Source organism: Lepus europaeus, chromosome X (genome assembly GCF_033115175.1).
Source record: "Lepus europaeus isolate LE1 chromosome X, mLepTim1.pri, whole genome shotgun sequence".
Classification (NCBI taxonomy): Eukaryota; Metazoa; Chordata; class Mammalia; order Lagomorpha; family Leporidae; genus Lepus; species Lepus europaeus.
Window position 1 is genome coordinate 34319347 of NC_084850.1, and position 144179 is coordinate 34463525.

The 144179-nt window shown below is 37.2% G+C and overlaps 1 pseudogene; it reads left to right on the plus strand.

Moving 5' to 3' along the window:
* Positions 1–35370: 35370 nt before the first annotated feature.
* Positions 35371–109768, plus strand: LOC133752549 (MKI67 FHA domain-interacting nucleolar phosphoprotein-like; annotated as a pseudogene).
* Positions 109769–144179: the final 34411 nt, after the last annotated feature.

The window sequence follows — 144179 nt, forward strand, 5'->3', positions numbered from 1 at the left end:
AAGTGATGGGAGATGGAGATGATTTTTTTATGATTTTAAACAACTTGTTCCACTGGTATATCTTAGGAGTGATCCATTATCATAACTTTATTACATACCACATAACTTAGTGGATGAAGACATTTTACTTATTTTTATGTTTAAAACAGAAGAATTGGTTAAGAAAACCCAACTGTGATGCAAATTGTGGTGTAAAAATTCACTACCAAGAATTTGAGTCTTTTAGAAATCTTGGAAATATTCTTACTTATCAGAGAAAGAAATGACATTTCTTTGGATATATTTAAATATCATTGCTAAATGCTGCAAAAGAATATTAAGACACTTTGTCTAGAACTTAGAGCAATCAAGGAGTAGAATAACAATCCTTTTCTATCAGGTTGTGAGAAAGTATCCGACTTTTGCATATAATGTGTTTAGCAACGTAGCACCTGACAGGGCGCTAAAAGTATTCTTAAATGAGAAATACCTTTAAAAATAATTTTGCTAAGTTTGGAACTAATATCTACAATAATTTCATATTTCATAATTTCTCCCACATATAAGGTAGAACATGACACACAATTATAAGTAATAGCAGCAAGAGAGCTAACGTTTTCTTTTTTTAAAGATTTATTTTATTTATTTGAAAGACAGAGTTACAGAGAGAGGTAGAGACAGAGAGAGGTCTTCCATCCGCTGGTTCACTCCCCAGATGGCTGGAACTGCTGGAGCTGAGCTGATCCAAAGTCAGGAGCCAGGAATTTCTTCTGGGTCTCCCATATGGGTGCAGGGGCCCAAGGACTTGAGCCATCTTCTGCTACTTTCCCAGGCCATAGCAGAGAGCTAGATAGAAGAGGAGCAGCCAGGACTAGAACCTGCACCCATATGGGATGCCAGCACTTCAGGCCAGGGCTTTAACCTGCTGCACCACAGCGCCGGCCCCAAGAGCTAACATTTTTAAACTCCATAATAATGAAGTTTAAATGACATCCTCAGGTATTGGTCAAACTAATTCTACAGGAAGAGGGTATAGATGCATTTGTGAAAATTTTTTGAATAATAAATTAATTAAAATGTCAGGGTTTTGCTACTTAAAATGTAACTACCTTTCAGACCTATATAACATTAGTAGTCCTGTTTGCAGTAAATGCCCTTTAACTGTTAACAATGCCCCAAATTCAGCAAACATAGGGATAGATGAATCCTTTATTCAACCAAATTCATTTAGTTTAGTCTTTATTCTTACTCCAAGATTACCATAATAAGTTAGTTTTATTTTAACCTTTTATTTTACTTATTTCATGTTAAAATCTTACTTCTAGGAAACCAAGAGTCACCTAATACCATTTTTTTTTACTCCAGCCCTGAATTTTTTCATAGACTCTGTATATATGGCAATATACCCCTGTTGGAATAAGATATCTAACATGAATAAACACATCAAGATTATCCATTGTACAGCTACCACTTCCAATGCTTATTTTAAACCTTCCTAACCCCATTACTTTGATGAATTTCAACTTGAACACAGTGTATACTCAATTAGTGTTGGCTTTTTAAAAGAAAATACTTTGAGCTAGTTAACATTTAAATAACCCTGGTTTAAATAAAAAAATTAATACAAGCTGCATGTGAGTCACTCAGCTTCACACAAAGTAAAGCTATTCCTCTTCCCTAAGGCATGAATCTAAATGAGACAAGCTTTCTCAACAATTCCTACATTTCATTTCTCCTTTACTTTACAATACACATGAACCTATACCTATGTAAGAGTAGCATCATCTTATATAAAATGAGATTTCACCCAAACTTCTACTCTCGTATACTTCTCTTCATATTATGTATTTTCTTACTGCCAATTGACTCTCATGGTTTTTCATTGTAATTTGTAGAACCACAGTTAAGAAATATAGCAATCCTGCTTTAATGAATCTCTTATTGAACATTCCTCTCACCTCCCGAAGTATACCTTCAGCTAAACGTTCCCCTAAAACAACTAAGATCTATGCCATTGGATGTTTTTCTATCCATCTCCCTCTGTCTCTTTGGCATTGCATAGTGTTGACAACTCATTAATATTGTTGCTCTTTTGGCATTTGTGATAACAGTTACTTTATTGTAGTACTGACTATAAATAACATAAAAGTACATATCAAGATTTTTCATGATTGCAGATACATCTTCTATTACTTCATCATCCCTCCCCCACCATTAATATACCTAGACCCGTGTTAACATGCTTTTGCTGATGGGAATGCCATAGACTAACTGACTAAAACTACCTACTCTTTAACTATTCCTGTTCTCCAGACTTCCCTCCTTGGCTTTTTCCCCTTCTTTCCTCTGACTCTCTGTCCCTCAGATATCTAATCCATTACTAAGAATTTTATTTTCACCAATACACTGATAACTGAAAGTTTCATTTCCATTCAAGACCACTTCCAAGAACTAAATTTTTACAGCATGCCCCTACACATTACTCTATCCAAAAATGTTTAAAAATAAATATATAATAACTTTCTCCACCCCTAGCTAAATGAAGGCTGTTCCTCATGTATTTACTATTATGTTGAATGCAACACTTTCAACTCAGGAATTCAAATAAAGATATGCTTATTCTCTTTTTCTTTTATCTCCAAAGCTATTTGATCATTAACATCAGTCAGTCCAACATCATACAAACCTTATTTATTGATATCATAAATTCCACCCTGACATCTCCCTGTTTTCTCCCTCAACTGATTATCATCTTCCTCTCAATTTTATAATGATAGACACTTCAATTTCAAACTTATACCTGCCACTGCAACCAGAAAGATTGATTTTCTAGCACATGCTTCTGATCAAGTTAGTTCTTTATCTAATAACTATGCAATGGCTTCTCATTATCTACGTGACCATTTTCAAAGTATTTAGCATAGCAAAGAAAGCCCTTCATGACATGTTGCTTGAAGACATCTGCAGCTTGTCCTCCCTACCACCACTCAGCATACGTACACTATGCTCCATATCTGTACACCTACAGTGAGAACTATGTACTTTAGAGTTGTATACTTGAATAATTAGGACAAGTATAACTTGTTCTGCAATTGAAACAGTGGTAGAAGCTTGCCACATTCTCTAACACCTCATATCCTAGGAAAACGCATTTCTAATGAGGAGTCACTTGAGACTGCCCACTTCATAGCAGCAATATTAAGAAAGTTGACAATATGTAAAACATTTGCCAAATTCATTAGACAAAAGCATTACAATTGAAAGAAGGTTTAGGCAAACTCTTAAGTTTCAAGCAGCACTGACTTATCATTGCACAAGATGACATTTCAGGCTCTAACCACTGGTTAGAGTTGCAAAAAGGTTGGTTAAAATTCCTCTGTAACTTGACTTCTTTGTGTTTTACTTCTCATATGAGTAAAACAAGAATAATAAAAACTAGTTTATGAGATTTTTTAGAGAGAGAAATGAAATAAAGTATCTCACAAAAGTACTTAGAACATAATAGGTGCATTAACTTATAACCATATATAATAAAGTTGTTGACAAATTGAGGATGTTATGGTTTTAGAGACCAATACATACGTATAATTCATTTTCCTTATAAGAAGAAAATGAATTTTAAGAGCAAATACTCTTGGGTCTTTATAAGCTCTCAATCAATAATAGAGTTTTATGAGGGAACTTTAAAAACTTTATGGAAAAATGAATTTTAGGTAATTTTATTCTTGCATAAAATTTTTCAATCCATGCATTTTTTTCATAAAATACATTTTTCATGAACTATTAGACCATCTCCTATGCATAGATTGCAAACATTTTCCCCTCAAAATAAACTTATCTTTTAATTCAATTTTTTTCCACAAGCATTTTGAAGTACCCTCATATATATCTGGTATTAGGCTAGCAGGGGTGGTTGTAAAACAATAAAACACATGCATGTTCTCTACCCAGAAACGAAAGTTAGAGTTGGGTTCAAAAGATAAATACCTAAAGCAACACTCCTATGCCACTACAGCAGGCATATATGTATGTATGAAGCACCAGATAGAGGTTGCCAAGTCAACATTTCACAAACTCAGAACATTGCTACGTACTCAGTTCCAGGCTGAAGCCAACTGAAAGTGAATATCTTTCTCAATTTCTTCATACTTTTTCCAACCAATATGAAGCAAAAATCTCTGAGAAGATGATCTGAATGATTCACATAGGCTAATAATAAATAATTATTTTATAAGGACAGGGAAAGAAAGTGTAATGAGTTTACAAAAGAACAAAGAACACAGGCGATGGACTTCTTCAAAAACTCAGATCTTCAAACAGAAGTATTTGTTGTTGCTAAATAATCATTAAAGTATTGCTCATAATCTTGACAGGGAATTGTCATCACTTCACTTTTCAACACAAACTTTCCACAATCAGGAGAAAGGGATCAAGTCGTCCAGGAAAGCAAAAAATAACAAAGAACAAATCTCATGTGGTTGCTATTGCCCTCAGCCTTACAGGGCATCCTCAGGAGTTGCATTTGACCATTTGTTCCCCTAACCAGCCCAGCTGCTCTCACCAGGATATTGTTCTGTCCTAAGAAACTGCCTGGTGTGTGTTCTATTTTAAAAGTACACTTATCATTGCTACTAAAATGTCATTTTGCCTTTGGAAACACTCAGAAGAACTAGCATTCAGAAGTTGAAAAGATTTGTGAAAGCTTGAAAGTTTCCCAGTAGGAGTTCCAATTCTCACAAACCAAAAACAGAACACAGACTGGGTCATAACTAACACAACAAGGAAGCTTAAAACATCACTCAAATCAAAACCTTATTGTAATAACAATGTTACTATTACCATGACAAAGAATCATCACCTGTTATAGCTATCACACATTGATTAATTTGCATTACTAGCTTTATGTTCACTATCTTAATCTTTACAGCAGCCTATATAAATGTAAATATTGAAGTTCTGGGAGGTAAAGCAATTGGCCCATGGTTACTTAACTAATAAGCTGTCCGAGACAGGACATGAACACCACTTTAAACTACTGGATCCTCATCCAGGAATGGGGTCTAACTCTTGAGATAAGTTGAAATGGGATGCACTCTTAAGCAAGCTGAGTTCTGCATTTTTATGTAGTGAGGAAAGTAGTTTGTCCTGACATTTATATGTAAACTATCTTATCTGTAGACATCTTTTGCTTTCAGAGTTTTAAAAGCAAATGGTACAAAGTTATATAACTCACAGAAGACATTAATAATTAATTTGTGCCTACAGTGTGTTAAGTTGAGGACTGCAATGCCTGCGTTCCATCTGGGGGCCAGTTGGAGTCCTGGCTGCACCACTTCTAATCCACCTCCCTGCTAATGTGCCTGGGAAAATAATGGAGGATGCCAAAAGTGCTTGGGCATTTGCCAACCACATGGGAGATCCAGAGGAAGCTCCTGGTACCTGACTTTGGTAGGGCCGAGCCCTGGACAGTACAGCCACTTGGGGAGTGAATGAGCTAATGGAAAACTTCCCTCTCTTGGCTTTCAAGTAAATAAATAAATCTTTCAAAAAAAGGAACATCTTTCAAGTTAAATAATATCAATGCCATTTGCTGAGTGAGAAATCTAAAGTCCAGAAAGTTGATCATAGAACTAGAACCTGGGTTCCTATAATCCTTGGATCCTTAATAAATTCTTTCATGATATAGTAATTGAGGCATGTTGGTGGTGATGCCATCTTCCTCAACAAGCTCCTTTTATGAAGTATATGTGGGTATAAATTAATTTCAAATTAGAATTAATAGACAACAGGCTACTTTGTAAAACTTTTCTGAAATACTAGAGGAAAAGTGGAATTGTATTGGTATACAATATATTACTTTTAAAAAAAAGATTTGTTTTTATTTGAAAGGCAGAGTTACAGATACAGAGAGGTAGAGACAGGGAGAGAGAGAGAGAGACCTTCCACCTGCTGGTTCACTCCCTAAATGGCCAGGCTGAAGCCAGGAACCAGGAGTTTCTTCCAGGTCTCCCATGTGGGTGCAGGAGCCCAAGCACTTGGGCCATCTTCCACTGCTTTCCATGTCACATTAGCAGGAAGATGGATCAGAAGGGAAGTGGCAGTCACACAAAACAGCATCCATATGTGCTTCTGGCATCACATGTGGCAGGCTTACCGCACGATGTTGATCACAGCCAGTTTCCTTTACTTGTAAATAGCCAAATTGTTGAAATGTAATCACATAAGTAAAAATAACTCAGAAAAAGGAAGCTATAGACATCACTTGGAAAATTGCATTGATTTCTCCCTCTGGCCCTCTCTTGATGATACTCTAACTTGTTTTTTAAGTGACTTACTGACACAATAATTTTGCATAAGAAATTATAGCAAAACTAGGGCTTTGAAATTATAGCTTTAGTTTGTACTTGGCTGAGGAGTCCGTGGGTTAGACACCCAAGCCATCCTCAGACAGTAGGTTGTTCTGCTCTCAGATAGATTCAAAAACATGATTGGTGATTGACAGTTAGGTGATAGTGTTCTGCACAGTTTAAATCAAAATGAAAAACTTAAGAAAAGTGGGTATAGATTGAACATTATGCAACACAATCAAGGAAGTATATCAAAAACTCACAGCCAGTATCTTATTGAATGGTGAAATGCTGGAAGCTTTCTCACTAAGATGCGGAACCATACAAGAATGCCCACTCTCACCACTGCTATTCAATACAGTCCTAGAAGTTTTAGCCAGAGCCATTAGTCAAGAAAAAGAAGTCAAAGGAATACAAATTGGAAAGGAGAAAGTCAAACTATCCCTAGTTATAGACGACATGATTCTATATATAGGGGATTTGTTATTTACTGCTACAGCAATACTACATAATAAACCACCCCAACTCAGTAGTTTAAATCACTGCGTATTTATTTAGCTTACAAGTATGTGACCTAATAATTTAGAATTGACTTCTCTGGACTACTCTTCCAGCCTTTGTTGGGATCATTCACAAAATTAGTAGTTGGTTAGCTGTTACCCATGTTAATAGGCATGACTGGACCATATGTCTCACCTCATCCAGCTAGATATCCTGGTATTTTCTCTTGATGAACATAGACAAACAAGAGAGGAAGTGGAAACATCAATTTATTTTTAAAGCCTGTCACTTCATCTATTTTCTAATGTTTCATTGGCCCACACAGGTTTTATGGTCAATCCCAGAGTGAATATGGGAAGGTATTGCCAAAGAACATCAACACAGGGAGATAGGAAAAGATAGGACTGCTATTTATATATTCAATCAATATAAAATACTTCTTACAGACATGTCTTGATTGTGATAAGGCTTTTCCTTCCCTATAAAGTGGTAGTTATCTCTAAGAAAAGAGATTACTTTGCTTTTTTTTTGTTTTTGTCAAGAATCAGAAAACATAGTTTTTGAAATGTACAATATAGAAAACAGCACAACTCTTCAGAGATAAGGATTTAGACAAGATTTTTCAAAATCTAATTACTACATGAATCAAGAAGATACTATAATTAGTCAAGCCAGTGGGGACAGGAAATAATAGGACATGGAAAAGATTGTGGTGAACCAAAAAGCATATGCCCTACTGAAGGCAGCAACTACTCTGATTCTAGCAAATAATTCTTAGTGGTAAGGCAGAGAATTGCCAGATGTTCAGTTTTCTTCAGGAGAAGCTGGGAATCCATTCATTATATCAAATATAGTTTTAAAAATATTTTGACATAATTGTACATATTTATGGGATAAAATCTGCTAACTCAATACATTATACAATATATAATGCTTAAATTAGATTTATTAGCATGTCCTTCCCCTTAAGTTTATCAGCTTATCAGTTCTTTGTTTTGGGCATTTCATTTGAAAACAGCCATGCTACATTATAGTATGTTCAGAGTAGAGTGAAAAGGATAATAAGAAAACTACAATGACTAATCTCAGTTTTCTGGGGACTGAGGAGTTTCCCACATGTGGAACATTGATTCTTAATGCAAGCAAGACAAAATTAAGTTGGTCACCCTGGAGAGAACCCTCAATCCATGTTGTAGAAAGAACTGCAAAAAGGGATCTAAGCACATTTATTCTGGAGAAGATTCTGGAGAAGTCATGATAAATTCTGAAGTGCATATTTCAATATTGCTATTAGTTTTTGTTCTGTATGTTTCCAATATGTTGCAAGGATCAATAGGTAGATATTTAGGTGGATAGAGTTTGCTTCAATATAAGAAAACTTAATTTACAACCATACCTGCCTGAATAAAGAATAGACTAGATCTAAAAGTAGTCTTTGAGGAATGGGAGGTTAGCCTGCTGGTTAAGATGTGCACATCCCACACGAGACTATCTGAGTTCAATTTTCAGCTCTGATTCCTGAATCTAGCTCCCTGATAATTCAGACACTGATAGGCAGCAGTGGCAGTAAAAGTAATTGAGTCCCTAGCTAGATTGCATTCCCAGGTCTTAGCTTCAGCTTGGCCCAGCCCGTCATTGCAGGTATTTTGGGAATACTAGTAGCTGGAAGCACTCTATCTCTGTTTCTAAAAAAATAGAAGTAGCCTTTCATAAAAATTCTTCAAGTAATGGAGTACATTCAGTCTAGTGATGCATTAGGAATGCTGCAGAGAGGATTTAATTCTTGATGGATGAGAAGAGGTTTGGCTTATTTGACCTTTAGGGTCTCTTCCAATTCTGTTTTTAAATGCCTGTGACTCTGTCAGGAACAGAGAATCCTTTTATTTAAATAAGACTACCAATATATGTTTGAAAATCTCACAGTCATTATCAAAAAAGCAATAGGGCCAGCGCCGCGGCTCAATAGGCTAATCCTCCACCTTGCGGCGCCGGCACACCAGGTTCTAGTCCCGGTCGAGGTGCCGGATTCTGTCCTGGTTGCCCCTCTTCCAGGCCAGCTCTCTGCCGTGGCCCGGGAGTGCAGTGGAGGATGGCCCAAGTGCTTGGGCCCTGCACCCGCATGGGAGACCAGGAGAAGCACCTGGCTCCTGCCTTCGGATCAGCGTGGTGTACCGGCCACAGCGCGCCGGCTGTGGCGGCCATTGGAGGGTGAACCAATGGCAAAAGAAGACCTTTCTCTCTGTCTCTCTCTCTCTCTCTCTCTCTCACTGTCTACTCCACCTGTCAAAAAAAATTTAAAAAATTAAATTAAAAAAAGCAATAGAAGAATTTTGAAAAAGCAAAATAAGGAGAACCATTGGATAGGAGAAAAAAAATTAACCTGGGGTTAGTGTAACAAGTGATGCAAGCCGTCAAGTCACTTTTGAAGCAGCCTCGATAAGAGATCAGCCATGGGTGAAGAAAGACCATTTTCAAAAAGAATGAGAAACAGTCGCTGCGGATGGTGAAGTAATTCAAGCATTAAATTAATTCTTACATGTTTACCAAAGGGATGACGAAAAATATGCCTACTCTTCTGTGTCTCAAGAAAAGTGTTTAAGTTACCAGGGTGACTGAAATGCCAAGTATCCAGAGAAGATCAGTGCTCATGTTTTAACTCCTAGTTTGCCCTCACTCTATTTTTATGGCATCCAAGAAACAAGCTTAAGACTTGTCCTTGATCCCTTGAATTTGGGTTAAATAGCACCAGGAACTGGCAAGACAGAAGTCATACTCATGTCCAGAGTACTTCCATCTGCCTAATACCAACCAATTTTGGTGCCCACAAGGTAGAATAGCCCTTCTTAAAATTGAATAAAGAAGAACTGGCTGCACTCCAGATCCTGAGGCACTAGTGAAAACCTGAATTTCATTTTCAAAACTCTTGTCTGCATAATACAGTCTACTTGAATTTACTAATTTACAACACTTCCCCATGATTATTTCCCTATGTGTATTAACCGTCAGGTTGTTTCTTTCTTTTTTTTTTTTTCTCCCAAATAATCAATGCACAAAAGTAAACTGTAGGGGCCAGCGTTGTGGCGTAGTGAGCTAAGTCTCTGTGTTGCCTGCATCCCATATGGGCACCGGTTTGTTTCCTGGCTGCTTCACTTTCAATCCAGCTCTCTGCTTCAGCCTGGGAAAGCAGTGAAAGATGAACCAAGTGCCTGGGCCCTGCACCCATGTAGAAGACCCAGCGGGGAAGCTCCTGGTTCCTGGCTCAAGATCAGCTCAGCTCCAGCAGTTGTGGTCATTCAGGGAGTTAACCAGCGATTGGAAGACCTTTATTTCTGTCTCTACCCACCTCCCATGGTAAATCTAACTCTCAAATAAATAAATAAAATCTCTTTTAACAAAACAAAGTTAACTGTACTCTGATACAAGTAAAGTTGAAGAGGCAGGTAAAAGGTATATGTCTTAGATTCCAATGGATGCACAGTTCTGTACTAATTATTGTGGGGCTATGAGGAAAGCATAGGTACATTCCTGGACTATAATAAAATTACTGTTTCTAGACCAAGACAGGACAAAAATACACCAATTTGGCAAATATTAACTTAATGCTCACTTAGTGTTGTCGTTGATTTCTCCACAATGTTGCAGTGGGTTCGTTTCTGAGAAGAGCAGCGTGGTGGGGGCAAGAGGCGCGGAGTCAACACACAGACCCCGGGAGTCCAGTGAGAGCAGGCTTGAGGCGAGCAGCCTGCAGACTCGTTTATTACAGTTGGTACAACAGCTTATATAGCCAAGACCAGCCAATCTGGTCAAGGGGCGGTCCATACCCCAACCAATCACAGCCTGTTGCCAGGCAGTTTCCACAGCCATCCAATCACAGCCTGTCGCCAGGCAGTTTCAAATCCATCCAATCACAGCCTGTTGCCAGGCAGTTTCCAGAGCCATCCAATCACAGCCTGTCGCCAGGCAGTTTCAAAGCCATTCCTGACTAACTGACGCTCGCTTGCCAGTGGCCACCTTGGCATGGCCTTCTCATTCCACCACAACTTAGGACTTAGGTACTTTCACATAGTTGTCTTACTGCGAATTTTATCTTCATCTTACAGGTGAAGAAATATGAATTACTCATATAATAAATGTATATTTCTTTTTGCTCTGGCCAGCTTAAGTTTATTTTATAAATTTTTAAAGATTTTTTAATTTATTTATTTGACAGGTAAAGTTACAGACAGTGAGAGGGAGAGACAGAGAGAAAGGTCTTCCTTCCGTTGGTTCACCAACCAAATGGCTGCCACAGCCGGAGCTACGCCGATCCGAAGCCCGCAACCAGGTGTTTCTTCCTGGTCTCCTATGCGTGTACAGGAGCCCAATCACTTGGGCCATCCTCCACTGCCTTCCTGGGCCACAGCAGAGTGCTGGAATGGAAGAGGTGCAACCGGGACTAGAACCCGATACCCATATGGGATTCCAGTGCCGCAGGTGGAGGATTAGCCAAGTGAGCCACGGTTCAGGCCCCATTTTATAATTTTAAAGATTTATTTATTTATTTGAAAGGCTGAGTTACAGAAAGGCAAAGGAAAAGGCAGAGAGGAGAGAAGTCTTCCATCTGCTGGTTCACTCCCCAGATGGCTGCAACAGCTGCAGCTGCTCCAATGAAGCCAGGAGCTAGGAGCTTCCTTTCGGTCTCCCATGTGGGTGCAGGGACCCAAGGACTAGGGCCATTTTCCACTGCTTTCCCAGGCCATAGCAGAGAGCTGGATTGGAAGTGGAGCAGCCGGGACTCAAACTCGCCCCTATATGTGATGCCAGTGCTACAGGTAGCGGCTTTACCCACTGCACCACAATACTGGCCCTCTGTTGGGTCTTAGTCCACCTGTACAAGGATGGACTGGGTCCGAGGAAAGGTAAGTGCGCGCCGCTCGCCCGTTCCCCAGCCTCCTGGTCCCGGAGACAATCAGACGCAGCGGGGAGCTAAGTCTAGCAAGGACTCAGTCACCTTTTGCATAATAGTACCTTTTATAACACAAAACTGCAGAGTCATTGGGGCAGGGCTAAGGACCAACCAATCACTTAAAAAATCACCTTATGGGGGGATTTCTATAGGACTAGCCCTATGTCTATACACTTGTTACTAGTTTTGTTACCTCCCCTGATGTTGTGCAGCCAGTTAGTTTTAGTGGTAAACAACTTTGGATTCCGCCCATCTTACTTCCTCTGGGTGCCATCTTACTTGGCTCTGCGTGGCTTCGTTTCGCGCAGCTCGGGCGGGGGCACCCTGGAGCAGCTGCGCATGCAGAGCCCCTGGGCCTGGCCTGGCCTGGCTGCGCTCATGCCCCACAGCCCTCCAGTTCCAGTTTATACCTGCTATCATGGCATAAATTTTTTTTGACAGGCAGAGTGGACAGTGAGAGAGAGAGACAGAGAAAAAGGTCTTCCTTTTGCCATTGGTTCACCCTCCGATGGCCGCCGCGGCTGGTGCACTGCGGCCAGCGCATCGCACTGATCCTAAGCCAGGAGCCAGGTGCTTCTCCTGGTCTCCCATGCGGGTGCAGGGCCCAAGCACTTGGGCCATCCTCCACTGCACTCCCTGGCCACAGCAGAGAGCTGGCCTGGAAGAGGGGCAACCGGGACAGGATCGGTGCCCCGACCTGGACTAGAACCTGGTGTGCCGGCGCCACAGGCAGAGGATTAGCCTATTGAGCTGCGGTGCCAGCCATGGCATAATTTTTAATAGTATCTTGTTTTGCCCTCCAGACCTCTCTAATTTTGATTATTAATTATTGGGTTACTCAATTATCACAATAATAGATGGCAGATCTGAGATTAATTATCTTCTTATTTCTTCTGCTCTTTTCTACATGGTCTTAAATTGACTATTACAAGTTTGGAATAGAACAGAAATACAAGGCTATCTTCTGAAATTCTATTGTGTACATTGCCACTTCCGAAAAATTCCTCATTAATCTTCATGTAAACATGTTTGCTCCTTTATGACCCATGTTACTTTCTCTGTCACTCTCATCTGTTTTCTCAGTATCAAAATCACTACCACACATTTTAACTGAGGACCACTGATCCTCAATATTTACATTGTTTATGTCATATTGAACAATATATACATTGTTCAATACTCTGGCCTCTTTGAAATCACAATCCATCAAACCTGGGATACTCATTCCCATGGCCATTTATTATATATTAAATGATGGTCAGGAACTATTCTACCTCTTAAAAGCTGAAAGTTCAAAACTTCTTGCTATGGTTTGAACCAGATTTGGCTCCCCAATTCACACAATTAAACTGTAAAGCCATAATTTAATGGTGTTAAACAGGATAGAATATAAGGGTCAGGCTTTTGGAAAGAAATTAAATTGAACTAGGTTTCTCAGTAGAGTCTCCATGCTAATCATGGTGGCTTTATAAGGAAAGATTACATATACACAGATGGTGAGTATATACCCTTTCTCAGATACTTGGCTTACCACCGTGATCCTCCATCAGCATGCATTATGTCACCTCACCAGAAACCAAAAGAAGAGGGCTGTCCATTCTTGGAATGTAAAACTCCAAAAACTGAGTTAAAATAAAACTTTTACCTAGCAGCCAGTGCTGTGGTACGCGTAGTGGGTTAACACCCTGGCCTAAAGTGTCAGCATCCCTTGTAGGCGCTGGTTCTAGTTCCTCTTCCAATCCAGCTCTCTGCTATGGCCTGGGATAGCAGTAGAAGATGGCCCAGGTCCTTGGGTCCCTGCACCTGCATAGGAGACCTGGAAGAAACCCCTGGCTTCTGGCTCCGGATCGGCGCAGCTCTGGCCGTTGCAGCCATCTGAGGCGTGAACCAGCAGATGAAAGACCTCTCTCTGTAACTGTCTTTCAAATAAATAAAATAAATCTTAAAAAAAAAAACTTTTGCCTGTACAAGTAACTTTGCTCAGGTGTTTCAGTTGCAGTAACAATAAACTGAACAATACATCACTTATACACCAAAACTCACAGATTTTTATTTCAGCTTTTGCTACAACTTCCTTTAGATTCACAGTTACTTTCTGTTTGTAGATACCTATATTTTCTGCCACATAATCTTACTACTTCTGGCCTCACTTTCTTTTCTACTAAGCTTGGACTACAAAAGTCTCATCTGTTACTAATTACTGTTTTTTTAATGTATTCCAATAATATGGAAACAGGTTTCTTGTTTTGTAGCCATATCACCTCACATAAAACCTAGGTCATAATGGGTACTCAAAATATTTATGTTGAATAAAGTAATCATGATAGGAAGATTTCTTATTCTTTGTATAATTTTCTAATTCTCTTAATGAAATTCCAAATAGTACTCTATGAAGCTGTAGAGAATATGTGAAAATCAATTAATATCCTAATATTTGATCATCTATACCACTTATATTACTTTTATAATTGGATTATATAAGATTAGCACTTGAAAATGTATTTATTCCCTTGTAAATACACAAAAATTTAGTTTCATTGTTGGCCAATAAGTATATAGGGGTTCTTGGCTTTTAAGTTCATGTTCTGAACAGCTGAGTGTCCTATAGTAATAAGTTGATTTTGAGAGAGTTAGCAATTAATGTTGCATATAAGGTGCTCTATAGGGGCTGGCATTGTGGTGTTGTGGGTAAATCTGCCGCCTGCAGCACTGGCATCTCATATGGGTATTGGTTCAAGTTCCAGCTGCTAAACTTCCAATCTAGCTCCCTGCAATTCACCTGGGAATGCAGCAGAAGATGTCCCAAGTCCAGGGGACCCTACACCCATGTGGGAGACACACATGCAGCTCCTGGCTTTGGCCTGGCCCAGTCCTGATCATTGTGGCCATTTGAGGAGTGAACTAGAGGATCAAAGATTATTTATCTGCCTCTGCCTCTCCTTCTATGTAACTCCAACTTTTAAATGAATGAATGAATCTCAAAAAAAAAAAATAAGAGGTACTCTATAATTTCCTAATGGATAAGCATTTTGCACACATACACAAACACACAAACTGAATAAAAAATAAAATAAAATTGAACCATGTGAAAACAATGAATACAACATTTAAATTGAATTTTTATTTATTTATTTATTTTATGGTCTTCCTTCTGTTGGTTCACCCCCCAAACGGCCGCCACGGCCAGAGCTGTGCTGATCCAAAGCCAGGAGCCAGGAGCTTCTTCCAGGTCTCCCGCGCAGGTGCAGGTGCCCAAGTACTTGGGCCATCCTCCACTGCCTTCCCAGGCCACAGCAGAGAGCTGGACTGCAAGAGGAGCAACTGGGACTAGAACCTGGCACCCATATGGGATGCCGGTGTCACAGGCAGAGGATTAACCTAGTAAGCTATGGCGCCGGCCCCTTGCACTTTTAAATAGGATGTTCAATTCATCACCAGTATTTCATATTTATATATATATATATATATATACCTTCATATAATGAGACTCATTTATTAATATTTATCTATTTAAATAATAAAACAGGCCTTTGTGAAATATATTTTTAATCACTATGTTTTTAAAATTTTATTTATTTATTTGAAAGGCAGAGTTTCAGAGAGAGAGGGAGATACAGAGAGATCTTCCATTTGCTGGTTCACTCCCCAAATGATCATAATGGCTGGGGCTGGGCCAGGCCAAAGCCAGGAGCCAGGATCTTCTTCCAGGTCTCCCATGCGGGTGGCAGTGGCCCAAGAACTTGGGCCATCGTCCCTTGATTTTCCTTGGACATTAGCGCAGAGGTGAATCTTAAATGAACAGCCAGGACTTGAACTGGCATCGATATGGGATGCCAGTGTCACAGGTGGCAGTTTAACTGGTATGCCACAACGCCGGCTCCTGAATATTTTAATTTTCTTACAGTCCAGATTTACTTGTGTCAAAATAACCTCTATTTACTTTATTGCATTAGTTTCTGGTAGACATGTTTCCAGCAATGTCAGACTAGCTATTTTAAAGATAATTCATCTAGATCCATCTAGAAAGTCTGTATAAAGCAAAAGAAAAACATTGGTATAAGTTAATGCAGCATAATATAAATTAGAGAACATAGGTATTATATAGAAAATATATATGAACTATAAATTACAGAATTCATTAAGAAGTAGAATTTCTGTCAAACACCTTGAGTTTTCAGTTATAAACCTGAAGAGCTACACTGTAGAATAAGGATGGACTTGAGTAGACAAACTCAAATCCCCATTGTATTAAGTAGTTCTGGGATTTTGACTACCCTCATCTAACTAAAATCAAAATTAAATAAAGTCTGGAGTGGGTATTGTGGTTCACCCATTTAAGCCTCAATTTGGTATACCTGCATTCCATATAGGACTAACCAGGATCACGTTCTACTTCTGCTTCCCATCAAGCTTCCTGCTAATGCACACCCTGCAAGGCAACAGGTGATGGCTCAACTACTTGGGTCCCTTCCACCCATGTGGGAGCCACAGATTAGTTGTGGGTTTGTGGCTTTTGCCTGGTCCACCTCTGGAGGCTGTGGGCATTTGAAGTGTAAACCAGCAGATACAAGATGTCTGTCTCTCTTTCTATGATGGCCTTTCAAGTAAACAAAATAAATAAATAACTTAAAAAATCATGTCTGGAGAAAGATTTGGGATATGAAATTTATCTAAAAATTACATCTGTGTTTTTAATAAAGTATAACAAACTATCTGAAAAGGAAAGATTGAAAATATAAAGTATACTAAAATAGACACACAGGATATTCAGACAAGGGCTATACAATAATTATAACTAGTAAATTTAAGGAAGTTGGGCAAAATTAGCAGAGACCTAGAAACTAAAAATTAAGGATACATAAATTCTAGCATTTAGAAGTAACCTAATTTCAAATACGATCTCAGAAAATTAGTATAACTGCAGAATAGCCGTAAACAATGATAGTTACTTGGAGATTAGTCAGAAAATGTCTTCTACATGTGAGTAGATGATTACTCTGAGAAACCCAACTAGAAGCAGCTACAAGAAGTAAAAGACAAAAGTGTCATGGTGCTGAGAAAATTGGAGTTCAGAGCCTAGGAAGGGAAAAGAGCTCTGGTAAGTGACCAAAGCTTGCTGGCAAGACCCTAAAATGGATACATATTAGAAAAAGTAGGCATGGAAAGCCAAGATACCATGGAAAAGAAAAAAAGAAGAAGACCTAAATGAAAGATCTCTGTTAGTGAGAACCCAGTGAAAAGAACGGGGCCATCAAAGAAGGAGGTACCTTTCTCTGAAGGGAGGAGAGAACTTCCACTTTGACTGTGACCCTATCGGAATAAGATCAAAGTCAGCGAACCCTAAAGGCTTCCATGGCCCTGGCAACTCATGACTAGAGCCTAGGGAGATTACTGACGCCATGAACAGGAGTGTCAAATTGTTAAGTCAGTAACAGGAGTCACTGTGTACTCACATCCCATGTGGGATCTGTCCTTAATGTGTGGTCTAATGTGCAGTGATGCTATAACTAGTACTGAAACAGTATTTTTACACTTTGTGTTTCTGCGTGGGTACAAGCTGATGAGATCTTTACTAATTATATACTGAATAGATCTCCTGTATATAAAGATAATTGGAAATGGAAAAAAAAAACCTGGTGTTAAATTGGAAATGGCATAGAAAATTAATTAATTTTTAAAAAAATATTATGTAGGATCTCTGCCTTTAATGTGCAGTACACTCTTATTTAATGCTATAACTAGTACTCCAACAGTATTTTTTTTCTCACTTTGTGTTGCTATATGGGGGCAAACTGTTGAAATCGTTACCTAATTTATACTAAACTGATCTTTTGTATATAAAGAGAATTGAAAATGAATCATGATGTGATTGGAAGGGGAGAGGGAGCGGGAAAGGGGAGGGTTGTGGGTGGGAGGGAAGTTTTGGGAGGGGGAAGCCATTGTAACCCATGAGCTGTACTTTGGAAATTTATATTCATTAAATAAAAGTTTAATAAAAAAAAAGAAAAAGAACAAAGTGTTTACAGACTAGCTTCATTAGTAACAAGGTGATTTTATCATAATCTATCTTTCTTTCTTTTTTTTTTATTCTGATCATATTTGTCTTTTTTTTTAATTAAACTTTTATTTAATGAATATAAATTTCCAAAATATAGCTTATGGGTTACAATGGCTTCCCCCCTCCCATAACTTCCCTCCCACCCACAACCCTCCCCTTTCCCGCTCCCTTTCCCCTTCCATTCATGTAAAGATTCATTTTCAATTCTCTTTGTATACAGAAGATCAGTTTAGTATATATTAGGTAAAGATTTCAACATTTTGCCCATATAGCAACATAAAGTGAAAAAACTACCATTGGGTTACTAATTATAGCATTAAATAGCAATGTTCAGCACATTAAAGACAGAGATCCTACATAATTATTTTTCAAATTAATTAATTTTCTATGCCATTTCCATTTGAACACCAGGTTGTTTTTTTTTTTCATTTCCAATTCTCTTTATATACAGAAGATCACTTCAGTATATAATTAGTAAAGACCTCATCAGTTTGTGCCCACACAGAAACGCAAAGTATAAAAATACTGTTTCAGTACTAGTTATAGCATCACTACGCTTTAGACGACACATTAGGGACAGATCCCACATGGGGTGTAAGTACACAGTGACTCCTGTTGCTGATTTAACAATTTGACACTCCTGTTCATGGCGTCAGTAATCTCCCTAGGCTCTAGTCATGAGTTGCCAGGGCTATGGAAGCCTTTAGAGTTCGCTGACTTTGATCTTATTCCGATAGGGTCATAGTCAAAGTGGACGTTCTCTCCTCCCTTCGGAGAAGGGTACCTCCTTCTTTGATGGCCCTGTTCTTTCCACTGGGATCTCACTCACAGAGATCATTCATTTAGGTCTTTTTTTTTTTTTTCCATGATATCTTGGCTCTCCATGCCTGCTATACTCTCATGGGCTCTTCAGCCAGATCTGAATGCCTTGAGTGCTGATTCTGAGGCCAGAGTGTTGTTTAGGACATCTGCCATCCTATGAGTGGACACTATAAGCAACAATGAACTGATCAGCTCCTGTCCTGACTTTAGATGTACAATGTAATACTTTATCCTTTTTAGTATTTGTTGTTGTTGTTCTAGTACTATTGGTTGAACTCAGTAATTAACACACAATTATTCTTAGGTGTTTAAATTTTAACTGAAAAGTGATCCCTGTTAAATCTAAGAGTGGAAAAAGAGAGGGAGGAGATGAACAATTTGGAACATGCTCAATCGGACTGGCCGCAAATGGTGGAGTTAGAAATGTGCCAGGGGATTCCAACACAATCCCATCAAGATGGCATGTACCAATGCCATCGCACTAGTCCAAGTGATCAATTTCAGCTCACAATTGATAGCTCTGATAGGTCTAAGAGTCAAAGAGATCACACAAACAAGACAAGTATCTGCTAATACTAACTGATAGAATCAAAAAGGGAGAGAAAGATCCAACATGGGAAGTGGGATACACAGCAGACTCATAATCTATCTTTCTATAAGAAAACAAGTGCCCCTCAAAGAATTATAAAGTCCATAGCCTATATTTTTTAATGTACAATGCCCAGTAAATATTTAATAAACATTTAACAGGCTTGATATGAAGGTGGACTAACTGAAACCCAAGAGAAAATCAATCAACAGAAACAGACTACTGGTGATCTAGATATTGAAGTTATCAAAGATTTATTGATTACCATTGTAAATATTTTCAAGACTATAAATTAAAAAGGAGAATTTAACAAACATACACTAAAATAATCAAATAGAAACTCTGGACATAAAACATAACAGATTATGAATTTTATAGGTTGAACAGCAGATTAGAATAGTATTGATGAGCAATGAACTTGAAAATATATCAAGAAAAAAATACAGAATTAAGCACAGAGAAGAAAAAGATGAAAAATATGGTCTATTATATTTATAAATAGATTATTTAAAGAATATCAGGGAAGGATTCATAATGATATTTGGAAATGATGAATACCATGAACCATAAATAATAAAGTTATCTGTGGGTGCCAACTCACACACACAAAACACAGCAAGGTAAAACCTCTGAAAACCAAAAAAAGTTTTAGAATCTGCTGAAGCAATTTTTTTAAAAGCCCACTTTATCTTTAATAGAACACTCAAAAGGTCAACAGCTGAGTTTTTCACAGATAAAAAAACCCTGAAGAATACATTAGGAGTTTTTTAAAAGACTGAAAGCAAATCACTGTAAATTCACAAAATTTACAGTGAAAATATTGTTCACACATTCAGGCAAAACAATACATTTTGAGATAAACAAAAGATGTAAGAATTAATTAGTAGCAAATATATGCTGAAAGACATACTGGAAGAAATGATGTAAGATTGAAATACAGTAATGTAAAAAGGATGAAGAACTCCTAAAAGGGTAAATTTATATTGATCATTTGAAGCAATAATGTTGAATTATAGGACATTAAATATGTGTAGAATAAAAATTCTTAGCAAAATATAAGAGGAGGATGAATAGAAATAAAATATTAGAAAGTCCTTGCATTGTTTTGAAATTAGTAAAGGCACTAATTTATATTAGATTTAATGAGACAAGGATGCTTGTTGTAATCTTTGGGCAAACAACACTACAATGATTTTTGTGAACAAAGAAATAAAATAGAATAATAGAATTTTAAAAACTACTTGATTGGGGCTGGTACTGTGGCATAGCAGTTAAGGCTGCTGCCTGCAGTATGGCATCACATATGGGTGCCAGATCGAGTCTTGCCTGCTCCACTTCTGATCCAGCTCTCTGCTATGGCCTGGGAAAGCAGTAGAAGATGGCCCAAGTCCTTGAGGCTATCTGGAGAGTAAACCAGTGGATGGAAGGCCTCTCTGTCTCTGTCTCTGTCTCTCTGTAACTCTACCTTTCAAATAAATAAATCTTTTTTAAAAACTACTTGATTAATATATAAGAAGCCAAGGAAGGATAGAAAGAGGAAGATAGACAATATAGCCCAAAAAGAAAAGTACGTTTTAAATTGGTAGATACAAACTTGTATATAACAATAATTACATTAAGTAAATTTTTAAAGATTCCAAATAAAAGACTAATATTGTCAGAAAAAAAATGAAAAGAGAGTTCAGATGTATGCTGCTTACCAAGAAACATACTTAAATATAAATAAATATTAAATTGCAAATTGAGAGGGTAGAAAAATACAATATGAATCCAATTAACCTAAAGGAAGCTAATGCTACTTTATTAATATAAGTGATTTTAAAATAAGATAATATAGTGGAGACAAAATGATAAAACGGCAATTCAAAAACAAGAAAGAATTATGTATCTGCATGTACCCATTTGTATAATTTAAAATGGATGAAATAGACGTTAGCAGAATACACAAATTTTTGAATTAGCTTATGAGATAATAGCACATCTCTCATACTAAGTAAGAAACCAAGGCAAGAGACAACTCATGAGACTACAGAAGATAGAAACAAATTGTCCCAGTTTTAGTTTTCATAAAAGCAGATCTTGAGGAAAGGATTTAAATTTATGTTGTTGATCAGAGAAATTCAGGGAATGACAGTAATGGGCTGGGGAATTATTAAAGGAAAGGAAAGACAGTTAATGCTATGTGCTGCTGAAGGTGATAGAGGATATTTGTGAGTACTTCTGAGAAACAGCTCAAAAATAAACAAACTACCTCAGCATTATCCCAGCAAAAATATTTATGTATCTACTTCCAAAAGTTAACATTAAGAGCCCTTCTCAAGGGATATAAATTCTCTAGTATTTCTGGCCTACATGTACCTGGGCAGCATGACCTTCCATCTTTCCAGAAATACCCAACAGACACAAAGTTACTTCAAAATTCTAGTAAGCCAGAGCACATACTAGTGTAGGGATTTTGGCAAGGCCCTGATAAACATTTTGTACAACAATTAACAAAATGTGCTAAAGTAACATTTATAGAACACTTGGGTGTTCAAATTTAACTGAAAAGTGATCTCTGTTAACTATAAGAGTGGGAATAAGAGAGGGAGGAGATGTACAGTTTGGCACATGCTCAATTGGACTTTCCAATACACAGCAGACTCCTAGAATGGCAGATGTCCTAAACAGCACTCTGGCCTCAGAATTAGCCCTTAAGGCATTTGGATCCAGCTAAAAAGCCCATGAGAGTATTTTAGGCATGGAAAGCCAAGACACTCTGGTGAAAAAAAAATAAAAAAATAAAAACACCTAAATGAAAGATCTCTGTGAGTGAGATCCCAGTGGAAAGAATGGGCCATCAAAGAAGGAGATACCTTTCTCTGAAGGGAGGAGAGAACTTCCACTTTGACTATGACCTTGTCTAAAGAAGATCAGAGCTGGCAAACTCAAAAGACTTCCATAGCCTTGGCAACTCATGACAAGAGCCTAGGGTGATTACTGACGCCATAAACAAGAGTGTCAATTGTTAAATCAACAAAAGGAAGTCATGTGCACTTACTCCCCACGTAGGATCTCTGTCCTTAATGTGCTGTACTATGTGAATTAATGGTATAACTAGCACTCAAACAGTATTTTACACTTGGTGTTTCTGTGTGGGTGCAAACTGTTGAAATCTTTACTTAATATATACTAAATTGATCTTCTGTATATAAAGAGAATTGAAAATGAATCTTGATGTGAATGGGATGGGTGAGGGAGCGGGAGAGGGGAGGGTTGCGGGTAGGAGGGAAGTTATGGGGGGGGGGGAAGCCACTGTAATCCAAAAGCTGTACTTTGGAAATTTATATTTATTATATAAAAGTTAAAAAAAATTATAGAACACTAACCTGAAGAACTGCAACATATGCTTTATAGGTACACATGGAACATGTACCATAGTAATTATATGCTGTGTCATAAATCTAAAATTTTAAATAAGATCATATTTAATATGTTCATTGATCACAGTAAAATTAAACTAGTATTTAATATCAAAATGATAGCTAGAAAAATCCACAATATTAAATACTATATGCCAAAACAATCCATTGTTCAACTTCTAAGAAAAACTAATGCTAAGGTTAGTCTTGTAGCTCAGTGGAGTAAGCCTCAGCTTGCAACACTGGCATCCCATATTGGAGTACAAGTTCAAGTCCCAGCTCCACATTTTTGATCTAGCTCCCTGGTAATGCACCTGGAAAAGCAGGGAAAGATGTCCCAAACACCTGAGTTCCTGTAAACCACATGGGAAATCTGGATGCAGTTCCTAACTCATGACCTCAGCCTGGATCAGCCACAGCTGTTGCGTCCATTTGGATAGAAGACACACAAAGGGAAGCTGTCACTCTTTCAAAAATAATAAATAAATCTAAGATACCTTTTTTCCTTGCATGGCAGGGAAAGTATGCCTGAGATAGAAATATATATGCTGGGGTCAGCATTGGGGTGCAGCGGGTTGAGCCACTGCCTGTGACACTGGCATACCATATGAGCGACAGTTCAAGGCTCATCTGCCCTGCTCCTGGTCCAGTTTTTTGCTGATGGACTTGGAAAGCAGCAGAAGAGAACCCACGTGCTTGGGCACCCTGCCATCCATGTGGGAGACCTGGATGGAGTTTGAGGCACCTGGCTCAAGCCTGGCCCAGCCATAGCCATTGCAGTCATTTGGGGAATGCACCATTGGATGGAAGTAAATTAATCTTTGTTAACAAAAAAAAACTGTGCCAAAACTTGCAACTCAATCAAATAAAGGTAGCAAGAATTTGTATGAAGGCTAAGAGAAAACTTCTTGGAGAGAATCTTGAATTATGTCATAAAATATGGCTGTGATTTGTCTGAAAGAAGGAAATGAAAAGCAAAGTAATTGTAAGTACAAAGAAAAATATGAGTAAAAATAGAAATGAATATAAAATATTGGCAAGAGTGAATGTGAAAAAAAAATCAAGATTCCATTAGATACTTTTAAGGAAATAATTTGGAGAAGTAGGATGAGATAAGATAGTTCTGTGAAGTACAAAAATTTAAAAATGGTCCAATGTACAAGAGGCATTTGTGTATATACTAATGTAGCATGTTTCTCTTCTAAAGGAATCTTCAGAAGAACATTATTTTAAAACCTAAGTTTACCCACAAAGATATTAAAAGCCACTGAGTAGAAATATCCTTTTAATAGCACATGTAAAATGGTCCACCTTCTGTTCCAGGGAAAGCATTCTTCTGTTTAGAATATATTGTAAAAGCAGGTTGCTATCACACCCAATATTATTTAGTAGCATATTGTTACAGTAGACCAATCTAATTCAGCCCATCATTGGTCTTCCAACAGGCAGGGGAATGGACTATTGCAGTTAATTGAATCTTTTGCCTATTTGTCATGCAAACACAGAGGGTTTAGCAACTTCTACAAAATTTGAGCATAATTCAAGTCATATAATATAGTTTAAGACTAAAAAAAATAAATGCTTAAATTCTTTCAGTTCATCTCATTTCATCTTTTTTTGATAATTCAGAAGGCCTATTGACATCTTTAGAAACACTGATTCTTACCACACTGTGCATTCAGAAACACTCATGCTGATACTATAAGCCAGTATGGGGGAAACAGTGAAGAGGTCTGAGGAAAACCACGGAGAACATCCTGCCAACAGATGTACAGGCTTGGAAAAGTAGAGTGTGCCCTGTTCTTTTTTTTTTTCTTTTTTTTAACTTTTATTTAATGCATATAAATTTCCAAAGTACAGCTTATGGATTACAATGGGGCTCCCCCCCCATAACTTCCCTCCCACCTGCAACCCACCCCTCTCCCGCTCCCTCTCCCCTTCCATTCACATCAAGATTCATTTTCAATTCTCTTTATATTCAGAAGATTAATTTAGTATATATTAAGTAAAGATTTCAACAGTTTGCACCAACACAGAAAAACAAAGTGAAACATACTGTTTGAGTACTAGTTATAGCATTAAATCACAATGTATAGCAGATTAAGGACAGAGATCCCACATGAGGAGCAAGTGCACAGTGACTCCTGTTGTTGACACAACAAATTGACATTCTAGTTTATGGCGCCAGTAACCACCCTAGGTTGTCATCATGAGTTGCCAAGGCTATGGAAGCCATCCGAGTTCGCCAACTCTAATCATATTTAGACAAGGTCATAAAAGACAGGGTGAGGATAGTAACCAATGATCCTAAGAGTGGCATTAACCAGGTCTGAACAATTATACAGCATTAAGTGGGGAAGAGGATCATCAGTACACACAGGTTGGGAGTAGAGCCATTGGTGGTAAAGTAGAGGTTATGATTACGAAGGAATGAGGCCCAAGTGTGCTAGACAGGGTCTACAACAAAGGACAGAGTCATTATTAGATGAGCTAAGAAAGGTGCTGTCTAAGCTACAATTAAGTTTTCTGATTGAGAGGCAAATAGAACCTGACAGAAGGGGCTTGATAATAATCTGGTGAGCTTTAGGCCTTGTAAGTTAAGAGGCCCAGACCTATCTATCTCTTCACATGGGGTACATCCTAAGGGAGGTGTGAACCTCCTGGGGGAAGGAAAGCACATTGTTGACTTTCATTACTTGGCTGGCCTGGGAGGAGAGCTGGCCAGGTAAAGGCAGGGGGCATCTCTAAAAAGAAATTTACAGTTCTGCCTGCAATGTTGCTGACCCTACTTGACCATCCCCTCAGCTGCAGTGGTCCCTTTGGAAGTTGGGCTGAGTGAAGCACTTTTCAGCTTAGAGCCAATAAGATCTGTGGCTCTGACCTGGGCATCCTTCGACTCCAGGGCAGGTCCATTTCCAGTGATCCAACTCTTGGCAGAGCTTCTAGGGTTCTTCACATGCTGACTTCTGCTGAAGCCCAGGCTTACCACATTGAAAGCCACTGCAGTGGACTGGCCTGTTGGGTCTCCTTGAGGGCAGATCACTGTACAGACCAGCCATTAATAGGCCTGCCACCCATTGCTTCTGATGCCTAGCTTTCTTTTCCTCCTGGTTTGTGTTAAAGCAGACCAGACGATGCAAGTCAAGGGAGTGCCCATGTCCCATCTCTAATCTTTGGTGGCCTGAACTACAAGTCTGTAGTCACAGGCATGTTCTGTAGTAGTTTTTCTAAGGTAGACAATGCCCATGAGGAAAATTATATTCTCACTTTAAAACTTTCTTTCCCTTTGGTCTGAAAGGGAGTTTTTTTCTACTTACTTTTTACTTTGCTGATGGCGAAGTAAATCTAGCTATGAAGTTATAATTTAAGCTCTTATTTTGGCTATGCTATTACAGAAAAATGTTAGCCGTCTCTTTTATAAGGTCTAAAGATTAAATTGTGCGTCCTACAGATTCCTTCATAATAGAATTAGTTTCCTGCCAGCGCCGCGGCTCAATAGGCTAATCCTCCGCCTTGTGGCGCCGGCACACCGGGTTCTAGTCCCGGTCAGGGCACCGATCCTGTCCCGGTTGCCCCTCTTCCAGGCCAGCTCTCTGCTGTGGCCAGGGAGTGCAGTGGAGGATGGCCCAAGTGCTTGGGCCCTGCACCCCATGGGAGACCAGGAGAAGCACCTGGCTCCTGCCATCGGATCAGCGCGGTGCGCCGGCCGCAGCGCGCCTACCGCGGCGGCCATTGGAGGGTGAACCAACGGCAAAAGGAAGACCTTTCTCTCTGTCTCTCTCTCTCACTGTCCACTCTGCCTGTCAAAAAAAAAAAAAAAAAGAATTAGTTTCCTACCTTGAAGAGAATAGAGAAATGAAAGAACAAGTTGGGCTTAGAATAGAGAAATGAGGGAGCAAGTCCTAGATCGCTTGCTGACAATAGCAATATCACATGAATACTTAGCAAACAGTTTCAACCATTAGATAACAACTTAAGAAAACATTTACCAGAAGGTCCAATGCCTTCTATAAATTTTAAGAATCATGTATTTGGAAACACCTCTTAAATATCTAACATGGTGTAGTTTGTTTAACCAGTAAACTTAAGCACAACCATATAAAATGTTTTTAGTTTCTTTCTACCAACAAGTATAAAACATATGATACAGAGATTCAGGTCACACAAATTAAAATGTATCTTTGATTAATTTTAGCAGCTTAAATTTGTGGACAATCTTATCTATAAGGCAATTAAAATAAAACTCTTAATAAAATTTAACATATAACATAATAGACCAATATAGCAATTTTAATAATAGCTTTTAAATCTTTATCTCTTTCTGTATAGAAAGAGAATTGAAAATGAAATCTTGATGTGAATGGAAGGGAAGAGGGAGCGGGAGAGGGGAGGGTTGCGGGTGGGAGGGAAGTTCTAGGAGGGGGAAGCCATTGTTACATAAGCTGTACACTGGAAATTTATATTCATTAAATAAAAGTTAAAAAAAAAAAAACTAAAGCGTTGTTGGTTCTGGGTTTAGCTGTCCTCCTATAGGTTCCTATGGACATTTTCCAGCCACTTCTATTGTATTCAGTATTTTGGGATGGCTCTGTAAACAGATGAAGCCAATAATGTATTAACAGTACCAACTGAGAGAAAGTATGGTTAACTGAGGTTACTAAAAACAAAAAGCAATTCAAATCCATTAGCAATTTACAAAAAGACATAAAGATTTTAAAAGCTATTATTATTAAAATTGCTATATTGGAGTGTGCCCTGTTCTGGGCATGGGAGATGTAGGATTGTGTTTTCCCCATCAGAATCTCACTGAAAGGTAGTGCTTCAGTTTTAATTAGAATAGATGCACACAACTCATTTATAGCACAGGTGTCAGAGGAGAAGAGAGGCCTGACGGCTGTATTCTGTGTGTGCTATGTCCCATCAGACCTTTCCATAAAGGAATTGTTCCTTGAGAGATATCCTTTAATCTGAGGAGTATCTAAATCAGGTAAAAGGTGATGAGGCTAGGCATTTCTACTGGCTAGTAGCTCCTTGCATGCAGGACTGAATGAACGATGGCCTGCAGTTTATTTTTGCAAACAAAGTTTTTAGAGAAGTTTTTCTATTTACATCCAAAAAGCCCTTTGTTCCAAGAGGAGCAGAGGTGGGGAAGCAAGACCCATCTCCTTAAAAACCCCCAGCCTCAACTGGACTGCGCGCTCAGCTCTCTGCATCTTTGCTGAGCCGCCCGCCTGGCCTGGTCAGGTGTAATCTCTCCACTCAACATGTAACCTGTAACCTCCCTCCTTCCCCCCCACCCCCAGTCTCTCAGGCTCTGTCTGGAGAGGTGCCCATCTGTCCTTATAGATGTTCCTTCCTAATAAACCTTGCTGTTTTACCTCCCACAAAAAAAAAAAAAAAAAGAATATAGCCACAATTTCTGGTTTAGGCATTGAATATAACTGCCTCTCCATTACAACAGAATTGAGAAGTGTACTACAGAATGCATAGCCTACAAAGTTGAAGATGTTTATTTACTATTTGGTTCTTCACACAAGAAAATTTGACAACACATGGTCTGTAGCAATAATTGACTTGCAGTATGTCAATGATTACAACATCAACCCACACAAACTAATGGCCCTAAGAAGACTTTGAATCCCCTCCAGCCTCCTGGTGTCTTGTCCAACTTCACTGAAGAATCCAGAAAGAAGATGCCCTATATAACATAATGCAGATCTTTTTTATGGAAGTTTAGATTTTGGTAGGTAGAATCAAAAGTGAAGTTGAAGAAAAACTTTAGAATATGGAACATGTAGGTAGAAGGGCTGACTTGAGAGGAAGTCAAAATCAGGAGGATATGAAGTGCCCAGAGTGAACTTAAGAACTTGGGAGAGACAATCTTTGGAATATTCCAGGCTTCCTAGTACTTATCGAACTTAAAGTTTTAATAGACTCTTCATGAATCGCACATAAGAAATAGGAAGTATATAACTTCTGTCATTCTTCTATTCATTCATTCATTTAACACAATTTTTCATGAGCCAAGCTCTAGGTTAGGTGCTAAGAACACAACAGTGAATAGTTAAAGCTCTATTTATTTTTTTAAATTTTATTTAAGTTAAACAAATTTCATGTATTTCATATATAGGAACAGAGGGAAACTTCCCCCCTACCCTTTCTCCTACCCATGAATGATCCTTCCTCCTACTCCCTCTCACATTCCCACACTTAATACTTACAAAGATCTATTTTCAGTTTACTTAATAATCATATAATTATCCCTACACCAAGGAAATAAGTTCAACAAATAGTATGAAGAGAAAAAATAAAACACTATTCCTCAATGGAAAAGATAAGGCTGTAAACAATCAACAAATCTCAAAATCTCTATTTCACTCCAATACAATTACATTTAAGGTACTCTACTAGTTACCTCAGATAAGAGAAAACATATGAAATCTGTCTTTTTGGGACTGGCTTATTTCATTAGGTATAATGCCTTCCAGTTGTGTCCATCTTGTTGCAAAACACAGAATGTCATTTTTTTTTACAGTTGAATAGTACACCATAGTGTATATATAACATAATTTCATTATCCAGTCAACAGTTGACGAACATCTGGGTTGAATCCATATCTTAACTATTGTGAATTGTTCTACAATAAACATGGGGGTTACATATCACTCTTTCATATACTGATTTCTTTTGATTTGGGTAAATTCCCAGGAGTGGGATGGCTGGATCATACTGTGGGTCTATATTCAGATTTCTGAGGTATCTCCATACTGTCTTCCACAGTGGCGGCACTAGTTTACATTCCCACCAACACTAGACTGGGATAGGTTTTCCCCACATCCTTGCTAGCATTTGTCATTTGTTGATTTCTATATGAGCTACATTCTAACTGGAAGAATGTGAAACATCACCACAGTTTTGATTTGCATTTCCTTGATGCTAGTGATCCTGAGCATTTTCTCAAGTGTTTGTCGGTCATTTGAATTTCCTCTCTTGAAAAATGTTGGATCAATTCATTTGTAATTTTTATCAATGTGTAATTTTTATCAAAGAGATAATTGACATCCTTGGTTAAACTCATTCCAAGTTACTTGATTCTTCTTGGAGCTACTGTGAATGTGTGAATGGGACGAATCTTTTTTTTTTCAAATTTTATTTAATAAATATAAATTTCCAAGGTACAACTTTTGAATTATAGAAGCTTTCCCCCCTATAACCTCCCTCCCACCTGCAACCATCCTATCTCCCACTCCCTCTCCATCAACTCTTCATCATGATTCATTTTCTATTATCTTTATATACAGAAGGTCAACTTAGTATACACTAAGTAAAGATTTCAACAGACTGCACCCACAAAGACACACAAAGCATAGAGTACGCTTTGGGTAGTAGTTTTACTGTTAATTCACATAGTACAACACATTAAGGACTCCTACATGGGGAGTAAGTGCACAGTGACACCTGTTGTTAATTTAACAATTGACACTCTTATTTATGACATCAGTAATCACCCAAGGCTCTTGTCATGAGCTGCCAAGGCTATGTAAGCCTCTTGAGTTCACCAATTCTGATATTATTAAGACAAGGCCATATTCAAAGTGGAAGTTCTCTCTTCCCTTAAGAGAAAGGTACTGCCTTCTTTGAATGGCCCGTTCTTTCCACTGGGATCTCACTTGCAGAGCTCTTTCATTTTGGTCATTTTTTTTTGCCACAATGTCTTTGCTTTCCATGCCTGCAAAACTTTCATGGGCTTTTTAACCAGATTAGAATGCCTTAAGGGCTGATTCTGAGGCCAGAGTGCTGTTTATGGCATTTGTGATTCTATGAGTCTGCTGTATATCCTGCTCTCCATGTAGGATCATTCTCTCCTTTTTAATTCCATCAATTATAATGCGCAGACACAGGTCTTATTTATGTAATCCCTTAGACACTTAATCCTATAATTATCATCAATTATGAACTTAAACTGATCACTTCAACTAGTGAGTTGGGACTGAATTGGAATCCCCTGGCACGTTTCTAGCTCTACCATTAGGGCTAAGTCTGAGTGAGCATTTCCCAAATTGTACATCTCCTCCCTCTCTTATTCCCACTCATATTTAACAGATATCACTTTTCAGTTAAATTTAAACACCTAAGAATAATTGTGTATTAATTTAAGAGTTCAACCAATGGTATTAAGTAGAACAAAAAAAATACTAAAGGAATAAAATAGTAAGTTGTTCCTCAACAGTCAGGACAAGGGCTGATCAAGACATTATTTCTCATAGTGTCCATTTCACTTCAACAGGTTTCCTTTTAGGTGCTCGGTTAGTTGTCACCGATCAGGGAGAACATATATTTGTCCCTTTGGGCCTGGCTTAATTCACTCAGCATGATGTGCTCCAGATTCCTCCATTTTGTTGCAAATCACTGGATTTCATTTTTTTTTTTTACTGCTGTATAGTATTCTATAGAGTACATATCTGAAACTTTTTTTTACCCAGTATTCTGTTGATGAGCATTTAGGTTGATCAATGTCTTAGATATTGTGAATTGAGCTACAACAAACATTGAGGTGTAGACAGCTCTTTTATTTGCCAATTTAATTGCCTTTTGGTAAATTTCAAGGAGTGGGATGGCTGGGTTGTATGGTGGGGTTATATTCATGTTTCTGAGGAATCTCCAAACTGACTTCCACAGTGGCTTTACCAGTTTGCATTCCCACCAATAGTGTGTTAGTATCCCTTGTTCCCCACATTCTTGCCAGCATCTGTTGTTGGTAGATTTCTGTATGTGAGCCATTCCTACCAGTGTGAGGTGAAACCTCATTGTGGTTTTGATTTGCATTTCCCTGATTGCTAGTGATCCTAAACATTTTTTAATGTGTCTGTTTGCCATTTGGATTTCCTCTTTTGAAAAATGTCTATTGAGGTCCTTGGCCCATCTCTTAAGTGGGTTGTTTGTTTTGATGTTGTGGAGTTTCTTGACCTCTTCCAAGAAGTCTTTGCCAGTGCCTATATCTTGCAGGGTTTCTCCAATGTTCTCTAATAATTTGATGGTGTCAGGTTGTAAATTTAGGTCTTTAATTCATGTTGAGTGGATTTTTGTGTAAGGTGAAAGGTAGGGGGTCTTGCTTCATGCTTCTGCATGTGGAAATCCAGTTTTCAGAGCACCATTTATTGAATAGACTGTTGGAGGCATTTCCATTGAAATCTGGCACCAGACAGGGATGCCCACTCTCACCATTACTGTTAAATATAATCCTAAAAGTTTTAGCGAAAGCAATCAGACAAGAAAAAGAAATCAAAGGTTTACAAATTGGAAAGGAGGAAGTCAAGCTATCCCTATTTCCAGATGACATGATTCTATATATAGGGGACACAAAAAACTCCACTACTGGAAGTCATAAAAAAGTTTGGTAAAGTAGCAGGATACAAAATCAGTGCACAGAAATCAACAGCTTTTGTATACACAGAAAATGCCATGGCTGAGAAAGAACTTCTAAGATCAATCCCATTCACAATAGCCACAAAAACAATCAAGTATCTTGGAATAAATTTAACCAAGGATGTCAAGGATCTCTATGATGAAAATTACAAAATATTAAAGAAAGAAATAGAAGAAGACACAAAAAATGGAAAAATCTGTCATGTTTATGGATTGGAAGAATTAATACCATCAAAATGTCCATTCTTCTGAAAGCAGTTTACAGATTAAACACTATACCAATCAACATACGAAGACAGTCTTCACAGATATAGAAAAAATGATACTGAAATTCATTTGTAGGAATGGGAGACCTCAAATAGCTAAAGCAATCTTATACAATAAAAACAAAGCCAGAGGCATCACAATACCAGACTTCAAGACATACTACAGGATAGTTATAATTAAAACAGCCTGGTACTGGTACAGAAACAGATGGATAGACCAATGGAACAAAATAGAAACACCGGAAATCAATATAAACATTTACAATCAACTCATATTGAACAAAGCAGCTAAAACCAGCCCCTGGAACATGGACAGCCTCTTCAACAAATAGTACTGGGAAAACTGGATGTCCACATGTCAAAGTATGAAGCAAGACCCCTACCGTACACCATATACAAAAATCCACTCAACATGGATTAAAGATCTAAATCTATGCCACGACACCATCAAATTAATTGAGAGCATAGGGGAAAACGTTCAAGATATTGGCACAGGCAAAGAATTCCTGGAAAAGACAACAGAGGTACAGGTAGTCAAAGGCAAAATGAACAAATGGAAATACCTCAAATTGAGAGGTTTCTGTACAGCAAAAGAAACCTGAAAGTGAAGAGGCAACCGAGAGAATGGGAGAAATTATTTGCAAACTACACAAGTGATAATGGATTAATAACCGGGATCTATAAAGTGATCAAGAAACTCCACAGTAACAAAACAAACAACCCAATAAAAAGATGGGCCAAGGACCTTAACAGACATTTTTCAAAAGAGGAAATCCAAATGGCCAACAGACACATGAAAAAATGCTCAGGATCTCTAGCCATCAGGGAAATGCAAATCAAAACCACAATGAGGTTTCACCCTACCCCAGTTAGAGTGGACCTCATACAGATTAACAAACAACAAATGCTGGAGAGGATGTGGGGAAAAGGGCACCCTAACCCACTGTTGGTGGGAATGTAAACTGGTAAAGCCCTTGTGGAAAACCATATGGAGATACCTCAAACATCTGGATATAGACCTACTGTATGACCCAGCCATCCCACTACTGGGAATTTACCCAAGAGAAATGAAATAAGTAAACAAAAGTACTATCTGCACCTCCATGTTTGTCGCAGCTCAATTCACAATAGCTAAGACATGGAAGCAACCTAAATGTCCATCAACCGAAGACTGGATAAAGGAATTGTGGAATAAGTACACTATGGAGTACTACATGGCAGTAAAAATGGATGAAATCAGGTCTTTTGCAACAAAATGGAGCAAGCTGCAAAACCACATACTTAGTGAAATAACCCAGTCCCCAATAGACAAACACCATATGTTCTTGATTTGGGAGAATTAATAGCGCACCTAAAATGAAAGCTATAGAAGCAAATATGTCACTTTTAGAATCAACGTCTTCAGGAATCCTTTACCTGAGTGTTGAGGGACAGTTTACCATTTTTACTTTTTACTGTGTATATCCTTTTTGTGTTGTTTTGTTGTTTTTTTTCCATTTTCTTTCTCTCTTATTTCTCTTCTTCATAGTATATGCTAAACTTTTTTTATTTATTTATTTTTTTATTTATTTTTGTATATGCTAAACTTTCTATATAACACTGAGTTAATTATACATATTTTAAGGCAATTGGATAAAGATCCCAGTTAAAAATAAGAGGGGGAATAAGAGACGGATGAGGTAGTCTATAAATGTAAAAGAGTATAGTTCTGCATACAGTCATATAGACTTACCTCTAAGGGTACAGCCAAAGAACTAGTCATGGGGCTACAAACCCATAAGAATAGGAGGTATAAACACCATTTTCACTGTTAAAATGATCACATTAAATGTTAAAGGCAACAGATAGATTGGTCTAAGTTTAAAAGGGATGATAAAAATAACATCAAGTACCCACTAAAAATAGTAAAATTAAAAAGGAAGGAAGAACCAACATGGGAAGCAGTCCACACAGCAGGCTCCTAGAATGACATTTGCAGTAAATAAAACTCTGACATCAGAATCAACCCTTAGTGCTTCCTGGTTGGGCTGAAAGGCCTGCGAGAGCACTTCAGGCATGGAAATCCAAGACTCTGTGACAAAAAATATCCTACACGGAGGATCTCTGTGAGACCTCAGAGGAAAGAAAGGGTCATCAAAGGAGGCACTCTTCTCTGAAGGGAGAAGAGCCCATCCACTTTGCTTATAGCTGTGTCCAAATACCAACAGAGTCTATGGTCACAAAAGACTTCCATAGCCTCGGCAGCCCATGGCAAGAGCCTCGGGTGATCACTAACATCATAAAAAGGAGTTTTCATTGATAAAGAATAACAGTAGTCAATGTGCACTTGCTCCCATGTAGGACCTCTGTTCCTATTGAATTGTAATATGAAAATCGACTGCAAATTCTCTCCCCAAACTGTACTCTATATGTTGTGCGTATGCATGGGTGCAAATTGTTGAAGTCTACGATTAGCATGGAGTTGGTACTCTGTATATACAGTCATACTAAAAATGAACCATAATGACTGAGAGAGGGCAAGATGGTGGAATACGAAGTGAGTACATTGACAGTTTGGGAAAAGACAGTTTAATAAAAGTGGAGATACTTAAGTTTCAAGGAAAAGTTAGGGAAGAAACAGCAGAGGAAACTCTTCCAGAACTGCTGGTTCACAGTGGACATATGTGGAGGGCATGGTCACCCATGGCTTGGGACCCCAGCTGTGGAATCTATGCACAGTGTTGGAAAGGAAGGTGAGCCGAAACCTCAGTAGCCAGAGACACCAGTGGGAAAGCGGAAGGAGGAGCCTAGAGGGAATGAGGCTTGAGGACCCGTGGGGGAAAGTTCACCAGGCTAACTAGAGGAGAGAGGGAAAAAAAGGGACCAGTACGGACATGAGTCTCTCTCTCCACTTACCTTTCAAGGGCGAGCAAGACAAAGAGCAGGTGCCATTTTGGACATGCATAAGGGCTCGTCTGCCATTAGCCAAGCAGAAAAACCTGACTCTGGGGGGGGTAAAATAATAAGAGCTTGGGACCTGGTAAATATGTGGAGATAATGAACTGCGACTGTGAAGGACTGAAGTTGTGGGAGAGAACTCACGGAGACTTGAGTGCTCTCAGGAGAGTACACGAACTTGGTAACTTTGGCAACCCAGTGCGAGACGGCAGAGAAATTTGAGCTTACACAGAGGACTGCATAAATACTTTGTGTGGTCCTTGGGACAGAGCAGATGAATATTATACCCACAGGAGCCAGAGATCAGAAACTGACTGCATTCAATTACCCACAGCTGTGCGGAATTACTTCCCTTCTGAATCAAAAAAGAGAGAGAGAGAGAGAGAGAGAGAGAGAGAGAGAGAGAGAGAGAGATTTACCACACCTAACCTGAGTGTGTCACTTTTGGCATACGCTTAACCCTGACGAACCAGAGCTCTCTGGAAACACCCATCAGAAGCCTCTAAGGATCCATCAAAAGCAGACAATCCACTTAATACAGTCATAGTATAAAGAGAAAAAACACCACAGTGACCAAAGAAGAATCCAAAGAATATCTCCACAATTCCAAGCAACCAACACAGAAACAGAGAAAACAAGAATAAGGAAGACATTATGACACCCCCAAATGAACAAGACACCCCATCCAAGATTATGAAAATGATGAGATAGAAGAAATGCAAGATACAGAATTCAAAAAATTTATGATAAGAACACTTAAAAGTTTTCAAAAACAAATTCTTAACTACAGAAATTTTTACTGGACAGGATAGAAAACTCTCTCATGAAAATGAAATCTCAAGGAGGAATCAAATGAAATGAAGAAACTACTAGAACAGGAAAGAGTTATAGGGAAGAGAAATCAAAATGAAATGAAGAATTCAATAGATCAAATGAAAAACACATTAGAGAGCCTTAAAAACAGAGTCAGTGAAGCAGAAGAGAGAATATTGGACTTAGAAAACAGAGATCAGGAAAGTATATCATCAAACCAAAGAAAATAAGAGGAAATTAGAAATATAAAAAATATTCTTGGGAATCTACAGGGTACTATTAAGAAACTAAACATTCGGGTTCTAGGAGTTCCTGAAGGCATGGAGAGAGAGAAAGGATTAGAAGGTATTTTTAGTGAGATACTAGCAGAGAACATTCCGTGTTTGGAGAAGGACAGAGACATCCTAGTACAGGAAGCTCATAGAACCCCTAGTAAACATGACCAAAAGAGATCCTCACCATGACACATAGTAATCAAACTCACCACAGTGAAACATAAAGAAAAGATTCTAAAATGTGCAAGAGAGAAACGCCAGATTACTCTCAGAGGAGCTCCAATGAGACTCACAGCAGATTTCTCATCAGAAACCCTACAGGTTAGGAGAGAATGGTGAGACATAGCCAAAGTACTAAGAGAGAAAAACTGCCAGCCCAGAATATTATGTCCTACAAACCTCTTATTTGTGAATGAAGGTGAAATAAGACCTTTCATAGCAAACACAAATTGAAAGAATTTGTCACCCCCCATCCAGTCCTTCAAAAGATGCTCAAGGATGTGCTACACACAGAAACATGGCCTTCAATATGAAACAAGGTAAAAGAAGAAAACCTCACAGTAAAAGATCACAGGAAGTTCAAAGCATATATTAGAAAATATTTTGGGGAAAATGACAGGGAAAGTTACTACTTACCAGTAGTCACATTGAACATTAATGGCCTCAATTCTCCAGCTAAAAAACACAGACTGGCTGAATGGATAAAGGAACAAAACCCATCTATTTGCTGCTTACAAGAAACAGATCTTTCCAACAAAGATGAATGCAGACTGAAAGTGAAAGGCTGGAAAAAGATATACCATGCCAACAGAAATGAAAAAAGAGCAGGTGTAGCCATCTAAATATCAGACAAAATAAACTTATTACAAAAACTGTTAAGAGAGACAAAGAGGGGCACTATATAATGATTAAGGGATCAATGCAATAGGAAGATGTAACTACTATAAATGTATATGCACATAATTACAGGGGACCGGTTTATTTAAAAGATTTGTTAAGGGACATAAAGGGAGACTTAGACTCCAATACAATAGTACTGAGGGACTTCAATACTCCATTCTTAGAAATTGACAGATCAACCGGACAGAACATCAACAAGGAAACAGCAGATTTGACACTATAGCCCAAATGGATCTAACAGATATCTACAGAACTTTCAATCCTACACATAAATAATTTACATTCTTCTCAGCAGTGCATGGAACATACTCTATGACTGACCACATACTAGGCCATAAAGCAAGTCTCAGCAAATTCAAAAGAATTAGAATCATACCATGCAGCTTCTCAGACCATAGTGGAATGAAGTTGGAAATTAGCAACTCAGGAATCCCTAAAGCACATGGAAACACATGGAGACTGAACAACATGCTCCTGAATGAACATTGGGTCATAGAAGAAATCAAAAGAGAAATCAAAAACTTTCTGGAAGTAAATGAGGGTAACAACAGAACATATGAAAACTTATGAAATACAGCAAAAGCAGTGTTAAGAGGAAAGTTTATAGCAATAGGTGCCTACATCAAGAAATTGGAAAGGCACCAAGTAGATGAACTTTCAATGCATTTCAAGGATCTAGAAAAACTGCAGCAAACCAGACCCAAATCTATTAGGAGAAGAAAAATAATTAAAATCAGAGAAGAAATCAATAGCATGGAATCCAAAAAAAATTGCAAAGAATCAGCCAAACGAAGAGCTGGTTTTTAAAAAAAAATGAATAAAATTGACACACCATTGGCCCAACTAACTAAAAAGAGAAAAGACCCAAATCAATAAAATCATAGAGGAAAAGAAAACATAACAACAGACACCACAGAAATAAAAAGAATCACCAGAAATTGCTAAAAGGACTTGTATGCCAGAAAACAGGGAAATGTATCAGAAATGGATAGATTCCTGGGCACATGCAACCTACTTAAATTGAACCAGCAAGATATAGAAAACATAAACAGACCCACAACTGAGACAGAAATTGAAACAGTAATAAAGACCCTCCCAACAAAGAAAAGCCCAGGATCAGATAGATTCACTGCTGAATTCTACCAGACATTTAAAGAAGAACTAACTCCCATTCTTCTCAAACTATTCAGAACAATCAAAAAATAGGGAATCCTCCCAAATTATTTCTATGAAGCCAGAATCACCTTAATTGCTAAGCTGGCAAGAAAATTACAGACCAACATCCCTGATGAACATAGATGCAAAAATCCTCAATAAAATTCAGGCCAATAGAATGCAACAACATATCAGAAAGATCATCCACCCAGACCAAGTGGGATTTATCCCTGGTATGCAGGGATGCTTCAATGTTCGCAAATCAAACAATGTGATACACAACATTTACAGACTGCAGAAGAAAAAACATAGGATTATCTCAATAGATGCAGAGAAAGCATTCGATAAAATACAACACCCTTTCATGATGAAAACTCTAAAGAAACTGGGTATAGAAGGAACATTCCTCAATATAATCAAAGCAATATATGAAAAACACACAGCCAGTATCCTATTGAATGGGGAAAAGTCGGAAACATTTCTATTGAGATCTGGTGCCAGACAGGGATGCCCACTCTCACCACTGCTAATCAATATAGTTCTGGAAGTTTTAGTCACAACCATTAGGCAAGAAAAAGAAATTAAATGGATACAAATTGGTAAGGAAGAAGTCAAACTATCCCTCTTTGCAGATGATATGATTCTTTATTTAGGGGATCCAACGAACTCTACTAAGAGACTATTGGGACTCATAGAATAGTTTGGCAAAGTAGCAGGATATGAAATCAATGCACAAAAATCAACAGCTTTTTTATACACAGGCAATGCCATGGCTGAGAAAGAACTGCAAAGATCAATCCAATTCACAATAGCCACAAAAACAAATACCTTGGAATAAACTTAACCAAGGATGTTAAAGATCTCGATGATGAGAATTACAAAACCTTAAAGAAATAAGAGGATACAAAAAAATGGAAAAATCTTCCATGCTCATGGATTGGAAGAATCAATATCAACAAAATGTCCATTCTCCCAAAAGCAGTTTATACATTCAATGCGGTACCAATCAAGATACCAAAGACATTCTTCTCAGATCTGGAAAAAATGATGCTGAAATTCATATTGATACACAGGAGACCTCGAATAGCTAAAGCAATCTTGTACAACAAAAATAAAGCCAGAGGAATCACAATACCATATTTCAGGACATACTACAGGGCAGTTTTAATCAAAACAGCATGGTACTGGTACAGAAATAGATGGATAGACCAATGGAACAGAATAGAAACACCAGAAATCAATCTAAACATTTACAGCCAACTTATATTGGATCAAGGTTCCAAACCAATCCCTGGAGTAAGGATAGTCTACTCAATAACTGGTGCTGGGAAAACTGGATTTCCACATGCATAAGCATGAAGCAAGACCCCTACCTTACACCTTACACAAAAATCCACTCAACATGGATGAAAGATCTAAATCTACGACCCAATACCATCATATTATTAGAGTATATTGGAGAAACTCTGCAAGATATAGGTACAGGCAAAGACTTCTTGGAAAAACTCCAGAAGCACAAGCAGTCAAAGCCAAAATTAACATTTGGGATTGTATCAAATTGAGAAGTTTCTGTACTGCAAAAGAAACAGTCAGGATAGTGAAGAGGCAACCAACAGAACGGGAAAAATATTTGCAAACTATGCAACAGATAAAGGGATAATAACCAGAATCTACAAAGAAATCAAGAAACTCCACAACAACAAATCAAACAACCTACTCATTTGATGGGCCAAGGACTTCAATAGACATTTTTCAAAAGAGGAAATCCAAATGGCCAACAGACACATTAAAAAATGTTCAGGATCACTAGCAATCAGGGAAATGCAAATCAAAATCACAATGAGGTTTCACCTCACCCCGTTCAGAATGGCTCACATACAGAAATCTACCAACTACAGATGCTGGGAAGGATGTGGGAAAAAAGGGACACTCACCCTCTGTTGGTGGGAATGTAATCTGCTAAAGCCACTATGGAAGTCAGTCTGGAGATTGCTCAGAAACCTGAATATAACCCTATCATACAACCCATCCATCCCAAAGGAAATTATATTGGCAAACAAAAAGCTGTCTGCACCTTAATGTTTATTGCAGCTCAATTCACAATAGCTAAGACCTGGAATCAACCTAAATGCCCATGAACAGTAGACTGGATAAAGAAAACATGGGACATGTACTCTATAGAATACTATACAGCAGTCAAAAATGATGAAATCCGGTCATTTGCAGCAAAATGTAGGAATATGGAGCACATCATGCTGAGTGAAATAAGCCAGTCCCAGAGGGACAAATATCATATTTCTCCCTGATCGGTGACAACTAACCGAGCACCAAAAAGGAAACCTGTTGATATGAAATGGTCACTATGTGAAAGAGTGACTTGATCGGCCCTCATCCTGACTGTTCATGTACGACTTAATACTTTATCCCTTTAGTATTTTTTGTTCTACTTAATACTATTGGTTGAACTCTAACACACAATTATTCTTAGGTGTTTAAATTTAACTGATCCCTGTTAAATATAAGAGTGGGAATAAGAGAGGGAACAGATGCACAATTTGGGACATGCTCAATTGGATTTGCCCCAAATGGTAGCGTTAGAAATGTGCGAGGGGATTCTAATTCAATCTCATCAAGATGGCATGTACCAATGCCATCTCACTAGTCCAAGTGATCAATTTCAGACCACAATTGATCATACTGATAGGTCTAAGAGTCAAAGGGATCATATAAACAAGACTAGTGCCTGCTAATACTATCTGATAGAATAAAAAGGGGAGAGAATGATCCAACATGGGAAGTGGGATACACAGCAGACTCACAGAATGGCAGATGTCATAAACAGCACTGTGGCCTCAGAATCAGCCCTTAAGGCATTCACATCTGGCTGAAGAGCCCATGAGAGTATTTTAGGCATGGAAAGCTAAGACACTCTGGCAAAAAATAAAAAAGAGGACCTAAATGAAAGATCTCTGCAAGTGAGATCCCAGTAGAAAGAACAGGCCATCAAAAAAGGCTGTACCTTTCTCGGAAGGGAGGAGTGAACCTCCACTTTACTTATGACCTTGTCTAAGTAAGATAGAAGTCAGAGAACTCAACAGGCTTCCATAACCTTGGCAACTCATGACAAGAGCCTCGGGAAATTACTGACGCCATAACTAAGAGTGTCAATTTGTTAAGTCAACAACAGCAGTCACTTTGCACTTACGCCTCATGTAGGATCTCTGTCCTTAATGTGTAGTTCAATGTGAATTAATGCTATAACTAGTACTGAAACAGTATTTTACACTTTGTGTTTCTATGTGGGTGCATACTGATGAAATCTTTACTTAATATGTACTAAATTGATCTTCTGTATATAAAGATAATTGAAAATAAATCTTGATGTGAATGGAATGGGAGAGGGAGCAGGAGATGGGAGAGGTGTGAGTGGGAGGGAAATTATGGGGGGAAGCCATTGTAATCCATAAACTGTACTTTGGAAATTTATATTTACTAAATAAAAGTTAAAAAAAGAAAAAAATGAACTATAATGAAGAATGAGATGGGAGAGTGAGAAGGATGTGGGATGGGTGTTGGTGGGGGCGGTTATGGGGGAAAGAACCAGTATATTCCTAAAGTTGTATCTATGTAAAAATGCATTAATTAAAAAAATAAAAAAACATTAGGGTTATGTTGAAAAAAAACTCAAATTTAAAAAAAAACAAAACTCAAATTTGCCAAATCTGGGAAAGTGTTAACTTCAAAAATCACTAAAATATGGAGGTAACATTAGCAAATGTCATTGAAACTCCAAGCTCTTATTCCCCCCACAGAAACATCAAAGAACAAATTGTCAGAAACATATGTCAGAGCTCTGAAAAACTTAGGTATATAGCAAACAAGCCAATAGTGAATTAGAAAAGACAACTTTAAAACAAAAGGAAAGTTTTGTATTGCTTATGCTACATCCTGACATATTCCCTCCCCAGCATGGTAAGAGTCTTGAAGATGGAAATCTGCATTCCTAGTGTGGGGTACTATTGCCTAGATAGAACAAAAGTAGAAAAAAACTGATTCATAAATTATCACTTATTTGGCCTTATCCTGTATGGAGGATATCTGAAGGACAGGCACAAGGCAATCATCCTTGATTTATCTAACTCAGAGCTCAGGCTGGAAATGGTGGCAGGCTTTGCTTGAAAATGATTGAAGCTGAGGTGACCTGTAGATGCCTAAGACAGAAGATTATGGACAAAACATGTGACTGTCCACTTAAGGTCTATGAGCCAAAACAGATTTTCTTTAGGCAATAAGCAAATCAGAAAAAGGTAGAAAAAGGCACACTATATATAAAAAATTGATTTTTTTTAAATCTAAGGTGCAACAGTTTCACAATTGCTTATTAAAATGTAAAAAAGGGAATGGTCATTGAAATCTGTCTCTGGAAAATAATATTTATCTTAGAATTAACTGAAACATGCAAGTAAATATATCAGCATCTTTCTTTCCATCTCAAAACTGCTAGACACTCCCTGTCCAAATAATCAAGCTCTAGAGAATGGGGGAGGGGAACATAGGTATCCTTGTCTGTGAAGTTTTCAAATGTTCATATAACCTGGTACTGCTTTAGGACACACACACACACACACACATTGTGTTGCTTATGTTGCAGCTAGAAAAGGAAAAGCAGAATACAAAGGCAGTTTTACAACTTTAACCAGTTCTCACTGACGTTGATTGTCTGTAGATTTTTGAAAGTGGTGACAGGCACATAGATAACCAGAGTGTAAAGCATAATGCTTTCTGGATAATCACATGTGGATGTGGTTTGCAGCATCCCTTATTCCTTTCACCCAGATAGCTTTGTTGAGCCTAGCATGATTGCACATATCAGAAGTCCCCATCTTTTTCATGGAAAACTTCTGGATCTCACCCATTCCATGGATGTGCTTGTGAATGTTGATGATATACATTCGGGTTACCACTTCATTGATGGCAGATGGCCCTTCTTCTCATCACCCTTCTTTGTTAGAGGCATCTTGGAGGACCCAAGTTGAGGAGTATTTTTTTGAAAATATCAATTCCACTCAAATACCTACATTTTGTTTCAAAAGTTAGTTACATCCCTGAACCAAAGAAGGAATACAATGATAATGCTGTACATCAATTCAGAAATACGAAGAACATAGGTAAAATTGAAGGCTAGTAAGAACAGTTTTTTTTACATGTACATATGTGTTTTCCCAACAACAGTGTCAGAAAAAATGTAATAAAAACATTGCAGCACTTTACAACATAAATGTTCTTGTTACTTCACAAGTTGAGTTAGAAGCCAAACAAAGAAATCTTTTCTCCAGTTGAACGTCAAAGGTTAGAGTAATTACATGTGTGTGTTCCCTTGTATGATTTGTTCTTAGCACATAAAAATGATAAAAAGCTATGTAATCATACGAATGAATATACTTAGCTCTCAATTGTGATAATTTTCTCTGAGTCAGATATTTGCTCCTTTGAAAAGGAGAGTTTTGGTATGCCTTTGATTTTCATGGTTGAGAAAAACCAGCTTTCTTCCTGCAGGGGACATTGGGAAAGTCCAAGGAAACAAAAGTAAAACATTTACAAGAAACTTTTGGAAAAGTGCATCCCATATCATAGTACCTGAATTAAAGTCCCAGCTCCACTCTTGATGCAGTTTCCTAGTAATATACACCCTGGTTGACAACAGGTGATGGCTCAATTATTTGAATCTCTGTCAACCATGTGAGAGACCTGGATATCATTTCCAGCTCCTTGCCTAATTATGACAATTGCGGGTTTTAGGAAATGAATTACAGGAACAGAGCTGGCTTGCTCACTCACTCACTCTCTCTCTCTCTCTCCCCCTTACACACACACACACACACACACACCAGAAGCAATTTATAGACCAATACCATTAATAAAAAATGCAAAAATCAGGCCGGCGCCGTGGCTCAATAGGCTAATCCTCCGCCTTGCGGCGCCGGCACACCGGGTTCTAGTCCCGGTCGGGGCACCAATCCTGTCCCGGTTGCCCCCCTTCCAGGCCAGCTCTCTGCTGTGGCCAGGGAGTGCAGTGGAGGATGGCCCAAGTGCTTGGGTCCTGCACCCTATGGGAGACCAGGAGAAGCACCTGGCTCCTGCCATCGGATCAGCGTGGTGCGCCGGCCACAGCGCGCCAACCGTGGCGGCCATTGGAGGGTGAACCAACGGCAAAAGGAAGACCTTTCTCTCTGTCTCTCTCTCACTGTCCACTCTGCCTGTCAAAAATTTAAAAATTAAAAAAAAGCAAAAATCCTTAATAAAATAATTGTAAATTGATTCCAGTAGTATATTTAATGTAGATTGGCATTTATCGCAAGAACAGAAAGTTGCTTCAACATAAGAAAATCAACTAATGATACCACAATAAGAGAAATAAGAAGAAAATCATGTGATCTGATCCTTTATGTACAAAAGGCATTTGACATCATCCAACATTCTATCATCCAAATTTATATAAACTGGAATTAGATAGTGATGATGATTATACCATATTGTCTATGCAATTAATGTCACTTAACTGAATTTCACACTTAAAATGTTTGAGATTTCAAATATTAAGATACATATATACAAAATTATAATTTCAAAACAAATAATAGAATGGAACCTAATATATTAAATCTATGAGTAAATAATTATATTACATAAGTGAATTGTTCACCTTTAGAACTTCATCTTTCTGTTATATTTAAATACTTAGGAGGTAAATTTGATACTTTCTTAATCAATTAGATGATGAAGTGCCGCGGACCGGCTCTCGCGGAGACACAGACCGGGGAGAACAAGGGGCGAAGGCTCGTAGGAGAATCAGGAATCGGCGGGGAAATGACAGACAGACACACACGTTATGTGTATGTTACTGCTGCGATTTATTGTAGTAAGGCTTGGGTTTATATAGTAAAGAACAATGCTGCAGGCAAATGTAAAACTTTTATCACAAAGGTTGACAAAATGAGTTAAAACAATGATGTCATATGAGTGGTTTTATGAGGAACATAGTGGGGACATTGTTTTTAGACAATTTACGGAGGATGAGAATTGACCTTTGGTTTAGTTTTGTTTACTGAGGATGAGAATTGACCTTTGGCTTAGTTTCATTTACTGAGGATGAGAATTGACCTTTGGCTTAGTTTTTGTTTTCTGAACTGTTTAGGGGAATAACTGTCCAAGGTTTTGCTTGCCCTCTAGGTACCTGGAGATAACCTCTGAGTAACCTTAACATTTTTTTGTTACTACAATGGGAACCTAATGATATGTTTTGACTTGCATTCCTGGCTTACAGGAAACTTCTTTTTCTTGATTTTTTAGTTTTTGAGAATTATGAGGGTAAGCAGTAAAGTGTAAACACAGCTGGTAGATAATGCATAATGAGATCATCAGCAGAGCAGAGACACGGTGTCCCCAAAAATTAGTAAGGACAGTCTTCGGCTCCCCTAATGTGAGTCGGGGGTCATTACAACCGCGGACTGTACGGGAATCGCCTGAGGCTACACTCCACAGAGCGCTCACCTCAGACCCTGTAGCTTTTTAGATCCCCGACGCAGCAACATCTTGCCACGTGGGTATCACAGCTGTGGGCGTGGCAATGAAGAATGCATTTAGTTATAAATGAGTAAACTGAACAGAATGAAAATGATCACAATTTTAATTTTAATTGATTACTCAATATAACAATAAGCATTAACAATTGCTCACGTCACCAAAATAGAACCAAACGTCATGGGCCTGATGATTAAAGAACATGAAATCCAGTATGCCTTTACTAAAAGAACAAAGTTTAACCTAAGCTGGACTTCAGGTCAAGCTGCCAATTTGCTGGAAATTTGCTTAATTGCATGGAGCATTCAATATGTTTTTTGAGTTCTCTATCAGATAAATTTTAATAAAATCAAAGTGTCAGGGGGTGACAAATACATTAAATTTTTAAAACATAATTTTTACAAAAATGAATAAAACTGTAAATAAAGACAGGGAAGTGATTACTATACAACCAAAGGGAAAATGAGAAGTTTCTGATTATGTAGTAAAGATGGAAGGATTTCTGGTGTGGCTGGTATGATACTGTTTCCATTGTTTTTTTTTTTTGTTTTTTTTTTTTATTTTTTTTAACTTTTATTTAATGAATATAAATTTCCAGTATACAGCTTATGGATTACAATGGCTTCCCCTTCCCATAATTTCCCTCCCACCCGCAACCCTCCCCTCTCCCGCCCCCTCTCCCCTTCCATTCACATCAAGATTCATTTTCAATTCTATTTATATACAGAAGATCAATTTAGTATAAATACTTCAACAGTTTGCACCCACATAGAAACACAAAGTGAAACATACTGTTTGAGTACTAGTTATAGCATTAAATCAAAATGTACAGTACATTAAGGACAGAGATCCCACATCAGGAGCAAGCGCACAGTGGCTCCTGTTGTTGACCCAACAAATTGACACTCTAGTTTATGGCGCCAGTAACCACCCTAGGCTGTCGTCATGAGTTGCCAAGGCTATGGAAGCCTTCCAAGTTCCCCGACTCTGATCATATTTAGACAAGGTCATAAAAGACAGGTTGAGGATAGTAACCAATGATCCTAAGAGTGGCCTTAACCAGGTCTGAACAATTATACAGCATTAAGTGGGGAAGAGGACCATCAGTACACACAGGTTGGGAGTAGAGCCATTGGTGGTAGAGTAGAGGTTATGATTACAAAGGAATGAGGCCCAAGTGCACTAGACAGGGTCTAGAACAAAGGACAGAGTCATTATTAGAGGAGCTAAGAAAGGTGCTGTTTAAGCTACAAGTAATTTTTCTGGTTGAGAGGCAAATAGAACTGATAGAAGGGGCTTGATAATAATCTGGTGGGCTTTAGGCCTTGTAAGTTAAGAGGCCCAGACCTATCTATCTCTTCACATGGGGTATATCCTAAGGGAGGTGTGAACCTCCTAGGGGAAGGCACTCTGTTGACTTTCATTACTTGGCTGGCCTGGGAGGAGAGCTGGCCAGGTAAAGGCAGGGGGCATCTCTAACAAGAAATTTACAGTTCTGCCTGCAATGTTGCTGACCCTACTTGGCTGTCCCCTCAACTGCAGTGGTCACTTTGGAAGTTGGGCTGAGTGAAGGGCTTTTCAGCTTAGAGCCAATAAGATCTGTGGCTCTGACCTGGGCATCCTTCGACTCCAGGGCAGGTCCATTTCCAGTGATCCAACTCTTGGCAGAGCTGCCAGGGCTCTTCACAAGCTGACTTCTGCTGAAGCCCAGGCTTACCACATTGAAAGCCACTGCAGTGGACTGGCCTGTTGGGTCTCCTTGAGGGCAGATCACTGTACAGATCAGCCATTAATAGGCCTGCCACCCATTGCTTCTGATGCCTAGCTTTCTTTTCCTCCTGGTTTGTGTTAAAGCAGACCAGACGATGCAAGTCAAGGGAGTGCCCGTGTCCCATCTCTAATCTTCGGTGGCCTGAACTACAAGTCTATAGTCACAGGCATGTTCTGTAGTAGTTTTTCTAAGGTAGACAATGCCCATGAGGAAAATTATATTCTCACTTTAAAACTTTCTTTCCCTTTGGTCTGAAAGGGAGGTTTTTTTTTCCTACTTACTGTATACTTCGCTGTTGTTTTTTCATTATAACTCAGTATGCTATGTCTCTTCAGTGTGCTTCTGTAATATGTGTCTCATCTTAGTATAAAGTACTTTTTAAAACCTCTTAAAGAAAACTGCAATTTTAGTAAAGATCACATCAGTTTGTACCCACGCAGAAACACAAAGTGTAAAAATACTGTTTCAGATTGGAAATGGCATAGAAATTTAATTAATTTAAAAAAAATATTATGTAGGATCTCTGTCTTTAATGTGCTGTACACTCTTATTTAATGCTATAACTAGTACTCAAACAGTATTTTTTTTTCTTTTTCACTATGTGTTGCTATATGGCGGCAAACTGTTGAAATCGTTACCTAATATATACTAAACTGATCTTCTGTATATAAAGAGAATTGAAAATGAATCATGATGTGATTGGAAGGGGAGAGGGAGCGGGAAAGGGGAGGGTTGCGGGTGGGAGGGAAGTTTTGTGAGGGGGAAGCCATTGTAACCCATAAGCTGTACTTAGAAATTTATATTCATTAAATAAAAGTTTAATTTAAAAAAAAAAAGAAAACTGCAATTTTAGTGCAGATACTACTACTACTTACCTTAGTAGAATAGTGAGACTATCTAAGTAAGACACATAAATATAACTAGCATGCCTAAAATTCAATTGCAGGTTGAAGACTTCTAATCCAAAATCTAATATCTGAAATGGTTTAAAATCTTAATCTTTTGGAGTGTCCACATGCTATTTTTCCAATTTTGAAGCATTTAAAAATTGGAATTTTCAGATTAGGGATGCTCAATGACATACTTTCAGTTTATTTTATAATCATATGCTTAACCATGATCAAACAAAAAGTCTATGAAAATATTCCAAAACACAAAAATACTGTGATTTGGGAAACATGTCTGTCCTAAGAATTACAGATAAGGAATACCTAACCAATTTTATTATGGTACATCTTATTTCTGAGTTTAAAACTTGTATTTACATATATGTATTATATTATTAATATGTATTTAAATATATACATTTATGTGTATGTGTATCTGTGTATGTATTTAGATATAACAATAATTTTAACACATTTCTTACCTTGCCATTACCAAAACCATGAAGATGAGGTATTCTTACTTTGGTTCAGGGATGTAACTAACTTTTGATACAAAATGTAGGTATATGAGTGAAATTGATATTGATTATTTTTTAAGATTTACTTATTTGAAAGTTACATAGAGAGAGAAGGAGAGGGGAGAGGGGACAGGGGACAGGGGACAGGGGAGAGGATCTTCCATCTGTCCACTGGTTCACTCACCAGTTGGCCACAGTGGCTGGAGCTGAGCCGATCTGAAGCTACAAGCTTCTTCTGGGTCTCCAATGCGGGTACAGGTGCCCAAGGACTTGGGCCATCTTCCACTGCTTTCCCAGGCCATAGCAGAGAGCTGGATTGGAAGCAGAGCAGCCGGGTCTTGAACGGGCACCCATATGGGATGGCTACACTGCTGGCGGTGACTTTACCCACAACGCCACAGCACCAGCCCCTGGTTATTTTTCATATCCCTTGTCTCTACTGTTGAGGAACAGTGTTTTTTTTCTTCCTACTATTTGCTGAATTTTTTAGTTAGTGGAGGGTTAAACTTATTATTATAAAATAAACTGAATGTATGTCAGTATAAAAATTTAAAGAAAGGAAGGAGAAGAGTAGGAGTGTTGCAGGGAGAGAGGGTAGGTTGGGAAGTATCACAATTCTCCTAAATCTGTGTATATGAAATACATGAAATGCATTCATCTTTTATAAATAAAATATATTGAAATGTAGGTGTTAAAATATCTGTTTCACAAAAATAATTTTGAGTTGAAAATTTATTAAATATGAGTCAATTGACTTTAATCTGGATACTTTGCCTTTTTTCAATCTGTAGAAATTTTCACAGTGCAAGAAATAAATCTCTATTCTGTTAAGTCACTGAAATTTGAGGTGGCATGTGTATATTACTGTAGCTAGAAATTTCTTAACTAAGATACCTAGTCAAGTTATTACATCCGTTTGTGCCTCAGCTTACTCCTCTGTAAAATGGGGGAATGTTTCTGCCTCATAGGGTTTTTGTAAAGATTAAGTGTTCATCATCACAAGAGTTTTGAACAATGCCTGGCACCTAAGACTCTCACTATTATTGATATTTTTGGCTGCTTTTGACATAACTCACTCAAGTACTTAGCATTGCTGATTCTATTCGTAGAAAATTCTAAAAACTGCAGGTGATAGTGAATGGATGAGACAAAGACTGGCATATACCTTATTACACTGCTTAATTTATTATATTAATCATCTTATTATATTGCTTAATTCATCACTATGATGGCTATATAGTCAAAAGTACCTCAAACATTTCCATTTCCCACTCCACAATTATTCAAGCTGCTTGGTAATTCATTGGCTTACTTTACCACTTAAATACAGAAGTCTGGTCAAATACAAAGTAGCTCCTTCTAGAAGTAATTTAGAAGTTAATAATTTCAATAATACTAATTTGAGCAAAGGCATTGCTTTCCTGAGGCTATCTGGCTATTTCTTGAAGTATCGCTTACTGCTTGCCATATGTTAGAAACAATGTCTTGTTATAACTTTATATGCTTTTCACTCTTTCTTTGTAGTCCTTCTGGTCAAATAGACAATACTCTTAGAATAATAAATTAGTGCTAAAATGAAGAGTGGTATCTTTTTATCTAAAACTCCTGGAGAATGTGAATATGAGGACATTGTCCTTTCCAGATGAATTTTCTTATGTTCATACATTTTAAAAACTGTTTAGCCCTAAAGAAAGAAATTGAGTTTCTCAGGTATAGATTGTTTTCAAATTGCAAAGTGTACATGACTCTCCAAAAGTTAAGAGATGTACCTGGAATTAAATGCTCCAAGTTCTGTTACCATGCAGTTTCAGAGATGAATATCTACCATAGCAATTACCTACAGTTAAGTAGACTTTGGTTTTATAGAGTAATGTTCCAGGGGTTCAAAGTGTGTCTTTCATCCAACAACCTGATCTGTTCTAAGGAGCTACAACCACAGGTACCAAGTGTAAGACAAGAGTGCTAATCCAGTCTTTTCTTCCAGTATTAGATGTGTACTTTTGGACAGGTCTCTCACAATCCTCAGTATGAAACAGCTCTATAGACTGTATTTAATACCACTTGTGGCAGGTATTACGTCAGATATTTAAGTGACAAAGGTAGAAAAGATGAGGTGCTTCTCTTTCTCTTAATACACAAGTAGGAATTGAAGGCCATTGGACTCCATGATCTCTAAGATCCTTTTCATACAGAAAATCTTTAGCTCAACCAGGACCTATGTTTAATAGATTTTAACTATTATATGTTACAAACAGTATCTTAAGTTGTTGCAATTGAATGAATTTTTTACAATTATTATCATTCCCAATGATCTGCCAGTTTGGAAATGGGAAAGGAAGCAGAGGTATCCCTTTCTGAAGTTTGGGCTGCCATAGATCTGTTCTACAAAGTTTCAGTTGATACACATGATGAATGATTTATCCCAAGTTTAAAAGGTCATCTTTTATGAGCATTGTGGTTAGAGCAATTCACTACCTTCTTAAAAACTATGGGACTTTACTAACAAGGTGCACTAGCTAAAATGATAGATGGGGACATGCCACATACAAGAACAGGCTAACCTACTGTAAAATATTCCCTAGCTTAGATGTTTCCATTATCAAAAAAAAAAAAAATACATACTATGGAGGTCTGGGGTGACTAAATAGAGTATAGCCACATTAACTTAAACTTCTCTGGGATATGAAAATAACAAAGGAAGGACTACATTTCCAGGGGCCTGAATGATTGAAGTTTTCAGTGAAGAAGTAGAAAAAAAAGACGATTCCATGGGATAAGAGGAAAAAGGCAGAGACATGCTGTAGTCAGCCACACTGTAGTGCTAATTGCTGGGTGTGAGCTGCCATCTTACCACCTCATTTAGGAAGAAATTGCTGTGTGCCCCACTGCTTGCAGTTTTATCTGAGAGGGAATTCCACAGTCATCCATTGACTTTTGCTTCAGCCTCAAAAGCTGATTGGGATCTGAATAACTGTCATGCTTGGAACAGAGACACCATGTTGCCTTCCTTCCCAAACCTCCACCACCTACACACAGCACCATATTTGGTAGTGAAAAGCCATACAGTGTGCCTAAATCCTGCTCCTACCAGTATCATGGTTAGAATCAGGACATCATGTGGTACAAAAGAGATACCTTGCATGCTGCAACAGTGGGTTTTTTGGGTATTAACTCCAGAGCTATACCCACACTCTCCATATGAGCCAGCAGGATTCACCTAAGCTTCTGTGGGCTAACACCTGAAGCAGAAAATTTTAAAAATCTGGTCCCCAGATCCTGTGCAACCCGATTGTGATCCTTGGTGTGCTTTGTCTTTGGGAACACTGACTGTATAATTGGGCATAGGGTGTAGCTTGGTCTCTGGGTAATCAATGGGTCTGGCACCAGAGGCTCAGAGCAACTGAATGCCTGGAGTGGGTCATTGCAGAAGGACCTGTGCTCATACTGAGGACTACACAGATCCTATGTGCAATTAATATGGCAGCGTGGGTGAACTATGATGAAAGTTATAAGACATTAAAGAAATAAATAGAAGACACAAAAATGGAAAAATCTTTCATGTTCATGGATTGGAAGAATTAATATCTTCAAAATGTCTATACTACCAAAAGCAATTTACAGATTCAATGATATACCAATAAAAATAACCACATTTTTCTCTAGGAAAAAATGAAGCAAAATGTTATATTATAAAACAAGATACACCAAATAGCTAAAGCAATCTTTAACAACAACAACAAACAAAAAGCCAGAGGCATCACACCAGATTTCAAGACATACTACAGGGAACTTTTAATCAAAACAGCCTGTTCCCGGCACATAAATAGACATTTAGACCCAGGGAACAGAATAGAAACTAGAGAAATTAATCCACAAATCTACAACAAACTAGACTTTGGCAACAGAGACAAAATCAATCCCTTGAGAAACAATAGACTCTTTAACAGATGGTGTTAGGAAAATTGGATTTCCATATGCAGAAGTATGAAACAAGTCCCCTACCTTATACCTTACACAAAACTCAATTCAAAGTGGATCAATGACCTAAAGCTATTACCCGATACCATCAAATTACTAGAGAACTTTGGGGAAATGCTGCAAAACATTGTCATAGGCAAAGACTTCCTGGAAAAGACCACAGAGGCACAGGCAAATAAAGCCAAAATAGGTAAATAGGATTACATCAAGCTGAGAAACTTCTGCTCTGCAAAGGAAACATTCAGCAAAGTGAAGAGACAACCAACAGAATGAGAGAAAATATTTGCAAACTATGCAACTGATAAAGGGTTAATATCCAGAATCTATAAGGAGCTCAAGAAACGCAACAACAATAAAACAATTCATCTAAGAAACAGCACTCTGGCCTCTGAATCAGCCCTTAAGGCATGCGGATCCGGCTGAAAAGCCCATGAGAGTATTTCAGGCATGGAAAGCCAAGACACTCTGGCAAAAAAAAAAAAAAATGACCTAAATGAAAGATCTCCGCAAGAGAGATGCCAGTGAAAAGTACAGGTCATCAGAGAAGGAGGTACCTTTCTCTGAAGGGAAGAGAGAACTTCCACTTTGACTACGACCTTGTCTAAATATGATCAGAGTTGATGAACTCAAAAGGCCTCCGAGCCTTGGCAACTTGTGATAAGAGCCTAGGGTGATTATTGATGCCATAAACAAGAGTGTCAATTTGTTACATCAACAACAGGAGTCACTGTGCACTTACTCCTCATGTAGGATCTCTGTCCTTAATGTGCTGTACATTGTGATTTAATGCTATAACTAGTACTCCAACAGTATTTTTCACTTTGTGTTTCTATGTGGGTGCAAACTGTTGAAATCTTTAGTTAATATATGCTAAACTGATCTTTATATAAAGAGAATTGAAAATGAATCTTGATGTGAGTGGAAGGGGAGAGGGAGCGGCAAAGGGGAGGGTTGTGAGTGGGAGGGAAGTTATTGGGGGGGGGAAGCCATTGTAATCCATAAGCTGTACTTTGGAAATTTATATTCATTAAATAAAAGTTAAAAAAAAAAGAAAGAAATGGTCAAAGGACTTGAACAGACATTTTTTTCAAAAGTAAATTCAATGGCCAACAGGCACATGAAAAATATTCAGGATCACTAGCCATCAGGGAAAGGCTAATCAAAACCACAGTGAGGTTTCACCAAACTCCAGTTAGAATGGCTCTCCTACAGAAATCAACAAAAAAACAAATACTGGTGAGGATGTGAGTAAAAAGGTACTCTAAACCACTGTTGGTGGAAATGTAAACTAACACATCCACTGTGGAAGACAGTATGGGGATACCTGAAAAAGCTGAAAATAGCTATACCACATGAATCAGTTATCCTACTCCTGGGAGTTTACCCATGGGAAATTAAATCAGCATCTGCAAGAGTTATATGAACCCCTATGTTTTTGCAGCTCAATGCAAAATAGCTAAGATATGGAATTAACCCAGTATGGCACACTATTCATTCATAAAAAAGAATGAAATCCTGTCTTTTGCAACCAATTAGATGCAGCTGAAAACTACCTTACTTAGTGAAATAAGCCAGTTCCAAAAAGACAAAAATTATATATTTTTATGATATGTAGCAACTAATAGAATACCAAAAATTTAACATATAGGAGTGAAACTGACATTTTGAGATTCAATGATTATTTATTGCCCTTGTCTCTACTGTTGAGGAACAGCATTACAGCATTTTTTCTCTTCTTACTATTTGTAGAACTCTTAACTTAGTGCAGGGTTAATCTTATGAGTATAATGTAAACTGAAAGTAGATCATTGTAAAAATTAAGAGAGGGAATAAGTGATGAAGGATTGGGAACAATGTGATCATAGATGGTTGGGAGAGTAGGGTGAGAGCTGTTACTATATTCCTAAATCTGTATCTATGAAATACATTAATTTTTCACCTTAAAATTAATTTAATAATTAAAATTACAAAATTAAAACAAAAATGTACACTACACAGAGAAATAGGAGAGATAATTTTTTTGCATATCCTCTGGATTTTGATAAGATAAAAATGAGGGAAAACCAGTAGGTAGGTTTTATTTCACTGAAGTAGGAAATGAAACTTGAAGTTTTAGAATATAAAGGTATTTCAAAATATTCATGGAAAATAGAATTTGAAGATCAGTTTATTATGCTATAAAAATTTAAATCCGGCCAGCGCCGCGGCTCACTAGGCTAATCCTCCACCTAGCGGCGCCGGCACACCGGGTTCTAGTCCCGGTCGGGGCACCGATCCTGTCCTGGTTGCCCCTCTTCCAGGCCAGCTCTCTTCTGTGGCCAGGGAGTGCAGTGGAGGATGGCCCAAGTGCTTGGGCCCTGCACCCCATGGGAGACCAGGATAAGCACCTGGGTCCTGCATTCAGATCAGCGCAGTGCGCCGGCCGCAACGCGCCTACTGCGGCGGCCATTGGAGGGTGAACCAACGGCAAAAGGAAGACCTTTCTCTCTGTCTCTCTCTCTCTCTCTGTCCACTCTGCCTGTCAAAAAAAATTTAAAAAAAAATTAAATCCATGCACAGTTATAATATGCATTTTTCATGAACAATTTGAATCTCCGTTGTACTTTATTGTAAATCAAAGAGTACTTACGAAAAGCAAGGATATGAATCCAGCTAATGCATGGGTTGATATTTCCCTCTCTAGATCTATTAGATACCTTTCCAAGTAAAGGACCTAACTGGATCCTAAACATCTCAAGAGCCAAGTTCACACTAAGTTATAAAGATGATCATGATAATGGTGGTTACTCATCTTTTAAATGAAGAATCATAAATGTGGTTCCTATTTCATATGATTGTTATGAGGATGAAATTAGTTCATTCTTGAAAATATTCTTTTAATATAAGTACTATAATTATGAAAATAAAAAGGAATCGCATTAATTTAAAACTGAATTAAATGCCTATATTCATATTTTTTCTTCCCTCAAGGTGGTTTCGAACATATTTGTCACTCACACTTGCATATGCATGTGAATATTTCACAGTATACTTGGACTGATAAACCTATAGAAACATTTGCATATACATAAGCAGGATCTAATGTATTTATATATGTATTGGAGGGCATATGTACTTGGTGTGGGGATCATCTGAACTTGGACATGATTGAATACCGCATTGCATGGTTTTGGTTAATATTCCTGCTTCACTAAAGTTCTTTTAAGAAATCTGTTTTTACTACACATTCAGATGCCATTTATTAAACCACCCTGATTCCTCTTCCAAATATATTTCCCAATATACTAATACTCATAATTTTGTACAATGCCAACATGTTTAATATAAGAGAGTGTCTATCCTGTTATATATGTATTAAATTGTAAAATCTACTGAAACTGGTTGCCATTCTGGTTGCCATTTCTCACTTGCACAATGTCCTGAAATATGTCTTTCTACTGCGCTGGGCTAACACATAGTAAATAGGGATTTTAATATGTCTTCTTGCCTGCTAATCTGGTTTTCCACCAGACTTAAAGTTATCCTCTCTATGTTTATCAGGATGTTAAGCATAATTAAGATTTTAATATGTACCATTTCTACTATCTTGGGATTTAGACATGACAATAAAACCCTAGGTGAAGGTAAAAATAAAAGCAGTAATGATAATTACATTTTATTATCCTTACCATAAAATTCACCCAACATGAAGAAACATCCACATTCCTTCATATTGTTTTAGGACACTTAAAATAAACATGTAAATTATTTTTTCCAAAAAACAGAGAATAGAATATTTGTCAGTTACCATAGTCTGGGAAGGTAGTAGAGAAGATGGAGAGATGATGACTAATGAGTAAAGGTATGCAACTGGAAAGGAAAAAAAAAAAACCTCTAATGTCCTTTAGCACCATCCGTTAACTATGGTTGACAACAATTAGTATCCCAAAGCAGCTAATAAAGAGGATTTTGGATGTTTCTTTTGCACAAAGAAATGATAAATGTTTGAGTTGACAGATATGTCAATCAACCTGATCTGATCATTAAATATACACAAGAATTGAGATGTCATACCATATATTCCATGAATATGTGCAATTACTAATAAAAGTGTACAAAATAAAAATATATAAAATCTAAGTAAAAAAGTAAAAAAAAAAAACACACTTTTTCTACCTTGACTATTACTTACCCCTTCTAAATAATGTAGTTACATTCCAACAGTGGACTCCAAGTTTTTTTTTTTTTTTTTTTTTTAAACAGAGCAATCCCCTCAAAGATTCATGGTACCAAGATAAATTGATACACTTTCTGTTTAAAAAGCTTATTTATTTATTTACTTGAAATACAGATAGATATAGACAGACAGAGATCTTTTGTGTGCTGGTTCACTCTCCAAACGCCTACGAAATCCAGTCCTGGGCTCGACCAAATCCAGGAACCCAAAATTCAACTAGTAGAACCATTAACTGCTGCCACCCAGGGTGTGCCTTAGCAGGAAGCAGAATCAATGGAGGTGGATAGCTGGGACTCAAACCAGGCAGTCCCATAAGGGATGCAGGTGTCCCAAGGAGTGTCTTATCCATCACATTAAATGCCTGCCTCTGTTAGGGTTTCTTACCTCTCCTTCACATTCAGGATTGAATGTATGTAGGTGGAATAATGATAGTAAGTTTGTGATGGAAAAACAAAGTGCATTTGGACTATCTCGAGTTATTTCATTATTAATATAAAGACCTGTCATTCAGAAAAAAATACATCATTGTATGAAGAAAATCAAGTGAAATCTAGAATAGAGTTTATGAAGGTTTATATAAATAGATATTTATATAAATGTGGAAGTATTAGTCTCCTTCTACATTTATAAAAATATATAAAATTAACACCCAATTATCTCCCTATTAAACTGCAAAATCGGCAAAGATGATATTATTTTCCTATATATTTCTTCTATTTTTCTTCACATATTTCTATTCTTACCTCCATTCACCTTTCCCCCCCCTTTCCTTTCTTTGTGCCTTCTTCCTTTTCTTCAAAGATTACTGAGCATATGCTCCTTGTCAGGCACTGTGCTAACTCCTATCAATGTGTGATATAATGAGACAATAATTTATAATCGCATTCAAGGAACTCACACAGTTTATGTACCTCCTCACTGCCTCTATTAACTATCTTTTAGGCAAGTCTACTTTAGGAGCAAGAACAGGCTGATTACAGGGCACAAAGAAGTGCTGCCTAATCCAAATTAAAAAGACAATTGAAAAAGCACAAAGCATTTTGTTCTTTTCTATTTCTCTATAAAGTCAAACCATCACCCACAATTGAGGTATGATTTCATCTCAACATAGTCAAGAATTTCTTCCTGCTAGGTCTTCTGAAAATAGAATGAGATAACTTGGGTATTTGTGATTACCTATTAATTCAAATAAACAAACATGAGTTAGTATCTGCTTGCTCATAGTCTAAACAATGTGGAGATTAGACTACATGATGCCTAAGGCCCCTAACAAATACTACATGATGATAAGATTTAAATAAAAACAGTCTGTTGTATCTGCTAGTTCTTAATGTACTGCATATCATTTTGGATCAGGGCCAGGTGAATAATGAGCAAGTTCTATCCATATAGCAAGATCTTCAATGCTACTAAGTTATTTCTCCTCTAATGTGTTCAGTTCCAAAGCTTAAAGCATATCTACTCCATCTGTGATTTTTTTTTTGGAGGATGGGGTGTTTATACACCTTTTACCCCTTGAATTTTATATCTGGCAGAGATTCTGGAGATTAAAAGTGGAATCATACTATGTTGAAAACAATTTAGACTGGCAGCAAAATTATCATAAAATTCATTGTTTTAGATACTGATGAGAACTATTTAGGGAAAATAAACTCTTTGATATAACATTACTACCACTGCATTTGCTGCATTGGAAATCTAGAGGAATTTTTCAGTTGAATCAAAAGTACATTTCTTTTCTGCTGATGCAAGCATACACTTATGTGTTTTTATTTGCCCTGGTTTGTTGTTGTTTCTTGGCAGCCTCTTCTTAATATAACATCTAGTCAAGGGAATGCTTTGCCTGCAGACTTTATGTCATTATTTCTAATAGGATAATAAAATAAGGAAAGGAAATAAAAGATTCTACATTCACTGGAGGACACAAATATAAGTTTGCACTTCTAGACACTACAGAGATACACACAAATAAACCCACATATTTAAGGAGAGAAAAAGCATCATAATCAATTCTGAAGATATTTAGCAGCTATTTTTAAAATGTAGATTTTGTTCCTAAGATTTAGTATTCATTATACCCCATTTCCTTATATACTTTTCCCTTATAGATTTCATCCACTTTTGTCATTTCAACTATCACACTAGTAATTGACTGCACAATCTTTACCTTAATATTAATCTAGTCTCCAAATCATCATCTGACTTCAGCACATAGCCATTTTGATGTCTCTTTCTTCTCTCAGTCTTTCTAATTTCTATAACTAGAAAGGAAAGTAGCTTTTCTAATAACTCAAGCTACAAATATTTTTATATGACTCTTTCCCCTTTGATTGTTCACATGCAACCAATCAACACTTTATATTGATTCTATCTTCACCATGACTTTCATATTTCTTTTCTTCCCTCCCATTTGCATTCTATTTTAGAGATTTATCATCTTTAGTCTTAAGTATGACAATAAGCTTTTAAATAGCCTGTATCCAGACTCTTCCTTTCCAACCTGTTCCACATAAATGTCAAACGTAATCTTCTAAAAACATCATTGTGATACTTTCCAATTGCTTAAAAACCTTCATTGAACCTCCCAGTTATTTTAAGGACAATCTTTGAAATAAGTAGTTCAGAATTCAAATTCCCATATATTTGGATTCAGTTATTAGATTTTTAAGTTATTCTTTTACTTAACAAAGAGTCATAATGTTTATCATGCCTTATCATATTATAATAGGAAACTGAAATAAAATAAAGACAAGAGCCTAGGGAGATTACTGACGCCATAAACAAGAGTGTCAAATTGTTAAGTCAACAACCAGAGTCACTGTGCACTTACTCCTCATGTGGGATCGCTGTCCTTACTATGTTGTCCAATGTGAATTAATACTCTAACTAGCACTGAAACAGTATTTTACACTTTATGTTCTGTGTGGGTGCAAACTGATGAAATCTTTACTCAATATATACTAAATTGATCTTCTGTATATAAAGATAATTGAAAATGAATCTTGATGTGAATGGAATGGGAGAGGGAGCGGGAGATGGGAGGGTTGCGGGTGGGAGGGAAGTTATGGGGGGGAAAGCCATTGTAATCCATAAGCTGTACTTTGGCAATTTATATTTACTAAATAAAAGTTAAAAATAAAGAGATAACAATTCTATGAAATAAATGAGAATATGAAATTTTCAGGTTATATCTGTATCTTTTCTCATATTATTCTCTCCACCTCCAAAAAGTTATCTGATCCTTTCCTTGCCAAGAATAAGTCTGCCCATCTTCACTAAATGCTCATGCCCACAGTGATTACTGTATTTGATCTTCTCTAGCTCAATTTTCGTTATCATTTACTTGGTATACAACACCATTAGCCTTATATTGCAATGGTCTCTCTCCCTCTCACTCCCCCTCTCCCTGCATTATCTCACTCTCCATTGAGATTGTCATCAAGGTCTTACACTTATTTTGTACTTCTCAGGAACTCTAGCCAAGTGCTCAATACATGAAGGTGTTTAATTACTTAATACATACTGAAAATGTGCCTATGTCTCGTATAGGGTAAAAATACTTGATTGGATTCAATTGTTTATTTTTGCATGTGTGTGTGTGTAGACCTAGCCCAAATTAGCTTGTTATTCCTATAAATTATAACCTGCAGGGCCATACACCTCACATCTCTCTGCAGATGGAGTTTCAAACTGTGAATTTCTTTTAAGCACATCAGTCAAATCCTGGTTCAGAGTTATTTAAAGTGGTTTGGATTTTATGATCCTATGAAGGCTTCACATTGCAACTGCTTAGCTTTAAAAACACAGAAACTAGAAAGAGGGTACAAGGAATTGCCATCTGTCCCTATAAACAATTATCGGCCAGCCATCTGTCCATATACTGGATAATGATTTTAATGGTAATATCTGACTGCAATACTCTTTCTCCATGGAGCCAAAGAAAGGGAACCCATTAAAAAGTGCTGATACTTATAGTTGCTATTTGTAAATGTATTCTCCCATAGATGAGTCTATCATTTAAGTTGCATCTCTATGCATTTTACTATGTATTTAAAACTTACTCTTCATGACCCATCTGCAAATATTTGCCCCTTTGCAAATAGGTGTTTCTGTGTATAAATTACCAGAAAGAGTGCAACCACAGAATATCATTTAGACCCTTTCAAAATGAACCAGATTTTCAACACATCACAGAAGAAAGTGAATAATAATGGGATTAACCATTAACCTCAGGCTCAAGCTAAGCAAAATAAGGAAACCACAGCCAAATAAAAGCCAGGTTGCCTGCCTTTCAAAGTCAACTCAGCAAACTTCACAATCCTTCTGATAGGCTTTTTGTTTTATTTTTCTGGGATTAAAATTGAGGTAAATTTGCATTTGAGTGATACTGAATTATTCTTTGAATTTGGGCAGAATCCACCTAGTCTTTAGGGCAGGGCATTGCTATTTGACAATGCATAGATTTTACATGTGTGCCATAATATATGAAGCCTAGGTCTTGATTGGGGCATTAAGTCTGAGTCATGGTTTATTAAGCTCAGATTCCTTTTTTTATAAACTTGCTTCTGGGCATATCCCCCCAAAAAAGTGGCATGGTAGCCCATAGACTTTATCGATAATATGTATCTGAACAGTTTGGAACATTACCAAAATAGGCAATGTGGATTTTCAGAAAGTGCCATTTCTTGGGAGATGAATGTTAACTAAATTTCAATTTGTACTGTCCTACATTTACTTATTTGGCCATATATTACTTGTTTCTTAAGTATAGACTCAATTTTTTATAAAGCAGCCTTAAAACATCTGACATTTTGTAAATTTCAAGCGATACATAGATCTTGCCACATATTTTACATCTAAACTAGTCCCCACAATTTAAAGATTTCTGCTGTTCAATAAATTGCTATACTTTGCCCTTAGTCATCTATATTCCTTTTCTTCTTTCCTCTAATCAGCATGCCTTCGCAGAAATCTTGCTTAAGTAATAGGCAGTCATTTCTTAAAATACTGGCTAGCCTGAGTGACACTACCTTAGAAAATTTCAGGTATCTAATATAAGATACAAAAATATAATTCTTGGTCATCCTGAATAATGGCAGTTTTGGTTATTCTAAAATGTGAAAACTTAGGATGCAAGTCTTGGATATACAAATAAGATCACCTTAATAGGAACTTCAATGGATACAGTTCTTAACAGTTGTTGAAATCATAAGGAAAACACATGCTTATCTCTAAAGTGGCCAACTTCTTTGATCTGGCAAATGACATGAGACAATGAGTAAAATAAAACTGCATTTTAGACTTTACACCTAATAATCAAATGAATTTTTATTTATAATTTTAAGTAAAAATCAAAATATGAAAGATTAACAAATCTATAGGGGGAAAGGCATTTTGCTTTAGCTTTAAATGTATATAACAATTTCATTTACCTGACAATTTAAAATACATAGATATTTCCACTTATGCTGTAATGATCATAACACTGTTATGTAATAATAAAAGGAAAGCATAAAATCTTTCTCATTCAGACTTTCATTTGAAATCTTTGTTATTTTCTCTAAATCTTTTCTGAGATTAACTGAACATTATTTTTGATGATCTTGATGGTTCCAGTGTGAAAAACAAATTAATAAAGTAGGTATTACTGTCACTGCCTCACTACAGGTATGAAAAGCTAATAAGTCAATCTGCTAAAAGAAAAATAGTTGAGGTAGAGAAAAGAAAAGATATTGGTGGCAATTATTTTCTTCACCAATGTCTATTGATGACTCATTTTCACCAGCTAGTTCTGGAGCCTGCCAAGGAACATTACTGGAAAAAAGAATCCTGGGCTTGGTTACTGCAGTACGTTTTGCTTGGTGGTAAGATTCCTACAGCTGTTGTTATTTCTTGCAGAAGGATCAACTTCTATAAAACCTCAGAAGCTGCTGCAGTAGCTGCATGGACTGGGTACTCAGAAAGTCCTTGGTAAAAAAAAAAATGGAAAATGTCAAGTCAATGACTGGGAGTCAAGCAGTTCTGAGTTCTTTTAACAGTATCTCACAAACGACTTCCTAAATCATTTGTCCCAAGTATCACTTTGCTCTTCTGAATATTAAAGAATTTGAAATAATCTATAAGATCCTTATGACTTCTCTTACTTTTTGACTCTGGGATTATTTTCCTCTGGCTTAAATAATTTCAGTCACCATCTGTTTTTCCCTCCCTCCTTCTCTTCTTATGTTTAAAGTATTTTCTACATTCTCTGAGGGAACTAAGTGCTATGGACCTCTGAATAAAGAATCCTACAGTTGCAAAAAATAAGACAGTGCAAGGGAGAAGAATAATACCACAGAAAGCCTATGAGGAAGCCATTTTGAATAATACAAGGGTTAAAACAGGTCAAACAAGAGTAGCAATTTCTGCCATTCTAAGACTATCCTGAATGGAGACTGTGTTAAATTTCTGGATAAAGTCTCAGGAAAATTTCACTCTTTTCTCACTCTTCCATATGGTTAACATTTAAAATCAGTATTGAGTGGCTACACTACTGCTAGATAGGTAGTTAATTCTTTTTTAAAATATTTGATGGCTGTGAGACAAAGAAAGGAGGATGAAAAAGTAAACAGTAAGGCAGCAGTTTTTATTCCTTTTCTGTATTTCAATTTCTCATTGCTGCTGCACAAACCATTCTCTTGGTCAAATACTAAATCCACTGCTCACATTTAAAAATTTTAGCATCATATTGGTTTTATTTATGATGAAAAAAATCTAGATTAATGTCAATCCTAACATTACACAGAAAAATCAATCAATCAAAACAAATGTCCATTGAAATTCACATAGGTAAGATTAGGTCACATAAAGCATTCTATTTTGGGGCTGGTATTGCAGTGCAGTGAGTTGAGCACTGCTTACAAAATGCTGACATCCAATATAAGCATGGGTTCAAGTCCTAGCTGCTCCACGTCTGATCTAGCTGCCTGCTAATGTGCCTGGGAAAGAAGCAAAAAATGACCCAAGTACCTGGGCCCCTGCCACCCACATGCAAGACACAGATGGATTTCAAGGCTGGCTTTCACCTGCCCCAGCCCTGGCTATTATGGCTATTTGGGGAATGAACCATCATAGAAGAGCGCATTCATTCATATTCTCTCTCTCTCTCTCTCTCTCTCTCTCTCTCTCAAATAAATAAATAAATAAAACTTGAAAAAAATCTACTTCATCTTTCACCAATTCTTAATATAACTATATTCATTAAAAGGGAAGATCCCTCTTAAGATATTTAAAGAGCTCTAATTATTTCATGTTTGTCTCAGGTGATCATGCTTAATAACTTTTTTGTGACCTAAAAAGTTTTTCGGGCATAACCACACAAATGTAAAAATTTTGCTGGCCTCAGTTCCTTAAAAAAGAAAATAAAGGGGGGCATGACTTCATATCATATCTGAGGATCAAACAAAATATGCTCTAAAGAACCAGTAGTTACCCTGTTTGCCTACCCAGCATTCATTCCTTTTGTTTGCTTTAAAGTTTGGATATTCTCTTTTTTTAAAAAATTTTTTAATGTAAACAAATTTCATGTATTTCATATATATGGATTTAGGAGCATGGAGATACCTACCCTCCCTCCTCCTTTCTTATTCTTTCTTTTAATTTTTACAATGATCTTTCTCAGTTTACTTTATACTTGTAAGATTAACCCTACATTAAGTAAAGAATTCAAGAAATTGGAGTGGGTGCCGTGGCTCACTTGGTTAATCCTCCACCTGTGGCGCCAGCATCCCATATGGGCACCAGGTTCTAGTCCTGGTTGCTCCTCTTCCAGTCCAGCTCTCTGCTGTGGCCCGGGAAGGCAGTGGAGGATGGCCCAAATGGTTGGGCTCCTGTACCCGCGTAGGAGACCTGGAAGAAGCTCCTGGCTCCTGGCTCCTGGCTTCGGATCTGTGCAGCTCCGGACATGGCAGCCATTTGGGGAGTGAATCAATGGAAGGATGTTGTGAATTGAGCTGCAATAAACATGGGATACAGATAACACTTTCATATGGTGATTTCATTTCTTTATTCCTTGTTATTTATATCTCAATCTTATTCAGCTATCAGGTGGCCAAATGCTGTAGAGATCTGCTTTCACCACTCTCAAGACATACATTTTGGTTAGTCTAAGGCAATCAAGAAAATATTTCTTAGAGCAGCAAGTTGTGATGTCACTTGTGACACCCACATCTCATATCAGATGGCCAGTTCAAGTTGCAGATCCCTTACTTCTGACCCAGTCTTTTGGGAATGAAGAAGATAACAGCCCAAGTATTTGGGTCTCTGCAACAGATATGAGAGATACAGATGGAGTTCCTGGCTCCTGGCTTTCTTCTAGCTGAGCCCTGGCAGTTGTGGGCATTTCGGGAGTGAATCAGCAGATAAAAGATCTCTCCCGACCCCTTTTTCCCCACTTTTTCAAATAAATAAATCATAGTTTTAAAAGAAAATATCATTTCTCTTGCTAGTGAAATGTAAGGGTAAATGTCCCAAAACAGCTTGACTTGTTCACAAAAAGAGATCTGTGAAACTAAATATGTGAGAATGTGATGCCTGAAGCTGCTATAACTATTTTGCAGATATGAGAAGAGTAATCAAAATGAGGACGACAGAACAGAAGGAATAAACTTGAAGCCTTGTTGACACTATGGAATCTCTTAATCAATCTTTGGTATCCCATAGCTTCATGATTCTTAAGTAAGGTATTCGAATATCCTTATTGTTTTTAGCTAATTATAGGGTTTTTTTTTGTAATTGCTGCTACAAGTATCCTGATATATTTTTAATTAGGTAAAATAAAATATTTCATGATACCCAACTGAAGGTATTATAGTTTCTTCCCGTAAAGTGATAAATTTCTTCAATGAAATCTGGTCATTTGTAACAAAATGGAGGAATCTGTAAAACATCATGCTGAGTGAATTAAGCCAGGCCCAAAGGGACAAATATCATATGTTCTCCCTGATCAGTGACAACTAACCAAGCAACAAAAAAGGAAACCTGTTGAAGTGAAAAACACATATGAGAAACAGTGACTTGATCAGCCCTTGTCCTGACTGTTGATGTACAACTTACTACTTTATCCCTTTAGTAATTTATTTTGTTCTAGTTAATACTATTGGTTGAGCTCTGTAATTAGCACACAATTATTCTTCGGTGTTTAAATTTTAACTGAAAAGTGATCCCTGTTAAAAATAACAGTGGGAATAAGAGAAGGAGGAGATGTACAATTTGGGACATGCTCAATCGGACTTGCCACAAATGGTGGAGTTAGAAATGTGCCAGGGGATTCCAGTACAATCCCATAAAGGTTGCATGTACCTATGCCATCTCACTAGTCCAAGTAATCAATTTCAGACCACAATTGATCATACTGATAGGTCTAAGAGGCAAAGGGATCACACAAACAAGACTAGTGTCTGCTAACACTAACTGGTAAAATAGAAAAGGGAGAGAACGATCCAACATGGGAAGTGGGATACACAGTAGACCCATAGACTGGCAGATGTCCTATACAACACTTTGGTCTCAGAATCAGCCCTTAAGGCATTCGGATCTGGCTGAAGAGCCCATGAGAGTATTTTAGGCATGGAAAGCCTAGACGCTCTTGAAAAAAAAAAAAAAAAAAAACCTAAATGAAAGATCTCTGTGAGTGAGATCCCAGTAGAAAGAACTTCCACTTTGACTATGACCCTGTCAGAATAAGATTGAAGTCGGCGAACTCAAAAGGCTTCCATAGCCTTGGAAACTCATGACTAGAGCCTAGGGCGATCACTAACGCCATAAACAAGAGTGTCAAATTGTTAAGTCAACAACCAGAGTCACTGTGCACTTACTCCTCATGTAGAATCTCTTTCCTTAATGTGTTGTCCAATGTGAATTAATGGTAGAACTAGTACTCAAACAGTATTTTACACTTTATGTTCTGTGTGGGTGCAAACTGTTGACATCTTTACTTAATATATACTAGATTGATCTTTTGTATATAAAAAGAGTTGAAAATGAATCTTGATGTGAATGGAATGAGAGAGGGAGCGGAAGATGAGAGGGGTGCGGGTGGGAGGGAATTTATGGGGGGGGGAAGCCATTGTAATCCATAAACTGTTCTTTGGAAAATTATATTTACTAAATAAAAGTTTAAATAAAAAATTTAAAAGAGAAAGTTTGGATATATTGCTTTCCTTCTCATTATAGCATGTAAGAGACATTAAAACGTTCTATATATATTATTTATATTGGTGATTTTCTCCATCATGTTTAGTCCTGAAACACCAGATAAGCAAATGTTAATCATTTGCCTGGATGTTTTTCACATACCCTCTCACTCTATTGAAATTTATATGCAATTCATTTCAATGATTAGATAATTTGGAGTAGAATATCTGAGGTTAGATTTTATTAGAGATCTAAACTACAGAATTTTATATACTTTCAATTTTTTAAAAAACAAGTATTTATTTTGGAGACAGAGAAACACAGAAAGTACTCACATCTGCTGATTCTATCTCCAAATGCCTGAAGTAGCTGGGGCTGGGAAACAGCCACAGCTGGGAACCAGGAACTCAAATCCAGATCTCCTACATGGTTCATGGGTCTTTGGGGCCTGACCACTTAAGCCTTCATTTTTGCCTCCAGGAGTCTGAATCAGCAGGAATTGAAGTGACAAATTGGTGCCAGAAATCAAACCCAGGTACTCATATGGGTGTCCTAATAGGCTAAATGTTCATTCGCTTATATTAAATTCACAGAAACTAAAATGCATTGTTGCCATGCAAGAATATAATGACTAGTGAACATCAAGTGCTAGCTTCGACAAATGATAGCTCAAGCCATTTACCTTGTTTCATGGAAGTTAGGTGTGACTGTCAATCTCAACTAAGGGCCATTTATTCTATATTCAGCAGTAATAGAAGTATCCTCAACAATGAGACCAAAATTGCCAACTGAACCAAAGTTATGGTGGCTCAGAATTTTGGAATGTCTGTTTGGTCTTTTCTTCTTCCCCTCTTCATTTGTCCAGTCTCAAATCTAGCCAGTTTTCAAGTTCATTTTTGCATAGGATTTTGTGTCACATATTATGCTGAATATTTTTAGTAGAAAATAAGATACAAAAAAAGTGTGCTTCCCTAAAGTTTATAGTCTAGAGCTGTTATCATGTCTTTCCTGTCATATGATCCACCATCATTCTAATCAAGATATTTTTGCACCTTGCATGCAGTTTCTCACTCATCCAATATATTTGAGAGATATATACAGTTGTTCCCAGTTGTTTACAGAAATTTGGAAAAGGTTTTTCATGTACATGTAGAGGGTAGAGGTCAGACTTTTTAGAAAATGAATTCGACATCAAATCTTTTGGTCTCACCTTCAAGACCCTTCAAATTCTTAGCCAATTTTACATGTTCAAATATTGCCTTTTTCAACATTATTTTATACAAACCATGGCACCAGTCAAGCTGAGCTATTTGTTATTCTCAGAATTGGCCACAAGCATTTGTGACATCCTAAATTGTAACTCACACTGGTTTTACTCATAGAAATAAATCATACTGGCAGTTAGGCATTGTTGAAATATTGCTACTGGTAGTTATTTAAAGTATATTGTTGGCTAAATCTTAGAGACCTAAGTACCAAACAGATAGAACATTGGAACTCAGAACTCATTTTCTAATAGAAGCAAATTATTCTACTACAATTTTTTTTTTTTTGGAATACAAACCATTTGCAAGTTTGGTACTGAATGTTTATCCATGGAAAATTTTGCAATTCTTATTTTTGAAGAGAAGATTTAATATAACTATTTTACTTTGAGATATAGCTACTTTGATCACCCTTTTGCAAAAGTATATATTACCAGCAAGCTTAAACAAATATTTGATAATATTCTAGAACAATCTACCAGAGGGTTGCTTTATTTTGCTTTGCCTCTTCTTTTCAATGTTTAGAATCCCCTCCCCCCCCCAAATCTGGTTAAATGTCTTATTAATTATTCTCTGGGTAAGTAGAATTTTACCATTACTGCAAGGGCTAGGGTAAAATGTGTTATCCAAGAGGAAGAGCACCACTCTCAATGAAAGCTACAGCCATTCCCCATCATGCTATTTAACACGATGTTTCTATAGTGATTTCCCTTGCTGAAATATTCTCTAAACTTTATTTGTTTCATTTATGAGACAGAGAGCAAGAGAACTGACAGAAAAATAGCTCTTTCTTTTTTAAAAATTTATTTATTTATTTGAAAGTCAGAGTTACACAGAGAGAGAAGGTGAGGCAGAAAGAAAGAGAGAATTGTCCATTGGCTTGTTCACTCCCCAAATGGCTGTAACAACTAGATCTGGGCCCATCCGAAGCCAAGAGCCAAGAGCTTATTCCAGGTCTCCCACGCGGGTGCAGGGGCCCAAGGACTTGGGCCATCTTCCACTGCTTTCCCAGGCCACAGCAGAGAGCTGGATTGAAAGTGGAACATCGCCAGCGCCGCGGCTCACTAGGCTAATCCTCCGCCTTGCGGCGCCGGCACACCGGGTTCTAGTCCCGGTCAGGGCACCAATCCTGTCCCGGTTGTCCCTCTTCCAGGCCAGCTCTCTGCTGTGGCCAGGGAGTGCAGTGGAAGATGGCCCAAGTGCTTGGGCCCTGCACCCCATGGGAGACCAGGAGAAGCACGTGGCTCCTGCCATCGGATCAGCGCGGAGCGCCGGCCACAGCGCGCCAACCGCAGCTGCCATTGGAGGGTGAACCAACGGCAAAGGCAGACCTTTCTCTCTGTCTCTCACTGTCCACTCTGCCTGTCAAAAAAAAAAAAAAAAAAAAAAAGTGGAACAGCCGGGACTTGAGCCGGTGCCCATAGAGGATGCTGGCACTTCAGGCAGCGGCTTTACCCGCTAAGTCACAGCGGCAGCCCCAAAGAGCACTTTCATCCACCAATTCTCTTCCCAATATGCCAGCGAAATGTAGGGAGTCCACAATCTGGAGCCTGGTCTCCCAGGGTCTGTGTTAGCAGGAACCTGGAGTTAGGCGCTGAAGCCAGAAATTGTTGGAGACCAGGTGGAAAAAGTCACCCTGTGAAGACTGCAGTGGAACAAGACTGGGAAATATAGGGACAGTCTAAACTGAGGCACTGCAGCTTGGAAAGCCAGCAGGGGGCAAGGCACTTTCACCTCCAGGGATGTTGTTCTCAGTATAACAACTTCATTACCCAGACTTTATACTACCTACCCCTTTTGGGGTCTGGTGGTTATCATGTGACATCCTGGTTAAGATCTGCTCCTGTAGAGAATGCTATTGCTAGCTAAACAGTAACAGTAACCTGGCCTGATGTCAACAAGAATGTCTGTCAGATAACTGCAGAAATAAAAGCTGCTCAGCAAGGCAGAGAGGCATTCCTCCTCCTAACTCGGAGAGGATCCCTCCAACCACATCGCCTCCTTGGCCCCACATTTTTATAATCTTTTGTCTTTGTTTTTCTTTCACCTCTTCACCCTGTAGAGGTGTTGTGCAGGTTTCAGCAGAGAATCAAATCTAGGCACTACATTATGGAACACAGGTGTCTTAAATGGCATCCTAACTTTTAAATTAAATGCTCATGACCTGCATTGAATTTCTTTGACATAGTTCCATTTACAAATGGAGAGTGACTCAGAGTATTTGAAGAAAGGAGATGAAATCCAGTACGAGGTAACAGACAATGGAAATTTTTTTTCCTACTTTCCTTTAAAAACATGGGTCCTCCTTTGGTAGGGATTTGGTCTAAGACAACCCTCGAGGCATTCGCATCCCATATTATAGTTTCAGAGTTGATTCCAGGCCCCACTCCTTTTTTTTTTTTCAACTTTTATTTAATAAACATAAATTTCCAAAATACAGCTTTTGGATTACAGTGCCCCCCCCCATAACTTCCCTCCCACCGGCAATTCTCCCATCTCCCGCTCCCTTTCCCATCCCATTCACATCAAGATTCATTTTCAATTATCTTTATATACAGAAGATCAATTTAGAATATGTTAAGTAAAGATTTCAACAGTTTGCACCCACACAGAAACACAAAGTGTAAAGTACTGTTGGAGTAATAGTTATACCATTAATTCACATAGTACAACACATTAAGGACAGAGATCCTACATGAGGAGTAAGTGCACAGTGACTCCTGTTGTTGACTTAACAATTTGACACTCTTGTTTATAGCACCAGTGATCTCCCTAGGCTCTAGTCATGAATTTCCAAGGCTATAGAAGCCTCTTGAGTTCACCAACTCCGATCTTATTTAGACAAGGTCATAGTCAAAGTGGAAGTTCTCTCCTCCCTTCAGAGAAAGGTAACTCCTTCTTTGATGGCCCGTTCTTTCTGCTGGGATCTCACTCACAGAGATCTTTCATTTAGGTGTTTTGTTTTGTTTTGTTTTCGCCAGAGTGTCTTGGCTTTCCATAAGGCCCCACTCCTTATTTTAGCTCACTGCTAATGTGCAGTCTGAGAAACAGCAAGACATGACTCCAGTACTTAGATCCCTGCCACCCACACGACCAACCTGGATTGAGTTCCTGGACCTCAGCTTTGGTCCCTAGCCCAAGGCCACTGCAGGCATTTGGAAGTGACCCAGTAGATGGGAGAGTCCCTGCTCTCTTTTCTTCTACTCTCATATATATATATATATATATATATATATATATACAAATAGCAATTTAAAAGAATTAAAGAGGCCTCCCTAAATATAAAGAATGATGAGATAGAAATGCCAGTTGTCACACTATATCCCATAAATATGTACAATGATTATATTCAATTAAAAAAGAAAAGTCAGGCATCATTTTGCTTAGCAGTTAAAATGTCCTCTAGGATACCTTTGTCCCACACAGGAGTACCTGGTTTTGACTCCTGGCCCTGGTTCCTCATTCCATCATACTAATTCACATCCTTGGAGGAAGTGGTGGTGACTCAAGGGATGGGGTTCCTTTCACCAACATGGGAGACTGCTATTGGGTTTCTGGCTCTCAGTTTCAGCATTCCTCAACCTCTTGCAGTTATGGTCATTTGGAGGCAAACCAGTGGATGGGAGTATATTCTCATATATATATATATATATATATATACATATATATACATACATATATATATGGCAATAGAGTTAAAACAGTCTAATAGCTCTTTTGGACCTTAGTAAAGTGCAAAGTCATGAAAATCTCCAAGGATATCAAATATAACTCTATTTGAACATTTAAATATAACATTTGTTTGGAAAATGGGGAATCTTCTTTGCTATTTCTATCACAAATTCCTCAGAAAGAATTGCTAGTTTTGCTTCATAAAATTAGTAGATCCATTCATACCACGTTGCATCTTCATAAAGTGCATTTGACTTTCTCCACATTCCTTCAGCTAGTGACCTTCAGGAGAGTTTCTGCCTCCCAAGGCCTTGGGGTTTGTCCTTACATTGCCACTCCTCCACTACTAACAACTCTTATAAGCACCAGGAAGCATTTATGTAAATTGTTCTTCAGATTCCATCCTGAAACAGAATTCTTATGATTCCAAATCCATTTCCCTGCCCACCTCCTAACACATGTCTATAAATTCACTTATCTGAGAGCACCATGAGTAAGCATGCTGTTTGGCAGATAAACTTGTATAAGAGGATTAGGAAAACTTCACATTTTGTATCAGAGCAGTTAAAAGTCACAGGGAAGATTTGCGTCAATATATTGAAGTAAATTCATTCTTTCAGCCCTTTTATCATTTGATTTCAGTAATGTTTAGATAGCATTTGTTTTACGTGTGTCATTTATTTTAAGCCATTTCATATTTACAATTTCCTTAATGTCTAGCTCAGAATAGGGAAAATTAAGTAAATTCTGCTTCATACATGAAGACAGAGCCTGATTATAAATTTTAAATCACTTTCTAAAACCATGAATTTTCAATAAATTTGATGTTGTATTATAGTCTATTTTCATGTGACACCATTTCAACTGATCATTAATAGAAAAAAAATTCAGTGAATTCATTGATTGCTTTGTGTAGATAATGCCAACTAGTCAGCTCAAAAGAAAGTATGAGTGACAAGAATCTATTCATGTTATGTGACAGACATATGAGAAAAGTGAAGTGATTGATTAGAACCAGTTAAAAGCTTAAATTATTGTGGAAAAGTAAAATATTATCTACTTTCCAAATTAATATGTTTTGTAACTTAAATACTTAATTGGAAAATTCTTCTACAGTGAATGAGGGAAACTGGGAATACATTTGTCCACATGGCACAGGGATATGGTGGATGTATAAATTTATGTAAATAATTTTAACATGTCTTTTTCACTGGAGTCAAAAATGTTAAATTGTAGTTACCAATTGGCTAATCATTAGAAAATATGTATAACTTGTTAGTATACTGAGAAATATACTAGTAAATTTTATTTTCATACTGAATAATGTTTAAAGAACATTGCATTAATTTGGTCATCAACACAGTTTTATTATTGGGTTTATCTGAATTTTATTAAATCGATTAATACCATAAGAATGTAATAAATTATTAGTGTGTACAAGTATGTACTGAGGATGAGTGGGGTAGGAAAGGACCAGAGACAGCAAAGCATAGCTCTTATCCTCTAGAGCTCACAGTCTATTAGAAGAGACAAATAGTCAACTCAATGTGATAGCAAGAATAATGAAACAAATGCTTCAGAAGAGACTAAGAGACATGATATGGAATTAACTTGTTTTTTTTTTTTGTAGTAGAGTTATGTGTGTATACTTTATTCATCTATACAAAACTAGTCTGCACATTTTGAAGGCAAAAGATTAGTGTTGTATTATTTTGGGTTTCCAAAAGTGCTTTTGGCATAGGTGATGGTTAATTAATATACACTGAATTGTAAAATATATTTAATTGTGTGCCCTCGAATGAATTCCATCAAAGGATGTTTTTTTTTCTTTAGAATATTGTTACTATCTGTGGTCTAGCTTAAATCTTCTATGTTTACTTATTTGAATGTGCAGAAGACTAAAGAAGTAAATATATTATCTTTGGATAATTTGTTTCAGGAATAACCAAAAAGACCAACAGTCAATATTACCATTGACTGTCACCATCTAATTTTTAGCTAGTCACTTTCTCTTTCTAGATCTGTTTTTCCAGTTGATCACTCTTTTTACAAAAAGTTCTCCATAGGCTAGTTTCTCATTTCTCCTGTTTTCTTGGCAAGTTTTCCAAAACTTGGCTAATATTTACTATTTTTATAAAGTGGTAGCTAATATTCCTCACCTCCCAGTCATTCATTATTTCACTTCAGTTGACGTTTTCTTTTGACCACTCTGTTGAATCTACTCAACAGTATTTTATTAGTTTCAGTGTACAGGTCTTTCACATCCTTGGGGATAAGCAGTCCTGAGTATTATATTTTTATGTAGCTATTATAAATGTTATCATTTTCCTACTTTGCTTTTTGAGTAGTTCTCAAAAAATATTTATTTTATTATAAGTCAGAATTACAGGAGAGAGAGAGAGAAAGAGAGAGAGAGAGAAAGGGAGGGAGGGAGGGAGAGAGGGAGGGAGGGAAGGGGAGTGGAAAGAAACTGAATACCTTTCATCTACTGGTTCACTCCCAAAATGGTCTCAATGGTCAGGGCTGGGCCAGTCCAAAGCAAGGTGTCAGGAGATTCTTCCAGGTCTCCCATGAGGGTGCAAAGGCCCAAATATTTGGGCCATCCTCCTCTGCTTTCCCAGGTACATTAGCAGGGAACTGGATTAGAAGTGGGCAGCCAGGACTCAAACCAACACCCACACAGGATGATGGCACTGCAAAAGGTAGTTTTACATTTTTCTTGTTCATAATGTTAAAGAAAAAGTTTTCAACTTTTCACAATTGAAAATAATATTAACTATGGGTTTATCATATATGATCTTTATTTTGTTGTGGCACATTTATTCTTTTTTTTTAAACTTTAATTTAATGAATATAAATTTCCAATGTACAGCTTATGGATTACAACGGCTTCCCCCTGCCAAAATTTCCCTCCCACCCGCAACCCTCCCCTCTCCCACTCCCTCTCCACTTCAAGTCACATCAAGATTCATTTTCAATTTTCTTTATATACAGAAGATCAATTTAGTATATATTAAGTAAATATTTCAACAGTTTACACCCACATAGAAACACAAAGTGAAACATACTGTTTGAGTACTAGCTATAGCATTAAATCACAAGGTACAGCACATTAAGGACAGAGATCCCACATGAGGAGCAAGTGCACAGTGACTCCTGTTGTTGACCCAGCAAATTGACACTTGTTTATGGCGCCAGTAATCACCCTAGGCTCTGATCATGAGTTCCCAAGGCTATGGAAGCCTACCAAGTTCACCAACTCTGATCATATTTAGACAAGGTCATAAAAGACAGGGTGAGGATAGTAACCAATGATCCTATGAGTGGCATTAACCAGCATTAAGTGGGGAAGAGGACCATCAGTACACAAGGGTTGGGAGTAGAGCCATTGGTTGTAGAGTAGAGGTTATGATTACAAAGGAATGAGGCCCAAGTGCACTAGACAGGGTCTAGAACAAAGGACAGAGTCATTGTTAAAGGAGCTAAGAAAGGTGCTGTCTAAGCTACAATTAAGTTTTCTGATTGAGAGGCAAATAGAAACTGACAGAAGGGGCTTGATAATAATCTGTTGGGCTTTAGACCTTGTAAGTTAAGAGGCCCAGATCTATCTCTTCACATGGGGTACATCCTAAGGGAGGTGTGAGTCTCCTTGGGGAAGGCACTCTGTTGACTTTCATTACTTAGCTGGCCTGGGAGGAAAGCTGGCCAGGTAAAGGCAGGTGGCAGCTCTAACAAGAAATTTACAGTTCTAACAAGAAATTTACAGTTCTGCCTGCAGTGTTGCTGACCCTACTTGACCATCCCCTCAGCTGCAGTGGTCACTTTGGAAGTTGGGCTGAGTGAAGGGCTTTTCAGCTTAGAGCCAATAAGATCTGTGGCTCTGACCTGGGCATCCTTCGACTCCAGGGCAGGTCCATTTTAATTCGTGTGACCTGAATCTCTGCATCATATGTTTTATACTTGTTGGTAGAAAGAAATTAAAAACATTTTATATGGTTGTGCTTAAGTTTACTGGTTAAACAAACTACACCATGTTAGATATTTAAGAGGTGTTTTCAAATACATGATTCTTAAAATTTATAGAAGGCATTGGACCTTCTGGTAAATGTTTTCTTAAGTTGTTATCTAATGGTTGAAACGGTTTGCTAAGTATTCATGTGATATTGCTATTGTCAGCAAGCGATCTAGGACTTGCTCCCTCATTTCTCTATTCTAAGCCCAACTTGTTCTTTCATTTCTCTATTGTCTTCAAGGTAGGAAACTAATTCTATTATAAAGGAATCTGTAGGATGCACAATTTAATCTTTAGACCTTATAAAAGAGATGGCTAACATTTTTTGTAATAGCATAGGCAAAATAAGAGCTTAAATTATAATCTCATAGCTAGATTTACTTTGCCATCAGCGAAGTAAACAGTAAGTAGAAAAAAACGTCCCTTTCAGACCAAAGGGAAAGAAAGTCTTTAAGTGAGAATATAATTTTCCTCATGGGCATTGTCTGCCTTAGAAAAACTACTACAGAACATGCCTGTGACTACAGACTTGTAGTTCAGGCCACCGAAGATTAGAGATGGGACACGGGCACTCCTTTGACTTGCATCCTCTGGTCTGCTTTAACACAAACCAGGAGGAAAAGAAAGCTAGGCATCAGAAGCAATGGATGGCAGGCCTATTAATGGCTGATCTGTACAGTGATCTGCCCTCAAGGAGACCCAACAGGCCAGTCCACTGCAGTAGCTTTCAATGTGGTAAGCCTGGACTTCAGCAGAAGTCAGCATGTGAAGAGCCCTGGCAGCTCTGCCAAGAGTTGGATCACTGGAAATGGACCTGCCCTGGAGTCGAAGGATGCCCAGGTCAGAGCCACAGATCTTATTGGCTCTAAGCTGAAAAGTGACCACTGCAGCTGAGGGGATGGTCAAGTAGGGTCAGCAACACTGCAGGCAGAACTGTAAATTTCTTGTTAGAGCTGCCACCTGCCTTTACCTGGCCAGCTCTCCTCCCAGGCCAGCCAAGTAATGAAAGTCAACAGTGTGCCTTCCCCTAGGAGGTTCACACCTCAATTAGGATATAGCCCATGTGAAGAAATAGATAGGTCTGGGCCTCTGAATTTACAAGGCCTAAGCCCACCAGATTATTATCAAGCCCCTTCTATCAGGTTCTATTTGCCTCTCAATCAGAAAAATTACTTGTGGCTTAGACAGCATATTTCTTAGCTCCTCTAATAATGACTCTGTCCTTTGTTCTAGGCCCTGTCTAGTGCACTTCTAGACCCGGTCTAGCACACTTGGCCTCATTCCTTTGTAATCATAACCTCTACTCTACCACCAATGGCTCTACTCCCAACCTGTGTGTACTGATGGTTCTCTTCCTCACTTAATGCTGTATAATTGTTCAAACCTGGTAAATGCCACTCTTAGGATCATTGGTTACTATCCTCACTCTGTCTTTTATGACCTTGTCTAAATATTATCAGAGTCTTCAAACTTGGAAGGCTTCCATAGCGTTGGCAACTCATGACGACAGCCTCGGATGGTTACTGGTGCCATAACTAGAGTGTCAATTTGTTGGGTCAACAACAGGAGCCACTGTGCACTTGCTCCTCATGTGGGATCTCTGTCCTTAATGTGCTGTACATTGTGATTTAATGCTATAACTAGTACTCAAACAGTATGTTTCACTTTGTGTTTCTATGTAGGTGCAAACTGTTGAAATCTTTATACTAAATTGATCTTCTGTATATAAAGAAAATTGAAAATGAATCTTGATGCAAATGGAAGGGGAGAGGGAGCGGGAGGGGGAGGGTTGCGGGTGGGAGGGAAGTTATGGGAGGGGGAAGCCATTGTAATCCATAAGCTGTACACTGGAAATTCATATTCATTAAATAAAAGTAAAAAAAAATTAGGCAGCTTAAATTTATGGACAATCTTATCTATAAGCCAATTAAAATAAAATTCTTAATAAAATTTTCCCATGTGGACATATAATATGTACACACATATAACATAATATAATAGACCAATATAGCAATTTTAATAATAGCTTTTACAATCTTTAACTCTTTTTGTAGATTGCCAATTGATTTGAATTGCTTTTTGTTTTTAGTAACCTCAGTTAACCATACTTTCTCTCAGTTGGTACTGTTAATACATTATTGGCTTCATCTGTTTACAGAGCCATCCCAAAGTACTGAATACAATAGAAGTGGCTGGAAAAAGTCCATAGGAACCTATAGGAGGACAGGTAAACACAGAACCAACAATGCTTTAGTTTTATGAGCAGCACATCATATATAACTATGGATGACAAAAGACTTTATGTCGCCATGTTTAAAATTATAAACTCATCAACCAACAAGAGTCACTTGTTTACTTCACAGTATTTTTGAAAGCACCTGTAGGATTTTACAAGTATTTAACTCTTTAGGCCTCTGGGGCTTTCTCATTAATATAACTATCATGTCTAGTAACACAAGATCATTAGACTTTTTAATTCTCAAACATTTGTATTAATAGCATTTTCCATTATAGAAACTTAAAGTCTGGTACCACATCACATCTTGACAGTTCTTCTAATATAATCCAAATAGCCTGATTAGTTGGTGTCTCTAGAAGATGAGAGACATAGGTCCTTCGATTTTTTCAGTTGGGCCCAAACTGGAAAAACCAAAGTCCAAGATTTCTTTGAAATTTTAGAGACCAGATTGTTTGAAACTTTGATTTTTTGAATGCCTGTCAAGAATGCCAAGAAGGCTCAAAATCCAGAATATCTGGTTGAAATAAGATTCCTTAAAATCATGACATAACATAGACCCAATTTGATCATTGGTACAAGGTGATTATTCAAATCTTTGAAAATAAGCACATATTTAAATAACCCATAGCTCTTAATAAAAATTCAGTTGTTTTTGAACAATTAGAATTTAACAGACATCAAGAGAACATAATAGATTATTTTAACACATTGCTTTAACGGAGTATCAGATGTTAATTCTATGTCAAAGAGAAATGGAGCTTCCTGTGATCTTTTGCTGTGAGGTTTCCTTCCTTTACCTTCTTTCATATTGGTGACCATGTTTCTGTGTTTCTGTGTGTAACACATCTTTAAGCATCTTTTGCAGGGCAGGATGAGTGGCAACAAATTCTTTCAATTTCTGTTTGCTATGAGAAGTCTTTATTTCACCTTCATTCACAAATGAGAGCTTTGCAGGATATAGTATTCTGGGCTTGCAGTTTTTCTCTCTTAGTACCTGGGCTATGTCTCGCCATTCCCTTCTAGCTTGTAGGGTTTCTGATGAGAAGTCTGCTGTGAGTCTAATTGGAGATCCTCTGAGAGTAATCTGACGTTTCTCTCTTGCACATTTTAGGATCTTTTCTTTATGTTTCACTGTGGTGAGTTTGATTACAACATGTCGTGGTGAGGATCTCTTTTGGTCATGTTTATTAGGGGTTCTATGAGCTTCCTGTACTAAGATCTCTCTGTCCTTCTCCAAACCTGGGACATTTTCTGCTAGTATCTCACTATAAAGGCCTTCTAATCCTTTCTCCCTCTCCATGCCTTCAGGAACTCCTATAACCCAAACGTTGGGTTTTTTAATAGTATCCTGTAGATTCCTGACAATATTTTTTAGATTTCTAACTTCCTTCTCTTTTCTTTGGTTTGACTGTTTCCTTTCCTATTCTCTGTCTTGTAAGTCCTATCTTCTCTCTTTTGCTTCACCCATTCTGTTTTTAAGGCTCTCTAATGTGTTTGTCATTTGATCTATTGAATTCTTCATTTCATTATGATTTCTCGTCACTATCACAGTTTCTCGTTCTACTAGTTGTTTCATTTCATTTTGATTCCTCGTTAATATTTTATTTTCACGAGAGAGATTTTCTATCTTGTCCATTAAGGATTTCTGTCATTCAAGAATTTGTTTTTGAGAATTTCTTGATGTTCCTATCAATTTTTTGAGATCCACTTCTTGTATTTCTTCAATCTCATCATCTTCATAATCTTGAGTTGGAGTGTCTTTTTCGTTTGGGGGCATCATAGTGTCTTCCTTGTTCTTGTTACCTCCGTTTTTGCATTTGTTGTTTGGCATGTTGGAGATATTTGGTTTCTTCACTGTGGTGTTTTTTCTTGTTACACTATGGCTCTATATTAAGTGGACTGTCTGCTTTCAGTGGAGCCTTAGAGGCTTGAGATGAGTGTGGACTGAGAGCTGTGTTTGGTTCCTCAGGGTTGAGGGTGTGTCAAAGATGACACTCCCAGGTTAGGCGTGGTAAAATCTCTTTATTTCATTCTTTTTTTTAATTATTATTCAAAAGGGAAGTAATTCCACACAGCTGAGTGGAATTGGAGGTAGTTAGCAGGCGAATGATATACCCACAGGAGCCAGAGATTGGAAGCTCTTTCCCAAGGACCACACAGGGAATCTCTGCTGCCCTCAGTGTGGGCTCCAATTCTCCTGCAGTCTCCCACTGGGTTGCCAAGTTAGATCCTAATCTCCTGTTATTTCACCCCCCCCCCCACAGTCAGGTTTTTCTTCTAGGCTCAGGGCCGGTGCAGACCTGAGGTCGTCCGGCTTATGACATATTCCAAAATGGCGCCTACTTTTGTCTTGCTCGCCTTTGAGAGGAGAACGTAGAGAAAGAAACTTGTGTCCGTATTGGTCACTTTTTTTTCCCTCTCTCTCTTCTAGTTAGCCTGGTGAAATTTCCCCACGGAGTTTCAAGCCTCGTTCCCTCTAGTCTCCTCTTTCTGCTTACCCACTGGTGTCTTGGGCTATTGAGGTTTTGTTCAGCTCGCATTCCAGTGCTGGTGTGTTGAGTCTGCCGCTGGTGTCCCAAACTTGGGCTCCCACGCTCTCCACGCAGGTCCACTGTGAATCACTAGTTCTGGGAGAGTTTCCTCTGCTGTTTCTTCCCCTACTCTTCCTTGAACCTACAGTATCTGCGCTTTTATTAAACTGTGTCTTCCCAGACTATCAGTGTGCTCCCTTCCTATTCTGCCATCTTGCTGCTCTCCCATGGCACATTTATTCTAAACCTAATTTATTGTAAGTTTTTTTTTTTTTAATCATGCAAGGATGTTGAATCTTCTAAAATATATCTATTGAGATGATCAAAATTTTTTTCCTTTGTTCTTTTAATGTGGCAAATTGTATTTATACATATGAATGCAGTGGCTCATCCTTTTATCCCAGGAAAAAATACCACTTGATTATGATGAACAATCTTTGTAATGTGCAGGTGAATTCTATTTAAAAGTATGGTGTAGAGGATTTTTGTATCTATGTTCATCAGATATATTTACTTGTGACATTCATTTCATATAGTGTCCTTTGCTGGTATCCAAGTAATTTTGTTGTCATGAAATTATTTTAGAAGTATTTACTCTTATTCACATTTTTGAAATATTTTGAGAATATTAGACTCATAAGATATTTACTAAAATTCATCGGTGAAGTCATCATGCCTGATCTTTTGATATGAATGAATATGCTTACTCATCATTTAATTCTTCAGATTTCCTATTTCATCATGATTATGTCTAGGTAGGTTTCATATGTAAAGGAATTTTTCCATTTATTTTAGTCTATCCAATTTCTTGGGAAATAATTGTTCACAGTAATCATCTATGTTCTTTTATAGTTCTTTGATATTAGTTTCAATGTTTCCACTTTCATAATTTTACCACCTGATACTCTTTCATGTTAATTTGATACTAATACAAAGAATATATTCAATGTAGATAATAAATACAATTCTAATATGCAATGATATTCACTTCCTCATTCTCTCCCTTTTTTAGTTTTTGAAATATCATAGTTTTAATTCGCTCAGCATGATGTTTTCCAGATTCCTCCATTTTGTTGCAAATGACCAGGTTTCATTGTTTTTGACTGCTGTATAGAATTCTATACAGTACATGTCCCAAAGGGACAAATATCATATGTTCTCCCTGATCGGTGACAACCAACCACAAAAAAGGAAACCTGTTGAAGTGAAATGGACACTATGAGAAACAGTGACTTGATCAGCCCTTGTCCAGACTGTTAATGTACAATTTAATACTTTATCCCTTTTAGTATTTTTTTTGTTCTAGTTAATACTATTGGTTGAACTCTGTAATCAACACACATTTATTCTTAGGTGTTTAAACTTAACTGAAAAGTGATCCCTGTTAAATATAACAATGGGAATAAGAGAGAGAGGAGATGTACAATTTGGGACATGCTCAATCAGACTTACCCCAAATGGTGGAATTAGTTATGTGGTTGCATGTACCAATGCCATCTCACTAGTCCAAGTAATCAATTTCAGTTCACAATTAATCACACTGATAGGTCTAAGAGTCAAAGGGATCACACAAACAAGACTAGTGTCTGCGAATACTAACTGATAGAATAGAAAAGGGAGAGAATGATCCAGTATGGGAAGCAGGATACACAGTAGACTCATAGAATGGCAGATGTCCTAAACAGCACTCTGGCCTCAGAATCAGTCCTTAAGGCATTCAGATCTGGCTGAAGAGCCCATGAGAGTATTTTAGGCATGGAAAGCCAAGACACTCTGGAAAAAAAATTAAAAAGAGGATCTAAATGAAAGGTCTCTGCAAGTGAGATCCCAGTAGGAAGAATGGGGCCATCAAAGAAGGAGGTACCTTTTTCTGAAGGGAGGAGAGAACTTCCACTTTGACTACGACCTTGTCTAAATAAGATCGGAGTTGGTGAACTCAAGAGGCTTATATAGCCTTGGAAATTCATGACTAGAGCCTAGGGAGATCACTGACAGCATAAACAAGAGTGTCAAATTGTTAAGTCAACCACCAGAGTCACTGTGCACTTACTCCTCATGTGGGATCGCTGTCCTTACTGTGCTGTTCAACGTGAATTAATGCTATAACTAGTACTCAAACAGTATTTTACACTTTATGTTCTGTATGGGTGCAAACTGATGAGATCTTTACTTAATATATACTAAATCAATCTTCAGTATATAAAGAGAATTGAAAATGAATCTTGATGTGAATGGAAGGGGAGAGGGAGCGGTAGAGGGGAGGGTTGCTGGTGGGAGGGAAGTTATGGGGGGGGAAGCCATTGTAATCCATAAACTGTACTTTGGAAAATTATATTTACTAAATAAATGTTTTAAAAAAAGAAATATTATATTTTTAAAAGATTATTTATTTAAGAGGTAGAGTTACAGAGAGAGAGAGACAGAGACAGAGACAGAGAAAAAGATTTTCCATCCACTGAATCAATCCGCAGATGGCCGCAATGGCCGGAGCTGAGCTAATCTAAAGCCAGGCGCATCTTCTGGTTCTGCCATGTGAGTGTGGGGGCCCAAGCACTTGTGACATCTTCCACTGTTTTCCCAGGCTATCAGCAGGGAGCTGGCTTGAACATTTTTAATTTACATTATATTCAAAGACTTACTGATACACTAAATTAAGTGTTCAATATGTAAAACCTAAAGGCAAGATCTCTAAAGATCCTAAAAGCAAGGGCTATACCTATAATCAAATAAAAATATGATCATACATACATATACAGCAAACTTTAAAATAATCACAGATCATTAGATCTATAGTACTATACCGTTTTTAACTTGAAAAAACTTTATTTGCATCATCTAATTATTTAGATGAGATACTGGTGCTATATTTTGTTCCATTGGTTGTGGTATCTTTTCCTGTTTATTCTTGATCCTTGTGGGCAAGTTTTAGTTTCTGCACATTTGAATAAGTACAGATTTATTTTAATTGTCACAGATTGTGTGTGTGACAACCCTTTGCAAATCAGTCCTCTCCAAGATTCTGGGAAGGTTATCTGGCATGGTTCATGTATGGCCTTACTGCTAGAGTCCTTAATCATGCTGGACTGGTACTTGTGTTGGCAGGTCAGTTAGCCTGTGTCCTAGTTCTGTGGGGTTGGGCTTCAAGCCTAGACTTGGTTGAGTTTACATTTTCATTGGATCTGTAGGGGTAATTCAGGAGCCTGTATCCTTGAGGGCTTGTCTGAAATCTAAGACCATAAGGCCTGACTTTGCTCTGTGGTAGGCCTCAGCTTCAGTTTTCAAATGCCAGTCAGAATTTGAGAGGTGCTTTTTACCTGGGTCCCCTGGGATGGGCCTGGAGCCTGAGTTCATGGGGGCTAGCCTAACACTTGCGAGGGCCTACAGCCTGAATTCATATATGTGGCTTAAGTCCTGGAAACATGGGGATTTATTACCCTGGGGGTAATCCTGGGGCCTTCGGCTATAGAGGCTGTCCTGGATCTTGGGTCTACTGTACCAGGCCTGCACGTTGGGTCCACTGGAGCCTGAATCCCCTTGAACTGGCCTATACCCTGGTTGGCCTGTTACTGGGGCAGGCATTAGACCTCATTCTTCAGGGGCCTGTCTGGAGACTGCTATCATGAATGCTAACATGGTGCCTGGAGTCATGGGGGCTAGCTTGGAACATGGCCTGGGTCCACAGAGGCTTGCCTGGAAGCTAGATGTATGGTATTGGCCTGATTCTACATCTAGGAAAGTGGGTGTGTGTCCTGGGACTGTGGAAGCTGACCTGACTGGAGTCAGGTCCTCAAATCTGGGTCCATAGGAGCCGACACTGTGCTGGTTTCAGCAAGGATGGGATCTGACCTTGGGTAGACTGAAACAGCCCTGGCCTATCAGTTTTGTTGAGATTTGTGCTGCTGTGTTAGTCTGGAAGGTGGGGTTTCAGAGGCCATCCTGGCACTGGGCAGGACCAGGCAGGACATTTCTTTAAGACAGTCATGCTGGGGCCAGCGCTGTGGTGTAGTAGGTAAGGCTGCTGTCTGCATTGCCAGCAACCCATATGGGCACCGGTTCCAGTCCCAGCTGCTCCTCTTCCAATCCAGCTCTCTGCTATGGCCTGGGAAAGCAGTAAAAGATGGCCCCAAGTCCTTGGGCCCCTGCACCCACGTGGGAGACCTGGAAGAAGCTCTAGGCTCCTGGCTTCCTATTGGCACAACTCTGGTCATTGTGGCCATCTGGAGAGTGAACCAGGGGATGGAAAACACCTCCCCCCTCCTCCTTCCCTCCTTTCTCTCTTTTTTTAAGTTAAAAAAAAATCCCTTGTGAGCTATTGTTTCCTGTTCAACACCTCCAGGCAGTTTCTTTTTTGTATTCTGTCCAGAGTTCTTGTAATCAATCCTGGAAATAAACTGTGGTGACTTGTTCCATTTTAGCCAGCACTAGAAGTCTTACTATCTTCTTTATTCATTCTTTTTACTTGTTATTTTCTGTCTCTTCCTATTAGAGTATAATGTCCATGTATGCTGTCATTTTAACTATTGAATTACCAGTGTAAAGAACAATGCTTAGTTAATAGTAATTCCTTAACATATACTTGTTGAATGCATAATTAATAAAATTGTTAATTAATGTGTATTTTTCCTTTTCTTCCATTGGCTTTATTTTTAAAAGATCTCAATTATGGGAATATGCATTTTAGCACCTCTCAAGATCACCTGATCTTCCTGGCTCATCCCGTGATGCTGTCTCCCTTCTCATGACACCAGAAAGTGATCCTTCTGTGATGTTCAATTTAGTAGGATGCATTTTTAGTTACAGGCTCTTTTAGAAATGTTTCATGGAGGGGCAAAGTTGTGGCACTGCAGTTTAAGCAGCTACCTAAGATGCTGGCATATCATATAAGCACAATTTCACAAACCAGCTGACCCACTTCCAATCCAACTTCCTGCTAATGTACCAGGGAGAATAGTCAAATACGGTGCAAGTACTTAAGTCCCTTGCTACCCATATGGAAGACCTGGAAAGAATTCCTGGATTCAGACTGGCTTAAACCTGGCAGTTGGTGAATGAACCAGTGGATGGAAGATCTTTGTCTCTCACCCTCTGCCACTCTGCCTTTCAAATAAATAAAATAAATCTTTAAAGACAGAGAAATTTGGGGCCGGTGCTGTGGCGCAAAGGGATAATGCCCTGGCCTGAAGCCCCAGCATCCATATGGGTGCCGGTTCTAGTCCCGGCTGCTCCTCTCCAATCCAGCTCTCTGCTATGGCTTGGGACAGCAGTAGAAGATGGCTCAGGTTCTTGGGCCCTGCACCCACATGGGAGACACTGAGGAAGCTCCTGACTCCTGGCTTCGGATCTGCACAGCTCCAGCCGTTGCGGCCATCTGGGGAGTGAACCAGCAGATGGAAGACCTCTCTCTCTGTCTCTACCTCTCTCTGTAACTCTTTCAAATAAATAAAATAAATCTTTAAAAAGTAAGACAGAGAAATTTTTCATTAGAGATGCAAAATCCAAAGTAAATCAACTTCCTGTCTTATCTAGATCTTAAATCAACCTTGCACTACATCTATTAGCATTACTGTATATTATAAATCTTTATGGAAGTAACTCGAGATTCCTAGAGAATGTCAAAAATTCTAAACATTTTAAAATCAAGTTTCAGCAGACAGCACCTTAGTAAAATACTCCTTACCAACTTAAACATTCTGTGGGGCCGGCGCCGTGGCTCAACATGCTAATCCTCCACCCAGCGGCGCCAGCACACCGGGTTCTAGTCCCAGTCGGGGCGCCGGATTCTGTCCCGGTTGCCCCTCTTCCAGGCCAGCTCTCTGCTATGGTCCGGGAAGGCAGTGGAGGATGGCCCAAGTCCTTGGGCCCTGCACCCGCATGGGAGACCAGGAGAAGCACCTGGCTCCTGGCTTCAGATCAGCCTTTGGAGCAGCGCGCCAGCTGCGGTGGCCATTGGAGGGTGAACCAACGTCAAAGGAAGACCTTTCTCTCTGTCACTCTCTCTCACTGTCCACTCTGCCTGTCAAAAGAAAAATAAATAAAAATAAATAAAAATAAAATAAACATTCTGTAAATTGTTATTGTTCAGTTTTGAACTTTCTCCCTTTCTGAAGATAAAGTATGAAAATGGCCTGTAAGAAAAGAACACTGTGCCTATCTTTGCCCTTGTTATGCACTGAGGCAATTGAATTGGCTTTCCATGGGCACACACTGATCATTAGGCTAGCAGTAGAGCAAGAACAAAAGGAACTGAATTTAATGAATAGCTGGCATTTGAGAAATGTAACACTTCTAATAGCAAGTATCATAGAAAAAGTTTCAATAAATCTTTTCCAATGTCTGATGGATTAATATACAATCTATGTAGTCCTCAAAAACCTTGAGAATCCTGGGGGTTAGAAGATCACTGAGTATCTACCTGGAAACACAGGAGCTTTATACAACTACCTCTTCATGTATCTCTTTCAGGGTTTATCTAATCCTTACAAACTATTTCTAAATCTATGTTGTAGAGCATTAAGATAAGGAGTTAATATAGTATTCTTCATAATATAGACTGGGCACACAATTTATCATCCAAATCAGTTTGTAATTAAGACAGGAGGTGGCACTGATATTTATTACAGGAAAAAAGGAATAAATGAATTTACCTGTATAAACAAGGATGTATGATCTGCCCTTATGATACAGAAGATTATATACTTTCTATAGTAGCTAATTCAGCTAAACACAACAAATACACACTGGCATTCAGTAACAGTAAGAAATTGTATTGAATATATTAAAAGTCATAATGATGCTCAGAAATGGTAATGAATAAAATTAGTTACTACTATTGGTGGAGATCCAAAACCTTACTTTCAAGATAGATTATGAAATAAAGAAGATTAGGAATTCATCCTTACTTAACTGTATAGACTGTCTTTTAGGTTAACCAAAGATCCCTAATTTACAAGACTTTGCTTTATGTAGATTTCCAATTAATATATATAGAAGAAAGGTACAAATAGACAAACAATTTTGTTGTGATCCCCTAATGAAACAATTTATTTAGGAAATATTCAACAATGGAGGAAATCAATAAATCAAAGATTTATGGGAAATTTTATAATAGAAGGATCATGCTAATATCATTTCAACCCACTGAACACTTGGGATCAGCAAAGTTCAGGAAAACGAGGCATTATCTGCTTCTTAATGTGGTATAACACAAACACACAAACTGTAAACCACCACCTATGATGTATTCTTGCAAAAAAAAGTAATAGGTCACAAATTATTTAAAGGAAATAAGGGATAAGAAAAAATTCATTCAATAAAATCACATGGAAGCAAATACATCTAGATTATGACATATCTTACAATAAAACTGAGTTTGACTAAGTCAGTAGTATAAAGAAAGAAAAAAATAGAAATGAAGAGGGATATGTTCTGATTAAAGGTGTTAAAAGCATTAAGCCAAATACAATGCATGTAATTCAGACTCAAAGAATCAAATAGATATTACTGCAGACAATTAGCTGTATTTGAATAATGACTTATAGTTGGTAAATAAAATTGCTACATATTTTACTTTACCTCTCCTAATCCACTTTTCATGGCTTTGTAGTTATTTTAATAATTCTGCCTTTAGATTTCATATTAAAATTGAAAGTGAATTACATACCACCGTTATAGTAAAACTTTATTACTTTTTTATATTTGATAATTTGATTATAACAATTTGCTACAGCTTTGAGTTCTTATTTTGTGTCCTTTAGATTTCTTGTTTCAGGATTTCCACTTCCTTCAAATATTTCAAGTTTTAGGCTGTTATTTTTTCTGAATAAGACATCTAGTCACTTCTCTCTTTTCCTTTTCATACTCTCATAATGTATATATTGAGCCTCTTGATGTTGTTCTATAATTCCCTTAACATTTCTTCGCATTTTTGCATTTTTCCTCCTTTGGACTTTTACAATTTTTTTTATTAAGAAGATAATCCCGGTAATGCCTGCTGCTTACAGCATTACTGTAGTCTGGTGACCCTGTGGCGCTTTCTGCCTGAACCCGCAGGAAGACATAAAGTTTCTAAAGGATATGGAGCTAGTTTGCAAGCCTCACCTGGGTGCCTGTATGCAAAGATAAAATGTGTTTGCTTATCCACGTTAACCCACATGGCTGGCAAAGCTGGGAAGACCTGGACTATGTGGCAGCTGTCCTTGTGGGGAGATAAGGAGATACTTTTGAAACAGCCAGTTCTTTCATGAATGCTTTGCCAAAAAAGGGGAGCGAGCGAGGGAGAGAGGTAGGGAGGGAGGAAATGGAGGAAAGGGAGGAAAAGGGAGGGAGATATGGAGGGAGAGAAGAAAACCTTATTCTTACAGTAATCTATGTGGGCCACCTACCTCCAGCACTTTATGAAACCAAGATTCAACAGATATTTCTCCCAGTTTGGCACTGTTACAAGATTCAGACTGTCCAGAAGCAAAAGGACTGGAAATCTAAAAGACTATGCCTTTGTGGAGTTGAGTCTGAGGATGTTTTCAAGATAGCTACAGAAACAATGAACAACGACATTTTTGATGAAGACTCTTGCTATCATATCCAGCAGTAAAACGTTATAATCAGAACCAGACACTTCTACAAAAGCTACATACGGAGGAGTGATGCATAAAGGAAGAAAAACTACCCATGAAGAAATTAGCTAAAAAATGAACTGATTATGATTTTCCTTCACTGACTTTACAGAAGGGAAAATGTTGCAAGAACTGATCTCCAGAAGTCTGCAAATAGCCAGGTTTTACCTAAGGAAGAAGAAGAAAACTTGTAGTATAACCAAGAAGAAGAAAAAATGGACTTCAGGTACATCTAACACTCATAAGAATGGATAGCCAGGAGCCTACACCAGCTTGTACAGCAACATATTTGGAGAGACAAAAATCTGAAGCACCTGAAATGCATGATGATGATAAAGAAAATAAAACAGTTTGCAGACAGCCCATATCTGATGTAAAAGTAGAAACACAAGAGATTCAAACACCTGCATGTTCAGAGAAGAAGAAGCAACCAGTGATTCTGATATATAATGTATATATGTATAATGTTTCTGGAAAATGAGAAAAAATGATAACCATACTTCCCCCCCAATCCTCACTCTTTCATTTTTTTCCATTTAATTTTTACATTAACATAATTTGAATTTACCTTATGATCATAATGTACCACAAACCATAATGGCCACCATGTAAAATGTAGAAAGCCCTCTGTTCCACAGGAATATAGATGAGGGCTATAAACAATAATCAAATCATGAGATGTCAGTTCCATTCTTATACTTTTTGTTCTATATTAACTACCACATATCAGAGAAAATATGTGCTATTTGTCTTTTGGGGACTGGCTTATCTCACTAAGCTTTCTTTTTTATTCCTCTGAGTTATTTCAAGTGATCTGTCTTTGGATTCACTGATCCTTTATTTTTCTTGATGTATTTTATTATTGAACCCCTTTAGTGAGTTTTTCAGTTGAGTTATTGTGTTCTTCAACTCCATGATATATGAGTGTTACTTTTATTATTTTTCCTCTTTGTTGAAATTCCCTTATTTTGTGCATTTTCTCTTATTTTTGACAATCATGTTCTGTGAGCTATTTTTGATTATCTATCAGGTAAATCATATAATGCTGTTTCATTAGTCTGGATATTTATCTTCTTTCATTGCTTAGAACACTTTTGCTCATTTCTTCAATCTCCCACCAATCTCTGTGTTGTTGTATGCATGCTAGACAAAGCAGAAATCTCTCTGGCCCTCACTGCTGGGTCTCATATGAAATACCTATACACCAGCCTGATCAGAGTCTTGGGGGAGTGGGCTCTAAAAACTCTTTCCCTAGGGACAAACATTAAGCCGTGACTTTTTATACCCTCTGTGCTACACTAGGGTTGGCAGCTTTGTCATCAATCATCCCAAACCCCTGTCTCTAATATCCCAAATGCGGGGTGAAGCTATACTATGCCAACCTGTCAAGGCTTCAAAACTGGTCAGACTGATGCTAGTTCTTTGGGCATCCATGGACTAACCATTTCCATTCTCAGAGGCAATCTGAGAGCTGGGCTTGTCATCTATTCACTTTGTGCTGAACAGAGATGAGGATCAATGGCATCTAATAGCCAATTGCCTCTACGCTTCCTCAGGTGATTAGACTTCCCCAGACTCATCAAAGCTACAAAATTGTCAATCCTCTGAGTAGCATTTGCAAAGGCTGCAGAACTAGCTATATGAACCAACCCCTTCCCACCCCTAGGTAAAAATGGCAGCCCCTGTATTTCTTCCTGATCATGTGAGCCTGTGCCAGTAGGAGAATATCTGGAAAGAAGGCATTCCAAATCTCCCTATCAGCTTCCTAAATCTTATTTCATAATCTCCAAGGATACAGTTTGTATCAATAGCTTGTAATTACTATTGATATATCCATAAATTGTTGTTGGAATCAGTATGTTTATGGGAAAAGGAAAGAAAATGGCTTCCTAATATACTAGATTGCTAGTATCACTCCCAACTAAACATTTAAAGAACACTTCTAAATTACCCATTCATCTAAGAAATAGTCAAAGAGAGAATTTTAATAAAACAGAAATAAAAATATAGTAAAATTTGTGCAATGCAGCTAAAATAAAGTTGAATGTAAAAGTATATCCTTCAATACCAATATTAGTACAGAAACAAATTCTGCAAACTAGAATGCAAAATAAAGTAAACTAAAGCTATATAAACAAAGAGTGAAAGACAATACAATAGAAAACATAAAAATGACAAATAAAATAAAACAAGAAATTATTCTTTGAGAAGTCCAATAAAACCTATAAAATTTATACCAGACTAATAAGTTTACAATAAAAGGAAAATCACAAATTACCAATATCACAAATGATAGGTACATTACTACAGATGCCAAAGACAATAATAATAAGTGAATATTATAAACAATTTCATGCCAAAACAGTTGGCATAAGATTAATTTATTAAAGTAGGAAACAATAATAGCCAAATAAAAATATATAAAATATATTGTTCTATATTTAAAGAAAAAATATGAAATGTATCATCAAACTACGTCACTATACATACACACACACACACACACAGCCCACACATTTTGAAGTCAGGATGCTTTCACTGTGGAATTCAACCAGCCACTTAACGAAGAAACAACACAAATTCTACAAGCATTCTTCCTAAAAATTTAAGAAAAGGTGGCACTTCGAACATATGCTATGGGGGTGAGTATTTGATGTAGTGGTTAAGATACCATTTAGGATGCCCATATCCCATATTAAAGTGCCTGAGTTTGAATTCCAGCTCTGCTCCTGATTACAACTTCCTGCAAATGCACACTCTGGAAGGCAGCTGGTGATAGGTCAAGTAATTTGATCCCTACAACTCACATTGGAGACTTGGATCGGGTTCCCAGTTCCCAGCTTCCACCTGGCCCAACCCTAGTTATTACACACATTCCTTTTAATAAACCAGTGTTTGAGAGATATGGGAGTGTGCGCGTGTGTGTGTATTTGTATGTGTATTTGTCTATGTCTCTGTGCCTCTCAGATAAATGAAATAAATGAACATTAAAGATTAAAAAAAAACTTATACATGAAACAATTAACCCATATATAAAAACCAGAAGAATTCTATATACAGTAACTGTGGATCATTTTACTCCTGCAAACTTAGTGGATCATTTTACTCCTGCAAACTTAAAGGCAAAAAATCCGAGCAATAAATAAAATCCCATGTGAGTGTCAGCAACCCAATTGCTAGAACCATTATCCATAACCCCCTTCCTCATAGGGTGCACATTAGCAGGAAGCTGGAATGGGAAGTGTGGTTGAGACTTGGACCAGGCACTCTGATATGGGATGCGGCATCTCATATAATTTCTTAACTACTGTATAGAATAGCTGTCGTGTACATATCTTTGTCTGAATGTTTTGAAAATGGTTATTCTTCTGATCCATGATCAATAATAAATTTCACTTATTTTTTTCAATCATTGTTTTATAGTTGTCAATGTGATATCTTTTCCCTTCTTAGTTAAATTTATTACCATTTTATTTTTTCTGAAGCTATTGTAAATAAAATCCTTTTATTTCATAGTAAATTTTAGTGTGTAGAAAATTCAACTAATTTTTATATATTGGTCATTCTGGTGACAACATCAAGGCCAAATAGCATTGTCACTGAGTCCACAAGAGGATAAGGCCATTTCTGCATCAGTATCTGGAACCCCAGTTGATTAGCCTGCCACCTGGGTACAAACCTGCTTTCTCAAAACAGCCCTCCTCAGGTATTGGGGTCAACACGAATTTTATAACCTCCTACCTCGGCCTCATACCACACCCTGACAAAATCATTTTTGGTCATGGATGGCAGCCAAATTTTAGTTTCTTTACGGGGCAATGAACAAGGTATTCCATATTCTGTCATGTTGCTAATGGCACACCCTGAGATACTTTTGATTAAGAGGTATCTATTTTGTTTGCATTTTGCAACACAAATATTTATGTATTATATAATTGAAGATAAGAAAAAATCATTTTGCCATATATGTTTGTCTATTGAAGTTCTTTCCTGTTGCCAAAATAACACTGTGGAATACCATCATATACTGAAACTGTATAGCATGAGTTGCACAATTTTATTCCTTATAAAAATAATTTTCACAACCCTAGTTCATTTGCATTTCAATATAAATGTCAGAATTACCTTTCTGATTTCTACAAAATTACTACTGGAATTATATTAAGATTTTATTAAAAAATTATATTCAATGCATTAATACATTGTTTAAAATGGGGATATTGAAAATATTAGAACTTTAAATCCATAAAAAACTATACTTCTTTCTTCAGTTTATTTATTTTATTTAAGGTATACAAATTTCTTGTATTTCATATATTCAGATTTAAAAATACAGTGATACTGCCAACCCTACCTCATCCTTATATTTCACCATTTGTTTAAATATTAATTGATAAGTGTTTTACATTTTTGTATACAAATTCTGGTCATAGTCTGTTAGATAAATACTTGGGTACTATGAAGTTTTTTTGTTAGGGCAGCGCTGTGGCATAGCTGGTAAACCGCCACCTGCAATGCCAGCATACCATATGGGCACTGGTTCGCCTCCTGGCTGCTCCACTTCCAATCCAGCTCTCTGCTATGGCCTTGGAAAGTAAGAGAAGAGTGCCCAAGTCCTTGGCCCCTGCACCCGCATTGGAGACCTGGAAGAAGCTCCTGGCTCCTGGCTTTGGATCATCACAGATCCAGCTGTTGTGGCCATCTGGGGAGTAATCAGTGGATGGAAGACCTCTCTATATATCTTTACCTCTCTCTGTGTGTAATTTTGACTTTCAAGTAAATAAATAAATCTTTAAAAAATAATTTCTTTGTGATAATATGTACTTTAATAAATAGTTTCCAGGTTCTTAATTAATAGATTATATAGAAATGTTTGTTTTTTTCCATATTAATCTTGCATGTATTGATCTTAAGTGTTCTAGTATATTTTTGTTATTGTATTCAATTATTTGGGATTTTCTACTAGACAGTTATATTATCTTTGAATAGAGCATGTTTTATTTCTTTTTACTTCATTAAGGCACTGGTTAGGACCTCTAATATGTTAATGAGTAGAGTGGGGAGAACTGTGTTTTTTTCTTTTTTTTACCCTTTCCACCTTAGCCTTTTTCAGCCTTTTACCATTAAATATGGTTTAACAAGTTTTATTGTATATGACCATTATGAAGTTGAAGAAATTTAATTCTATTTCTAACTTGCTTAGAGTTTTTTTTATCATGAAAGTATGTGAAATTTTATCAATTTTTTTCTCTTCTCATTAAGATGATCATCTGATTATTCTTCTATTGACATAGTAAGCTGCATTGATTATTTTCTGAGTATTGAGTAAACTTTCAATTCACAAGAAAATGCTTCAGTTGTCAGTATGTATTATTTTATATACCATTAGATTACATTTGCAAACATAAAACTCTTAGACAAAAACAAAAATACTTTATAACATGTATCTTGAAAATGATTTTTTTGGATAGAACACCAAAAGTACAGGCAACAAAATAAAAAATAAAGAAGTGGGAAGGCATTAAATGAAAATGTTTCTGACACATTCAACAAAATGAAAAAAACTCACAGGAGAAAAATTTGCAAACCATGTGTTTGATAAAGATATCATATTCATACTACATAAAGAACTCATACAATATCTAGGAGTATTATGGTTTCTTGTCTTATACTGAATACAACCTATTGTAAGCAAAGAGACTAGAACTTTCATTTCTGTCCTCCTCCCACACAACACACAATGGTAATTATGTAACCTGACTCTCTTTACTGCAGTTTTCTGTTCTTCTTCACCCTACCATTCCTAATTTTCCCATATTACCTAGACTTTCATTTAGAGCTTTTCTTTCAACTTTCAAGAATAAGGTTTCTGATTGGCTAACATGAAGCACAAAGGCCCATTTCTGGCAAAGCTTTTGTGCCAGATGGTCTTATTGGCTGCTGGCCATCCCACAGAAGGCTATTGTGGTCAATTGATTTTTGACCAAAATGTAAGGGCGATTAAGTAGATAAAGGATATTCTCTCCAATGTATTTGGCTGAATAAATGGATATTCAAATTACCAAATGAAATGAAAACAGGCCATTCCTTACCTTATATACAAAAAATAACTCAAAGTAGATCATAGACTTAAAAAGTAAAATGTCAGACTATATAACTTCTAGAAGACATAGCAGAAGATTTTTGTGAACATAGGTTGGGTGAGATTTCATAGACAAAAAACATAAAATAAATTAATAAAATAAAATAAACTTGGCCGTGATGCGGCATAGTGGATAAAGCTACCATTTGCAATGCCAGCAGCCCATATGGGGACCGGTTTTTGTCCTGGCTGCTCCACTTCCCATCCAACTCCATGCTAATGGCCTAGTAAAAAGCAGAGGAGGATGTCTCAAGTACTTGGGCCCCTGCTACCCACATGGTAGACCCAGAAGAACCTCCTGGCTTTGTCCTGGCTCAGCCCCGGCCATTGTGGTCAACTGAGGAGTGGCCCAGTGGATGGAAGATCTCTTTCCTTCTCTCCCTGTGACTCTGACTTTCAAATAAATAAATAAATATTTTTAAAAAAATAAACAGCTAAATTGAACCTCACCAGAATTAAGAACTTCTACCCATTAAAAGACATTTAAGAGAATGAAAAGTGACAGACTGTGGTAATATCCTTGGAAAAATACATATCTTATAAAGAACTTGTATCTAAATCATATTTTAAACTCATAAAAAGCAGTAAGAAAACAAGCAGCTCAATAAAAATAGTCAAAATGTTTGCACAAATACCAGTAAAGAATATAGATAAATTTCAAATGACACATGAGTAGCTGTTTAATATAATTAGTCATTAAGAAAATAAAAATAAAAGCATAGGCTATGACTTATTAAATGAATTTAGAAAAATGTCACTGGCAATACAAAAGTTTTAGAAAGAATGTGAAGCAACTCTAACACTCATTCATTTGCTTTGAGAATATGAAGTGCTGCAGTTAACTTAGGTAACATTTTGAAAGTTTCTAATAAAGTTAAATACCCAGTAAACATTTGATCCAGGTATTTATGAAAATGAAACAAAAACTTACATTCATATTAAGTCCTGTACATAACTGTTTACAGCAGCTTCGTTCATAATCATAAAAAACTGGAAACAACCCAAGTGTCCTTCAATTAACAGAGAACCATACAATAGAACACCGTTCAACAGCAAAAAAGAGCCAACTATTAACATGTACACTAGTGTGAATGAATCACAAGGGCAGTATGCTGAGTAAAAGAAGCTATATTCAAAAGAATATCTACTGTTCATTTAATTTAACATTTTGCAAAATACAAAGCTATTAAGATAACAAACAGAACAATGATTGCTAGACCTGTAGAGAATTGAGTAGGAAAGGGAATTGGGGAGATTTAAAAGTGTGAAGGAATTCTTATGTATTTATGATGCTGTTGGTTTTATGCCTACACATTTTTCAGAATCTGAAGAACTGTATACTTAAATTGGTAAATTTTACTGTATATAAAGTACGTATTCATTTAAAATGGTACTGAATAGGTACTGTTTATTTTTACACTGCAGAGAAATTCTATCTCTAAGTAAATATTTTCTGTGGCTAAAAAGAAGCACATACAATTATTTCCATAACCTTTGAAATGTGGAAAGATTTAGTTTTACTTTTGATAGTTTTATTATTTGTTTTTTACCATTCCCTGTATTATTAAACACATCTTTTCCCTTAGGTGCTCACAAGCCTTTAATTACAAGTATTTAGTGTTCTCTCATATGAGGTGTTATAGTTGTAGAAAGTAGTATTTTTTCATAAGCTCAGTATTAATTTACATAGTAATAGAAAAATGAGCACCTTAAGATCTACCACATACTGTGAGTTGTTCAATTATTCAAGATTTTATATATCAATGTTCATTCACTAGAATATCACTCTTTTACTTAAAAATGTAATAAAGAGATTGAACTCTTACCAGTTCACACTTGGATCCCAGTGTCAAATTTGCTCTTAACCCATTGGTAGGCCATAGACAAATGTTTTCCTTAGCATTCCAACCTGTAAAATAAATATTTATAAAAGTATTCGTAGAATTCTCGAAGCTAAGTAAAATTTATGAATTACATTTTTATTGAAAAGGCATGTAAGCAGAAATCTGATTATCCTTGCTTCAAATAACGTAGCTGCTATATTACATATTATTACTCTATGTAAGAACAAGTATAATGGTAAAATATTTTTGAATATTAGCAGTTTAGATGTTCCCTCCCATTCCTATGACTCTTATTACAAATATTTAATAATCAAATTAGTTAGCATATTCATTAAAATAGCAATTTTAAATACAAACCAATAACAACCAAACAAAATGCTCCTGTAGCTCTTTTCTCCTCTGAAAATAAAACAACAAGAAATGATTTGTTGTCAATCTACAAACCATAATCTGGAGCCGTCTTTTCTCAGTTGATATGCTAGATTGTTGATAAAGGAAGGCATATTTCTAATTGTCAGGGGGCTTTGAACACATCAGAGGCCAGTAGTCTCCTCGCATAGCCTGGGCAAGCAATCAAGAGAAACACACTGTTGACAGAAACGTAAATTAAGTGAGCTATTCTGTACTGATTTGCATTCCAGCAAAGGTGAACCTACAAAGTGCATATTGGCTCAGAATACTTATAAGAATTCCAATGTTTAATATTTTCTAGACTGGAACAAGTAAGTCCTAGAAAGGCCAGCATAGTCAGAACATGAAATCAGATCTGATGAACATATTTCTGTAGAATGGGTTAATTCTGTCTGCATATTAAAGTCAGTATTCACATGGTATACACAATATGTGGAGTTTTCTCACATTGTATGTCACCTTCCACAAATGAAACCTATTGGCTGAAATATAAGGGAAGTAATATTTTTCAAAAGAAAAGCTATTAACTTAGATTCAAATATTGGCTATATTTCCAAAGAAGTTCATGTCTTAGGTAAGTAATTTTCTGTCTCTGAGCTTTAGTTACCTCATTTGCAAAAATGAAAAGTATAAATAATTAATCTCCAGATGTTTAAAGTTATTTAATCTAATAACTTTCTACAACTTGAGAAAGGAAAAGGATGTATGTGCCACTAATTCTTTCCATTTATCTATCTCCAAACAAATATTAGTCAAGAATCAATTCCCAGTTGTAAAACAATCTTCTTCCTGTCCCAAAGGTCCATTTGGTTGCAGCTTCTGCCTGAGCACAACCACAAATCAAATTCTATGCCTTCATTGCAATTCAGAGCCCATTAGAGAGAGGTACTAGATGAGTAGCCAACCCCTATGCCTGCCATTTTCTTCCCAGTCTTTACTCAACAGTCCCAAAATTTTCAATAGAAAATAGAAATATATGCTTCGTAGTTTAAAAAGATTTGTGGATAATGCAAATCTTTAGTAATTTCATTCAAGCAGATTTCACTAAGCCCAGGTCCACATCAATATAATTTTTAATGTCAGACAAACCTTTCAGAATCTCAATGGTGCCAATGATTCTTGCCAATTCTTTACAAATGATATTTTAACCTACTTTTAAATGTGCCTAAGTTGTCTATAAAATTCAGAAATGGAACAAAACTACCAACTCTTACATAAACAACCTTATTCTACTTAATTGAGCAGCATTTTTCTTTAACAGCAACAAAAAAAACTACATAGGTGAGGATATGCTTCTCAATTCTGATTCTGTTGAAAAGAATAAGGATGTTGGGATAGACTGCTAGATTGAGTTATAGCTCATTGATAAGAAAGACAAAGACCTGTATAGGTTGAATACTCTGTACATAAAATGCTTAGGACCAGAACTGTTTCACAGTTTTTATTTTGTGCCTTTTGGAACAATATATATATATATATATATATATATATATATATACACACACACACACACACATACATATATATGTATGTATACATACATATATAATGTATAATATACATACATATATACATATATAATGTATTATATATATACATACATATATATAATGAAATATCTTAGGGATGCAACTCAAGTTTAAACATGAAATTCATTTAAGTTTCATATAAACTTATACACAAGGCCTGAAGGTAATTTTATACCATACTTTCTATACGCCTGTGTTTTGACTGTGACCTGTCATATAAGGCCAAATGTGGAATTTTCCACTTTTGGTATCATAGGAGTACTCAAAATTTTTAGATTTTGAAAACACATGGGATGCAGGGTTTTCAATCAGGATTTCAATCTATACTGTAAATCTCTCTATTAGGTCATCAGGCAATTAAATGGACAAAGAAAGAGAAGGAGATTATGCTTATCCTAGTGAAATCACTTTCTACACTAAGGAAACATACCATCTAATCAGGTGATGTTGACAGCAGGAATAACCACTTGAGTAATACACTTCAGGAAATAGTGTTCATCTATCGAAATTTCCGGTGGGGCAATGGCACAGATGCACTCATTTTTTCAACTAACCACTTTAACTTGAGGGCACTGGGAATATTCTTTGTTTCAGACAAATACAAGATTGTCTGCCATGTACACTTTCTATAATCTGTTCAACATCAGAATTTCTACTAGGATGCAAATGTTCTTCATCACAGAATTACTAACACGTTTAAAGATGTTGAAAACTACTTGTAAGACTCAAATCACACTTCAGTTACAAGCTATGGAGCTCCCAGGAATTTTTTTCTTCAGTGAGTGTCTTTAAGTTGTTGCTCATTGATCTTAGTGATAAGCATCAAGTTCCATTTCCAGGAATAACAAGGGGGAGGGTGGAGATTGATATTTATCCCTGAGAATTAGCCAAAAATGACTGCATGCACACCTGGCAAATTATGATGATCAGGCCTCTACTGCATGCTTAGGTCTCAATTTTAACTAGGTTCTTTTGAAGCCCAAACAAATCTATATCTCCTGTGGTCCCAAGGACATGCCATATCGAAGTTATATATCTATGGGAGAAACACTAAAAAAACAGCTCAGAGAGAAATTGTTTTCAAATGAACTTTAAATGTTCTTGTTCTTTCCCAAAAGGAGTAGGATGTATGACCCAGAAAGTATTGAATATAGCTGACTTCTCTTGAAATGAGCAGACTGGGAGACAGGGAATAGAAATAGATCTATCCAAAGACATGCAAGGCATTTATGATGGGCGTCTGAGATTATAGAAAGACATAGATACAGGGTATGGGAGGAAGCCTAAATTCCCAAGCAGAACTCATCTAAAGGATAGTTAAAAGTGCTTATTATACCATATATACTTGTACTGAAATGTCACATAGTACCCCAGAAATAAGTACAATTTCAGAGTGAGGGAGGCAGGGTGGGTAAGGTGGTAAGTATCATTATGCTCTTAAAACTCTATATATGAATTACATGAAATTTTTCCCCTTATAAAGAATTAAAGAACAATTTTAAAAAGCCTTTTAAAAATGCAAATGGTGTCTTAGGCAACCAGTGAACATGACAAGAAGGAAATTAACATGAAATGATTGGCAGGTTCACTAACTCATTCAGTTAGAGGAAATGCAGGAATAGTTGATACCCATAAGTTATGGCAGAAAAGTCAGTATACTGACAGATATAAAGAAGATCTCTTTTACATTTTTAGTTTCCTAGTATTTAAGACTCAAGTATCAGAGAATGTAAACTAAAAGCTAAGCATGGGTGTCATCCTAGGAGAGGAGTCAATAAACTTTTACTGTAAATGAATAGATAATAAATCGTTTAGGTTTTATAGGTCATACGATCTCTAACTATTCAACTCTGCCTTTGTGGCACAAAAGCAGCAAAGACAATAGACAAACAAATGGGCACTGTTGTGTTACAAAAAAAAAAAAAAAACTTTATTCACAAAAAACACTTTGAATCCTGTCCTTAAGGGTCTTGGAAATGCTTTGCAGATTATAGAACAACTTTAATTGTTTAAGAGGAAATGGTTCTGATTGTTAAAACTGGAGAATGATAGGAATCAATGTTTTAGGAACAAGACCCAGTTATCATAATTATGATATGAGATCAAGGCTGGTACAACAACAAAGACAACACAATAGTCACAGAATGTTTGCCAATTGCTATGGAAAGTCCTGGGTCCTGTACTAAGGTGATTTATAGAGTTTGGGGCAACTTTGAGCCTACAATTGTGCAAAACCAGAAGGCACAGCAGTAAGAAGGAAGAAAGAAAATACTTTGAACCAGACCAGTTCTAACAAAAAAAGCCTGAGACAGCTCTCTCAATTTGTTCTCTCCAATATACTCTGTATACAGATTTTGCTGAATGCCAATACAGACATATATGTACGTTATGTCCTTAGGAAAGCACAATTTAACTGCTGGAAAAAGCAAAGGAACTAAAATCATATGACTATCAATTCCAAATCCTCTGATTTATACTTGTTATCAGTGTGTTGCACTATAAAATGATAATTGTAATCCCTGACCAACTTTTTTCTCATAGTTTTTTATGAGGATTAAATGAAATCATAGATGTGACATTCCTTGTAAACTATGAAGTTTTAACCTAGCCTGGTTATGATGATCAAATTTATGATAAGCAATATATTGGTGAAGTCATGAAATGCTCTCAATCTCTGTACTCTTGTTAAATAATTAATTTTAGTCTTTTAAAACACTAAATTGTTAGACAACAAGAAAGTGACTTGATAAATTCATCTTAAGGAGTGAATTGTCTTTTTGAATTAATCCAAAAACTTGGCAAATATGGAAATTGAAGCTCAGAGAAGGAAAGGGCCTTACACATTATTATACTAGTAATAGATAGTCACTTTACTAGCATCTTTATAGGTATTAAGCAATAAGGACATGTGTATCAGTAAGTAATATCACACTTGTATGCAAATTCACTGATAAAGTGTTTTAAGAACTGTGAGGAAGAATTTAAGTTAGAGGGTAGAAAAGAAATGATACAAGATAGAGACCTTTCTGCCATGGAGATACCTACCCCATTCTAAATGAAATTTTGTCGTAAACTTAAATATGGTGAAGTCATCTATATTTTCTGTCTGATGTTATTCTCATAACAAGGAGACACCCACTATTTTGTTAAGAACTTGAAATGGTGGTAAATGGGAGATTGTAGTAAGTCGTGATGTGATGCTATTACCTCAAAGACCTCCCCCACCCTGCTATCTACCAGTATTGAAGAAATCAAGAAAATTCTCTGTTTCTACATCTTTTCATTGGTGCCAATTCCTATGCCTTCAGGCTGTTGAGGCAGGTGTTGAAACACAGAGGCAGTGATTGTAGCCTTGGGTGGCCAGCTCTCCCCAGGACCCAAACAATTGTAAAGGCAGTCTGGGACTAGCGAATTAAATCCATCCATCAGCCTCGTTGCACCACACTGAGTAACTGCTTCTGCTGACAACAGTGAGAATTGAGCTCACACAAGGGAAATGGAAATGCAAGGATTGGAGATTTAAAATTAGGTACCATTTCAGGAAACAGTATAGTAAAGAAGAGAACCATTATTCTATCAGATTGTGAAGCCACACTCAGGCTTTGCCTAGAGATATGGCCTCATTTGTCAGGAAAAGTATTGATAGCCTATGAACTTACAAGAAGAAAAAGGGTTGAGAGCTTTTAATGTTTTAGGCAGATGTGAAAGTATTAAGCAGGCCATCTTTGGTACCTCCCAGTACCAAGCAGGCCAGCTTTAATTACCAAGAGCAGCTATCTTGTCTACATACTTGCTGTGCTGTTTAATCTGCAATCCCAGGTGTCCCAGCCTCCCTATTTGTCAGCCTGTTCCATTTTTATGGAGAGGCAAAAGATGTCACTGCAACCAAGCTGGTGATCTATTTCTGAGCTCAGTCTCTGCACATTTATTTTCTCATTACAAGGAGAATCAAAAACAATAATCCTGGGAAATTAATTAATATAAGGCAGTGTGGATGCTTAGCCAAATGCATTGCCTTGCAATCCCTGCTTCTGACCCAGCTAAAAAATTGAGTCAGATACTTCTTCATATTCATTTTCCTCCCAGATGCCAAATCAGTCACATTTCTCCACTTCTCTATGAGACTTCCAGGAAAGTTTCATCCCCATTCTGTTTATGACGGTACATTCTTTCATAAGAAGAGATTCTAAGCCTACTAAATACTACCGCTCCACTCAAACCAAATTCTAAAGGTACTTGCAGCATGCGATACTTGGGTATAAGAAATAGTTCATGCAATATTTTGTGATTTCAGAAGCAAAATTAACAAACCACTTTATCAGATATATCTAATACTATGATGAATCTGCTAATGACTTACATGGGATGCTGTGTTGTTATCTCATTCATTTGTTTACAAAAATTATTGAGACCCTTCTATGTTAGTTCCTTTGTGTCATGCACTGTGCTTGGTGCTGTGAGTACAATAGTGTTATATGATACAATAACTTCTCTGATAGAGCTTGGCACAGAGTGCCCTGAAAATACAGAAGAAAGATACATGTAGCACAACAGTTCTGGAAAACTGAATGTGAAAAGAAAGCACTAACTTGGCAGAAAGTGAAGGCTGAAATACCAAACTCCTTTTTCATGATTCAATAAGGACCAGTACTGACAGAAATTGTGCTATCTGTGACCACTTGTTTCAGGTTTCTATAGTTAAATATAGATTTCATAATCTAGATCATATTTTTCCAAAGGAACTATCTTCAAAAATAGAAACTGCCTCTACATGCACTTTACAACATGGTAGCTACTAACAATTTCTAATTTTACTAAATGTAATTAATTTAAAATTTAATATAGTAGCCACATATAGACTGTGGTTACCATATAGACAGCTAGACAGCACAGGTCTAGATAGCTCTGTTAGGATGGAGAGGTGAAAGGCATATGGATCCTCTATATATGCCAAGTTGAATGAATGAATTGCTACCTTAGTTATAGCACTACTTAATAAATTTTGATCAGCCATTGTACACTCCAGAGGGAAGGATTATGTCTGTTTAAATCACCCATAAGCCTCAGTATCTATAACAGAGTCTGACACATATTAGATGCTCAGTAAATATTGAATGAATGAATGAATGATCAATCTTTAGAATCAAGCAAGATTGCCAGACTGCATTACTTTCACTCTGTTTTTTAGGGAAGCTGTATGACTTTGGAAAATATCTTACAACAGGCAGTTATTTAAAATTTAAGATGTATGTTGCAAATTTGTTTTTCTAGGTTTCAGTCTCCAAGAGTAAAAGTGGCTTGAATTTTCTGGTATCTAAGGTCCATTTCATCTCTAACGCTTTAAGAATCAATGAAATTATATGTGCACTGCAAAAGCTAAACCCAAACCCTACTTTTTATGGTTTTACTGCCAATGCCAATTTTAAGAACTTTCTCTAGTTACACTTGGACTTCTGAGTCTATTGAATCGATCATCCCTTCTTTCATTCCTTTCTTTCATTCTCCAGTCTACCACCATCACTACTAGATTAATCTTTAAATTGAGAAGATATTATATAGGAAATGGAAACACAATTAGAGTTATGGGTAAGTAGAATGATTGAAATCCAAAATCCTGATTATGAAATTCAAAGTCATCTCAATCTGATTTGACCTATTTTCCCAACATTATTTCCCATTAAGCAATTCATGTTTTAAAATAAAACCTAATACATCCTAACATACCTAATATAATAGGATCGCTTACCATGTCAAAATATGGCTAGAATTTTACTTTTCCCACACAGATGTTGTCTCTGTTACTGAGATTTTACCATTTTTGAAACTTGGAATACTAAAGATACATAAATGTCACCTTCTCCAATTAGGCATTTCCTGCTTGTCCACAAATAGCTGAAACAAATTGCTTACTAATATGAGTATACTTCAAAAAGCTCATGGAAAACGGAATGAAAACTAAGTTTATTTTAGTGTAAAAATTTTGAAATCCATGAAAAGAAGTACCATTTTCAAAGTAGAAAAGTGGTAATATTAAAAGTCACATGGCAGTATATTCACATGAGTACTTCTAATGCAGAATCAAAATAGTACAGTTTTTGCAGAAGCAAGAGGGATATCTGCTAGCTATAGCTTGAGGTTCATTCACAGACTTCAAGAGATCTGTGTTAGTATCTATCTTTCTAGGCCTAACTCTAAATTTGTGATTTGTGTTATTCTCCTATAGGATATATAATACATATGAGAAGCATAGAAAAAGTTCATAGAAATTACGTATTATCAAAAATTTTTTTTGATAAACACCTGGTCTGGGCATTTTTATTTGTCATTAAATTTCAGTGGATTTTCCAGAGTTTTTTTTTTTTTTTCATGAAAGCCTATTCCTATAACACACTATGTAAACAGAAAAAAAGGGTTCTGGAGGCAAATAAACTTTATAAATTCTTCATGGGTATAAATCTCTCTGTAACATCTCAGTGTGGGGCTGGCACTGTGGTGTAGCAGGTAAAGTCACTGCCTGCAGTGCTGGCATCCCATATGGGTGCTAGTTCGAATCTTGGCTGCCCCACTTCCTATCCAGCTCCCTGTTCATGCATCTGTGAAAGCAGTGGGAAGTGGTTCAAGTTCTTGGGCTCCTGCACCCATGTGGGAGACCTAGAGGAAGCTCTTGGCTTGTGGCTTCCGATCAGCCCAACTCTGGCCATTGTGGCCATTTGGGGAATGAACCAACAGAAATCTTTAAAAAAAATTCCCAATGTCGGGGCTGGTGCTGTGGAACAGCAAGTTAATGCCCTGGCCTGGAGCGCCGGCATCCCATATGGATGCCGGTTCAAGACCCGGCTGCTCCACTTCCAATCCAGCTCTCTGCTGTGGCCTGGGAAAGCAGTGGAGGACGGCCCAAGTCCTTGGGTCCCTGCACCTATGTGGGAGACCCGGAAGAGGCTCCTGGCTCCTGGCTTCTGTTCAGCTCAGCTCCAAACGCTGCGGCCATATGGGGAGTGAACCAGCGGATGGAAGACCTCTCTCTCTCTCTCTCATTGCCTCTCCTCTCTCTGTGTAACTCTGACCTTCAAATAAATAAATAAATAAATAAATCTTTTTAGAAAACCCCAATGTATAAGACTGCAGGATTTTGGAGAGCTTTTAACAAATTAACAAAATTTATTTAACCAAGACATTTAAAAATTTGAGTAACTATGGATCTTTATTTTTTGCAGTCTGTCTGTTAACATTCTATGGCACATTGCAGTATAATGGAACACCATTTAGGAAGCACAAACAAGATATTCATTTTAAATATATCTGAAGAGAATTGACATTTAGACTCAGTTACTATTCAGACATTCTTGTATTTTATTAATTGATTCCAAACATTTGCAAGATTAAACAATTGCTGTGGCCCTTTTCCAGCCCATTCTGTATTAATATTAGGGGACAGATATGATGAGTTGGGATTATGGAGACAAATGAGATATGGCCACTGCCTGCCAAATCTCTACATTCTGGATGTCTAAAAATTTCCCTGCCAGTTTTCTGAAAACAATGAATTACTGGAAAATATAACACATCCTGCAATTAAATATTGAAAAAAAGACCCAGAATGTTGGCTCAGTACAATGTTGTGTTGGTTTTTGTGGTGGTTGTTTTCTGACATTGTTCTTACAATGATTATATGGTTGAATGGACATAATTTGGGAAAAGGGATTAAAGAATCTGTAACTTAGTACTGTGAAAACAGAAGGGGATATTGACATGGCATGAAGAAGAGAGGGAATGAGATAATCATACCCCTGAGAATTACAAAGCCTCAGTGTGTGTAAAGCATCTAATGGCTCCAAGATGTGATTATCTTCTGGTAACCACACCACCTGGAATTGCATAATTACTATTCTCCAAGTCTCAAAGAAAAAACTGTGTATGCAAAGACAAACAAGTTGGCAGGGCAGTTTGGAAATCATGAGGGCTCTGCTTGAACAGCAGTCAGAGCTGATTCATGCAATTTGGAAAGGAGACCTCAGTGTTCAATAAACATAATAAACATGAAGTTTATTTATTGCTCCAATGTTTCATAAATATTATTTATTTTGGAAGGAGAGCATAACAGCAGAGTAGTAGGGGAACAATTAATACTGTTAGCAAAATAAAATGGAGACTTCCTGAGAAGGGCTGGTAAGGAAGAGTGTGGCTGCATTCTCTAGTGACAGAGCTGTGATCCATTTACACTTAAACTTTTTTATACAAGGCTAATATCTCCAAAATACATTTTATTGGGAGTAGACATTTAGATTAGCAGCTAAGTTGTCCATGTACCATATCAGAGTGCCTGAGTTGGCATTCTAGCTCTGGCTCCTGACTCCAGTTTCCTGTTCATGCAGACCCTGGAGGTAGAGGTGATGGCTCAAGCAAGTGAGCTCCTGCCATGAACATGGGATTGAATTCCTAGTTCCTGGCTCTGGCCCCAGCACAGCCATTGCTGTTATAGTCATTTGTGGGAATGAATTAGTAGATAGAAGTACTCTTTCTGTCTCTTTCTGCCTCTCAAAATCTTAAAAATAAATTAAAAATTATTTATGTCACATTATTATTTTTTTTAATTTTTGACAGGCAGAGTGGACAGTGAGAGAGAGAGACAGAGAGAAAGGTCTTCCTTTGCCGTTGGTTCACCCTCCAATGGCCGCCGCGGTAGGCGCCTGCGGCCGGCGCACCGCGCTGTTCCGATGGCAGGAGCTAGGTGCTTCTCCTGGTCTCCCATGGGGTGCAGGGCCCAAGCACTTGGGCCATCCTCCACTGCACTCCCTGGCCACAGCAGAGAGCTGGCCTGGAAGAGGGGCAACCGGGACAGGATCCGTGCCCTGACTGGGACTAGAACCCGGTGTGCCGGCACCGCAAGGCGGAGGATTAGCCTACTGAGCCACGGCGCCAGCCTATGTCACCTTATTTTACAAAGTCACCCTTTGTACCTTTTTTTCACTGTGTAAGTTAGTCAAGCCAAAGCAGCAGCCCTGAATATCATAAAACTAGGATCGTGTTTACACCTCTGAAAACTGAGGATGTAGTCTTTTTTTTTTTTTTTTTTTTTTTTTTTTTGGGCAGGCAGAGTGGACAGTGAGAGAGAGAGAGAGAGAGAGAGACAGAGAGAAAGGTCTTCCTTTGCTGTTGGTTCACCCTCCAATGGCCGCCGCGGTAGGCGCGCTGCGGCCGGCACACCACGCTGATCCGAAGGCAGGAGCCAGGTGCTTCTCCTGGTCTCCCATGGGGTGCAGGGCCCAAGGACTTGGGCCATCCTCCACTGCACTCCCGGGCCATAGCAGAGAGCTGGCATGGAAGAGGGGCAACCAGGACAGGATCTGGCACCCTGACCAGGGCTAGAACCCGGTGTGCCGGCGCCGCAAGGCAGAGGATTAGCCTGTTGAGCCACGGCACCGGCCAGAGGATGTAGTCTTTAAACAAACAATATATATTATAGTTTTTAGAAATTCATTGCCATTTAGTTATTAGTTCAGCAATTCATTTTCCTTATTTTTTTTTATTATGCTGTATTCATTAAGCCACTTTGGACATTTCAAAACAGACTATCCTCCCTGGAATAAAGGATATCTGATGAGTGTGGAGACTAGTATAATTTATAAAATGAACCAAGAGGGACAGTGTGTGAGGAAAGACACTAAACCACCCAATGAACTTGGCATTAACAGTTGACAACTAAAAGAATATTTGCAAATATTCAGGGAGAAGGAAACATTGCAATTATAAAACTCCTGTACCTTTTTTTATATACACTTTCACTTCTATTCCTTCTCTCTGTATCTGAATTGATGTCCCATGAAATTCTATAATACTCTAGTTTACAGACAGAGACTACATCATGAACTCCAAGAGAATTCTGAATCCCGAGAATTCTACATATTTCCTGTCAGATCTCTTCTTTGAAGAAAACTTCAGCAATGCCATCACTGTTGCTCAAGATTATACTTAATAACTTATAAGAATTTGGCTGTATTTGATTCTACAAAAAGATCTTAGGTTTTATCACAGTAACAAGGTATTATAAACAAATTGATTTTAACTGTTAAAAATTCTTACAATTACACAGGGCTAGTTAAGCTTAAATTTTTTTTTGAAAGACTAAAGTATTAGAAAAATGACCTCCTAGTTTCTACAGAAATAGCCAAGAAAACAAATTCATTTTTCAAATACTTTTGATTCTACCAACTATCAAAAATTATAAAACTAAAGAATACATCTGATAACTGAAAGGGGAAATGCAGCACTGTTTCTTCTATAACAATAATGCTTAAAACAGGGATTACTTCATTTCCCTCCTCCCTGGGACAACTAGGGATCTATACGGATTGCCACTGGCATCTAATAGTTACAGGCCAGAGATATTGCTAAATATTTGACAGTGCACCAGTCCTTTCTCTATGACAACAGCTAAAAATATCTGGCCCAAAATATCAAGAGTGCTTTGGATGAGAAACTCTGATTCAGTGGTTCTTGTATCACTGTTACTTCTTCACAACAATGCACTAAAAATACTGTAATTTGGTTAATAGAATTTTATAATGAGGGAAACAGAATGTAGTGGCAAAAATTCAGACTTAAACGTTTAGATAATAGATTCATATAACTGATTTTCTTTTCTATTGCATATGTGAACTTCATTAAATTACATAAACTTCTCTAAGTCTTCTTTTTCTCTTAAGTAAAGGATTTGAGAACTAGGAAATGGTGCATATGAAAAGGACCTAGAATAGTGCTTGACAAGTATAAAACACTCAGTGCATAGTGTGAATAAATGAATTAAATACTAATTTATTTTTTAAAAATCTATCTTATTTAAAGGTCATGTCATACAATCTGAAAAAGAGAACATGTTAATAAACGTAACGCTAATATTTTTGACACCTTAGAGGAGCCATTTGGAGATACACTGTGGTGATTGTAACAAAGGTCAAGTATTTCCTGAATAGAAGTCAGTCGTTGGTTGTATGAACTGAGGCATTTCTTTCTAACAAGGAAGAAAATACCTTCCTTCAAAGTAAAAAACTTTCTATATACAGGCCACAATTCAAATGAAAAGGATCAAATCAAATTTTTCCTCTATTTATAATGTAGCAAGAATGGGAAACTCAAGGACTAGACAACATTTGATGGATGGGTTCACATGTTATTTGAAAAGCAGTTGATCAGTATGAAATCACAAGTGAACAATTCTAGTGTAGGGTACCTCTTGTGACACAGAGAATGCTTGATGTTTGTCGTTATGTTCCCATACAATTAATTGCCTTTAGAATATAGCTGGAATTGAACAACAGCTGTGGACAAAGTCATTGTAGTAGCACTTTCAAAACTCTTCTCACTACTTGTATTGCCTAATATTTGTTTCCTGTGCCTGTTCATTATGGTAATGTTCACAATCAGTGCAAATATTTTGGGATTCCTATACACCACTAACTACAGATGTTATCAATATCTCATTTGCAAAGCATTATCACTATCATGTAAAAAATGTCTTAGGTAACTGTAGCCTGTGTTTTCCTTTGTTTTAGATAGTATCACTAGTATTCATTAACAAGTGATGGAAAAGGGAAAAACTAAATCATCCAGAAGGTCTGACAATTTTTATACAATAAAGTGGTATTTGTAATTCCATTATTTAAGTCACATAGTTATTTATATTTCACCTTCACCCTGGTTGAGAAGAAGATATGTTGGCACAGCATGGTTAAAGACTGACATGAAGATAGTAACAATCTGTTCTAGGAAGTGTCTTCACAGAAAATTATTTTCTCTCCCCAATCTGTTCCTCATTTCTTTAGACACACTTAAATGATAATTCCAAAAATTTAAAGGGCAGAAAGAAAGATAAATCCAATAATTCTATGGCCATTAAAAGAGAATAATTTATTAATTTTTTATTTATATATGCCAAGAATCATTGCTTTCCTTTTTGATCCAAATTCTTATGACTGTATCATAACTGATTATCTGGAATTACCCCCATACTGTACTAGGCCCACTTGAGACCATGGAAAATTGATGGTTATGTATACCCTAAGATTAACCTTCATCATCCTGTAAGAATCCACGAGTGTCAGATCACAAGAAAATAGGATGTTTATATTGACAATTCCACTCCTGAACAAATTTTGTTTGGGAGACATCTGAATAGGAGCAACCTATGTGTGACTCTGGCACTTTTGACTAAAGCTCCAATGAATCACTATCTGATACCATAAACACTTTATGTATTATATTTCTCAGCGCATTTGGAGATGATCTTGTAGATTTGTACATATTGGTCCAGGATAGCTTTGTGGTCAATGTTCTTTTTTTTATTAGGGAATGTAGTAAGTTTTGGAGATATTCCAGAATAAATAATAGAGATAATGCCTTCTAGCATTCACTTCCCTTTGGCCATATGCTCTGCCATGTTTTAAAAACAAATTGCTACACACTGAAGCATTGCCTGCAAGTATAGCTTGGAGAATTACTCCATTGTATGCTCTTTTGACATGTCATTAAAGTACCATATATTATTATTTTCAAATCAGTGAATAAATGGAAATTTTATATGCAGCAATGATTTTTAGTTGAGAAAGAAAAACATTCCTAAAAATAAAGCTTGTGGCAATATGTAAATTTTGGCAAGTCCCTGAATCAGAAGAACAATGACAGGACTGACTGGAGGATGGAAGGCAATAATTAATTTATTTTATATTTTATATAAACATATATATGTACATATATATATATAAATCAACCTATTTCATCTAAGTATTGAAACAACACAAAAACCTAAACTTGGCTCTATGGTAGTTATATATGTCCTTATGTAGTTTTAATTTTATAAAAAATGTCTAAGAAGGGGACCGAGAGAGAGAGAGAAAAAGAGAGAGAGAGACAGAAACAGAACGCCCATTTGTAGATTCACTCCCTAAATGCCCACAATTTCTAGCTCTGGGATTGTCTGAAGTCAGGAGCCCAGAATTCAATTAAATATTTGGGATGACACAAATATTTGAACTACCACTTGCTGCCCCTAAGAGTGCACATTAGCAGGAGGCTGGAATTGGGAGCAGACCTGGAACTGAAACGCAAGCACTCCAATATGACATGCAGACATCCCAATCAGCATCTCAAACAGTAGGCTAAGCATTTATCTCATAATTAAACATTACAAAGGGGACAAATAGCATTAACTAGAAAACCAAAAGTAGCATATCATGGAGCTCTATGTATTAAGTGAATGATTTATTATATATGATTCAAATGTAGGTCGAGAATCATTTATTCTTACTTTTTTTAAATTTTGCTCCAATGTAAATTTAATTCAGTTTCAGTACTTCAATAGAAGCATAAAATCTTTTTATTAGATTATCAAATATTAGAAAGATTAAAAATACCCATTTTTATATGGATTCCTAATATTGTATTCTCCACCACCTCAGGAACAAGTGTAAATGGTATAATTTTTGAAAATTCAATTCAGTAATATGTTCCAGCAGTATGCATCAAATTAAAAGATACACACATACAAGGGATTTTCAGAGATTTCATGGAAAGTACATATCATGAAAAAACTGAGTGGATTTCAATTTTTTTCACATCTAAACAAATTTATCTCTGAATTCAGTTTTTCCACATACTTTTTTTTTTAACTTTTATTTAATGAATATAAATTTCCAAAGTACAGCTTATGGATTACAGTGGCTTCCCCACTCCCATAACTTCCCTCCCACCCGCAACCCTCCCCTTTCCCACTCCCCCTCCCATTCCATTCACATCAAGATTCATTTTCAATTCTCTTTATATACAGAAGATCAGTTTAGTATATATTAAGTAAAGATTTCAACAGTTTGCACCCACATAGAAACACAAAGTGAAAAATACTGTTGGAGTACTAGTTATAGCATTAAATCACCATGTACAGCATATTAAGGACAGAGATCCTACATGAGGAGTAAGTGCACAGTGACTCCTGTTGTTGACTTAATAAATTGACACTCTTGTTTATGGCATCAGTAATCACCCTAGGCTCTTGTCATGAGTTGCCAAAGCTATGGAAGCCTTTTGAGTTCGCCAACTCTGATCTTCTTTAGACAAGGTCATAGTCAAAGTGGAAGTTCTCTCCTCCCTTCAGAGAAAGGTACCTCCTTCTTTGATGACCTGTTCTTTCCACTGGGATCTCACTCACGGAGATCTTTCATTTAGATCATTTTTTTTTTTTTTGCCAGAGTGTCTTGGCTTTCCATGCCTGAAATACTCTCATGGGTTTGAGAGTATTCTTACTTTTTAACATATAGCACTAGAATGTGAACAGTTTAGGAGGGCCAACTTTGCTTATTCCTGTAAATAGCAAAGGGATAGAAGAAGGGTTTACTTAATAAGTCAGGGAATTTTATTTTTCAACAAACAATATATAAATTAACCTTATAAATTCTACACCATGAGAAATGAGTATTTTGGGATGATTAGTTGCTAATTCTTAATATATGTAACATATTACCTTAAATTGTTTACTGAAAATCACACTAGGCTATATTCTGGTAATTTAAGAATGGTTAACCTTAAACTTAATATAAAAGCAGTGAAACTGGATTCAAGAATAGGGTACCAACAATGGAAAAAAGGACAAAACTATTCTCAGAAGAATCCTGTAATTTGAGCAGAGGGCCTCTAGGTAGCAGTTGAAAATCCCCACTGGAGATTTTCAGGTGGAGAGACAAAGTCATGATAATGAAGAGGTAATAGATCTATTATACAAAAAAGAAACATTAAGATGCGACTAAGGATAAGAATGGTATCATCAGGAAAATGCCAAGAATGATGAATGAAAATATCAAAAACAAGCCAAAATCTTGAAAATTTCCCTTTTCACTCTCTTTAACATTTATATATCACAGTGCCCTATGTGGATGAAATTTCTTTAGAATATAAGAGTGTTGGCCGGCGCCGTGGCTCAACAGGCTAATCCTCCGCCTTGCGGCGCCGGCACACCGGGTTCTAGTCCCGGTCGGGGCACCGATCCTGTCCCGGTTGCCCCTCTTCCAGGCCAGCTCTCTGCTGTGGCCAGGGAGTGCAGTGGAGGATGGCCCAAGTGTTTGGGCTCTGCACCCCAGGGGAGACCAGGAGAAGCACCTGGCTCCTGCCATCGGAACAGCGCGGTGCGCCGGCCGCAGCGCGCTACCGCGGCGGCCATTGGAGGGTGAACCAACGGCAAAAGGAAGACCTTTCTCTCTGTCTCTCTCTCACTGTCCACTCTGCCTGTCAAAAATAAAAAAAAAATAAATAAATAAATAAAAAAAAATAAAAAAAAAAGAATATAAGAGTGTCAATTTGTTAAGTCAACAAGAGGAGTCACTGTGCACTTACTCCTCATGTAGGATCTCTGTCCTTAATATGCTGTACATGGTGATTTAATGCTATAACTAGTATTCAAACAGTATTTTTCACTTTGTGCTGCTATATGGGGGCAAACTGTTGAAATCTTTACTTAATATATACTAAACTGATCTTCTGTATATAAAGAGAATTGAAAATGAATCTTGATGTGAATGGAAGGGGAGAGGGAGCGGGAAAGGGGAGGGTTGCGGGTGGGAGGGAAGTTATGGGAGTGGGGAAGCCACTGTAATCCATAAGCTGTACTTTGGAAATTTATATTCATTAAATAAAAGTTAAAAAAAGAATATAAATTCTCTAATGAGATGTTTGGATCAAAGATGGCAGAATAGAGCGGGTCTGCACTCATCTCTGCCACAAAAAAAGAGCAAGAACAACAAAGGAAGGGTCACATTTCCTGGAGAATAACTGAGGGAAAAACTTCAGTGACGAAGTGGCAGAAACTCTAAACACCACAGACAGGAAAACCAACAGAGAGGAACAAGAGGAAATGCAGTTCCTATCCCAGCTCCCTAGCTGAGGGGATTCCACCCTGTCAGGAAAAGGTAAGCAAAAAACTCTCTTACCCCAACCATTACCACAGAACAACAACTCAAACTACTAGAGAATTCCATAGCTCTCTTTAGCCTTAAATTTAGTCTCAAAACCTAACTAGGTCCAAGGACTGCTATGCTCCAATAAAAAAAAAAAATCCCATATTGACTCTTCCAACCCCAAAAAGTCCCAAATTCTAACTCTGCAGTACAACTGGTGAAGTCCATTCTGTATTAGGGGACAGCATGTAGCCTGCCACCACAGAGCCAGGGCTCTTCAAAGGGCAAACAGCAGGCCCTTTGCATCTTGAAGCTGCAGGATTGCAGCTTGTCACACTTATCCACTCTAGGGAAATCCCCCCTTTGCTTCCTGGGGCTCAATGCCAGCAGCAGTCAACACACAAGCTCAGAGTATCTGACCTGAGGAAGTCCCCTCAGCAAACACCAGCAACACCATTAATATACTGTAGGAACTGGGAACAATCTCTTCTGTGTTCTGCAGTATGGAGACAGACTATTGGTGCTATAATTTGTGGAGTAACTTATACTCACATGTGGGACCTAGAGGGCTCTATCTGCATTCTTGTGCTTCAGGCTATTTTCTTCTAGTGTACAATCCTCAGCATAACTGGCACTTACCCTGTGAGACTGGAGTAAGGACCCCACTGCATCCTGTAGCTCTGTAACTGTTACTGTTAGTTCTATAAGTCACAGGGACAACTAGGATCCCTTAAGGGCCTGGGGAGGTCCTATCTGAATTCTACTGATTGCAGATTTCACCTGCTAATGCACAATCCCTATTCCTAGTATAGCCCATGATCACTGTGTGGGACCTGCATAAGGCACCCTCTGAGTCATGTTCCTTTGGAACTGGGACTTTTTTTTTTTTTTAGCTATAATCCATATAATGCCAAGACTTCAATCCATGGATGTAGGGAGTATGCTATCTGCATTACACTGCTGCAGACCAATGCCTGAAAGGATACAATCAATCCCTAGCGTAACCTGTGAATAATTTGGCACTCAGTTCTGAAGTTCTGACAAAACAATTATTGTCTCTATAATTCCTGACAATAGCTGTGCTTGCCCTGTGGAAACTGGGAAAGGTTCTATCTACATTACACAGGGCCATGAATGCACAATCACAAGCATAACCTATGCTTGTCCCATGGTACCTGGGAAGATACCCTTCCTGCCCTGCAGCTCTGGGTCTGCAACTAGAAATACAATATTCCTCAGTCATCTGAAACAACTGTGAAGGAATGGAGGAAGATACCACTTGCATTTCATTGCTCTAGACCCACTCTTGCCAGTGTACAATCTCCAACATAGCATGTATTGAAACTATGGGACCTGGGAAAGATCTCATTGCATCCCTCAGTGCTGAGACTGTGACTTTGGTGCTACAAGACCAAACATCACTTATGCCTAGCCCTCAAGAACTAGGGAAGAGCCCATCCACATCAAATATATTCAGGGCCAGAGCTATTCCTGCTGGAAATGTCAGCATTACTCAGTTTTGCCTGATGAGACAAGACGACAGACCTGAATCACACAGCACCAGGAATGTGGCTATCATAAACCCTAGCATGATTGACACCCAATTCTCTGGGGTCTGAAGATACATACCCTAGGTAGCCTACATCTACTCCAAAGGCTTACAATTACCTCCCTGAACTGCTGTAGACAACTGTCACTCTCACAGACACCCCTGGCATTGATTACAGCTGAAGATTTCACTGTGGTTACACTGCTGTGCTCTCTTTAAAGCAAAGCTGAAGAAATAATCCAACTGACACCATGAATTCCATATAAATGAAAGAGTGTTTTCTAATGAAAGCTATTCCGTGCTCACTTCAGCAGACATATACTAATGAAAGCTATTTCATAAAGAAGAAAGAACTGTTACATCAGATACACATACATCAACAAGAAACACAGGAAATATGGAGAACAAAAGAAGTATGGTGCCTACAAAAGAACACAATTGTTCTCCAGATATATATACTGATTTAAAATCTATAAAAAGTCAAAAAATGAATGAAAATAGTAATACTAAAGAAACTCAATGAGATGCAAGAGAATACATATATAAAGCTCAAATAAATGAGGACAAAATGGCATGATTGGATGAGAAATTCAAGAAAGTGACAGGAATCATTACAAATAATCAGAACTGGCCGGCGCCGCGGCTCACTAGGCTAATCCTCCGCCTTGTGGCGCCAGCACACCGGGTTCTAGTTCCGGTTGGGGCACTGGATTCTGTCCCGGTTGCCCCTCCTCCAGGCCAGCTCTCTGCTGTGGCTCGGGAGTGCAGTGGAGGATGGCCCAAGTGCTTGGGCCCTGCACCCCATGGGAGACCAGGAGAAGCACCTGGCTCCTGCCATCGGATCAGCGCGGTGCACCGGCCGCGGCGGCCATTGGAGAGTGAACCATCGGCAAAAGGAAGACCTCTCTCTCTGCCTCTCTCTCTCACTGTCCACTCTGCCTGTCAAAAAAAAAATTAAAATTAAAAAAAGTAATAATCAGAACTTTTACAGATAAAACATCAACTAATGAAACAAAAAAAAATTTAGATCTCCAAAAACAGAATAGACCAAGTTGAAAAAATTATTTATAATATAGAGGACATTTAAAATAACTCAGACAAAAAGAAAATATTTTTAAATGAAGAAAAACTATTAGACATATGGGATTTCATTAAGCAAACAAATATTCAAATTACAGAGATATCTGAAGGAGAAGAGAAGGAAAAAGACATTGGGAACTTGTTCAATGAAATAATAGCAGAAAACTTCCAAACTCCTGAAAGACATATGGACATCCAGATATAGGACGCTCAAATCTCAACTAGAATCTAACAAAAAAGACCTTCTCCAATGCATATTACAGTTGAATTGTCAAAAGTTAAGGATAAGGAGAGAATTCTAAGAACAGGGAGAGAAAACTATAAAATTACATGTAAAGGAAAACCCATTAGACTAACAGGAGGCATCTAAGCAGAAAACCTACAGGACAGAAGACAATGAGATGATATATTCAGCATCTTTAAAGAAAAAAAAATGTTTAACCAAGAATACTCTAAAGAATACTGTAGCCAGCAAAACTATCCTTTATAGGTGAAGGAAAAATACACAATTTCCAAGTCAAAAACAGAGAGAATTCATCACCACTAAACAACCCATACAAGAAATACTAGAGTAAAAGGATCATAACAACTATTAGGAAAATGACATCACAGTACAAAATTAACAGAGAAGATGCACAAAATGTAAAGAAAAGAAAATATAGAGGCCGGCACTGTGGCATAGCGTGTAAAGCCACCGCCTTCAGTGCCGGCATCGCATATGGGCACTGGTTCAATTCCCAGCTGCTCCACTTCCGATCTAGCTCTCTGCTATGGCCTGGGAAAGCAGTAGAAGTTGGCCCAAGTGCTTGGGCCCCTGCACCAGTGTGGGATATCAGAAAGAAGCTCCTGGCTTAAGATTGGCACAGCTCCAGCCATTGCAGCCATCTGGGGAATGAGCCAGTGGATGGAAGACTCTCTCTCTCTCTCTCTCTCTCTCTCTCTTTCTGCTTCTCCTTCTCTCTCTGTGTAACTGACTTTCAAATAAATAAATAAATATTTTTTTAAAAAAAGACCAAAGCAGTGTACAAATCAGAGGTCATTTTAAAAAAGCTCAATGTTATTATGACAAAAAGCTACCAAAACACAAATATAAATAATGAGAGGCAGAACAAAACATAGAATATATAAATCAATGAACAATGAACAAAATGACAGGAGTTAGTTCTTATCTAACAATATTAACCTTAAATGTCAATAATTTAATTACTCAAATATAGATGTAAGTTGGCCAAGCAGATAACAAAAAGAAACTACAAGAAATTCATGTCACAGGTAAAGATACATAAAGTCTGTAAACCAAAGGATGCAAAAAGCTATACCATGCAAATGGAAGCCAGAAATGAGCAGGGATAGATATCCTCATATCGTATAACACAAATTGTAACCACAAAAAAACTGTAAAGAAAAAAATAGAGGTTATATACTAATGAAGACCAATTCAGCAATAAGACACAGTAATCATAAATATATATGTGCACAACACAAGGCCATTTAAATACATAAAGCAAATATTATTAGAACTAAATAGGTAGGGGCCGGCACTGTGACACAGCAGGTTAAAGCCTGGTCTGAGGCACTAGCATCCCATTTGGGCGCTGGTTCTAGTCCCAGCTGCTCCTCTTCCAGTCCAGAGAAGATGGCCCAAGTCCTTGAGCCTCTGCACCCATGTGGGAGGCCCAGAGGAGGCTCCTGGCTTCAGATGAGCACAGCTCCGGCCATTGAAACCGTCTGGGGAGTGAACCAGCAGATGGAAGACCTCTCTTTCTGTCTCTACCTCTCTCTCTGTAACTCTCTCAAATAAATAAAATACATGTTTAAAAAAATAAAAATTAAAAAAGAACTAGATAGATTGACTCCAATACAATAATAAGGGGGTACTTCAACATCCAGTGCCATCAATGGACAGATCATTAACCAGACAGAAAATTATCAAGCTACATGACAGTTGAATCATACTATAGGGCAAATGGAGCTAACAGATATTTACAAAGCATTTCATCCAGTGGTTAGGGAATACATAGTCTTGTCAGCATATGAAACATTTTCCAAGATATATAAAACATATCAAAATTTGTAGGACACAGCAAAACCATTATTAAGGGAAAAGTTTATAATGATAAGTGCTTATATTAAAAATAGGTTTCAAAAAACAAAAATTAGGGCCGGCGTCGTGGCTTAACAGGATAATCCTCCGCATTGCGGCGCCGGCACACCGGGTTCTAGTCCCGGTTGGGGCACCGGATTCTATCCCGGTTGCCCCTCTTCCAGGCCAGCTCTCTGCTATGGCCCGGGAAGGCAGTGGAGGATGGCCCAAGTTCTTGGGCCCTGCACCGCATGGGAGACCAGGAGAAGCACCTGGCTCCTGGCTTCGGATCAGCGCGATGGGCTGGCCACAGCGGCCATTGAAGGGTGAACCAATGGCAAAGGAAGACCTTTCTCTCTGTCACTTTCTCTCACTATCCACTCTGCCTGTCAAAAAAAAAAAAATAATGATGCATCTCAAGGACTCAGAAAAAAAACAAAGTAAAAACTAAGAAGTGACAAAAAATGATAAAGATCAGATTAGAAATAAATAAAATTGAAATTATAAGAAAAACAGAATATCAAAATAAAAAGCTTGTTATTTGAAATGATAAAGTAAAAAACCTCTAGCTAGACTAATATAGAAAAAGAAAGAAAGAAGAAAAAAAGAACACAAATTGAATTAGAGGTGAAAAGGAGGTATTACCACTGATACCACAGAAATTCATGTGAACCCTTAACTATATGGAAAACTATGAAGAAATGGATGAATTCCTGGGTATATATAACCTACAATGATTAATTCAAGAAAATATGGAAAATCTAAACAGACTCATAGTAAGTAATGTGATTTAAGCAGTAATTAAAAGCTTCCCAGCTAAGAAAAGTCAAGGACCTGATGACTTTGCAACTGAATTCTACAAAATAGGTAAGTAGAATCTAATTCCCAGCAGTGGCTTAACCCACTGTACCATCAATAATCCTGGCCCCTAAACATCACACTGCTAAATGACATATAAGTTCATATAAGAAATAAAAAAGAAAATGTTTTGAAAATTTGGCACAGTTATTAAGACAGTTCTTGAAGTACCCAAACCACATATCACATATCAAAATGTCTTGGTTTGAGCCTTTTCTGTTCTCTCAAATCAGGCTTATGTTCACCCTGGGAGGCAGCAGGTAGTAACTTAAGTAGTAGGGTCCCTGCCAAATATGTGGGACTTGTATTGAATTCCTGGTTTTCTTTAGCATTTGGAGAGTGAACCACTGGGGGTATCTCTCTCTCAAATAAAATTAACAAAAAAATAATTGGAAATTAAGATTAAAATAAAAAATAAGCGGAAATTAGAAAATACCTAGTGACAAATGAAATTTAATACAAAACACACTGAAAACTTAAGGGATACAACTAGGATGTCAAGGAAATTTATAGCGTTGTATGCTATATTTATATATAAATTCAAATTACTAACATAACTTTCTTCTTGAGGAATTAGAAAAAGGAGAGCAATCTAAACATAGGGTTGCAGGAAGGAAAGGTGAGGATGATTAGAAAGAAATGAAATGTAGAATGTGTATATTAACAGCCCAGTGTAGATTTTCCACTGATCCACAATCTTTCCAATACCATGCATTGCACTTAATGTCTAAAGCATTGTAGTTCAAAAAAGCAAAAATCTAAATGTAAAATAAATATCAGCAATAAACAGGATAAGTTGTGGTTATAGTTGTACAGTGAGTTCTTATGGAGTTTATCCATTAATTTGGATAAACCTCAAGAAACACATGTTGAAAGAAGTCGTGAAAGAATGCATACAGTTTCATTGTAATTTTATTGAGATCAAAACCAGATAAAACTAAATAATTTTGTACAGTAACATGTGCTTGAGTGATAAAGCTAAAATGAAGATCAAATGATTAATACATTCAGGATATATCAGGTGGGAAGGGAAGGACACTTAGGGGATTTAGGGAAGATGCAGTAATTTAGGACACTTTCTATAGTGGTAGTACATAGAAGTGTCATAGAGAGAGAGAAGCCAAACTGACTCTTGCATATCCTTCCCTCAGCAAATGACAATGGTGTTAGGAATAAAAGGACAGAAGTGAAAAGAATTGGTTAGGAACTTGAATGGACCAGAATAAGATTAGAATAAAAGAAAATATTCTAACCCCCTGGAGAAACTGTATAATTCTACTTTGAAACAACTTGTCAGAAAGAGGCAAAAAGATGTCTAATCAGGGCATTTGGAAAGTTGGTTAAGTTTATTAAGATGAAACCACTGTGGGTCTTATTCCTCAATTCTATAGTACAAATACCTATACATGATATTCACATATTCAAATATCTTTTTAGCTCTAGAAGATATTGCCAAGCAATTCTTCAAAGAGGTAGCATTAAAAAGGTTACAGATAAATAGAATTTCAAGTTATCTTTTTAAAAAAGATTTATTTATTTGAAAACCAGAGTTACAGAGAAGTGGGGGAGAGAGATCATCCATCTGCTGGTTCACTTCCCAGATGGCCACAATCGCCACAGGTGGGCCAGGCCTCAGCCAGGAGCAAGGGGCTTTTTCCAGGTCTACCACATGGGTTGTAGAGACCAAACACTTGGGCTATCCTCTCCTGCTTTTTCCAGGCCATTAGCAGGGCACTAGATTGTAAATGGAGCAGCCAAGACTTGAGCTGGCACCCATATGGGATGCTGGCATGGCAGGCGGTGGCTTTACCTGCTATGCCACAATGCTGGCCCCACATATGACTTTTATATAGAAAGCTTACATTTATAATACTGAATATACTTTATCATGAAACCTAATAACATCTATAGATTCATTTTTTTTGCTATAGATAATAATATCAACAAGTAGTAAATGCTATTTTCTTTACAAGAGTAGTATACTTTATTTCTATTTATTTCACTGCTTATCGATCTCATTTTAATTATTATACCAAGATGTTTTTAATAATTTGAATATACTATGGAAACATCCACATTCATTTATTTCTTATTCTTGTATCAGTAATAATTTTGCATGTGTATATCTAATATTAATTTTTATAAGTTGTTTTCTGCATTTTTGTTGTATATGCTTTTTAATCTACTAATATGTTTAATTATTTTAATAGAACAATTAATTTTGAACTAATAGTACATTCCTACAGTGAATCCAAGTGGATGACATACTATATTTTAAATACTTAGTTTTATTTTATTAATATTACACCTGGAATGTTCCCATTAGGGTAACAGTACCCTGTGGTTTTTCAATTCCTATATCATTATCAAGATTTGACTTGCCTCAAAAAATGAGTTGGGAGGCCAGTGTTGTGGTTCATTAGGTTAACCCCCACTTGTGGTTCAAGCATCCCATATTAGGGTACATGCTTCAGATCTGGGAAGGCAACAGTGGAGAGCTCAAACACTTGGACACATTCCACCTATGAGAGAGACCTGGATGGAGCTTCAGTTGGGCCCAGACCTCGTTGTTGCAGCCATTTGAGGAGTGAACCCGCTGATGGAAGCTTTTCTCTCTCTTTTTCAAATAAATAAAGAAATAAATCTATCTTTAAAATTTATTAGTCAAGTACTGTTTCCTCTTCTTCTGTTCTATTGAAACTCTAGATAAGGTGGAATTTATTTCATACTTATTTTTGTATAAGATGAAGGCAGGATTAATGATCAATGTATGAAAATTTAATAAATTGTGTTGACTAAAATTATAGTCATTTGTGAGAAAAAAGCAATAAACCCCTGATTCATATTGTATACTAAAATAAATTTTAAATATAATTAATAAATAAAAATGAAAAAATAAAACCAGGATGCTGTCAAAGTAGAGTTTAGGAGGCAAATCAAGACTGTGGTAGAGATGCTCCACAATTTTCCCTCAGAGACAGCAATTTGATCACCTGTATGTACAACACACCACCTTCACAATGGCTAAGGAATCCAGGTGAAGGCCGGCACCGTGGCTCAGTAGGCTAATCCTCCGCCTTGCAGCGCCAGCACACCGGGTTCTAGTCCCGGTCGGGGCACCGATCCTGTCCCGGTTGCCCCTCTTCCAGGCCAGCTCTCTGCTATGGCCCGGGAAGGCAGTGGAGGATGGCCCAAGTTCTTGGGCCCTGCACCCCATGGGAGACCAGGATAAGCACCTGGTTCCTGCCATCGGAACAGCGCGGTGCGCCGGCCACAGCGCGCCTACCGCGGCGGCCATTGGAGGGTGAACCAACGGCAAAAAAGGAAGACCTTTCTCTCTGTCTCCCTCTACTGTCCACTCTGCCTGTAAAAAAAAAAAAAAAGGAATCCAGGTGAGAGACCATAGTACTTGGTTTTAACATAATTATAAGAAAAAATACAATGAAGAAGCCAGGAAAGGAAGATTTGCTTAAATCATCTCTTCTTCAATCTGTGCAACCTGGAGAGGTTTCCTTCTTGGGGGAAAAACAGGGAATTAAATCTAGACTTTATGCTTAAAAACCCACTACCATGTTTACCATGGGGAAACTCAGTGCTAGAAAGGGCCTCTTGGCCCTTGCTCCCGGCTGGTGCCCGCAGACTGAGCCTCTGAACCCTCTGCCAGTTGGCTAAGGGATTGATTCCACCACTCCTTCTCTGACCTTGAGCAGAGTTGAAAAAGTCTCTATCCCCTGGAAAGTAAGGTGGGAACCTACTTTGGATCTCAATACTAGGTTTGCAGGCCATTGCTTTCATACAGCAACTCTAGTCCTACAATAGGCAGAGACCCAGTCCATAGTAAGATGGACTCGTGTTTTGTTCTGTATTTTTGCCTAGCCATGAGTAGGTCCAGTGCACAGTCAGAAGACTGTGCAACATTCTGTGACTGTGAGAACCAAGTCAAATCCAGCTTTTTGTCAGCCTGGGCAACCAAGGGATTTTACCTACCAGAAATTTGGCCAGACTGTGAAGAGCAAGATTCCACATGCTAGGAAATAGGACAGGAAGACACTCACAGAACCATAGCTTGGCACATAGTGCCAGGCTCGTATAAACTAACAGTGGGCAGAACCTAGTAGTCCCTGTCACCAGACCAGTAAATCTAGATGGAGCCTCACAACCAGCTTTGATACCAGGTAACGTTACGTAGAGTCACTGAACCAGAATTATATCCTGACCAACATCAACTGTAACTGACTGCAGTGATTTCATATCCTGTGTTCGCTAGAGCATAAGGCAACCCAGAGCAGCATGGGCCTTGGTGCTACCCCTATGCTGTGCTTTTCTCACCATGTTGAAGGCTCCAGGAGTCATCCAGAATTGTAACACTAGTGATGACAGGACTGTTCAACACATTTCTCCTCCAACCTCAGACACCACAACACAGGAATATTACTTAAGTGAAGAAAAGGGAAGAGGATATAAGTCATTGCATAGGAGCTTGGGATTATTCTCTACACAGTATGACACAGAGCTGGGCATAATCATATAGTGCCTGACCACAGGCCAGTGACTGTGGATGAAGTTTTTGCCCTACCTTGGTCTCAGGAAGAGGTCTGAGGGGGCAGACTTCCCATTTTAGATATTTAGTACATTCTGGCAGATTTGAGACAAACCTAGGTTTAGGGTGCCCTCTAATGCTGTAATAGTGACAACATACCAAACCTATATTTTTGGCATCACCCAGTGCTGAAGCAGAAGTCTCCAAAGGCTCAGAGAAAATATTTACACTGCTTGGAATTCTAGGAAGGACAGACAGAGTGCCAGATTATGACTTCTGGAATAAATATTTAGTCCTTCAGGGTGCAGATGATGCCATAGATAACAAGCATCAAGATATTTCAGGGAACCATGCAGTCACGTAAGGGGGGAAAAAAACACGACACCAGAAGCTGACAGTACGACTGATATATGTGTTTGGTGGAGCACTTAAAACAGCTGCTTTAATAAGTTTTAAGAAAACACAGGGAAATGTCAAACAGAAATCCTTGATCTGAAAAGTGTACTAAGTGCTATTTAAAATGTAACATAATTCATCAATAGCAGAACAGATCAGACACAGGAAAGAATTGAAAATGTACAATAGGAGAGGAAAAGAATCAAGAATAAAGAATGCTTATGGCAACTTGGGGATGGAATTAAAAAGACAAAATATCTGGGTTATTGTGGTTCAAGAGGGACTTGAGAATATCAAAGTAAAATAAAAAGTTTTTTTTCAAAGAGATAATAACAGAAAACTTCCCAAACCTACAGAAAAATACTACTATCTAGGTTTAGAAAGGTCAAAGTTCACCAATCATATTCAACCCAACCAAGTCTACCTCAAGAGATATAATCAAGTTCTCCAAGACTAAAGATAAAGAGAGGATTGTGAAAGCTTGAAGAGAAAAGAAACACCACATAGGATGTTTCCATTTGCCTGACTACAGATTTCTTGGCAGAAATCATATAGGCCAGGAGTGAGTAGGATGAACTTTTCATAAAAATGAAGAAAAAGAAACTGCCAATGGAGAATATTATACCCAGCAAACCTATTTAAATATATAGAGAAAAAGACATCGGGCAAATAAAGATGAAAAGAATCTATCACCATCAGACCTGTCCTAAGAAATGCTAGAGAGAATCCTTCAAACTGAAATTAATGCTAATGAGTAAGAAGAAAATATGGGAAGGTATCAAACTACCTGGCAAGAGTAACAATACAAAGTCAAAATGTCCTTATATTACATACATGACATGTAAACTATTCATATTTTTAGTATAAAGACTAAGAAACAATTTAAAATAATATGTTCAAAGACAAATATGGGGAGGAATATAGTGCAGATATAATTATATTAGTATTTTTATTTCCATTTTTGTTTCTTTTTCTATATTTATGATCATGATACATTTGTATCATTTCAAAACAGCTTGTTACAACCGAAACATGTGTCTTCTAAGCCCTCATGCTAGCCCCAAAGCAAAAATCTACAATGGACACACCAAAAATAATAAGTAATCAAAAAACACTACTAGAGGAAAACATTGAAACAACAAAGGGAAATTGTAAGAGATGAGAGAAGAGAAATAAAATTTGTAAAAAAAATCAAGAAACTAAGACCCAGTTCTGCTTCCAATGTCAGTTTGCTGCTACTGTCAATGATGGCTCAAGTACTTGGGACCCTGCCACTCACATGGGAAAACCAGAATGATGTACAGGGCCCTGGTTTCTCCTGGCCCAACCCTAGCTGTTGTAGTCACTGGGAAATAAACCAGTGGATGGAAAATCCTATCTATATATTTTGCCTCTGTCCCTCTCTCTGTTGTTCTGTTTTTCAAATAAATAAAATTTACACAGTGTGCCTTCAAATGAAATTCCAGGACTACGTGGCTTAACTTCTGACTTCTATCAAACATATGAAGAAAAAACAACAGGCATCACATACAATCCTAAAAATATATACATTGTTTATATCAGCTAATTTTTATATATCAGTTTAAAAAAAGAATCTCCTTGGAAGTTTTAAATAACTGACACATAGGAAACCTACTAATAATTTCAATAATGTCAGAAATCATATAGTTTTATTGTGTAATTTCTTATGTTGTGAGAATAAAAGGGATTATTTATATGAGATGTATATTAATATATATATACATATTAGGATAAAATATATATTACATCTGGTTTTAAATTAATATTCCAATAAAAATAGGCAATGGATTTGAAAATTTAAATATTTGGTACATTCTAAGAATTCTAGAAATTTTATATTAACAATCACTATCTGTTCATTTCTTTTTTCTGAAAGTTTATAACAGGGATTTATTTGATGACTCTTATGCAAATGTTTCAACTTTTCTGTTTTCTCAGACTTCTTAGGATTTTAACCTGTATGCTTGCATTGGTTGGCACACACAAAATGATGTTCAAAGTAGTAGTGAGAACAGATATTTTGTCTAGTCCTGTAATTTGCTGGCAATGGTGCTATGGCCTTTTCATTATCTATGATTCTAGATGCTAGATTTTGTTTAGAGTAGTTAAAATTATGTTTTCAAAATAAGCAATATTCAATAGAATATTGAATATATATATAATATATATATATATTATATATAATATAAGCTTTATATAAGAATAGTTGTTACGGCCGGTGCTGTGGCGCAGTGGATTGATCCTCCACCTGCGGCACAGGCATCCCATATGGGTGCTGGTTCTAGTCCCAGCTGCTCCTCTTCCAATCCAGCTCTCTGCTATGGCCAGGGAAAGCAGCAGAAGATAGCCCAAGTGCTTGGGACCCTGCACCCACATGGGAGACCAGGAAGAAGCACCTGGCTTCTGGTTTTGGATTGGTGCAGCTGCAACCATTTGGGGAGTGAACCAATGGACGGAAGACCTTTCTCTGTTTCTGTCTCTGCCTCTTACTGTCTGTAACTCTACCTCTCAAATAAATAAATAAAATCTAAAAAAGGAAAATAAGAGTAGTTGATGAATTTCATCATTAAGTCTTTTCAATCCTGATTCTTACATACTTTTCATTCACATACTGGTCACTAAAGTGAAATATATTTCTAATTTTTCCTAACATTATTATACCATATATAGATTAAGTGGCTGTTTTAAAATTTATAGCAGTTATATTTTGATCAAAAGGTTATGCTTTGAAATCATTATCATATTCTTTTCTTTGCTGTTTTTCATAAAACTCTTGTGCCTTTCTTTTCTACCAGGACTTCTCCATTAGTGAGGTTTATTTTAATTCAATTTTAGTAGGTAATGTAGATTTTCAAGGTGTTTGAGTAAGTGTTCATGAGTACTGCGGTTTTTATGCTTGCATGTTTATGTATGCCTTTCTCTTGCTTATATAAGTTAAACACCTTTTCAATGAATAGAGTCTTCACATGCTTTCCCATATGTTGATAATGTTTTTTTCTTTTTTAGTAAGTGTTGCTATAGACAATATTGAAACCATTTATTTCACTTATATTATATTCTTCTCTTCTTTGTATGCCTGTGGGATTATTTATAGCCATAGTCCAACAAATTCATCAGGTTTTGACTAACAGGAGTCATTTTTGTGTGTGTGTGTGGTAAATGTTGAGGCATTTTGTTTACGGATTAAAGATATTGTTTATTTCTGGAGGGATTTACTCTATCATAAAATTAAATATGCATGCCTTAGTTTGTGCTACTATGAAAGAATGTCAGAGATCTGATGGCTTAAATTACAAGCGTTCTTTTCTCACAGTTCTAGAGGCTAGAAAGTCAAAGAAGGTACCAGCAGATGTCATGACTGGTAGAGCTGCTCTTAAATGTTTGTAGATGGCTATCTTAATTCTAACAAGGCACAGAAAAAATACATCTCTACTGTCTCCTCTTGCAAGGACACCGTGCTGATTCATGAGGACTCCACTCATGATCTAGCTAGCTCCTAAAGTACTACTTACTAATACCATCGTATTGAGGGTTAGGATTTTAACACATTTTTTGGGGGTGACACATTGAGACCATAACATGCATACCCAATATTTTTATGTTTCATTTATCCTGATTTCTTCTTTAGAAATACCAATTTCCTCGTTCTTGGAATACAGTTTTTGCCTTCCATATCTATATTCTTCCAATTAGTGTTTATATTGTTTTTCATTCCATTGTTAAAAATCTCATATGTTTCAGTCTTCATATTTCCTACTTAGTGTTCTCTACTAATATATGTTGAATCTACATTTCAATGAATGTAAATCAACACAGGAAAAAACAAATTATTCCTTTTGCTTTCATAATTTGTTCACTAACAGAGAAACACATGTAGGCTGCTTAAAAGTTTTATTCATAACCTACTGTTATTGATACGGATTAATTCTGGTATCTATTTCTACCTCCCAACCTTCTCAGCCTTGCTTGCATGTCATTTGTCTTGAATAACAGACTGGATAATTTAAAAATGAAACTCATTTAAGCACATTTCCTTACACTTGTGCATGTGTAGTCGTCAAAATGAAATATTTCTCTTTACTTTGACTTCTATGATTAAAGTATCATCTACATAAATTAAGAGTGATTGAAAATTCAAGACAATTTTTTATTTTTCCAAAATTCTATATGCCTTTTAATTTGGAAAAAATATTTGATAAATGATAGGATTTTCCTTCAACTTGATCCCAAGCTTTCCAAACCTGTGGTTTAGGGTTGTAGTCATTCTCTAACTACACTATAAAAGCTTTATCTATCTTTGTGTTCAATGTTTTCTATGGAAAATTATGATAACATTATCATAGTTGACCATATTTGTAGATATATGTAAGTATATGAAATGTACAAGTGTAATATGATTATATGTGATATACATATTACATTTTTATACAAATATATTCATTAAATATTTCTTTTTAATCCATTATTGTCTTATAATATATCATGGCTGGATGTTCAAGATATTAAACAAAAGGAATATGATACAATGAAGAAGATTACAATATTTTCATTAATATTTTCATAGCCATTTTTCTTGGAGGTGAAATTATTGATTATTAACTTATATAATCTCAATTTTCATGAAATATATTGATGTACACATTTTTTCTGTTTATAAACACATTCTATTTTGAACTATCTAAATAAATCCCTGTCCTTATGGAGGTCATACAACAATTTTTCATAGGTTAAATTGATAAGTAACTTTATAACTTATCAGACTATAAGTATTACAGGAAAATATCAGAATATATGAAGGTTAACAAGAGGGTTATTGCTGAAAAATTGTTTAATTAAGCTTTAAATACAGATATTTAAGTGCTTATATAATAAATCCTGTGGTAGGTTTCTTTTTTTTATTTTTGACAGGCAGAGTGGACAGTGAGAGAGAGAGACAGAGAGAAAGGTCTTCCTTTGCCGTTAGTTCACCCTCCAACAGCCGCCACGGCTGGCGCACCATGCTGATCTGAAGGCAGGAGCCAGGTGCTTCTCCTGGTCTCCCATGGGGTGCAGGGCCCAAGCACTTGGGCCATAGCAGAGAGCTGGCCTGGAAGAGGGGCAACCAGGACAGAATCCGGCACCCCGACCAGTACTAGAACCCCGTGTGCTGGAGCCGCTAGGCGGAGGATTAGCCTGTTGAGCCATGGCACCCGCCCTGTGGTAGGTTTCTTAAAAAAAAAAAAAAAAAAAAAAAAAAAACAAACAAAAAAAACCAGAAAGTAAAAAGATCCTTTGCGTGATAAAAACTATTATCCTTTCCATAGATTTTCAGGAAAATTTATGACTTATGACTTAAATATTAAGTTTTCTCCAGTGTGAACTTAGGAATAATATTCACCCTCTTTAAAATTCTTAGGCATGGCCTTAATCCTCTGTTATAGTCATCTTACCTCATCCAAATTATGAGGTACTGTGTGGTCCCTATTTGGTAAGAAGGAGCTTACTTTTTGGGTATATAAGGGAAGTTAAACAGGCTCCTTTTCTGTTCCCTGAGTCACTTGATCTCAAACTCCTTCCATCTTTTTCATTATGCTGAGTTATAACCATAGTTCCTATCTCAACTCTCTAACCCCTGCCCAGTTAACTGTGAATTCTGACAATTGACCAATTTTGAGTTATTGTAAATTAATTTTGCTTTGTTGCTACCTCAGTGTACCGTTACTATTGCTACTCACACTCCACCCCACTTTCTTTCCACAGACCAGATCTCTTACACACATATACAACTTCTGTATGTATAATTCACTTTTTAAAAAGATTTATTTATTTATTTGAAAGGCAGAGTTACAGAGAGGCAGAGGCAGAGAGAGAGAGAGAGAGAGAGAGAGAGAGAGGGAAGGGAGTTCTTCCATCCACTGGTTCACTCCCCAAATAGCCATAACAGCCGGAGCTTGGCCAATCTGAAACCAGGAGTCAAGAGCTTCTCCCTTGTCTCCCACACAAGTGCAGGGGCCGAAGCACTTGGGACATCTTCTACTGCTTTCCCAGGCCACAGCAGAGAGCAGGATCATAAGTAGAGCAGCCAGGACTCAAACTGGCGTCCATATGGGATGGCGACACTGCAGGCATTGGCTTTACCCACTACACCACAGCACTGGATCCTGTAATTCACTTCTAAATATGTTGCCCATAGCTAGCTTTAATTTCTAAAAGCCGATCTGAGACTATCTACTTACAATCCCAGTCTTGATTGTATTTTCCAGACATACTATCCTCTTAACTCCTCTATCAAAACTTGTAGATAAACACAATTAACAAAACTTGTAACTAAACATAATTAATTTTCTGTCTCTTGCAAGTGGCCTGTCAGCCATAACACTATACCTAGGAAGGTAGAGCCTCATCTCCAGATGATTTTAATGTTTCACTAGGTATACAGTCATTTAAGAAATATTTTAGGGGCAGGCATTTGTTGTACTGGTTAAGATGCTGCTTGGAATGGTAACATCCCATATCAGAGTGTCTGTATTTGATTCCAGGCACTGCTCCTAATTCCAGGTTCTGGCTAATGTATATCCTGGGTGGCAGCAGTGATAGATCAAGAACTTTGGTCCCTGCCACCTATGTGGGAGACCTAGATTGAGCTCCCGGCTTCTATCTGGCCCAGCCTGGGCTCTTTCCTGTATTTGAGGAGGAAACCTGCAAATGGAAGATCAATCAATTCTCATTCATTCTCTCTTTCTCTCTGTCTATCTGTCACCCTTTCTGCCTTTCAAATACAGAAAACATTTTAAAATACCTAATTTAAAGATTTCATGTACCTTAATTGCCTCTAATGCATTATGTATAATATAATGACCTTTCTTCAGCTTTTATTTAAAACAAACAGATCTTGGATGATTTGCATGTTTGTTTGACTTTCCGAGAAAGTACCCTTTGGAATGCAGGAAGAAATGTCAACTCTTTATTGTACAGTGCTATAAATTTCTGCTTTGGCCACCTGTATTTTTTAAAATGTGTGTTTTGCTTTTTGTGTTGTAATTTCTGAGAAATAAAATAATTGTGAAATAATTCCAGAGAGCTGCTCCTATGAGAATCTTGTTCTTTAAAAAGAGATGAAGTTTTGTTCTAGTTCCAGTGTATAATTAAAACAATGATATGACTTTAAAGTAACAGTTCCTTCTATGGTCTCTATAAATATCTATGCAGATGAACCACCTTTATTATTAAAATTTTGGATCCAAAATTCAATTTATCGTAGCTGAAAACTCAGAAACTCAAAGCAAATTAAGATGTGATTTTGTTTACTAAATAAATACTACGAAAGACAACTATTAGTATGTTTGCATTTCTTACTCAAGAGTGATTGGGACTGAATGTTTTGTTCATTTGATAGCAGATAATAAAACTTTGCATTATTTTTTACTGTTCTCATATATTTCTTGTATCCAGGAACACTGTGCCTAGAATAGGCCCTCAAAACAACATTGCTGAGTTTGAACAATAGATTATCTATCCTTTTGAATATATTATCAAAGTAGCCCCAGGCCACTAATTCTACAAAATAGTAACCTTAAAAATGTGGAAATATATACATGGGAAAATAGTGATGAATGTACAACAAAACAAACATGGTCCTAGCCTTTACAGAGCTTATAATCTATTATGAAAAAACAAACAAACAAAAAAACTACAGTGACATCAGCATAACAGAAATGCTATGATGTATTAAAAAGGAACCGTCTGGGGCTGTCATTGTGTCATAGCAGGTGGGGCCTCCACCTGTGAAACCCATATCCTATGTGGGTGCTGGTTTGTCTTCCTTCTGCTCCATTTCCAAACTATCTCCCTGATAGTGGCCTGTGAGACAAAATGGAAGATGGCCTGAGTCTTCGGGACTCTGTCATCCATGTGGGAGACCCGAATGGGGCTCTTGGCTCCTGGCTTTGCCTTCACCCAGCGCTGAATGTTGTGGTCATCTTGAGAGTGAACCAGCACATGGAAGATCTCTCTATTGATCTCTCCTTCTCTCTCTGTAAATCTTTCAAAATGAATAAACATTTTTTTAAGAAACAAACTGACCTTTCTTACAAGTTTTTTTCACCAAAGAAAAATGAAAACTTCAAGCTGGTCATATTGGTATTTGAGTCAGGAAAAAGGACATTCTACAGTCAAGTTTAAATAAAATATAAGTTATTTATACTCTCTTCTACTCTTCAGGGTTGATAAGGAGCTAGTGATTGAATACCAAGGCAAGGCAAGACACTCTTCTTATATGTCAAGCTTTAGATATTGCAAACTACTAGAATTTTGCCCTTTTTGTTTTTATTTTCTGAGTTATTATAATCTTCTTGTCATATATTCTCCATTAATCAAGCAGCAAACATTATCATTTCTTCCTATATCAAGTCCTTATCTTAGTACTCTGAATGACATGTCAAAACAGAACTCAGGGTCAAAGGGACTAATTTTATGAGCCCTTACAGTGACTGAAATGCAAGTTCCTTGATGGCAATAGATTGCCTTAGTTTTTGACAATATGATTGCAGCTAGCATTTAAATTTATTTCCCACCAACCATCTTGTTGACATACTCTGTCAAGCTCTTTTGACAAGGACTCAGCACTTACTGAGTGTGCTAATTCTTTTCTGATGTCTTAGGCAGGCTACTTCTCAGCCTTTCATTCCTTAACAGATATTTGCAGTTTTAGCTTCTAGCTCTCACTGAAACTTACTCAAATCTGAGCACTAGGTCTAACTGAGAGGGAAGACTGGAATCAAGGATCACAGAGAGGTTGAAGATCAGGCAAAAAATTAACAGAGGCTAAAAAGCATTTATTTTGGAAATGAAAATATTTTACCAAAGGCTGGGCACAATTATTTTTATGTGATATTTCTAAAATTATCATGATGAAATATCTGAAGTACAAAGAGTAAGAAAAAAAGATTGAAGAGATTTGAACACATCTTTCAAATGAGAAATCAAATGGGAGCCTGGAAATACCCTTAACAATTTTGTGGCCCAGCAAGAGTATAAGAGTTCCACATCAAGTTAGCAATCTATCAAAAGAACAAGGAATATATTGAACTGCCTTGAACAGTTAAAAGTATGGTTGAGCTAAGTTTTCATGTGATTGATTTTTGGAAAAATATTAAAAATGAATTTAATATATTAATACATGCTTCTTATTTTTTATTGATTATCCAGTGACATCTGGATGAAGAACATGCTGATGTACATAATTCATAATTTATGAATATTCATCCCATAGAATTTATATTTCCTTGATTTTCATGTTGTTACAATAAATATTTTTATAAAAGTTTGCACTATTGATAGTATGCTATAAGATTAAAATGGGGCTGGATTTAGGGCACAGGGGGGTTAAGCCCCTGCCTACAACACTGGTTCAACTATATGAATACTGGTTCAAATTCCGACTGCTCCACTTCCAATACATTTCCCTGTTAATGTGCCTGAGAAACCAGCGGAAAATGGCCCAAATACTTGAGCATCTGCACCCACATGGGAGACCCAGAAGGAGCTCCTGGTTCCTGGCTTTGGCCTGGCCCAGTCCTGGCTGTTGTGGCCATTTAAGAACTGAACCAGTTGGGGCCTGTGCTGTGGCACAGCGGGTTAAAGCTCTGGCCTGAAACACTGGCATCCCATATGGGCACCGGTACTAGTCCCAGTTGCTCCTCTTCCGATCCAGCTCTCTGCTGTGGCCTGGTAAAGCAGTAGAAAAAGGCCCAAGTCCTTGGGTCCTGCACCCATGTGGGAGACCCAGAAGAAGCTCCTGGCTTCAGATAGGCACAGCTCCTACTGTTGTGGCCATCTGGGGAGTGAACCAGCAGATGCAAGACCTCTCTCTCTGTCTCTAGCTCTCTCTGTAACTCTGTCTTTCAAATAAATAAAAATAAATCTTTTAAAAAAAGGAACTGAACCAGCTAATAATAGCTCTCTCTCTCTCTCTCTCTCTCTCTCTGTCTCTCCCTCTATCCTTATAACTCTGCCTTTCGAATAATTAAAATTTTCCCCCAAAGAAACATTTTATTTAAGGAATACAAACTTAATACATTTCATAAGTAAAACTTTAGGAAAACAGTGATTCTTCCCAACAAACCTGCCCTCCCATCCTCCTCCTCTTCCCTCTCCCATTCCCAGTCCCTATTCTCCACTAAGATCCATTTTCAACTAACTTTATACACAGTAGACCAACTCTATACAAAGGTTTCAACAATTTGCATGGAAAAAAAGTTAGAATATAAAAATGCAATATATTCAAATGAAAAATCTTGAACTTATACATGCATAAAATTAAATATATTAAAATGTATTTATTTTCATATGTGCTTTCAAAAGTTACTTTTCTTGCATAGTCTTCAAAAATTTTAAAGATAATTTTAAAAATTAACCTTGCTAAAATGTGAAAATTTATCATGTAGATATTGTTATAATTATGAAACTATTTACAATTATAGCTTTCAATATCCATCTAAGTGACAATGTAAACAATTTATCATACTTCATGCCTAACACAGTTTGATCTACATATATGTACATTTAAAAGGAATATGAATTTTAAATGCAGGAAAGTTTTTATAAACTGCACTGCACAATGGTTATGAAAACAATACAGAATTTTCTGGAATCATGAAAACATCAAGGAAATGGATGCTTGGCACTACTGGAAAATAATGCTTCCTTAAGCAAGAATGTATTGAATTCATGTTATCTGAGAGAAAAAGAAAAAAAAAAAAACAGAACAATTTGTGTTTCCTGTTACATAATCCTGTGAAATGTTTCTTATATCCTAAAGCATTGTCTTTATTTAATACATAAAAATCTTTGGTTATTTGCACACAGTTGGATATAGGGCAAGATAGGTGAAAAAGTACTTTACCTGGAGCTGAATAATGTTAGCCACAAGAGAGCTTTATTAGATTTTTAGTTTTCGGTGCCAGATATTAAATGATAGAAGTTCCTGTACATACTTTAATATGTTTAATTCTTTGTGTGTTTGTGATAAGGGGTCATCTAAAACATGAAAACTAGAGCAGATTGCTCTCTTGACGTGTAAACATGGTTCTGAATGCATGAATATGTCAGCAACGGTAGAAGAAGTTGATCTATGTGGGAAAATTCCACTAAGATCTATTCCTAAAGTCAGCATGTATACAAAGTTAAGGAAGTATTCATTTGAATGGCTCAGTTGGGCACAGTTTTCCATCATTATCATATTTTGCTTAATTCCTCCTCATAGCAGGATGGTCAGAAGTGAGGATATGAGGGTGTTAATATTAATGAGCATCTACATAAAAACTGCCCAGGTCTCCACCCTCATTCAATCTTATCCTACTTGTTCACATAGAGATAGGATGAGTATTTCCTTGCTTCTTTCCTCTCGTTCAAAATGCAGACACATAGATACAGGTACACACCAAAATTAAATTGTCTATCTCAATGTATAGAGTTAAACTTTTGCATATGGGGTTTGAAATCTGAAGTAAAACATTCCCCAGCCTGGCATCTGGGGAACCCAGTTCTAATATTTCGGCTCTCCACACAGGCATCTTAAGCTGAAGCTTGTCATTTGAAATGTCTATTCCCACCCCCAGAAAAAGGCTTCCATTCAGTCTTCCCAATGAAATAACCAGACTATCAAGAAACATACTGCCTACACAATAGCGTAGAAAATCAATTCTAAATAATAATAAGCATTTCTTTCTGAAATATGAGTAAGAATCTAAGATTTAACCAGAGATAAAAACAAAGAATAAAGTATGAAGTTTAGAAACGACAAGGATACAGAGCTCAGTATAAATATAGTTCAGGAGACATTTTAAAGTAATCTAATTGTATTAATCCATTTTCTGTTCCTATAACAAAATACCACAGACTGGGTAATTTATAAAGGAAAGAAATTTATCTCTCACAGTTCTGGATGCTGGTAAGTACAAAAGCATGGTGCCAGCACCAGGGCTTTCTTGTGTTATCATAACACAGTGAAGAGCATCACATAGTGAAACAGTATATGATAAAGGATGGGAAAAGAAAGCCAAGCAAACCAGACTTGCTTTAATAACTTCAAAATAAAATTATACTTCTTGATAATATTTTAATATGTATCTTTACTTTTCTGATTAGAATACAATATTTAAAAACGGATTGTATTGGACAATTCTAGTACAATAGCAATTTTGAAATCAGATAAATCATTTGAAAACAATTTCAATTTTGCATAAGTCATTGCAAGATTTATATTTATTCTTTTCTTAAAGTATTGGTACCTTCTGATCTTAAATAATAACTAATAGCACTGATTTTTTTATTCCTGATTTGGATACTTATTAATATGTTACTCTTAAATATGACTTTTGTTTAGGTTGATACAGTTATCAAATTAATATTTTCTTATTTTGCTACGAATTTTGATGTACAGGATGATGTATGTTTCAAATATTTTAGTTATTAGTGAATTTCATTTGATATTATTTTGCAATCACTATACCAACATATTTCTTTGAAATGGATTTCCATTCTACATGCAAACATTAACCAGTTCTGCACATAAAAATGACAGGAACTTTAAACAGCAAAGTAAATTTAGATTAAATTTACATAATGGTAAAAATATTTTAAATTTTAAAAAAAATATTTAGGACATCTGCCATTCTATGAGTCTGGTGTGTATCCCGCTTCTCATGTTGGATCGTTAAATCCCTTTTTGATTCTTTCAGTTAGTATTCGCAGACACTAGTATTGTTTGTGTGATCCCTTTGACTCTTAGACCTATCAGTGTGATCAATTGTGAACTGAAGTTGATCACTTGGACTAGTGAGATGGCATTGGTACATGCCACCTTGATGGGATTGCATTGGAATCCCCTGGCACTTTTCTAACTCCACCATTTGGGACAAGTTCGATTGAGCATGTGCTGAACTGTATATCTCCTCCCTAAATAGCACTCTGGCCTCAGAATCAGCCCTTAAGGCATTCGGATCCAGCTGAAAAGCCCATGAGAGTATTTCAGGCATGGAAAGCCAAGACACTCTGGGAAAGAAAAAAAAAGACCTAAATGAAAGATCTCTGTAAGTGAGATCCCAGTGGAAAGAAAGGGGCCATCAAAGAAGGAGGTACCTTTCTCTGAAGGGAGGAGAGAACTTCCACTTTGCCTATGACCCTGTGGGAATAAGATCGAAGTCAGCAAACCCTAAAGGCTTCCATAGCCTTGGCAACTCATGACTAGAGCCTAGGGAGATTACTGACGCCATAAACAAGAGTGTCAAATTGTTAAATCAACAACAGGAGTCACTGTGTACTTACGTCTCATGTGGGATCTGTCCTTAATGTGTTGTCCAATGTGAAGTAATACTATAACTAGTACTGAAACAGTATTTTTACACTTTGTGTGTCTGTGTGGGTACAAACTGATGAAATCTTTACTTAGTATATACTGAATTGATCTTCGGTATATAAAGATAATTGAAAATGAAAAAAAAAAAACAAACTTGGTTTTAAATTGGACATTGCATAGAAAATTAATCAATTTTTAAAAATATCATGTAGGATCTCTGTCCTTAATGTGCTGCTATAACTAGTACTCATACAGTATTTTTCACTTTGTGTTGCTATGTGGGTGCAAACTATTGAAATCTTTACTTAATATATACTAAACTGACCTTCTGTATATAAAGAGAATTGAAAATGAATCTTGATGTGAATGGAAGGGGAGAGGGAGTGGGAAAGGGGAGGGTTGTGGGTGGGAGGGAAGTTATCGCGGGGGGAGCCATTATAATCCATAAGCTGTACATTGGAAATTTATATTCATTAAATAAAATTTTAAAAATTTTTTAAAATATATATATACAGCAATAAAAGGGAACATGAATGTTGATTAATAGATTTAAAGTTGACGATAGTAGAATTTCCAGTTATATGGAATCAACCAGAATTATTTGATATCAGATCATATTTAAACTATAATCAATACTTCTTTGCTGGCCATTTAATAAAGTGCAGACTGAAGTTGACAGACAGGTGTGGCAGTACTGTCAAGGAAATTAAGAGTTTGTAAATCCTATATTTTTTAATATTTTAATTAACTATGTTTACAGGACTCTAAACTGTAGCTACATTGTTTCAGCACTCTGAATTCATGCAAGCCATCTTTTCTTGTTTGTGCATAGATATTCTAATTATTTTGCCCCAATAGACATGCCTTTGATGATAAGAAAATTGTTTGTCGCCTTTGACTTGTCAATTGAAACACATAATTTGTAAGTGGAAGAGGGAGTCAGGAACTGAAGCTAGGCAGGAAATGAGAGGCAGCTTTGCAACTAGTGAGTCTAAAGCCTTTTGTATTTGGGTTTCTTTCTTAATTTTCACACATATTTCTCCCTTTAGGTTAAATGGAAAATGGTTGCTTAGTATTAAGTTTTTGCAGAAGAGTTTCAGTTAAATGCTACTTCCTCAGGAAGGTCTAGGATTTTTTTTTTTTTTTTTTTTTTTTTTTTGACGGGCAGAGTGGACAGTGAGAGAGAGAGAGAAAGAGAAAAAGGTCTTCCTTTGCCGTTGGTTCACCCTGCAATGGCTGCTGCGGCCGGCGCACTGCGCAGATCCAAAGGCAGGAGCCAGGTGCTTATCCTGGTCTCCCATGTGGTGCAGGGCCCAAGCACTTAGGCCATCCTCCACTGCACTCCCAGGTCATAGCAGAGAGCTGGCCTGGAAGAGGGGCAACCGGGATAGAATCCGGTGCCCCGACCGGGACTAGAATCCGGTGTGCCGGCGCTGCAAGGCAGAAGATTAGCCTATTGAGCCGCAGCACCGGCTGGGCTAGGCTTTATCATAGAAGCCATACTAAATGAGCAAAAACACTGATATTTACATAGGCAGTTAGTATAAAAATAAAAGATCTATGAGTGAAAACAAATTTTTAAAGGGAGCCTTCTGATAGAAAAAGTAGAGGAAAAATTCAGGACGTCAGTTTTCTCTTTCCATTTTTTATTGTAAGACCTAAATTTATATTTGCTACATGTTCCTTTCAGGAAAATGAATAAGTTATGCAAAATGAAGTATATCAACATTTAAATAATATAGAAATGCTTAGATGTGAAAGTAATTTGAAAATAAGATAAACATGAGAGTCCAATTGAATAAACCTTTGTGCAAATTATCATTTCTTTTACCAAATAATTTTTTCATAAACTGTAGAAAAATATTTGGCCAGCTAGGTGTTCTTAGTCTAATTAAAACAAAAGCAATATTTAATAGCAGAACTCCATAGCTAATACCTTTAATGCTTCTATCAAACTCAGGCAAAAATTATTAAATTCAAAAATATGTTTTCATTATATTTTAATGCAAATGAAATTAGATCTATTTTATCAAAGGTGGAACTAGTCAACACTAAAAGAAGAATTACTGCCAAGTAGTCAATTTACATAAATAAATTTGCCTCCTTTACAAATCAGAAACTCTTTTCATGAAAGCTTGAAAAGCAACATCACTCCCCCAAGCTGAGTGAATTGATGGACTTGTGGTGAGTCTGATAAGATTTATCCAAAACCTTTCCTCCCTTTTCTCCACACTAGGTAAATTTAAGCTTTGCTTTTCCCATGATACCTATCTAAATGTTAATATGGCACATCCTCTCCAAACTATTATTGCATTCCTCGGATGGAAGTGCATATCGTGCACACAGCAATTCTGTTGAGTGTGAAATAATAGATATTCTGAAATACTGAGTCCTGAATAATTCATTTACAAACTCTACAAAATGATGACTGAAAGTTTGCTTTGAAAGTATTTAACTAAGTTCCCTTGAAAGATACTATAGAAAATGACTACATGATGTAGCAAATCTTATTGCCCAGAAATATGCACTAAGCTGACCTCTTTTTTTTCCTAGAAATACTAATACTTACTAAATCATTAAAAAAATTCTTCAAGTTAAGGTAATTTTGGAAAGTCATCTTGGTCAAAATGAAGACAAATGAATATTTTTTTTAAAAAAAATGTATTTTTTAAAAGATCTATTTATTTGATAGTCAGTTACAGAGAGAGCGAGAGCGAGAGTGAGAGAGAAAGAGAAAGAGAGAGAGAGAGAGAGAGAGAGAGTGAGAGTGCTCTTCCATCTACTGGCTCACTCCTCAGATAGATGCAACAACCAGGGCTGGGCCAGGCTGAAGCCAAGAGCCAGGAGCTTCTTATGGTCTCCCATGTGGGGGCAGGGGCTCAAGAACTTGGTCCATCTTCTGTTGCTTTCTCAGGCCATACCAGAGAGCTGGATCGGAAGTGGAGTATCCAGAACTTGAACTAGGACCCATATAGGATGCTGGTGCCAAAGGCGGCAATTTTACCAGCTATGCCACAATGCCAGCCCCAAGAATAGCTTTTTCTCTTTGCTTTTGGCACACTTGCTAATTTCTGAATTCAGAGCATTCTCCCTATTGCAACAGGTTTTCTTTTGAAAAAAAAAAAATAGCTTCTCATCTAAATTTTGATTTGTTTTTATTTGACAATCACATTTTAAAAATATGAAAAAGTCTTGGGAGACAGAAGATGATTGTCCAAATACTCAGATTCCTGCCACTCATGTGGGGGACCTGGATGGAAATCCATGCTCCTGGCTTCAGCATGAACAAACCCTGGCTATTGTGGACATATAGGGAGTGCAGCAGTAGATAGAAGATTCTCTTTCTCCCCATCCCCTTCAAATAAGTACATAAATAAAAAACTTGAAAACAAGACAAAAACACTTTAAATTATTTATATGCCTCTGAAACGGTTTTCATACCTTATGCTATCTCTACTTTTTATCAGCTTTCCTTCCTCCTTCTATTTTTTCATTATTATACAATGTCATAGACTTTAGTATATCCTTATAGTTAACAACATTCTAATTCACCAGTCACTTGAACCAACCCCCAGGCTGTCTGTGACATTTTTCAACTGAAATGTTGTCTTTTCACATTTAAACCATTTGTAAAAGAATCGGTTCCAAAAGAATGTACTGCCAAGCAGCAATACTCTTCTGAGTAACCACTAATGTCTATTCATCATATTTATCATAAACCATATTCTTTAACCTGAATCTGTACCTAAAGTAACTTAAATGCTGGGATATTAGAAATATTTAGGAACCTTTTTTATATGCAGAGATAAAACTGCCCAAATATGAGCCAACCATGATACAAGTAGCTTGAATCTATTAAAACAATAAATTAAGCTAGATCTCTGCCACGTAGGTAATGAAAAAGCACAGTTTTGGCTCAAGTGCATTTCCATAATGAATTTGTAGCTATGACTACAGAAAGCATTTTATAAATATCATCCAATTTTTTTTGTCTTCCCATCACTTATCCACCTCCACAACAGGCACCGTGGGGGATCCTGTAAATTTTGTCTTAAAATTCCACATGATATATGTGATATCAGAGTCAAAAAGACTCTAATATAGATATGAAAAATAAACATTAAAAAGCTAACTTTAGGACTCTTCTGACATGATGGATTGCCTGGAATTAGAAAAGAAAACTTATAAAACCAATGGAAAAGATAAATATTTTTAAAATACTCAAGGGGCAGGTGTTGTGGTACAGTGGGTTAACTTGCAGTTTGGAATGTTCACATTCCTTTTCAGAGTGTTGATTTGAGTCCCCTCTGCTCTGCTTCTGCTCCAACTTCCTGTTTATGCATCCTGGGAGGCTGCAGATGATGGCCTAAGTACTCCTGGTTCCTGACACCTGGCTGGGAGATCCATATGGAGTTCCTGCCTCCAGCCTGGCCTGGCTGTTGTATGCATTTGGGGAGTGAACTAGTGGATGGAAGATCAATTTCTCTCTCTGTCTCTGTCTCTCTTTGTCACACATGCACTATTGTTCTGCCTTCCAAGTAGATTGAAATAAATGAACAAATAATTTAAAATACCTTATAAATATG